This window comes from Cynocephalus volans, chromosome 5 (assembly GCF_027409185.1).
Source record: "Cynocephalus volans isolate mCynVol1 chromosome 5, mCynVol1.pri, whole genome shotgun sequence".
NCBI lineage: Eukaryota > Metazoa > Chordata > Mammalia > Dermoptera > Cynocephalidae > Cynocephalus > Cynocephalus volans.
In genome coordinates this window covers 91265668-91405424 of record NC_084464.1, presented here as the reverse complement: position 1 = coordinate 91405424, position 139757 = coordinate 91265668, and the positions used below count along the sequence as shown (strand labels likewise).

Genomic DNA, 139757 nt, shown 5'->3' with positions numbered 1-139757 from the left:
AATAGGGGTATTCCAAGGAATATTAGAGGGCTCAATATGGCCCTTTTGTAGTTTATCCTGAACCAAATTTTGACAAGCAAGCAATTTCTCCTGAGTAAGGGGCCACTGATCCACCCATACAGGTGTATATGAGATCCAAGAAATTGGATCAGCTGTGGAAGGAGTTATCAGGTCCCCCATTATAGAATAGAGGACAGTATAGGTAGAAGAATGGTGCAGAATTTCATTGGGACTCAATAGTAAAGCTCCCATTTGCTGCAAAACATCACATCCGCTCAAATTAATAGGTGTAAAAAAAGCACACAGGGACAAAAAGTTCCAGAATGGCTTTCATTGTCAGTCCAAGTGAGGAAAGAGCTACTCTGCCAAGGTGCACTTGATTGGCTGATCCCTTGGAGCTCAGTCATGGCTGACTGCAAAGTCCAAGAAGCAGGCCAGTTTGTTCAGGACACAACAGAAATGTCAGCTCCTGTATCTAATAACCCCTTAAAGAGTTTTCCCTGAATAGATAACACTAATTCTGGGAGTCCTTTTCCTATTTGTTGTACCCAATAGGCTTTATCAGATGATCCAAATCCTTGCTCTTCCTGTGGGGTATTTTGAAGAATTTTTACCTGTAATTAAAATAGGGACCAATACTAGTTGAGCTATTTTCATGTCAGGAGAGACAGTGATGATTCTTTGCCCTGCAGCAGCCATAACTCATATCTCTCCAGTATAATCAGAGTCAATGACTCCAGGAAACACCTGAAGACCTTTTAAAGTAAGGCTGCTCCATCTCAAGATAATCCCTACACTGCCTGAAGGTGAAGGAACAAATATACTGGTAGGGATAGTTTGCGGCCCCATAGTAGGGATTAACACAAACCGAGCTGTGGGGCTGAGATCCAATCCTCCACTTCCTCTGGTTGCTCGAGAGAGGTCGGTAATGGTTTTTCAGAAGCCGACTGCAGAATTTGGGGAGGATAGAGGGACATGGCCATCATTGTTTGGTGGGGCTGGGCCAGGCCCCATTTCCCATTTTCCCATTGGGGTAGAGGTCAACCCTCTACTGTGGTTTTGGAATGGCATTCATTAGCCCAATGGTGTCCCCTCCAACATCTTGGGCAGATATTTGGAGCAGGTGTGGAAGGGAAGTTATCAGGAGTGGAAGCTTGATTAGGATATTGCTTTGCAAAGTGACCTCCTTTTCCACATTTAAAACATGTTTTGGATCTATGCCCTGGATCCTTTGTTTCCTTGCTCTCTAAAATATTGAGAGGGCATTATATTTTGCACAGCAGTGGCAAAGCTACCCCTTGCATGTATGAGGGCCCAATATCTGCACAGAGACAGACATAGTCAGAAAGTGTCCCCTTCTTACGATAAGGGTGAATAGCAGTCTGGCAAGCCGAATTGGCATTTTCATAAGCCAGCTGCTTGGTCAGCAGCATTCCACCCTCCCCATCTACCACTAGGCATCCCACGGCCTGCAGCAAACAGGACAAAAAATCCTGGTATGGCTCATCAGGGCCCTGATGTATCTTACTAAGTCCTTCTGTTTTAGTGCTGGCCGTGGGAAGCCCCCTCCAAGCTTGCTGGGCAATGGCATTAATCTGTTGGTAAACATCAGTGGAGAATCCTAACTGTTGAGCCATCATGGAGAAGTCACCCTCACCAGCTAACATATCAAACGTGACTTCAAGTCCTTCTGTGTGATTGCACTCAGATTGTTCCTGAGCATGTTCGGAAAGCTCTGGTTTCCACAAAAGGTATTTGCCTCCACTAAGACAGGCTTTTGCTGTATTTTTCCAATCCCCTGGGGGGAGAGCTTTGATCACCATTGTTTGGAGCAAGCTCAATGTAAAGGGAGCTGTAGCTCCATACTGCACAACTGCGGTTTTTTAGCTCCTTCAGAGTTTTAAAAGGGAGTGGTTGATATTCTGACACTGCTTGTCCCTCAGCATTTAAAGATTCAGTAACAGGATAACATCTATATCCCTGCAAGCCATCTCCCCCTCTCTCCTGTGCCATTAGGAGAGCCTTCTGTAAAGGAGACATTTGGGGGGCATTGCATAGGATAGGGTATGTCTGAGGTGCCACAGGGCCGTGGAAACACAGAGAGGATGCCTTTGAAGACCACTTATGATTTTGATGGCAGGACTTCCTCAGATGGTCAAAAGCCAACCAAAAGTCAGGGGACTCAACTCCCAAAGGTGGGGGTGAAGGCAATGGCTCAGCAGGAGGTGATTCTGCCTCACTGTCTATTTCCTCTTTATCCTCTATCTCTTCAGTACATTCCCCAATCAAACATTTTTCAATAACATCGATGGGGGAAGAATGTATATCAGGAACTTCAATAAGTTTAGAGACAGTTGAGACCACGGGGGCTTTAGAAACCTCATGGCCAGGATGCAAACACTCTCTGATCAATTACCTGAAGAAAAGGTGTCCACAGGGACCTTAGAAGGACCCACAACACAATAATGTTCTCGGAACTGTCTCCCAACATATTCCCAAGTTTCAATATTGACTGTCCCTTCTTCAGGAAACCAGGGGCAGACTTCTTGAATGTGATGTAAAAATTTTTCCAACTGATCAATAGAGACCTTGCAGCCCTGGGCTTTAAGCATAGATTTCAAAACTTGGAGAAAGAGATCCTGCCCTTTGCTCCCCCCTTGCCCCATTAGTTTTACCCTTGACTATCTCACTATATGCCTTCGTTCCTAAACAGAATAGGTGAAAGGTTTCCTCACCTGTTTTCAAGAAGTTTCTCCATACTCAGGTCCCTGTTTGGGTGTTACTTTGTTGTTGACAAGTACCCCCAGGGGAGATGGTGGGAAATGAAGAGACACACTTTATAGGGTCAGGAGGACCTTACAGGATGCTGACCTCTAAGGCATCTCAGTTTACTTTAGGTTCCTTTTTATAAGCTAGTGAAAACAACAAATCGTACTGACTAAATCAATTTTATCTGGTGCCAAACTATTTATAGAACATTTTCAGCTGCCATGGCACTTGAGGATTCATGGCTAACTACTTATCAACAAAATAAGAACATAAGTTTCTCATTTACAAAGCTCTCAGGGTCCTGGGTTCAATCAAAGGTCAGGCCTCAAAGGGAGGGACAAGAGGGAAAAAGTCAAAATAGGGAGCCAGCCTTGCTGGCTTCTTTCCCAGAATAAAAAGGACTTTGTCAGCTTGCTATTCATTACTTCATAAAATATGATGAAATATTTTACTATATTAGTCCTAAAAGGATGTCCCATAATGCCTCAGACAAAACTGAAAAGTCTCAAGTTCATACAAGTAATAAGGATTTTCTTATCTTCTCTTTTCTTTGACTTTATCTTTCTTTTTTCCCCTTTCTTTTTCTGTTTCTTCTTCCACTTGAAAACATGTGGGGTTTTCCTCAAGTCATTTGGAAATTGTTATACAACAGATGACACAGAAGGTGGGGTCATTTGTAGATCACAGGAAGTGTTTTTAGTCACAGCAAAGCTGTGACTGTACCAAATGAAAATAATCTAATGAAAGACTAAGTGCTTTTCTTGCTTAATGATAGCAGTTGTTAAAAATTCACAGAGAAAAGACTGAAATCTCCAGAAGAGGACAGTCTCACATGATAACAGAATTCTTGGGTTTTTCTAATCTGAGCAAGATACTCTTTCTGTTTCAGAGTGCTAAACCTCTGCCATTCACTCTAAGCAACTAGGAATGTCCTGTCTCTCTTCTAGTCATGTCTTATAAACATCATATTTTACATGTTTTCTTCCAGAAGGAAGTAGAACTTTGATCTATTCAATTTGAATAGGCATACAGGTAAAGAATGCTCTGCCATTAGCCCATGAATACCTGATGAAATAAGGCAAAGTGGCACAAGGATGTTATGGAAAGGGGGTGAATCAAGGCAAAAAGGATAACAGGATTGTGTGGTTGTGAGGGATTATTTTCTTTTGTTCAAATTTTATTTAATATTGTTGATTGCATGTATTTTCAATAATAATTACTAAACATATAAACTGGTGCTAGAATTTAGGCCTTTGTCTTGCCCACCTCCATTTTTAAAGTAAACTTTATGTTTAATTAAAGTATAATATATGAATAGAAAAGTATACAAATCCTAAAGCTATAGCTTGCTGGATTTTCACAAAGTGAGTGTACTCAAGTGAACAACATCCAGAATAGGAACTGGAAAATCACCAGCATCCTAGAATCCCATTATGCCTCTTTCCACTCACTATCTATGCCCTCCCCAGGTAATCAATTTTTTGACTTCTATCACCATATACAACTATGAATAGTGCTATTATGAATACTATCATATTTTGATGTACTTATGTATATACTTGCTAAGTCGTTTGTAGGTATATGTTCAATTTTAATAGATCTAATAGTTTTCCAGAGTGATTCCACCAATTTGCACTCCCACGAGCAGTCTATGAGAGTTTCAGTTGCTATATACTCTCACCAATATTTAATATTGTCAGTCTGTTGGATAATAGCCATTCTGGTGCATTTGTAGTGGTAGTGCATAGTGGTTTGATTTTCATTTCCTTGATGATTATAATTATTCTCTTTTATTATGGTTATTTTTAATTTTTTTGTTTTGAAATGATAGACTCACAAGAAGTTGCATGAATAGTACAGAGAGATCCCACGTACCCATCACTCAGCTTCCCCCAATGATGACATCTTAAATAAAAATAGTGCATTATCAAAACTAGAAAATGAGTGGCACAACACAATTACCTAGACTACAGATCTTACTCATATTTCAACAGTTCTTGCATGCACTTATTTTTTTAATATGTCATTGTGTATAATTCTATGACACTTTATAATATGTATAGTTTCATATAGCCACTACTACAATCGAGATACTAAACTGTCCTGTCACCACAAAGAAACTCCCTGTGCTTTCCTTGTGTAGTCACACCGTCCCTCTACTTCTCTAATCCCTGGCAACTACCTATTTGTTCTCCATCTTTATATGTATATGTATATATATATATATATATATATATATATATATATATATATATTTTTTTTTTTTTTTTAAATTTCAAGAATGCTATATAAATGGAATCATATAGTATGAAATCTTTTGAGACTGGCTTTTTTCACTCAGTGTAATGCCCTTAAGATCCACCTACATTGTTGATTCCAGTTTTGGGCTATTACAAATAAAGCTGCTATAAACATTTATATGCAGGTATTTGTGTGATCACAAAAATTTGTTTCTCTAGGATAAATGCTCAGGATTATGACTGGTGGGTCATATAGTAGGTGTATGTCTAATTTTTAAAGAAATTGCCAGACTAATTTTCAGAGTGGCTGTACCATTTTACACTCTTACCGTCAATGCATAAGAGATACAGTTTCTCCACATCCTCATCAGCATTTGGTATTATACATACTTTATATTTTATCCATTCAAATAGGTGTGTAGGCTGACAGCCCACAGGAGCACAGGGACATCAGGAGCTGAGGGCAGCACTCACCAGCAGACAGCATGGGGCATTGTCACATGGGCAGCCCACTGCTGCTGTGGACATGACTGCCATGTGGTTGGTCCACAACAGCCACTGCCACAATCACCATTGCTACAAGGGTGACCTGCCACCATCACTGCCGCAGGGACAGCCAGATGCCACAGCAGCAAGGATGATTCAACATATGCAGGTCAATAAATGTGATACACCACATCAACAAAATCAAGGACAAAAACCATACGATTATCTCAATAGACAGAAAAAGCATTTGACAAAATTCAACATCCCTTCATGATAAAGACTCTCAGCAAATTAAGTATAGAAAGAAGTTATCTCAAAATAACAATAGCCATATTTGACAAACCCAGCACCAATATCATCTTGGTGATAGGGAGAAGACAAGAATGCCCACTCTCACCATTCCTATTTAACATATTATTGGAAGTACTAAGCCAGAGCAATCAGGCAAGGGAAAGAAATAAAGGGCATCCAGATTGCAAAAGATGAAGTCAAACTGTCCCTGTTTGCAGATGACATGATCCTATGTATAGAAACACCTAAAGACTCTACAGAAAAACAATTGCAGTAAAGTTTCAGGATACAAAATCAACACACAAAAATCAGCAGCATTTTAATACTCCAATAACAAACTAGCAGAAAAAGAATCAAGAAAGCAAGCCCATTTAGAATAATCACCAAAAAAATAAAATACCTAGGAATCAATTTAACCAAGGAGGTGAAAGATCCCTACAATAAGAACTACAAATCATGGCTGAAAGAAATAAAAGAGGACACAAAAAGACGGAAAGTTATTCCATGCTCTTGGATTGGAAAGATTAACATTGTGAAAATGTCCATATTACCCGAAGTGATCTACAGATTCAATGCAATCTGCATCAAAATACCAATGGCATTCTTCACAGAAATAGGAAAAACAATCCTAACATTCATATGGAACAACAAAGGACCCCAATAGCTAAAGCAATCCTGAGCAAAAAGTAAATAAATAAATAAATAAATAAAGCCGGAGGCGTTATACTATCTGACTTCAAATTATAGTATAAAGCTATAGTAACCAAAATAGCATGGTACTAAGCATAAAAACAGACACTCAGACCAATGAAATAGAATAGAGAACACAGAAATCAACCCACATAGTTACAGATAACTGTTTTTGACAAAGGCAATAAGAACAGACATTGAGGAAAAGACTGCCTCTTCAATAAATGGTGCTGGGAAAATGAGACATCCATACAAAGAAGAATGAAACTAGACTTGTACCTCTTGCCGTATACCAATATCAACTCAAAATAGATTAAGGTCTTAAAACTGTAAAGCTCTGAAAAGTAAACATAGGGAAACACTTCAGGAAGTGGGACTGGGCAAAGACTTTATGAATAAGAACCCCAAAGCACAGGCAACATGAGAAAAAATAAACAAATGGAATTTTATCAAACCAAAAAGCTTGTGCACAGCAAAAGAGACAATTAACAGAGTGAAAAGACAACTGACAGAATGGAGAAAATATTTGCACAGTATGCATCTGACAGGGATTAATATCCAGAATATATAAGGAACTCAAACAATTTAACAGTTAAAAAGAAAAAATTAAAAAATGGGCAAAGGAGCTAAATAGCCATTTCTCAAGGGAAGATACACAAATGGCCAATAGACATATGAATCAATACTCAGTGTCACTAAGCATCAGGGAAATGCAGATCAAAACACATTGAGATATCATCTCACCCCAGTTAGACTGGCTATTATCAAAAAGAGAGAATAATAAATGCTGACAGAATGTGGAGAAAGGCAAACGCTCCTACACTGTTGGTGAGGCTGCAAATTAGTGCAGCCACTGTGGAAAACAGTATGGAGGTCCCTCAAACAATTACAGATAGAACTGCTGCATGATCTAGCCATCTCACTGCTACATATATACCCAAAGGAATGGAAATCATCATGTTGAAGGGATACTTGTTCTCCCATGTTTATTGCAGCTGTATTTATAATAGACATGAGTTGGAACCTAAATGTCTATTGGTGGGCAACTGTATAAGAAAAATGTGGTGTATATATACAATGGACTACTACTCTACCATAAAAAGAATGAAATTCTGCCATTCTCAGCAACATGGATGAACTTAGAGATAATTATGTTAAGCGAAATAAGCCAAGCATGGAAAGAGAACTATTGCATGTCTTCACTCATAAGTGGAAGTTAAAAAAAATAAATAAATAAACAAATGAATAAGAAAGAAAGAAAAATGACAATCACAATAAGTCATTGAACTCTCAAAAGGAGAGAACAGAGCTGAGGCCACCAGAGTTGGGAAAGGGGGAGGAAGATGGGGGTTAGTGAGAAATTGGTAAAGGGCCACAGAAAAAAAATAAAGAAATACATTGTATAATGTTGAATATACTAATTATCCTGATTTGAGCATCACACATTGCACACGGGTATTGATATACAATGCAGTATCCCACAGATATGCACAACTGATTATGTTTCAATAAAAAAAAAAAAGGCACACACACGGAAAAACCAAATAGGTGTGTAGTGGTATCTTGTGGTTTTACGAGAACCAGTCTCTAACCAACTGAACTAACCAGCTAGTTATATCTACTGGTTTTAATCTGCATTTCCCTAATGGCTAGTAATGTGAACATCTTTTCATGTGTTGATATGCCATCTATATACCTTATTTGGTGAAGTTTCTTTTCATATCTTTTGCTCATTTTCTAATTGGATTGTCTTCTTACTGTTGAGTTTAGAGAGTTATGTATTTGTCCTGGATACATATCCTTTGTCAGATATGTAAAGTATTTGCTGCCAGTTGCTGCCTTGTCTATTTGTTCTTTAACAGGGTCTTTTACAAAGCAAAATTTTTAAATTTTGATAAAGTCAAATTTATTCATTGTTTTGTGTTGTTTTCTGGTTCCTGCTTTTGTTGTCATGTCTAAGAACTCTTTGCCAATCCCTTCTTTGTAAAGATTTGTTCCTATGTTCTCTTCTAAAAATTTTATAGTAATATGTTAGATCTATGATCCATTTTGAGTCAATTCGTGTTGAAACTGTAAGGTTTAGGTGGAGGTTCATTTTTTTTCTTTTGGCCATTGGTGTCCATTCATATGACCATTTTCTATTTGAGTATCCTCTTTTACAAAGTACTTGGTTTTTTAACTGTTTTTCAATCAGGTTTCTAAATTTTTCTTTTGATTTGTATTTGTTTCTTTTGTATATGTTTTCTTATTGATTTTCTTACTCATTTGTATAAATTCTATATAGATGCCGGATATGATTATCTTTCCAGAAGCAAGTATTGTAAATATCTTTTCCTATCCTCTGATTGCCTTTTTACTTTCTTCATGCTGTCTTCTGATGAATAAGTTCTTAATTTGAATGAAGTTCAACTTATCAAATCCTAGAAAAATTGAAATTCAATTTACTAACCTTTATGATTAATCCTTTTTGTATCACAGTTAAGAAATCTTTTTCCACACTCAGGTCATGAAGATATTCTCCTTTGCTCTCTTCTAGAATCCTAGAAGCATTATTATTTTATCTTTCTTGTTTAAATCTACAGTACTTTTAGAGTTGCATTTTGTGTATTGTGTGAGTTAGGCATCAAGATTTATTTTTTTCCATACAGGTTTCCAGTTGACCCAGCACTGATTATTGAAAAGACCATCCTTTCCCCATTGCATTTCAGCATCACTGTAAAAAATCAAAGACTATATATATGTGGGTCTGTTTCTAGGCTTTCCAAGAATTGGCTCATGCAATAGTGGGAGCTGTTTAAGCAGTCTCTGTGAGGCTGTCGTCTTTGTGTCTGATGCTGGAGCTGGCAGTCCACAGGGCAGACAGTCAGGAAGAGAAGACCGGAGCAGGCTGAACTCACAAGCATGAGAGGGAAACCCACAAGGAGGGACCTTTGTCTGTTCTTGTTGCCTCTGACTTTGGAGACAAGGGTATCCTGGTAGAAGCCTGAGCTCTTCATCACAGAGCTAAACACACACCTGGCCCAGCAGTCAGGGGAGATGAAGGAGGATCCAGGAAAAGGTAGAACAATTGCAGGCCCAGCTGCTGCTTCACAACAACAAGGCAAATCAGTACATCAGCAATATGTGTTATCCTTAAAGGGTGCTGCCTCTCTTCTATTTTCTAGAACACATTAATAGCTATTTTAAAGTCTGTATCTACTTATGTCAGTATCTGGATACTATGGGTCTGTTTCTATGTTCTGTTTTTTTTTTTCTCAGTTTAATCTTTTGGTATGCTTGCTAATTTTTTTATTAAATGGCTGAAATTATGCATTTAATATTGTAGGAGTTATGAACAATATGCTATTTTACTCTTGAGAATTTTTTTTTTTTTTTTTTTTTTTTTTAGCTTCTCAGACTAACAAGAAATACACCAGGAGTCTATAGTGGGAGCATATCATCTCCATCTAATAAGGGATAGATCTGATTCAGACTTGGATGTCAGCCTTTTTAAGGCCTGGTCTATTTCTTGTTTACCTTACTGAAAGTTGGGACCTCTATACCTTGGCAAACCCTTAAGACGAGTTTTTAATCCCTAACACCAAGAGACACCAATAGCTCTGCGTAGGTCCTCAGCCTGATGATATACACTTTCTTCTTGGTTCTCCTCCTCTCGGCCTGTGCTGCTTCCACATCAGTGAATATCTAAGGGAAACAGAGAAGGTGCATATGGGGCTCACCTCGGTGAGTTCCCCTTCTCTCTGCGATCGTGGCTCTGCAAGTCCTGGTTACATTGGTGGCTCTTTGACACCTTCAAACAGTTTCATTTTGTTTTGTTTTTGTATTATATTCAGCTCTTCTGGTTGTTGTTCTCAGTTGGAGGATGGATTAGCTACAAATTAATCTGTCATAGCCAACAGGAGTCCTCTTCCATCCTCTTTTATTCTGTCTCTGACTCTAGCTAATATCTGCTTTTCAGGGAACAGAAAATTTCACTAATTTTGGATTGATCAAAACCTCTTTAATTCTGGTGAGAAAGCTGTGTAAACATCCTTTATCTCCTCCTCTTGTCTAGAGCATCTTCATAAGAAAACAAACAGAAAAAATGGTCCAGCATTCCAGGGTCAATTGAACCGTCTCTACGACATCCTTAAATCCTTCAACCCAGTCTCCTCATCTGCCCCCACCCTGCCTGTCCAGGAAGTTATCAGTACTGAGGAGCACCACTGACCTGTGCTCCTTGCTCTGGAAACTCCTGCCTCGTCGCACTGCAGTTGCCTGGAAATGTTTCTATCTCTACTACACTGCGTTCCTTAAGGAACATTTATTGTCTGCACATTCTTTAACTGCCTTTTCATATGAAAATAACTTTGTTAAATTTTCTCTAGGGAATAAACAAAGATAATTTGGTCATTTCTCTAGCCCAGTTGTTCAAAATTTGCTTTTTATTATGAGTCATTTAGAATTTTTTGATTACTACCTGGTAATCAAAAATTTCCTGATTAGTTTCTGCTGAGAGCATATAACTTGGGGATTATTATACATATGAGGAGAATCTCCATTAAGTTTCTCCATATTTGGAAGAATTTTCCACACACTAAAATCTTCCTCCATGTATTTCAAACCTCATTTCTCCTCCACAACCCACGTCCTTTGCACTGGGTGTCATTGGACACATTCAAGTTGCAATGAGACCTTGATCTCTGCACCTTTGGGTACAACGTTGGGTGAGTCAGCAAAATGGGAGGCAGAATGATTCTTAGAAGTCAACCCTAACCAGAACACATAGCAACAACTTAACTGTAAATATGAATGAGTGTGAGTCTCACAAATATATCTCACTAAACCAAAACTAAACTCAAATCAGCTTATCCAAGCCCTTAGCTGGATCCCGTGCCCATTTGAACTCTGACAGGAGGGGAAGTGCAAGGAAGGAGAAATTGGTGTAGAAAGAGACAGCCGCCTCAACTGACTATGGTGAAAATATCCTACATCTGCAAATTTTACAGAAACGTGTTACTGTGAGAACATAAGACTAGGGCCCCTTCCCACCCCTTGGAGGAGTCATGAAACTTAAACTTCATTAGTTTCAGGGTAAATCTACCTTATATTTAAATATTATTAAAGACTTCCCACCCCCCAGGAGTTAACTCATTTGGAACGTGCACTCTGGAGTAATCACAGACCAAGAAAAGAGAGCTCAGTCTTTGCCGTTCATATAAATTCACACACATTATCCTGGAGAAATTATCAGTACTATTCCCTGTTCCCCAACAGTCTCATTTCAGTAGAACTTCCTGAGGGAGGGGCAAGAGAGTCATAGTTATTCCCCAAATTCCTTCTCTCTTTCCAAGTCTCCGGTCCAATATATTTGCATTAGTTTGCTAGGGCTGCCATATCAAAATACCATAGACTGGGTGGCTTAAATAGCAGAAATCTGTTTCTTATGATTTTGCAGGCTGGAAGTCCAAGATCCAGGTCCCAGCAGGGCTGGTTCCTGGTGAGTTCTCTGTCTTTGGCTTGAAGATGGCCACTCTCTTGCTGTGTCCTCACACAGTCATCCTTCTGTGCATCCTTGGTATCTTGTATGTCCAAATTTCCTCTTATTATAAGGACACCAGTTTGGATTAGGACCCACCCTAACAGCCTCATTTTAATTTAATCACCTCTTTAAAGGCCTTATCTTCAAATACAGCCACATTTTTGAGGTACTGAGGGTTAGAGCTTCAACATATGGATTTTGAGGGGGACACAATTCAGCCTATAACATAACTGCTCTCAGCTCCCTCCTTTCTCACTCTCAAAGTTTCCAAAGGACAAAAAGTGGTAAGGGTATTCTGAAATGCATTATCCTTACAGACAGCTGGAGTGAATAAAGACTTGCCTCTCTGCACTCCTCATCTCTCCCAAAATTCTTGGAATGGTCTTTAATTCCTCTTTTCTCTCAAATGCCTGGAGGAAGGACATTATGCATGCTGTGTTTACTTCTATTCAGCTTTTCCAATAGGCTAAAGATGCGAATGGTCTCTATGATTCAGGGTATGGTTTAGAAGGGCTGACTCTGGGTGTCATGGTCTTAATTCCATGTGCAACCTTATGCAGGCTGTGTGCACAGTTAACTGCTCATTAGACTACAAGGGTAAGCATAATTGGGCATCAAAACTTAGAAGAACATATAGCTATTGAATGTCCATGTTTACCTTACAGAATACCATCTGCTAAATTGTTATGGCGACATGCAGGTGGCATAAGCCACAGACCTTGAGCCCTGACCAGGGTTTGAAGTGTGTGCTTCTCATCAGAACCACAAAACAGAATGTTTAAGGTGCTTTTTTATCTAGTTTTTTTTTTTTGTTGTTGTTGTTTTATGTCTAGTCAAGTACTGGAGGAAGTATTTGACCTAATTATTTCATCTTCCATAAACTGCATACTTTTAGTACTTTGAGACCCCCTTTTGTTTGGGAATCATAAATTGCTTCGTTAACTATTATTCACTACTCTGCATTTTCAACCTTAACTTGAACTAAGATTCATCAGACACCTGTTATGTGTCAGACATTGTTACCCAGTACTTTCACAGTATTGCTAGATAACCAAGACTAACAATGTACGAGGACATAATGAAGTTATAGTTGCAGTGACTCTATTCCACCCACTCTGGATTGGAAGACCCTTATGAATGTACTTATGTTTTATGTTATAGTCGCAAGGTTACATTTAAGGTATAAAGATTTATATAGATTTTCTGTAAAAATAGGATTTTCTTGCCTGTGTTTATGTTTTCATCTAAAATTTAACTATTAAAATAGTACTTGGTGTGTGTGTGAAAGTGATTAAATTAAGAACTGTTTATCTGGCAAAATTTGGTAGAGAAGAGATCAATTTGTTATTTGTTTTTCAGCACCTGCATTAACACCTACGTGCGCACAAGCTATTCATATTACTCTTCTTTTAGCAAATTCAAATAAGGAAAGAGTGAGATAAACTCCTAGGCTTATCTGCCACACACATGTAATAACTGTTGTACTGTATATCCAGTGTACATATCAGTTGGCTCTAAATGTTTTTTGATACTACTGCACACTTGTTTTCTTAATTAAAGATCCATAAAATGCTGATGAGTAAAATATGGCCTTTCATTTGTTGACTCAACATCAAGAAAAACTAATTAAGCCTTAAGGCACATGCATACATCAACTTAGAGCCCTGTCAAACCTTGAAAGTCTGAGACAGCAGTGGCTCAATTGATGTTAGGTAGTATGTGAGCTCTTCTCAGGAAAAATAGGATCTGAAAACATTTCCTGGATGTGGAAATTGCTCAGAAAATATTTGATGTTTTAAGTGCAAATACTGAAAATGTGAGCCCTTTCAATTACTGGAAAGAGACATGGTATCCAGTGGGTCTTGGAGTTGTGGCTCTGCTGACGGTCAGCTGTGATGTGGGGCAAGCCCCTTCATGCCACTGGGTTGCCAGAAAGGGCTGAGCTGTGATTAAAATAAAGAATACAAGGTTCACATTTTCATTTGAAAAAGATTGAAAACTCATTTTAGATATAGAAATGACGCTAAAATGCACATTCTCATACTAAGAGGCAGCTATCAAAATCTAAATCGAAAAAGATCAGAGGAGGACAAGGTTTATGATGCTCATCCCATCTTTTCTCCAGTTTTGCCTTCTCTTATTTTGCTCTGCCCTCAGCTTTCTTCAAGACGATGTTATATCTATTACAATACTCCACTCTTTTCACAGTCTTTATTACATTTGTTTTTCCCAAACCAAAAATGAAGGTGAAAGAATTAACTCTCTTTATCAAAAGTATAGCAGAGGCACACTGTGTCCAGAATGCATTCATGTTTCTGCCTCTCATGCCATAAAGATTGGACTTGTACCTCGCCTCTCTGCAGAGCTTGTCCTGACTGCCCACTGACCCGGCAATTTCTCCTTCCTCCAAGTTCTGTGTGAGATACTGCAAGATCCTTGAGGGATCTTTGTCTAGAAAATTACACCTCTGCCATACTGGGTCACTGCATGCTAACTTTGTTTGGGTTAGTGCTGACATTATTGGAAGGCTGAGATCCTCTGAATCATCAGTGCCCGGGGCAGTCAGTGAGGTCACCTTCAAGGCTGTCCCAACAACAAACTACTTCAGCCCAATTTTTTCTAGCAGAAAGTGTCTCAATACAAACAGGTAATGTTGTAAGGTCATGAATGAAGTTTTGAGTGTACTAATTATAAAAAAAGGGCGTGGAAACTGAAAGGGATGAACAATTCCGGACAGAGACTTTGTGATCTTATTGTGATAGTGACTCTTTGGGAACTGTAATCAACATTCTGGGACCCTGGTATCTCTGTTAAAACAAACCAAAACAAAACAAGATTTGCTTTATTCAGTATGCAGAAAGTTTACCAAGTAATTATCCAGTAATATAATTAATATTATAATAATATTATATATAATTAATATTAATATTGATTTAAAAATCAATGATTTTTAAAAATAAACTGCACTGTTTTAAAAATTTTGGACTGAGAGGGCCGGCCCCCCTGCCCGGGTGCAGGCAGGAAACAGCACGCCCAGGGTCTTAAGGCAGGAGCCGAGGGCAGCATCCCCAGGAACACACTGAAAACACCACTTCCTCACGGGTGGCCCGCCACCACAGCCATGACTATCCAACAGTGGCTCAACACCACAGCAGTAGTCACAGCTACCATGTCCGCCAGACACCCGACTACAGTGACACAAGGAGAGTCACCAGCAGAGACTGGAAAAAGAAGAGAACATCTCTCTCCTCAAAGCCCACTCCAGCATAATAGAGGATGTAACTGCTCTACCACGCCCCTGCTTTATTTCTGATTTTAGTAATCTCTGTCTTCTCTCTCTTTTTCTTGGTCAGTCTAGATAAAGGTCTGCAAACTTTGTTGATCTTTTTAAAGAATCAAAAAAAAAAAAAAGACTTAAGCAGTCTAGCACCATTGATATAAATATTTTAATCATTGATGTAAATATTTTAATCAAACATTAACTTTACATAATTCTTCTAGGGTACAATAATCTTTATGTATATTGTGTAACTTAAATATGTTAACTATCATTCATTTTCTTTGACAGACTTTGTTATGGGAGATTGAAATCAAGCTCAAAACTCATTTCTCATTATGATCTAAGTTTTTTTTCTTTATTTATTTTCTGCATCTCTTCTCACGACAGTTTTGAATTTTCTAAATCAGATAGTTAAGAACATTTTTGTTTTCAAGAGTTCATCATAATACATTTTTATATTAATAAATTAAATCCAAAAAAGAAAAAAAATTAATTTTGGATTGAATATATAGATACATGGTATCATTTTAAAGGTCGTGAACATTAAAAACAACCAGAGAGAACCTGCACAGAAACTCATGATCTGCAGATGTGAATATCACAGTGTGAAGGAAATTGCTGAGACTTGGTTTTCAACCCCAGCTCTTTTCTACATTTTCTGTACTGGCTCTGAGACCTGAAAGAGCCCACTCTCTCTGAAGTTCTGTTTTCTCATCTCTAACATGAAGGCATTAAATTTCATGAATCTAATGCCATTTCCAACTGTAAAATTCTGTTTCTAAGCTATTCTCATAACAAAAGGAAATTATTTCATTTTCATTTCTATATATCTTTGATGTTAAACTCATGCCTAAAAGTGGTTCCATAAAAAAGGCAAATGTACTTTAAATCTCTCTCTCATCTTCTTGTTATATACATAGATAATGTCTGTTATCAATAATTTCTGGGTTTGAGAAAGTGATTTCTACTTTTCTCTCTACTCCTGTACTGTTAGGTTTTTTATAATAATATGTATTACATTTGTAAGAAATGATAACATAAAAACTATACTTTTTTACTTTCTGCATTTCTGTAAACAGGACATATGAAATGAAGTTAAATTAAGCTCCTCAAAAGATGATTAACTTATTGTTCTTTTGCCTATTGATTTTGATAAAACCTTGGACAATAATTTGAAAAGATGAAACACTCTCTCATTGTTCCAGCTTCTTTGTGTGGACGATGGCAAGGTTTCATAAAAGGGAGTATTCAATGAACTGCGTGTACATAAGCGACTTTGGATTTTTTTCCAGTTTCAGTTCTCTTCCAACGAACATTGTAAACAGCAGAGACACAAGAATTCTCATCTAAGTTATGAGCCAAAACAAATGATCAGGTTACACCTGTTTGGCTTATACTACCTTAGAAACCACTAGACTCCATTTTACTGGGCTTAAAGCACTACTTCACTCTCAGGGAAATAATATAATCAACTCATGCTTTTTTTAATCAAATGTGTTACTGACCGGATTTCTTCTTAATCTCCACATCTGTGTCAGAAGGTAAGTTAAGCTTATTTCTCTTACCATAGGATTTGTCTATTTAGTGGGAGAATTGCATTTCTTGTAGTCATTACTTCTTTCCCAAAAGTTTCAAGTAAGAGAAGTAATCCTCATTATTACAAACCTTGACATACTGCCATTCAGTTTTGTGCTGCATCACAGATGCCTTTTCTGGACAAGGTGCCATGAAGTAAAGTTGCCCATTTGGAATATGGGATTGACTTGCGGGCCCCTGGAGGCTGTGGCCAAGGAAATGTGGGTCTGATGTGAATGAGCAGGATGATGGGGGCACAGAGGAACAGCCCAGGACCTTCCAGTGACCTTTCCTGTGTGCATTGAGGACAAACTTAGCACTGTTCCTAATAGGGGATCCTCCAAAAAATGACAATTTCTATATTCATCAGGGAATTTTAAACACCTTGCCACTGGTGTGTATGCACAGGTGTTGGCCTGTCTGGGGACTGTTCTTTCTACGCAGTGTTTCTTATGGACCCTCAGTGTTCACAATTTATTTTTTTAGTATACTGTTACTGACATGTATAAAACCTAAACGTAGATGTTAAATCCTTTGACTTGTGGCTCTTATGCATCTGTGTTTACAAAAGAAAAATCAAACATCATAAAACCAATAAAATTAAAATTAATTAAAGTAAAATGGACAAAAGGTGTTGTTCTGCTGAAACTAAATTGCTGCTGATTAGGAGAATCAGTTACTGAGTGCGGAAGCCTGAATTCTCTGAAGCTGGGCCTGCTGGGTCCACAGGCCAGGTGATGGCTTTCTGTCTACCATGTGTCTCCAAACTGCTAGTGGGCTTCATTCATGCTGCTCACTGTCCATCATGGCTTCATCTAGCCTTCTCTCTCTCTTTTTTTTTTTTGTTTGCTTGTTTGTTTGTCTTTTGTTGGCTGGCATGTACGAGGATCTGAACTCATGACCTTGGGGTTATAAGGGTGTGCTCACTGAACCAACTGGTCAACCCCCATCATTAAGCTTTCTCTTGAGCACAACCCACCACACGCTGTTTCTTATAGGTCCAGAAAATTAAAGTTATGTACTTGGTTCCAATATGATTTTAAGCACAACGTAAACATTTTGTGCAAAGGGCCAGGTAGTAAATATTTAGGCTTTGAGGGCCAGACTGCCTCTGTTGCAACTATTCAGCTCTGCAATTTAGCATGAAAGCAGCCAGAGACAATAGCGAATGAATTGGCATGGCTACGTCTCCAAAAACCTTACTTATAAAACAGGCAGTAGCCTGCATTTGGCCTAAGGGCTGTGTGATTTGCTAATCCCTCATAAACGCAAGTGTAGAAATGCCAAAATCCTGTGGCCATCCTTGTTTATGAGCCAATCTCCCAGCGTTTTGGTTTTTTTTGTGTGTTTTTTAAATCATAGAAACAATAATATATACAAAACTTCTTGTAGACTCTTGAGAATATAACAGTAAACCCTCAGGGTGTCACAGATCCTGGGTTTGAGAAACACTGCTTTGGGGATTTTCCAAATAGATCATCTCTAAATGCCTTGTATTCAAAAAGGGAGTTAAAAGGTTTGCAAGTGTCAACAGGTACAACAGGACTCAGAGGTGGAAAGAAGCCCATGAAAGAAAACTCTTTCCTTCAGGGATTAAATGATTTGTGTGCAAAGTAGGGCAGAGTTATGGATAGACTAGAGAACCCAGCACTCCTGGGGAAGCTAGAGACCAGACAGGCAGGACCTGGGTTCTGCTGCTGACTTACTGGGAGTCTTGGACAAGTCTCCTGCCTATCTGAGTTTCAGTTTCTTCATCACTAAATTGGGATAGTACCACATATCCTGCTTACTACAGAGGATGGGTTGATGAGATGCTGTGAAATGCTTCCGAAATGGTCAAGTGTTATTCAAGGACAAGTATTGTTGTCACAAAGAGGTAAAAGGATCTGGGTATGAAGGTTGATGGCTTTTTCAGGGATTGTCACTGGCGGTCTTCAAAGTAAGTGGAAATTCGGTGCCCCTCATACACAAGTTTCAAAACAGCAGTTTTGGTAGTTATGAAGTAGCTCTCTGGCTCCTGACAGTGCAAAGGATTTTTGAACAGTGTTTGTGCCCATGCAGAGGACAGAGAGGGCACTTGGGAAGAAGGCCTTGCCTGCCTTCCCTCCCGGAGGCCAGATGGCTTGCCATTGCCTAAAGCACACAAGAAGTGAAGCCTCCCGTTTGGGGAAAAATGTTGCTGGCATGGCAAAGTCTCATCCTGCAGTAAGACAAGAATGAGTGGGCTGTTCCACAAAGGTCTCAACAGTGTCAACACAGTCAGGGGACGGTGCTCAGTTCCAAACCTTCAGAAAGTCAGGTGTATAGTTTACTCAGAGTTGAGTCTGCTCTAAGAGACTCATCCACACTAATCAAGCCCAAGGGAACCTGATTTATAAAGTGCATCTCCAGTAACTGGTACTCTCATATCTAATTACAGGAGAACTTCCTTGCATGGCATAAGGAATCTTAGCAAGAGAATTATTACTCAGAAGGTTGCTTGGTAATTGGAGTAATAAGAATCAAATGATTTTTAAGGACATTTAATCTAGGATGGATGTGGAAAAGCCAGATGAACTAACTGTCGCTGCCCTCCTGCAATATGGTTATTGTGACTTATTTTCTGAACCTAAAGACCTGTACAAGTTTTCACTAGCTCTGACAATCGTTTAGCATGTTTACAATAGGGGTTGTCCCAGAAAATCCAGGATCCTTGGTTGCAGAAGAGAGAGCAATTGAATATTTTGTATCTGTACACTATAATCTTTCCCCTATGTGTAGAACTAGGTAGACACCAAGAATGTCTATGTAGATTCTATCCACTTTCCTTCATGCAGATCTCCACTCTTTGCTGCCAGGTCATTATGCTAGGCACAGGGCCACAACCTTGATTCATTTCTACCTGTTTCTTCACTATCCACTTTACTCAGGTACCATCTGGTTGTTATGATTGGATTTAGCATTTGCCAGGTAATTCCAGGAATACATGGCAGATGATCTATTTGGGATGCATTTCTTCTACAGATGACTAATCCTTTCCCATGACAGTCTTTACGCATTTCACATTCAAAGGAGGTATTTGTCTCCAAATTCTAAGTTACTAAATGTAGCCTGATTGTGCTGTCACTTCAGAATGTCATAGTGTATGAGGCTTGTGATTGTATTTTTAATTTCTCTTGATTAGTTACCAGAACTTTGGAATAGCTAGTGAAGGCTTTTTGGCTGAGTTTTTGGGGGTCCTTCAAATTTTACTGTTTTGATGAGGATGATGGTGATATTTAAATTGTTGATATTTATTATGCTCCAGGTGCTATCTTAAGTGCTTCAGAAGAACTTATTTATGTATATTTACTCATGCTATACTCATGCAAGCTCTTAAGAGTAGAATTTGACACATATAAATTTATTTCCTCTAGATTCTCATTTGGTTGTGACTCTTGGATATGCAGCACACAGGGAATAGTTGTTTTAAACTTTGCATTTACACAATTCTACTCCAAAGTCCCGCTTCTGAGGATTAGATAGATATCTGCTGTGAAAAGTTTACGACAATTAGCAATTACTATTAGGGGATTCTAACTTCTCATTCTCATTCTCATGCATGAGCACCCACACATACCCTGCCTCTATTTCCCAGATAAGTTCTATTTGGGATTTTTAATACAATTATAATATATTTGAATCAACATTGGTGTCAATAATTAAAACCTATCCATTGCTGGAAGCTCACCATTTAAATTATTTGAGTAATAAGGTATTAATAAATATTTCCTAATTAACCATCAATATTAATATCAGCTATGGCAGCAAACAATATGAAAATTATTTAATTTCTCATGTTTTAGCTGAATTCTATTAGTGTAGTCAATAGCAAGAGTTAAGGCCCTTGAAGACCATATGAGTGATGTCTTCTATGGCAAGCAGCAGAGAAATTAGACTGAATTCTTTACCTGAGGATCAACTTTGCTCCTTCTTTACCTAAATTTAGCTAATATTTTCTTTTAGCTACTTAGTGCTAAGCACTTTGCAGTTTACAAACAAATAGAAAACATGGTGTCCAACTTCAAGCAACAGATAAACTTCTTTGGGGAGAAAAAACAACATATGAGACTAGTTAAGATGTTGTGTCATCATGTGCTAAAATATGAGCTAAGGTTTAGGGGCTACAGATCTGAAGAGAGAAAAATCACAATTTGGAAGACGGCGAGGAGGAGGTAGGGCTTGAGGGCAGAGAGGAGGGAGGAGCAAGTGCACGAAGGTGAAAATGATATGAGGGAAAAGGTGTGTGACTGAATGTTGGTAGACATAAGGGAGTGAGATTAGGCAGGATCTTGAATGTCAAGGTGAGAATTTGACATTCATTTGTAAAGTACTATAGAAGCCATAGCACCTTACTGAGCAGAGGAATAATGTTTTAATATAGCAGCCGAGTGCAGAATGGCTTTTAGGAGAGAGTCTGGGGACATCTCCCACGTGCTTTTCTTGCAGAGATGGTCTGTATCTCAGACCCATCTAGGAGTTAGAGGAGGAAGGGACCTCAGAACAGGGACACCGAGTTTAAGGAAGAATGGAGTGACGCTAAATTCAGGTGGCAAGCAGAGAGGCTGCATGCAAAGGGAAGAATGGTTGAAGTTTCTGAGTGTTTCTGGTGAAGTTTCCGAGTCCTAGAGAGGCTGTGTACCCATTCATTGCTGAATTTCACACTGTTATTTAAGCACTAGTGGTGCAATAGTGAACAGTCAAGGCACTTCCTTAGGTTGCCAGATAAAATACCGATTTCCTAATTAAATCTGAATTTCGGATAAACAATGAATAATTTTTTAGATAAGTAATCTCAAATATTGGATGGCACACTTATACTAGAAAATTACTTGTTTATCTGAAATTCAAATTCTACAGTTTTATTTGCTTTATCTGGTAGTCCTAGTCCCTTCTCTTAAAGAAAATGAAGTCTGTACAGATATTAATCACATAAACAAGTATGTGATTACAAGTTATGATAACAAGCCGTGAAGGAAAAGAAGCCAATATTCTGAACAATAATACCAAGGAAAACCTGATTTAGGTTGGTGGGGTGAGGGGAAGCCTCCCTGATTCAGGTGAATGGGACAAGAACATTGCAGGTAGGAGGAACAGAATGGACATCAAGGGCAAAGGAGAAACTGAAAGAAGGGAAGCACACCTGGAATCCAGTGTACCTTGGAGATGTGCAAGATAGGGTTAGAGAGACAGGCAAGGGCACCACTACACTGGCCTTTGTTGTCCAGATTTTTGGCCTTTTTTTCCTACCCTAATTGCAATGAGAAGCTATTAGGCAGGGCTTTAGGCAGAAAAATTAAAATATGTAATATTCGTTTTAAATGTTAATGGGGTTATGGACTGGATAATGGATTGGAGGGGGCCAAGAATGAGAAAGGGGAGATAGATAGGAAGCTATATGGTTTTCCAGGCAGGAGATGAGGGTGGCTTGGATTAGGATGGTGGCAGTGCTGATCAAAAGAGTAAAAACTTCGGGGATATATTTCAAAGGTAAAAACTTTGACTTTGAATGTAGATTGGATCTGAGGTTTAGGGCAGAGAGAAGGGTGAGTAACTTCCAAGTTTCTGGCTTCAATGCTTGGGTGAATGGTGGTGCAACTTCCTGAGGCAGAGTGCACTGGAGAAGGGGCAGTGTTTGGGGGAAGCTGAAAATGGAGTAAGTACCAGCAACAGGTCACCTTTGGATATTTTAAGTTTATGAGATGACATCCTAGTGGAGATGATGAGGCAGAGGGAGCTCAGGGATGAGAGGTCTGGACCGGACATACATACTTGGGGAGTCATTGCCATGGATGTAGAAGAAAGAAAAATTTAAAAGGATTTTCCATACAGTTTTCCTACACGGTAACCTTTCAGATGTACATTGATTGGCTTGATTTGTAAACATTTATTCTGTAAACAGCCTTACTCAATGGTTACAAAAACAAATACACAGATATAAAGGAGTGATGACTCTGATTTCTTAGGGTTTCTTTTTTATTAGTTTTATTTTTTTTCATATTTAATTTTGTGTATTCTTACTGTAAAAAATATGGGTAAAGCAGAATATCATGAAAAAATAAGATCATTCATAAGAGATTTATTCATTGATGAGCATTATTAATATTTGTTGTTCTTCCCTTTGTTCCTATTTCTACTCCCAAAATAAGCTGTTCTCTTTAAATGTTCAGGTTTATGAGCCCCTATTGTCTCCTTGTATTTTAAGTAGGCTTTCTCGCACCCACTTTTTTTGAACTCTTTTTATTGTGGTTTTATATATATATATATACAAAATTAAAATACATTTTGTATATATATATACATACAAAATGTATATATATGTGTGTATATATATATATATATATAAACATAAAATTCGCCATCTTAATCATTTTTAAGTGTACAATTTGGTGCCATTAATTACATTCACAGTGTTGCACACCTATCACAAGTATCTATTTTCAAAACTTTCACCATCTCAAACAGAAACTCTATATAACCATTAAGCAATAACTGTTTTCAGATGCTTAAAGGTCTATTAAGTTGAGATTCCTGACGACTGTTCACCTTCACAGGAACAGAATAGAGAAAAATGTATTTCACTTGCACTAAAAATTTTAATGTACATTAAGCTATGTGTATTAAATTTATGAAATGGAAAGACTTCACTTTGACACCAAGAAAAAGTTTTCAATGGGAAAATAAGAAAATGGTAATAATAATGCTTATTGAACACTTGCCATGTGTCAGACCTTGTTCTGGGGGCTTTACACATTTTAACTCATGAAAGCCTCACAAGCCCCATGAGGTAGGCACCACTACCATCACAGATGAGCTTGAACCCAGGAAGTACAACACTGCTCAGGCTTTTGTCCACTACGTTAAACCACCTGAGTTAAATGTGAACAACAATGGCAGAAAGTGAACTAACATTAGAATACCTCTCCTCCATGAGAAAAGCCATTGTCTTTCCATCAGCAAAGAATCAGAAAATAGGATGGGCAACTATCAATCAAAAGAAAGTCATAATTCTGACATTTGATGACATCAGTCCTCTCATTCTATTTGAAGATTAGTTGCTTTCTTACTGCTTTTCTTTTAGCAACTGGATACAATCTTACCTTCTTTCCTTCTCTAAAATGCCCAACAGGCAACTTTCAAATGTTTTGTAATATTATATAAATATCACCCTTGAGTAATATGAAGAGATGCCCAATGACATAGCTCACAGGGAAACATAATACCTTTTTTTTTTCTTTTTAATCTTTGGAGCTTTGTTTTAATAATTCATAAAGACATTAACCTTTCAAATAGACTTAAGAATCCTTTTTATTTAATACAGTTTTGTTTGTGTCCTGAGAATAAGGACATTGAAGCATCTGTTCCCTGCTGAATAGAGTATTGTGTACATGTATCTTTGCTTTCTCTGAAAATAGCTCTCAACCTTCATTCTACTTCTTAGGGCATGGTGTGTGGGCTTGCTCCACATTGTTCCTTCTCTAAGAGATAATGTGATGTGCTCCGACAGTTGTGCTGTTATAACAATATCCCAATTTTTTTTTAACTCCCTGGTTCCTCTCACACCACCATTTCCATGATACTCTTTTGGTTGAGTCTATGAAGAAAATAAGTAGTAATTATTTTTTGTAATATGAAATGGGATCTGAAAAGGCAAGGTTTTAACCTGAGAAATCACAAATTAAATTAGTGGCATACTTGGAGCTCTAGCTCTCATTTACCGGTTATGTAGGAAGTTAAATGCAGTGGTTCTCAATTAGGGAGATTTTGCCTTCTGTCCCCAGGGTATATTTGGAAATTTTGGAGAAATTTTTGGTTGTCACAAATGGTGGTGTGTGATGGGATGCTACTGGCATCTAGCTGCTAGAGGCCAGGGACACTGCTAAATGTCCTCCAATGCACAGGACAGCTGCTGAAACAATTATACAGCACAAAATGTCAATGATGCTAGTGTTGAGAAACCTTATTCTAGAGTAATGGAAATTGGACTTGAATCCTGCTAGGCATCTTACTTTGTGACCTCACAAGAGAGGCTTTATTTCTCAGAGTCTGCTTTCTCATTTGAAAGAACAAAACAACCACCACCATAAAACAAACAGACAAGAACCAAAAACTACCTTTCAGAGTGGTTGTGAGAGACCAACCCAAAAGCACTGAACAGAGTGCTGGTTCTAACAACTAAAAGCAGAGCCCACCCAGAGAGGTCAATTGTAAGACAAGATGGAAGCTGGCAGTGCCAAGAAAATGATAGGTTTTATAGGGGAAAGAGCAAAAGGGATGGAGAGACGTGTGAGAGAATTAAATAGCCTTGAGAATGTACTAGGAGGGGTAGGGAGAAGATGATGACACTAGAAATACAAAGCAGTGGAGGGTTGTATAGGTAAGAAAGATGTCAGCAGTGACTTGGAGGTAAATTTAAGAGATATTTAGGAGGAATCAGAAGAACTTGGTAAGCAATTTTAAAAGAGTCATGAGAGGAGTCTTGGATAAATATGAGATTTCTGACTTGGGTGCTTGACTGTTGGTGATGCGTTCAACAAAATAATGAAGTCAAAGAGCAGGAAAGATGAAACATTCAGCTGCAGACATACCAAGTTTGAGATGCCTGTGGAACGCTTAGATGATATTCAGGAGGCAGTGAGATACGGAGGTTGGGAGAGGAGCTAAAGATTTGATAGTCAGGAACCTGAAAGCAGTAGTTGAATCTACAAAATGAATGTGATTTTCCAGGAGAACATGTGGAATGAGAAAAGAGCAGAGGACAGAACTTGTAAGAACTGGACAAAGAAAACTAAGATGGAGCCATCAAGAGGAGCAGAGCAGCAGAAGGGGAGGTAGAGGAGGACAGAAGTCATGGCTGAGTTTCAAGAACACATGTGTAGGCAATGGTGCCAAATGTCACAGAAAAACTAAATGAGATCCAAAGTGTCCAGAAGTTTTGGTAGTTGAGTAGCAGTGCTAACTTTAGCATGAAAAGTTAAGAACAATGGTGAGCAGGAAAACTACTCAGTGAGTTGAGCAGATAACAGTTGAGGAAGTAGAAATAGGGGATAAAGGAAGACAGGGTGTCAGAAAGATAAGCTATGACGATGGCACCAGGGGATGCCAAATCCGCCTACAACCTGGTAAGAAACACACCAAAAACGCCATTTCCATGCCTGTGGCCCACCACAGCCACGACAATAGCCACGGCTGCTGCAAAAGCAGCTGGATGCCACAGCAGTAGCCACATCCACTCTGCAGGTGGCCCACCAGACACTCAACTGCACTGACACAAGGAGAACCACCAGCCGAGACCAATAACAAAAAAAAAAAAAAAAAAAGAAGAGGATGTCTCTCTCCACAAAGTACACTCCAGAGTAACTGAAGGGGACCTGAACACCCCTGTCTCAGCAGTGGACAGATCATCTAGGCAACAAATCAACAGAGTATCCACGTGTCTTTCAGAAGAGAACAAATCTATGGTTATTAGAGGTGGGAGTGGGGAGGAAGAGGGGATGGGGAGAGATTGGATAAAGGACATAAAGAATAAGTATGATTTGCAATAATGAATATGCTAATAATATTGACTCAATCAACGTACGTTGTACACAGGTGATGGCAGTCAGCGTCATACCCCCAAAATCTGTACAATCAATTATGCTTCAATAACAAAAAAAAGATAAGCTAGTACAATTCTACCTCCCCCCACACTAAATTTAGGCAACATTTAAGCATATTTGTATGCTGAGAGGAAAGGTACAGTGGAGACTAAGGTACAAAATATAAGACAGGGAAGACAGATCATGAACGGGATGTAGAGTTGGAATGATTATTTTGAGACAAGAAGACAAGGAACTCTTCCTCCAAACTGGGTAAAGAAGGTAAGATGGATGTGGATGTAAGTCAGTCTGGAAGGTGAGGGAGAAAGAGTTTGAGAAAGTTCATATGGGAGATCTTCACTTCGATATACCAAACTGTAGGCAAGCTCAGCCGCTGGTGTGGGACATGATAAATAGGAGGAGGTAGGGGGAGGGAATAACTCTTAAGGACTGGGCAGGGGTATTAACATATTAGAGAAAGTGAATAGAGACTACATTCAAGAACCTGGCATGTGAAGGACAGACACCAGGGTCACCTTGAGATTCATATCTAATTCTTTCTGTATCAGTAACATAACCCATCCATCTTTAGAAGGAAGCAATAAACTAAAAAGATTTTTGCCAGCTACAGAATTGTTTGAAAATGAGGCAGTGTGTGTGTACAGGATGACCAAGCAAATTGCAAATTAAAGTGGGCATGTGATCAGTTATGTCCATGGACCAGATGTATCATCTCCTTGTATGAAAGTGAGCATATCCTGTGGGATTCTTAAAGAGCCATCAATATCCAGAATTGTTATAATGCAGAGATTATAACAATTATAATAAAACAGTACAAATGATCAATGGAATAGAAATAAATGAATCATGGTGACATTGTTTTCTTTTGCAGATCTTGTCTTCATTCAAGCTTTAGTCATGAGTTGGATGTTCCTCAGAGACCTCCTAAGTGGAGTAAATAAATACTCAACAGGAATTGGGCGTATTTGGCTAGCTGTCGTGTTCATCTTCCGTTTGCTGGTCTACATGGTGGCTGCCGAACATGTGTGGAAGGATGAGCAGGAAGAGTTTGAGTGCAACATTAGACAGCCTGGTTGTGAAAATGTGTGTTTTGACTACTTCTTCCCCATCTCCCAAGTCAGACTTTGGGCCTTACAGCTTATCATGGTCTCCACGCCTTCGCTTCTGGTGGTTCTACATGTAGCCTATCATGAGGGTAGAGAGAAAAGATACAGAAAGAAACTCTATGACAGCCCAGGTGCAATGGATGGGGGCCTATGGTACACTTATGTTATTAGTCTTATTGTTAAAACTGGTTTTGAAATTGGATTCCTTGTTTTATTTTACAAACTGTATGATGGCTTTAGCATTCCCTACCTTATGAAGTGTGATTTGAAGCCTTGTCCCAACACTGTGGACTGCTTCATCTCCAAACCCACTGAAAAAACAATCTTCATCTTCTTCTTGGTCATTACCTCGTGCTTGTGCATTGTGCTGAATTTCATAGAACTGAGTTTTTTGGTTCTTAAGTGCTTTACTAAGTGCTGTCTCCAAAAATATTCTAAAAAACTCAAGTCCTCTGGGTGTGAGTGCCACAACCTCAGATATGTTGAATGTGGTAAGACAGGGGCCCCTCTTCTACTCTAGAACCACCATTCAGACTTGGCCATAAGCACACCCCAGCAACCTAAAGCAAAGCTACTTTGTGACACACAAGAGGGTTAAGTAGAGAAAACGTGCACTCTTTCTAAACAAGACATAAAGTGGGTTAGAAAACAAAAACAAAAGGTGTTGGTCTTCACATCATTAGACAGGATTTTTAAAAAATTGTCAATATACTTTCAGTTGTGAACACTAGACAGAGGTCTCAGTGTTTGGTTGTAGGGTTCTCTATTATGTGGACACATGAGTCATTTTTGAATACCTAATTGCAAATTAGTCTGAAAACATCCAACGAATAGCATTCTTAAAAGCTTAGATCTGTCAGAAAAGAAACTCGATGTACATTTTCTATTCTTTTGTGTGTAACTGTCTCATTATAATTCATGAACAATGAACTGGAAAATATAAAAAGTGACAACTGTGATGGCCTCCAAGCTGGTATAAAGGTACTGGCAATCTTTGAAAAGTGGCAGTTAAAGCTCCACCCATTCAGTCCTGCTCCATCTTTGTAGCAAAAGACTATGGTGTAGGGTGAGGTAGAAGCTAACTGGGGACACACAGAAGCACATGAAATGAGAAGGCCCAGCCTAGGGAAAAGCCCACAGAGCCCAGGACTCTCACCAGTTTAGGTATCCCTGGATATAAGTGGACTAGGAGAGAGAAAGGCAAGCCATCATTCTACTGGTCTCCAAATAAAAATGTTACTGGAAGATGTCCCACTAAAGCAAGAACCAACTGACATCTTAAAGGATTACTCTGGAGTCATGGGGGGGGGGGAAGCAGGTCCCACAGAAAGAAGCACATTGATAGGGAACAGGGGAGGCCACAGAAAAAGAATGCACCCACTTGATAATTACTTAACACTTCTCTTTAACCATAAGAACATTGGGATTCTTTGTAAATTTCCATGTTGTTCAACCTTTTTTATAATCAGCGGTTCACAATGTACTATACAATATGTCATAGTTTGGCTACAATTTTCCAGTACATCTCTCTCTAGGATAGATGATAAACGTGTACTGTGCTGTTGCAGTGGTGCAAAAAAATGTGGAAAAAAAAGTTTCCTAACACTTTTTTTGAAGACTAGAACTTTCTTTTACTTTTCTATTTTTTAAAAAAATTCACCGATACATTGTCTTTGGATTTAATACTCTAACATATGTGTATTTCTCCAGAATAAAAATGAAGTTGATTTGCAGTGTTATTTGGCTGCCACTGCTATCTTTAACTTGGCTGCACTGGGTAGATTATTCTGTGAAATAAAACTTGTTCTGACAATTTTAGGACAGGATTTTCAATGCTGCTTCATAAAGATAGCTCAGAAATCATTCTTCTCTCCTGGAAATTTCTTAATAAAAAGTCGGTGTATAAAAATGTAATTTTAACTAAGACCAATTACGTCATGTCTTCCATGCCCTGCTCTCTTTATAATAGAATGTCTCAATACAGTTCATACACAATGAAGGTCATTTGGCTCATTATGTAGCCTATAGACCATGTCATCAAGAATGGTCATATCTGTCTTAATGACTGCATCCTGGAAAACAGAGAGAAAGGTGAACTTTGTGGTTTTTCCATTTCTTCAATTTATGCCCTAGATTACTGTTGAACTTGAAAACTTACAACCATGTACTTTATCATTTGACATGAAAATATCTAGTCTTCACAAATGCAGGTAATCATGGATTATTATTATTATTATCATTATTTTGTTGAGGTGGTTAGGCAGGGTTAAGGTTTTTGAGACCCTGATCACGACATGGAATCTAGAAAATAGGGTTTTAGTGTGCAGAACTGGAATAGAGATGAGAGACTTTTTCAGTCTGAGTTTGCTGCCAAAAATGTTTTTGAGGAGTTCAGTCTCTTCACATCAGTTATGATGAGCTCTGTTCAGGTGAAAAGGTTTGATTGTTTGGACATGTACATTCCTTGCTTTTTCACTTTGAATAGAGAAGAATCTGAAAGGTAATGTGAGCAAGAGCAGTGGAAATGAGGCTGTTTACATGAGAAAGTGATTTCGACTCCTTTAAGCTTGTTGGTTAATTAACAAAATGAGTTGCCTACAAGAACATTCTGAAGGCTGTCTTAGTGTCAGTGAAGACCCAAAGCATTTGATAAAGAGAAATGGGCAGTTAGTTTGTGCCATCTTTATTTTGTTTCTCTTATCAATAAATTAATATCTATTGAGTGCGTGGGAGCAATACGCTGTGCTGTGCCACTTCTGAAATATAATAATTCCTGCTCAAGAAGATGTCCACTTCTGTTAAGGAGCATGGAGGGGAAGATGGGGTGGAGTATCTCACATCTGTGTCCTGAACTCACTTGGTCCACCCTGAAACCTTCTAGTGCCCAGAGAGCAGACAGTAACTTTGGAGATGAGGAACAGAAGACACTTTTTTCAGGGATGTGCAGCTAATGAAGGCAGAGTGAGCAATAAGCCATAGGTCTTCCTTAACCACCTTGTTGCCACACCAGTCCTCACAGATCACTAAACAGAGGCCTCCCTAATTTCATTCAAGCCACTCCTGACTTGCGGTGATTATTTTGATTGCTCAACACTTGCCCACACAAGCTTTCTGGTTACAGGCCTTGCCCCTGGCCACAGGCTTTCTTCTCATTGGAGCTGGCAAGAAATTTTGTTTTCAAGAGCTTGTATGGAAGAATGCCCAGAGCTGCAAGTGGCTATGATTCTAGTCTTCTGAGTAAATAAAGCCAATCCAGAAAGACAGACTATGAAGATGAGAGAGGAGGAAGAAAAGGCAAAGACCTGAGGATGTTTAAATTCTTCAGTCCTGTTGTTCTCAGGCCTGGTTCTGCCCCTACCCTGTCTGCAGCTTACACATATGAGAAATTCCTTTTTGCTTAAGCTGGTTCAAGTTGGATTTCTGTATCTTGCAATTGAGAGTCCCAGTAAAACTTATTCATTAAGAAGTTTTGTTGTTTCAGGGTGTATATTTAATTCTTTAATCGATTTTGAGTTGACTTTAGTGTATGGTGAAAGGTATGGGTCTAGTTTCATTCTCCTGCATATTGATATCCAATTATCCCAGCACCATTTGCTGAAGAGGCAGTCTCTTCCCCAGTGTATAGGCTTGGTGCCTTTGTCAAAGATCAGATGGCAGTAAGTGTGTGGGTTGATTTCTAGATTCTCTATTCTATTCCATTGATCAGTGTGTCTGTTTTTATGCTAATACCATGCTGTTTTGGTTATTATAGCTTTGAAGTATAGGTTAAAGTCAGGTAGTGTTATGCCTCCAGCTTTATTTTTTTTGCTCAGCATTGCTTTGGCTACGCATGGTCTTTTGTTATTCCATATAAATGTCTGGATAGTTTTTTCCATTTCTGAGAAAAATGTCATTGGAATTTTGATGGGGATTGCATTGAATTTGTATATCACTTTGGGTAGTATGGACATTTTCACTATGTTGATTCTTCCAATCCAAGAGCATGGGATATCTTTCCATCTTCTTGTATCCTCTCTAATTTCTCTCAGCAGTGGTTTGTAGTTCTCATTATGGAGATTTTTCACATCCTTGGTTAACTCAATTCCTAAGTATTTTATTTTTTTGGTGGCTATTGTAAATGGGCAAGCTTTCTTGATTTCTCTCTCTGCATGTTCACTATTGGAGAATAGAAATGCTACTGATTTTTGTGTGTTGATTTTGTATCCTGCTACTTTGCTGAAATCCTTTATCAACTCCAAGAGTTTTTTTGCAGAGGCTTTAGGCTGTTCAATATATAGGATCATGTTCAATATATAGGATCATGTCATCTGCAAACAGGGACAGTTTTACTCCATCTTTTCCAATCTGGATGCCCTTTATTTCCTTCTCTTCTCTGATTGCTCTGGCTAGTACTTCCAACACTATGTTGAATAGGAGTGTGAGAGTGGTCATCCTTGTCTAGTTCCTGTTCTTAAAGGAAAAGCTTTCAGCTTTTCCCCATTCAGGATGATATTGGCAGTGGGTTTATCATATATGGCTTTAATTATGTTGAGATAGTTTCCATCTATACCTAACTTATAGAGAGTCTTTGTCATGAATGAATGTTGAATTTTATCAAATGCTTTTTCAGCATCTATAGAGATGATCATATGGTCCTTGTGTTTGATTTTATTAATATGGTGTGTCACATTTATTGATTTGCTTATGTTGAACCAACCTTGCATCCCTGGGATGAATCCCACTTGATCGTGGTGAATAATTTTACATATGTGTTGCTGTACTTCTCAAAGAAAACATAGGAGAAACACTTCAGGAAGTAGGACTGGACACAGACTTCATGAATATGACCCTAAAACCACGGGCAACTAATGGAAAAATAAACAAATGGGATTATATCAAACTAAAAAGCTTCTGTATAGCAAAAGAAACAATTAACAGAGTTAAAAGACAACCAACAGAGTGGGAGAAAATATTTGCAAAATATACATCTGACAAAGGTTTAATATCCAGAATATACAAGGAACTGAAACAACTTTACAAGAAAAAAACAAGCAACCCAATTAAAAAATGGGCAAAAGAGCTAAATAGGCATTTCTCAAAAGAAGATATACGAATGGCCAACAGACATATGAAAAAATGCTCAACATCACTCAGCATTCGGGAAATGCAAATCAAAACCACACTGAGATACCATCTCACCCCAGTTAGGATGGCTAAAATCCAAAAGACTCTGAACGATAAATGCTGGCGAGGTTGCGGAGAAAAAGGAACTCTCATACATTGTTGGTGGGACTGCAAAATGGTGCAGCCTCTATGGAAAATGGTATGGAGGTTCCTCAAACAATTGCAGATAGATCTACCATATGACCCAGCTATCCCACTGTTGGGAATATACCCAGAGGAATGGAAATCATCAAGTCGAAGGTATACCTGTTCCCCAATGTTCATTGCAGCACTCTTTACAATAGCTAAGAGTTGGAATCAGCCCAAATGTCCATCATCAGATGAGTGGATATGGAAAATGTGGTATATCTACACAATGGAATACTACTCAGCTGTAAAAAAGAATGAAATACGGCCATTTGCAATGACATGGATGGACCTAGAGAGAATTAAGTGAAACAAGTCAGGCACAGAAAGAGAAATATCACATGTTCTCACTTATTTGTGGGAGCTAAAAATAAATAAATAAATACACAAACAACCTGGAGAGGGCGGGAAGAAGACACAACAATTACAATTCCTTGAAGTTGATACGACAAGTGAACAGAAAGGACATTATTGGGAGGGAGGGGGGAGAGGGAGGAGGGAGGGAGGTTTCGGTAATGGTCCACAATTATCAACCACATTGTATTTTGACAAAATAATAAAAAAATAATAGTAAATGTAAATGCACAAAACAACAACAAAAAAATAAAAAATAAACACCTTCTTCATAAATTTCTATCCTGTGTAATAGAAAAACAGAGGTAGGACACTTCTCTTGTACCCACCCTTTGTAAGCATCAAGACTCCTAACTTTTATATGTGTACGGATTTATATAAATAGGGGGAAAGTTGTGGAAGAATTGCAAAATTGGTTATAATGAGAGGGAGAGATGAACTTATTCTTTACAAATCTTTTCATCATTTTACATTACTTTTGTTCTTAAAATTTTAATAAAATAATTAAAAATCCCATAGTGTCCTGTCTCTCCTTTTTCTAGCTCACATCTCATCACACACATGTAACACTTTTCATATTGATGCCTGTTTATTCCTAGTTTATGTTTTAATTTGTGTATTTGACATAGCACTGAACACAAAAGAGAGGGACATTTCATAGCTCTTTCAAAAATTGATGAGGAAAGAAAGAAGCAGTAGTCGAGCATGTGGAGGCAAACAATGTCAGCACAATTGAATTTTTATGACAAAAGCTCAAGGGAAGTGGGAGACACCTACCAGAAACTCTTTCTCTAATATAAAATTGGATCTTTTATCACAAAGCAGATCTTCCCTCAGCTGTAAAAGATCTTGGTGATTGTGGAAGTTCTGAGAATTTTCCACAGACCCTCTTATTTCCACTATCTTGTAAGATAGTCCAATAAGCAATTTTCCTATTCTAAGATAATTATCTTTTAGTACTATACATACTATAGTATCTTAAAAATACTATAATGTGCCCATATACTGTTTGAAAGCAAAGTGAAATGAGTTCCAGATGTTAGCCACATAGGTCAACATTGCCATCTACTTAAAGGTGAAGTATCAGATCCTTCCCCAGCTACAGAGATTTAATTTTCTATTACTTTTTTCTAATGTAAAGGAAAAGGAAAAAAAAAATGTTCATAGAAAAGTAATATACGTAATTTCTGTTAATACTTTTTTATCTTAAGTTTTCAGAGATTAATGCCTCCTGTCAGAGTACACGTGAACAGAATGGCTGTGGTATAGAACTGTGGATGAATCTACTTGCCTGGACAGAAAAATAGGAGGCTGAAGAAGTGGACTCCAGATTCCTACTCTTTGGGAAAAGGCCACTGATTAAACTCTGTGCTGTAGATTGGAACCAAAGAAGACAAATATTAAGCAATACAATGGCCACATTCTTGATATAAAAATGTCATTATCTAAATTGATGATCATCAGTCCTGTTACTAAAAGAAGTAGTAATCACTAGGTTAGTCAAGAGCTTTTGTTTATACAGTATTTATCTCAAAGATGAGTATGCATGTGCAGTAACTTGGTATTTGATTTTCTCTGGAAGATAAACAAACCTGATAAATCAATCTTCTTAGAGCAGATTGCTCCTAATTACATTAACTTGATGATGACATTAAAAACTACCACCTGTGACTAAGGTCAAGAACTTTGTCTTATTCATCTCTATTTCCCTGTATCCCCACAGCTTAGGTACTTGGTATTAGGAGCTCAACGTTTCTTGAGAAAACTACTCATCTCTACCTAAAAGAAACCTGATTTTGTTGGAGACAGCAATATGCCCAGCTAAAATAGCACTTTCCAAGTCTTCTTTGCATGAAGAGATAGCTGTGTGATTATCTTCCTGCAAAAGCAACAAGAGATTTTTTTTGGCTGTTGCTTTGGGGAAAATTACTCAAAAAGTGGTGACCTAGTTTGTGTGCATCTTTTCGTTCCCCTCACCCTGACTGACACATCATAGCTAGCGCTGCACTGAACATCTTTCTACCATGAACTGACTGAGGATGGAAGCAAGACCTTATGAAGAAGCAGAAAGACAGGCTCCTGGGACACTGATGCCACTATGGAATTACCATATCAGCCCTGAACTGCCTATCTCCTATCTGTTTTTGTTGTTCTTATTGCTGTTATGTAAGAGACAATTTAACTCCTATCCAATGTAAGACATTACCTTGTTAATCTCACAGCCAAAAACAGTTCCTGATTTCATTCACATTAATGACTAGGATGAAGACACAGAAGGAATGGTTATATCTACTGAAAACAAAAGAAATGGCTACCATGATGAATGGCAAAATTGAAACAAAAAATCTCAGTAGGGTAGAATTTTATTCAGAATAAGTCAGTTGAAATGGGACAGGTAATCATTCTGCATCAAGACGTAAGATCTTAATATGACACCAGGACTGATCTTAGTTCACAACATAAGTCCTTGGAGTTTCAGCTGCTCACTACCCTAACATGAGCAAAGTGTAGGATGACATTACTATTGTTTTCACATGCTTTACAAAAGAATGCCCAGAGCTGTATTATTTTTAAAAAATTAATTTAAACCCGTATTAGCACAGGTTTGTCCACACTATAGAAAATGACTCTCCCAATGCTTGAAAGACAAATGGCTTATTTCGTGTCCCAAAGTTGCAGAACTAGGACAAATGGATGAAAATTAGAGACTAAGTTTTTCATTTTTGTTTTTTTAACCTAACATAGGACCAGGGAAGTGTTCTGGGAGAGACCTACCAGAAGCTCTTTCTCTAATATAAAATTGGATCTTTTCTCACAAAGGAAATCTTCCCTCAGCTGTAAAAGATACTGGTGATTGTGAGAAGTTCTGAGAATTTTCCACGGACCCTCTTGTTTCCATTGTCAGATAGTCTCATAAGCAAATTTCCTATTCTGAGGAGATAATAATTCTTAATTTCAACTGCCTCAATGAAATGATTGCCCAATAAAGTAATGAAATCCTGAGCACTGAAAGGAACACTCAAGAATACTTCTAGATTGTATGGGAGGTATAGCTAGGTGACCTCGAAATTTCCTTTTAACTCTTCAAGAGCCTATGATTCTAGTACCTAGAATATGCAAGTATATAGGAAAATGGCAAAATGAGACTTTGTATTGGCTATATCACTACATAGACTTGAGTCCACAGAAAGATCTCTGATTAACAGAACCACCTTTCAGAGACAAATTTCATGTATAATAAGAATCTCTTTACAATAAGCAATTTAGGTAGTTCCACAAAACTGGATATTAATAAGATTTATCTTCTTTAAAATAATGGCATTATAGTGATATGTAAAGTACTTAATCAACATTTTGTATGACTTTATTCTTTTCTCCACCTTGAAAAATTATGTTATTTCAAGGCTTGGATTAAATATTTCTGCCAGAGGGCCGAGCCCGTGGCGCACTCGGGAGAGTGCGGCGCTGGGAGCGCGGCGACACTCCCACCGCGGGTTCGGATCCTATATAGGAATAGCTGGTGCACTCACTGGCTGAGTGCCGGTCACGAAAATGACAAAAAAAAAAAAAAAAAAAAAAAAAATTTCTGCCAGAGAAAAAAATGTGATGTAAAATGTGGATAAGTAATAATACCTATCTCATACGGTCACTGTACACATTAAATTAAATGATCTATGCAAAGCATTGGCACACAGAGGTTATTCAAAAAATGTTGGGTATTGTAACTAACAATATATAGGTTTATTATATCACATATCCCTATTTTATTTGCCTATACATTTGTTTCCCCTTCTACCTTGGGAGCATCTTAAATTCAAGTAAGAAGCATGTCCTTCATCACTGTGCCTTTAGGGCTTAACTCAGAGTTGTTGCTTAGCAACAATGAACCTATTCCTGAACCGCAGAGCATAATTATGTTGTATAAAGTCAAAAATCATAATATTCTGGAATTTGAAAAAATTCTTAAAATACAAATGAGATTACAAACTAGAATGATAAAGAAACTTGCCCAATGTTACAAGAAGTTAAAAAACAAGAATTCAGTTCTTTAAAAAAACTACAAACCTAGTTTTCCAGGAATTTCCTATACAAAATTATTTCAAAGATCTTTGGAATACTGGCATATTCATGTAATAACCAACTGCATTATAGCCACTTTTTTTTGACTTATTAGATAACCAAATATGTAAAATCAATTGCAAGGTGACTCCAGCCTGTTTCCATTATAAATGCTGGTCTATTCATCCAAAAATGGACCAACAGCTAATGTGTCACAGTAATCTTCCAATTTTGAAAAACTACTTCAATAACTGTTCAATTATCATAAGAACTCAAAAATGTAAATGATCACTACATATTAGCCCATGTCCCTTATAAAATAAAAATGGAAAGGTAATTTATGGTTCAATTTCCAGACCTTAACTGTACATGCACATTTCCTGTATTAGCTCGCCATCTTGTGGCTTCTTACTTTTGTGCAACTCAGTACCTGACTACCACACATGGTAATATGAAACCTATGAGCATACACACATTCACTTGCAAGCTTATTTTATATGCAGCATGTAAGCTAACTGCACCTCCAGTTTTCACTCCCAGACCAACTTCATTCCAACAAAGGCTGATGAACCTTAAATCAGAAAGACAGATGCTGGCAGCCACAAGTGAAGCAAATAACCTAATTAAAAATAATATGCTCTGACTCAAAACACACCTGAATATTTATTGAATAGATTATGCATACACATTTTCTGAAAACTGTAATTTTTTGTTCAAAGCCAACATGAACATAGCCTCTGATAAAGATGGGAAAGCTAGGTAATAACAGGATTTGAACACAGATTTTGCCAACTGGTGATATGGTCTTTCTGCACACTCTGACAGGATTAGAAAATCCTGCAATGTCTGCTTTCTTTGTTGAAGGTGTGTGTGTGTGTGTGTGTGTGTGTGTGTGTGTGTGTGTGTGTGTGTGTGTGTGTGTGTGTGTGTGTGTGTGTGTGTGTGTGTGTGTGTGTGTGTGTGCGCGCGCGCGCGCGCGTACTATTGGCTACTATGTAAATTTTCCTTCAAGCAGTATTCTAGGATTGTTAACCTGACTCAGCAAGAAAACATGAGTCCCTTCAAATAGATGAGTCAGGTGGTGATACGCAAATAAAAATTCTTGTGAGTTACCTCAGATGCCAGTGAATTCCTTTCTTAAAGTTATAATTGAGTTGATGTATAAAGAGCTCAGAACAGTGTCTGACACATAATTCTTTTTTAAATATTACCTATTGTCTTACTACCTAGATAGAGTCAAACCTCAGCCTCAGGATTCTCAAGCCTCTCTTCCAGGATTTTTGAGTTTGGCACACTTTTTAATTGCTGCTCTACTGAGTACCCAATGCTGTGTATTGATCTGAAAGCTCTACTAGAGCATATCTATCCTTCACTTCAAGGTAGTATTTCCAAGGAAAGCTGCCTACATAGATATTATAGCTTGGTCAGTAAAAAGAAAAAAGAAAAAAAAATGTAGTTAGGTCACAGGAATGCTGGGTTCTAGCCCATAGTTTTAAAATCAAAATTCAGATTTTCTCTGTCAGGGATATCAGCTTTGAGAGAGTGAGAAAGAGAAAAAAGCCCAAGGGACATGCAGCTAAAGCTCAATGATTACACATAACCAATTAATATTCTGTGTTGGAAACGGCCTCACCATTCTGGATGTTTCTGGTCTTTTCACTTCTGGCAAAGTAGCTATTGCCTTTCATACCGCTGGCTCATTCCCTTTGGCTGGGAGCTGCACAGGTTTCAAGATTTTGTTGGAAGAAGCTAGAATTTTTACACTGGTTACATGTAGACTACTTTTTAAAAAGTTTTTAAATTTAAGACATCAAGTATGCCATAACATGTGACAGGACTTCTAATTTTGCCTTATTTACTGAAATAAGAAGTATATTGCAGTGCTTTCTGTATTTACAATGAAAACCTAATAACTTTTCCATGTAATCCTGACACTTTCCACCTTCATCCTCCTCCTTTGAAATGGCAATACTGTCACCAAGCAGGCCAGCAGAGAAAGCATTCTGAACCAGGGGTCACGAAACCAGTTTTGTAGGTTTGCTGTTACAGGTCATTGAATTTCCCCACTATGTCACTCAATTTATCTATAAAATGGTGCTGCTAGTTTTTCTATTTTTGTGGGGCAGGGGCTGTTGTGAGGATCAAATTCTAAACCACATAAATGAACACCTAGCTGCCATCATGGGATTAGGGGATCTCCTTTGAGGGTATACATGCTTGAGAGAAAATTTTGTAATGCTGCAGCTGAGATGGTTTTAAGTAATCAAAAGTAGGTTTAATAAATACATTAAGAATGGTTTTGGAATTTTCAAATATGTAATGAGTTTACCATCTTTTTAGGGTTGGAAGTAGCAAACAAGGATTGTCAAATATTACTTGAACATTTGGATTGTATGATTGTAAAAGTGCACTGGAGATACAGAAAAGAGATTTTCTGTATACACCCCTATCCCTCAGATCTTAAGTTTCAAGGTGTCAGTTAACATCTTAAAGCCTCCACATAAAAGGGGCCAGTTCGGTTTGACAAGAACTCCCCTTGTGAAGATGACTCACAGACACCCGTTTCCTGTGAAGAATTTCCTGGTGGGATCTGCTCCAGAATAGTTTTGAATTCACTTGTGTCCTCAAAAACTCAGTGACTTCTTAAATACTTCATTACTATAGAAGCACCTTGGCACTTAAGGGCGATTGTTTTCACCCCGGTGCCCCATTTCTCTTCTCCAACCTACCCTGAGGGACAGGGGATCTAGGAGTGGTAGCACTAAAGACTGTGTAAGAGCAATGTGCATAGTGAAAATTCTTTTGCTATGGTCATATAGCTATTTTGGGAAAAGAACATGGCAGCAAAAAACACCCTCTGGCTGCAAGTTTCGATTATAGTCCTCCCAATACAAACTGACTAGAATGACTAGAGAGTTGGTCAGAACCCAACCCCTGCACAATTGCTTCTCATTTCCATTCTTCTCTCTTAGCTTCTTTGGTTTAAGATCTCTAAAGTGCAGTGCAGATCTCTAGCAGACAGTCCCTTTGTTCTTCTGCATTCCCAACCTTTATCAACACAGCCACCTCCTTCATGGCGCCATACTGGATTCCAGAAGCTTATTCCTTTTTTCTTTGGAATCAATGTTAACTAAGCCATAAACAAAAAATATATAAGATAAATGTGGGTCTTAAAGAATATCACTTACAAATCAGCTCCTAATATTGTTTCCTAATCATCTAGAGAAAATTCTTTTTGGATACCAGGACAATTTTTAGATTATCTTCCAGCTAAAAACACTGAGCAGCCTATTATCCCATTTGGCTGCCTATGTTGTCCAAATCAAGGCACATTCAAGCTCTGGAGTCAGTTTGCCTGGTTTCAGCTCTCAGCTCTACCATATACTATTTGTGTAATCCTTAGGCAAGACACCTAGCCTTTCCTCATCCTGATCAATTTCATCTTAAAATGAGATAAGAGCAATACTAGGAAAGTTCTTAGCACAGTGCCTCGCACATACTAGCGGTCAATAAATGTTAACTGTTACTATCATTAGCAGACCCGATACATAGGACCTAGGCCTGGGAAGATCAAATATAGCAGATTCCTCCTAGACTGTAACGTTGGACTTAAAGACAATTCAGGTATAAAGTTTACCTTTCCTCTTGGCGAAAATGTCATATTACTTATACTTCCACTCTTACTATTCTAATTCTTCTCCTTTGAATTCCTCTGTTTATGCCTGCTAATCCTATTCATTATTCTTCCTAGAAAGGGTTCCCTCTACAACTCTTGTTCTTTACTGCCTCACAAATTTATATACTGCAACTTCACCTTAACTGAAGCTGGGTCTCTCAAGACTTTTGAGTCAATAGGATACTCTGAAGAAGATGCTGTCCCAATCTCCTTGTTTGTACCACACAGTCTGGAAGCACTCTCTCTGCTGAACTTCTTAATTGAGGACTTTGGCACTTGATTCATTCTTTCACACTGGTTTCTCCTAAGGGAATCTTCTGTGTACTGTCCATCCAATAAATCAGACCCAAAGTTCTTTACATTTCTCAAGTCTTACAATCTTTATCTATACTCCAAGTCAGTAATCTACTTCTATGGCCATTTTCAGACACTGCAAGCTGCAGTACTCTTAAAATCTTAAATTTTAATGTCCCATTCTTTCATACCTAATTCCTGGCCTTATTCCCACTATATCCTCTCTTTGATGCGATGAAGACTTCCAGTCCCTTGACCACTCCCTCTTCTTCTGTCCTCTTGGCTCTGTCTCCTACCCTATTCAGGCTCAATACATTGATGCATTACTTCTACCAGGACTATGCAACCACCTCCCTCTTCCTTCTCAATCCAAACTGAGGAAAACTATCAGGAATACCACATCATGCAGATAGTGCCACTACAATATTATGTTCTCCTAACTCAGCTAGGCCTTGAATGTGAGAAAGAACATGTATTAGCTGCTTGGTAATTATTTAATATCCCTTTCTCAGCTCCTTTCCCATTCTTTATCTCAAACTTTCACCATTCAAACCTTCATTTTCTACTTTTCCAAAGCTTGTCGTTGAGCAGAAACAATCTGTTTCCTTCCTCCTGACAAGGAGCTCAACATTTCTACTTAACAGACTAAGTCTAAGGGGCATTTTCTACTTTTCCAAAGCTTTTCGTTGAGCAGAAACAATCTGTTTCCTTCCTCCTGACAAGGAGCTCAACATTTCTACTTAACAGACTAAGTCTAAGGGGTGTTCTTTCTACTTTGCAAAGCTAACACTTCCACCTGTGTTCTTGGTACCAGGTTCCCTTTACTACTCTACTTCAAATTCTACCTCTTTAATAGAAACCCACACATATACAAGACTCATCTTAAAAACCTTCAAATAAGTCAGATACTAACCAATTTCCTTTTTCTTTTTTTTGACTGGTAAGGGGATCGCAACCCTCGGCACGGTGTGGTCCGCAGCATGCTCAGCCAGTGAGCGCACCGGACATCCCTATATAGGATCCGAACCTGTGGCCTTGGCACTAACAATGCCGCAGTCTCCGGAGTGAGCCACAGGGCCAGCCCCCAATTTCCTTTTTTTTAAAGCAAAATACCTACCTATCTACACAATAAATAACTCACTGCCTTCACTTCCTGTTAGCTCATTCACTATTCGATTGAACTTAACTAGAAAATAGATATTTAGCATCCACTAAAACATCTCTAAAGATCAATGACCACCAACAGTTAATTCTATTAGGCTCTTTAGTCTTACTCCTAATTATCTCCCAATGGCATTTGGCGTGACCCTCTACCCTTCATCAGTCTTCTTCCTCTGGCTTTCATAATCCTCTTCCCTTTCCTGGTTCTCACCTGACTTTTCCTTCCCAAGTCATCTTTGCTGGTCTCCTTTCTTCTGCCTACTAAGTGTTGGTGTTTCTCAGGTTTCATTCCTTGGTGATCTTTTCCTACATGCTTTCTGGGCATGTTATCCTCTCTCATGCCTCAAACTAGTTTTAAAAATTGCTAATCCCAAACTTGTACTTGTAGCTCAGATCTAAAAGCTGATTTTGCTTTTTCCTTTAATTTCAATAAAATGTACTAAGTGATTATTATATCTCAGATTCTGGGATAAATGCTCAGGAGATAAAAGAAAAAGGCAGAATGCTTGCCCTCAAGGTATTTAAAGTCCAGAACTGTAGCTTCTGACTCCTATAAAGAACTGATCCCTATATCTCTCTGCCTTGACCTACAGAAACCTTAAACCCAACATTAACCTTTCCTCCAACCCTATTTCTTCTATATAATCTTAGTAAACAGCATTGTCATAATAATTACCCAAGCCAGAAACAAGAATTTTACAATATTTGTAACTACATCTTAACCTCTCTGCCAAATTTTCATTGGCATTTAATCATGTTCTATTTTGTCCATCACTTTAAGAAGTTTGATTGGACTGCATGACACCTCCAGCTAAATTTCTACCTTCTCCCCTTCACAAACTTTCCAGAAATAGGTGTTTACACTTGCTCTCTATACTCCTAAAACCACTTCTGGCTTCCACTTAAACTAAGTTGGAAAGGTCACTGATTATTGTATCACTAAATCCAAAGGATACTTTACAATCCTTATCTTACCTCAGCAGAATGTGGCAGAATTGTACATGCTTCCTTTAAAAATTTCCATCCTCCTATTCTCATGATTTTCCTATTTTTCTTTTAATCTACTTTTAAATATTGAGTTCCTCAGGATCCAGCACAGGGCCCTTTTCTATAGTTTCCCTAAGCAATCATCCATTCATAAAACTGTTTCTGTTCCAGTTTTTCCTAGCTGAATAAATGGTACTTCTTCAACCAATTATTCAAACCAAAACCCTCAAGTTTTCTCTACTTCTCCTGTCTCCCCCACTTCCCATAATCCTAATGATCAAGTCCTTCCACTTTTCTACCTCTGCCAGTGCCAATCTACTACAAGTCATTATCCTTTTCCCTGGGTGACTTGGACAGCCTTCCTAACTGGTCTTCCTGAATTCCCCAGTGTAATGCTTCCTCACAAGAGTGAGCTTTTAAAACTACAAGAATATCATTCCTGTTTAAAACCAAAATGTGAACTCATTGCTGAGGATAAAGTCCAAAACAATTAGGTCTTTTCTAAGACACTATGAAATCTGGCCCTTGCTTCTCTCTCCTCATTCATTTACAAATCTATCCTTACCAACTTCCTACCATTTCCTCAAAAGTTAATCCTTATCAGAGCTTTTCACACATGCTTCCCCCTTACCTGGAGTTTTCTTTGCCTTCCCTCCCCTAGTTTTTCTTTAGGGAAGCCTTTACTAAATGCTTTTCCTTACCACAGATTATATAGTCATTGTATTCACCCTATTACATATTCTAATACTCTGAATTATTCTTTCACAGAACTTATAATTGTGTAATTACACTCTGAGCTTCATGAGAGTTAGAATCCCATGATTTCTTTATCACCCACTTAAGTAGTCAATAAATATATACTACTGCTAAATAGCTAAGGTACTGTACTAAGTACTGGGCATAGAGTGGCAGGTGACCTACCTAAAGGATTCTGTCCTTGTGCAGCCCACAGTTCAGACAATACAGCAGGAAGAAAGCAATGACAACTTGTGATAAATGTCACGAAGAAAACTGAGAACTTTAATGAACAATCAGTCATGAGGCTGGAGGCCTAATACCTGAAAAAAGAGTAAGTTAGAACACAGCAAAAGCAGCATTCCAAGCAGAAGGAAAAGCTAGTGCAGGGCCTTGAGATGTGAAAGAGCTTGGCTGATTTGAGGAACTCAAAGGAAACCAATGTGGCTACAACACAACGGGAAAATGAAAGTAGAGTAACAAGATGTGCCTAGAGAGACAGGTAGGGACCACAGTAAAAAAATAAACATTTTATTCAAAGTGCAGTGTGACGACAGTGAGTTGTTTCCCTCAAAATTCCTTTTCAAAAATCAGCCTAGCTGCTTGTTGGAGAATATTCTGAAAGACAGTAGGGAACATGTCCCAGTGGCTAGACAAGAGATGGTGGTGATTTGGATTAGAGTTATAATGATATGGAGAGAAGTAGAAGAGTTCTTTCTTCTTAGGAGGTCATATCTTAGTCACATAATTGTGACAAAACATAGGGAAGGGACATAAATTGTTTATTATGATAACAATATCAAACAGCCTAGCTTCAGAACCCAATGACTTCAGAACTCAATGACTTCACTTATCTAGATAAGGAATACTGGGAGAGGAATAAATTGAAGGTGGAGTGGAGAAGGAAATAGTGGTTTGGACATGATATGCTTAAATGAGGTAGGCAGTCGAATATACTAGTGTGGAACTATGAAATGTTTGGTCAGGTACATTGATAATACTAAACTTCATAGAATGGAGTTCTATGAGGGTATAATGGAGTTCATAGAGAGCACAGAGAGACAGTGATCCAGAGGTCAGGTACTGGAAGACCAACTAGGGATGAAGTCAGAGGGGGAACTATCAGAAAAAAGTAAGGAGAAAATCGAAAGAGGGGAGTGTCTTGGTGAGACAGTCATCAATCTTACTGAATGCTCCTGAGGCAGTGAATCAGGGCAGAAAAAGAACCAGTAGATATTAAATGGATTTTTGGAGCAGGGAAATGGAATAAGAGCTTGCTCCATCCACTCCACCCATTGACTTGGTATCCTGGTACTGCAGTGCCTCCAGGAACAGCACACCAAACAAACAAAAAACCAGTAGATATGGCAGCATGGAAGAGACTGGTGATCCTGACAAGAGCAATTTTAGGAGAGTTGTAGGAACAAATAAAGTGGTAGTAAATGAGAAGTTAGGATATGGAGCATGTATGAGCAGGCAACTCAGATTAGCTGTGACTGGGACCAAAAATGGGGTTACAGTTGGATGGAACAAAGTGCCCCCTCCCTTCAAGAACTGTAGCTACTAGGGCCTATCTATAAACTGTTGGAAAGGATCTAGTATAAGAAAGGTTGATGAAACAAGGGAGTAGCTCATTTAAAGTTCTTGAGGAGGTGAGGGGAAATGGAATCCACAAGAGGGATAGGTTTTTGAAAAGAAATAGAAGAGCGCAGATATGAGCAGGTTTGTAAATTTGGCGGTGGTGAAAAGTTGAGGTTTACTGTTGAATTAAAAAAACTTTCTCAGCAAAACGTGATTAAAAGATCATGAGAGAAATGTCATTTAACCTTGTGGAACCAAGCTAAGTTACCATAAAACTACAGATAAGTTGCCAGGTAGTTTTGAGTCTACTTACTTAAGTTTTGAGATTATCAACCTACCTCCTGGAATAATTTTCTTCCACTCAATTACTCAATAGCAGACAGAAGGTTTTGTGATTCTTCCAGGAGATCATGACAGAGGGAGAGGGGCATAGTCTGAGGATATTTGCAAAGGAGGGTGTATAACAATGGGATCTAGTCTCTAAGCCGAACAATTTGAGGACAGTAGTGAACTGATGGACAGTCAGCAAGTGGTGGTGATGAGGTATAATTTTTTAGTGAAGATATCTTGAACAGGTGAGCTAGAAGTTTGTGACTGGGAGAAAGAGAATCTAAATTCAAGGTGTGGAAGCGATACAGCTTTTGATTATGGTAAAGTGTACGGTTCCTATTTATGGCAGAACAGAGCACTGAAAAGAGAGGCTCTAATGAGCAAGGTCATTGGGAAAAACAGGTATTATCATTTTCTTCATGGTGTGGTAGTGTTGAAAGGTACATATAATAAACAAGTAACAGATAAAAAAATCAAAAACACTGTTGCAAAGAATGGGCAGGTAAAACTATCATAGTGATCTGGGTGTCTCTGATAAGGGGACATTTAATCTGCAAACCGATAAGGACTCAGCCATACAAACACGAGGAATAAGCACTCCAGACAGACATATGTGTAAAGGCTTTGAGGTGGGGAAAGAAGCTTATTATGTGTTCAAAGAACGGAAACAAGTGGAAATGGGAAGTAGAATGTTTAGAAAGGTTGGCAGGGGATTTTGAGCAAGTAAGGAGACTGGATTTTAATCACAGCACACTTTGTTGATGTTCACAAATATTATTTGAATACAGGGTGATACTCAAAACATTAACCACCAATACAGCAGGGGAACTAATCAATTGAAATGGACAAGTTGACCAAACAGAATAATCACCACCTGTAAACACATGATACAACTGAATTGGTGCACACTGTTGATTATAAGTCCTGGTTGAATAAATGCCATCTTAGATTAGAATTTTCCAAAATCTGTTCCTTAGAACATTAATTCAGTGGGATATTCCTAGGTATTAACATTAAAATAGGAAAATGTTTTTATGGACAATTAACCTGGAAAATTCCCACTTCAACAGTTAACATTTTTTCTTTATTCTAGGACTTTCCAGTCTTTAATATGCATTGGATTCTTTAAGAACTATAACACGCAGTTTAGAAAACTTTTCGATCACAGAACTCACCTTCTACCCCCCCTGGTATCTCACTACAATAAACATTTTGAAAAAGGCTTAGACTACATTACTTTTTAGCAACTCTCATTTCCATTAGTCTCTTTCCTAATTCTGTTAACATGATCTTTCTCCTGCTTTCATCATTTTTTGCCTGGGCTATTTCAAGTCTCTCTGCTATTAACCTCTAATTTCCCCATCTAGCCTCTAGACAGTGCCAATTATCTTTCTAAAATTGGTACCTGATTAAATTGTTCAATTTAAATGCATTCAGTAACTTTTTTTTTTTTTTTTTTTTTTTAACTAGAGATTAACATGGCATACAAAAACCTTCAGGATCTGGCCCATTTGCCTCGTCAGCTTCTCCAACTATCTATCTTTCCATACGGACCACTTGCAACAATGCAATGCACTATGCCTCTTCATGCCTCCAAGCCTAAAACTCCCTTGTTCCCTCTGACCATCTAGTAAGCACTCATTCATCTTTCAAGACTCATCTTCTTTACAAATACTTTCACAACTATCTCCTTTTCCCAGAAAAACAGGGCATTCTCTCTGATGTCTCTAGCTGTAGTACTTAGGTACTTTCACCTTAATATCCATACCACCTTTCACTGATTACCTGATGATCAAAATTTGCCTTGTTGAAAATCTGTCTAGCCCTTTAAAGCAATACTTTAACTATGGTGAACATTTCCAAAACTTACATTTCACGTAAGTCAATTATTATGTCTTTTGAATAATATGATTCTGATCTGTAATATTCAAATTCTTTGGGTTAAGAAGAGGGGGAAAATCCATTTTTTAAAACATTGGGTGAATTTAGGCTGTAGGAAGAAAATATCTCAGACAATAGATTGAGGAAAAGTATACCATGTAAAACATATACTTTATGATTCTTTTTTAATACTTAGGCATTACAATCCATATCAAATTTTACCAACATGCTGTTCTATAAATTTATATTTTTTATACCATAATTTGATTTTACTGTTCCATGCTAAAAAGCCCACTCACTCATAATTACTTTTAGCATACATTACCTGGAATTATAAAAAAATTCCGTTCAATGTTGGCAAACCCTTTCCCCTGACATGTAGGAGAACAATTACAGAAATGTCTAGTGGTCAATTTTCCCAAGCTAATGAGCAAAAGAAAAACCCCAATACATTGACATTTTCACTTAACAGTGGCTCATCCCTACAATTATCAGAAATAAACCTACTTACTAGTGCACTATAGCGGGCAGGTTTGTCAAATGCCCACCTTTAAGAGCTGGGTCAACTTCTAAGAAAACTGTACGGAAACATTCAGTTGTTAACAAAAATTTAATATTAAAATTATTCAGTTATTTAAATTATTAATTTAGAAAAAACATGTATTAATCACCCATAAAAACAATTTTTATTTTAATAAATAACAGTGGGCTTACCAAAGGAAAGGGATTTTAACGTGTCAAGTTTTATGCATATTGGTAAGAAACCTTAAGGAGGTGAAACCAACTATTCAGTATAACCCATTAAACCCCCAAAATAAAACTATAATACTTTAATAACAAAACTTAAAAAATATTTTCAAAAAGAAAATAGTTCACTCCTTAGCCATGCTTATTTTCCAGCAATTTCAGTTAATGTTAAGTGCTTCATTTCTCTGCAAATCTGATTTTGCACAGGGAATATACATATTTTCATATCACAATATCATCAATATCTCAGGCTAATAATATTGTGACTGCAACTGTTTTATAACAAACACAAAGTAAAAAAAATCAATGCTACTACTTATGGCAAATAGAAACAAAAGTAAATATTGAAAGAATGTTTCCTTTTGTTTCCAGTACTGATTTTAATTGGACTTTAAATGGTCATACACTCTCCTGAAATCACCTCTATTTCTGGCCATAAATCCACAGTATAAATATGGTGTATAAAGCTAAACTATAAGAGCTAACTATATACTGGATAATCAAAATAATCAATTATAACTAATACTGCTCTTGAAGACCAATCTAATGAAAAAAGTATCATTAGATATGGTGAGAAAATACAGACAAATCTGTACAATCTAACATCTATAAACAGTGAAATCAAAACATCCAACTTCCTTATAGAAAGTGTTTCATCTATGTAATTATAAATGTTAAGGACTCTTGCATTTTATAAACACAAGATGGGCTCACTTTGATGATACTAATTTTAAGATTTATAAAAACGTTTAAAAAAAATCTTTCCACAAAAGTTTATACAGTTTAAAGCTATACACCAATCTATAAATTTCAGAAAATGAAAAAACAAAAACAAAACCTTTATAAGATCACGTGTATAAAACAAGAAATGAAATGTGACTTTTATTAAGGCAATACTGGGCTACTTCACAAATCACCACCTCAAATATTTACACTGCTCCACACTACTAGTTTCTATCACATTCACAAAGGATTTTTTTTAATACCAAATGTTTAAAATCTTCAATGTAGTAAATTCTTTATTCACATTTCCTATATATTTCATGGATTCATAGTAACTATATCCAATTAGAAGCAATGAAAAAAAAAAAAAAACTGTAGCTATAGGAATCTGCTTTAATTTCACATGAATACCACCCAAAAGTCCTGGATGGCAAATTTACAAAGTAGAGCAAAGTGTCAATATATTATGCCTACTTTGTGAAAAGTAATCTTGAGATCATCTTGCAAATACATGTTTCATGTAAAAATCAGTGAACTATGGCAGAATTTCTAGTTTTAGTTCAAAAAGTTCTTAATTTAAAACAATAAAGAACAGTTTTAAAAACTTGATCACTTAGTTAAAAATTAAAATTCCAAATATAAACGTGTCATTTAATATTTTAGACTTACAGACTGCTGGTGGCAGCAAATGATTTACAATAATAAATATATACAAAAAAGGTATCTACAAATAAAGAGCCTTGTTATACATGAGCAGTGACCTGGTGAAACATACCAATCACACAGCGTACTTAGTTCATGAAAAGGGCAACTGGGTGATAGAAATTTGAGGTTTAACTCAACTATTTACAATAACTGAAGTAATGATTCTGTTCCTCAAGTCCCATAGGGATAAAAAAAGTTTTACACGACAATTGTCATGTTTTTTTTTTTTTTCTTTTTTTGGGGGGGCCAGGTTAATTCATGTCAACAACAAAAATAATGAAAATGTCACAATTCTAGCATGCTTAATGGTTTCCTACTTAAAATAAAACTGTAAATAATGTATTTATAGTACATTAGTTTCAGTACTGCACTTTGCCTGTGGCTTTACCTATACTGATTTCTTTCATAACAGATATATCAGAATCATTTGAATGTACTTCAAGTTTTTTCAGACTGACGGTAGGTTTCATTTCCTGGAGCTGCTTTAAGACAAGCTCCGTGCAATTTTTAAGAGTCTTGTCTAAAACAATTTTTACATTATCACTGCACTGAAGCTGTGATGGATTGGCAAACTGTATAAAGGTTTCACTTTCTTTACAAGAACATATATGATTTCCACTAGCCACAGAGGTCTTTTCAATATTTTTTCTTGAATTTGAATGGGATCCTTTTTTAGTTCCACTATTTAGTTGGTCTTTGTCAGTATTTTTCTTCTGCTTCACCGCAGACTCCTCAAGAAACTTCAGAAATGATACTTCAAATCCCATTGGCTTAAATGAGCTCCAGTCAAAAGATGCAGGATGCTCCTCAGTGGTCTGAATTGCAATGGCAGTTTCTTCTTCTTTATTCACACTATTTAACTCCATTGCTGATACTGGTTCAGCTTTTTCAACTTTCCTCTTTTTATTTTGGGAGACATTTTTCTCTTTATTAACTCTCTTCAAATTACTTGTTTTTTGTCTTTCTGACTGGCAGGGATTATTCTCCTGCAATTCATTACTTACATTTGAAGAGGTATTAGCTTGGGTCTCAACACTTGTGCTATCTTCATTTATTAATTTTGTAATAAATAATTCTGTTAGCTCATCCACTTCATCTTTTTCATTTTTTTCAACTTCGTTCTGTGGAACTGTAGTTGTTTTTGAGTTATCATTGCTCTCTGATATACACGTGTCAGAATCTTTCACATTACTCTTATCACCTTCTTGCTCAGAAGTTTCCTTTATTTGTGAGTTACAACACTGTTTGAAGACAATAAGAAGATTGCGGTGCTGTGATGTAAATGCCTTAGACAACTTATGGCACTTATAATGCCTAATTATGTTGCTTTCACTTGTAACAACTGAAGTACACCCCTTTATCATACATGGATACTGGGTTACAAATCTGCTTGTACATTCAGATAAGGCATCATTTCTAGCCTTTATTGAATATACATGCTTTCCCCGTTTCAGAGAATAAGGTTTATTTTCTTCAATCTGCACAATCTTTGCATTCTTGTTTTCTAAATTATTTTTTTTCTTTCGTTTGGTCTTAGGCATTTTGATTCCTTCCTTTCCAGATCTGCTGTGCTTTGTTCCCCGATGTTTAGACTTTGACTTTTCTTGGTTTGCTTTACTTGATATATTTTCCTGGCCAGGTGTTAACCTTCTTGGCCGAATCAAATGAGCTTTATGTTTGTCATTATGCTTATTAAAAATGTGTCGAAGGAGATTAGACCGAGTTGCATATATACGGTCACAGCCTTCACAATCACACTTGTATATACCATCTTCTTCTGTTTTACTTGTCCTTATCCCAATTCCGTGGTCTGCTTCAAGATGAACAACATAGTTCAAATATGTAGTAAATGAAGATTTACACTCTAACTGGTCACATGGAAATTTCCCAACATCCACAGAAGCAGTCATACTTTCAATTTCCTCAGGAGTCATTTCATGAAGTTTCATGTAGTGTTGTATTAGGCCAGTAATTGCTTGGAAAATTCGAGAGCAGTCACTCACCTGACATCGAAATTCTTTCATAGTTTGTTTAATTTCAGTTTCTTCACTTTCTTTACCAGCTTCACTTTCCTCTTCAACTTCTGCAGAAAATGCAGGTAAATCAGATTTGTGGACAGCCTGATAATGAAGAATCAAGTTTTGCTGTATTGTAAAGGCAGCAAAGCATCCCTGGTGAACACATCGATAAGGTCGATAGGGACTATATCTTGTTGGAAACTCAAAGGATTGGGAAACTGGCTTCTTTTGTTTTTTCTCCTCCTTTTCTTTTTTATGCCTCCTAATTTTCCGTCCTTTGGTCTGTACGTTTGTGAGAGAATTTGTATTATACTGTTCTGAAGTAACTGTAATCACTTGTGAAGAACTTTCTGTTTTGTCAGGACTTTTTTTTTCTGTAAGTTGTTTTTCTGGGACCACTGCTACATTACTGAGAGCATTTTCTGTCTCTGCTCCCAATTGTAAAGCAGGCTGGAATTCCCTTTTATTTTCCTCTGTCATAGTTAGTTTTTTTAATTGTATAATTCGTGGGGCTGACAAATTTTCACTCTGTGTTTTTCTTCCATAAGGCCTTTTTATTTTTAACTTTACCATTTCTTCAGTTGTAAAATGATGTACCAACTGACAGTGTGCCCGGAGATTAGAATTTCTTGTAAATGTTTTTGTACATGTAGGTACTACACATTTAAATGGAGCAAATTTCAACTGATTTTTCTTAATTTCAAGAATCATCTCTGGAGTGTACTGATGAATTTTACCATAGTGCTTAAATAGTGCATCTTTTGTCATAGCACTGTAGTTACAGCCTTGGTTTTGACACACAAAGGGTTTGTTAACTCTGTCACTAAATTGAATGTTTATCATTTCAGAAACTGGCTGAACTATTGTGACATTTGGAATTGGTTTAACAGGAGTGGGAGTCAGTGTTACTGATGCATTTATTAGTACACACTGGGATACCGGAGTGGATAGGTCACTTTCTAATTTTAATTTCTGTAAGCCCTCTAAAATTTCCTGTATTTGATCTTCCTTATGCAATACTTCAGATTGAGGAATGTTACTTTTTGTTGGCATGATGCTTATGAAGGAGGAAAACTGAGCAGAATCAGGTAATTTGTTATTTTGTACAGCATTTACCGAAGGAAGCTGAATATTATAATTTATCTGAGCATTCTGTGATGTTTCACCAGCACCCTGAGACTCACTTTTTACCTCAAGTATTTGAGAATTCATAGCAGTTTTAATAATTTCAAGAGTCTTTTCAAAGTTTTGTATAACATTATCTTCAGAAATCTGCAAATCAGAATTTATTGAAGTTGTGCATGAATTCAAAGCCATCATTTGGGAATCATCATTTTCAGTTTTTAATGTTAAAGGGGCTAACACTGTATGGGACTCAAGATTGGTTTTGAAGTTCTCTTTTAGATCAGTCACAAATAACTGATTGTCAACATTATTTAATTTCTGTGTTAGATTTTCCACCAAACCCTGAGGTTCACAATTTGGAATTATGTTTGAATGAAGGTTAGTAGTTGGGATCTCAATACTCTTTGCTATGAGTCCCATTGTTAAGTCACCTGTTACCAAGTTTTGGGAAGCATTAGGTGCAATTAGTGGAGGAGCAACTTTCTTTCTTCTTTTAGAAGCACTGTTTCCCTTTTTATTTAAATGACTGGGTCTTGTGTTCTGAGGACCACTTATAACTGAGACACGTAAACTGTTACTGGTAAAATTTTGTGATTGCCCACTAGAATCAGAGAATGAACTAGAGCACAAACCATTTTCAACAGTCTTCAGTAGTAAGTCATTTGTTGGAAAAACAGGCAAACTGCTACATTCCTCAATGGAGGAAGTTTTAGAGTTTGGTGTCCTATTCTGGTTTGTCAGCAGGGTGTTTGGGTGACATACAGTCTGCAACAGGGGTGGCACAGTTGGATTTGGCACCACTGCTGCATTCACTTGTGCTGCATCTGATACACAACTTGTTGGAACAACATGAGAAAGCATTTCAGCACCCTCAAATGTACTGGGAATGCCAGCAGTTTCCAAAGCCTGCTTAATAATTTCACTTCCATCTTGACTAACACTGGTGTTAAAGGTAGTCACATCAGATCGAGGAAATGTATTTGGTAAAAATGTTGATGAGCGATTTTCTGCAGCAAGAAGCTGAAGGAACGATGGATCTTTAAAACATGCTTCTGGATTGAAGGTAGACTGTTGTGGCTGCTGCAAATTTACTGCATTTGTGGAGAGAATCATGCTGGCAAGAAGAGAAGGCTGTCCATTACTCTGCAGAAGTTCTTGAGCAATTTCTGCTCCATCCAGTGGTTTACAATAAGATCGCTTAGATAAGTGTCCACCCAGAGATCTGGGATTAGTAAAAGCCCTGTAACACCTGCTACAAATGAATTTCCCATCTCTAATAATTGCAGGCCATTTAGCCCTTTTGTTGTGCTTGGGTTTTCTTTCCTTCCCATTTGGGCCCCGCCCACGGTCTTTTTTAACTTTTTCAGGTGCAGACTGTTGGGCACTGGTGCTATTGAAGTCATTTTCAACTTTCACTTGTGAAGGGAAAACTGCATTTTCACCATTACCACCCTTGAGAAAGGATGAATTGGTGTTTCCTTCAATCTGTGAGGAATAATGATTTGTATTATTTTCCAGCTGGGAAAAAACAGAATTAGTCCCATTCTCTGCTGGTGAAGGGAAGAGAGACATTGAACTACTTTCTGCAGGTAAAGGAAGAAAAGGATCTGAGCCACTGTCAATATTCAAAGGCAAAACTGTTTTGGTTAAATCTTCCATTTGTGCTGGCAAGGTAGTATTAGATACATTTTCCATTTGGGAACGTAACATACCACCTTGTTCATTTTTATCCTGAGAAGGTATACTTGGATTTATGACACTTTCCATTGAGGGCAACAATGGAGTTGATAAACTTGCTAAATGAGCTGGAAAAATGGAAGGTGAGACATGCTGCAACTGGGCTGAACAAGTAGCATTCCCATTGACTTTGGTCTGTGGTGTAAAAAATGCATTATTAGAGCTGCTCACCTGTGATGGCAAAAAATAAACAAACTTTCCATTATTTGGTGTATTTAAGTTGTTAGATTTCTGACCTTTTTTATTTTTGCGCTGCATTTTAAATGCAGCGTATTGGTCAGGGTGTGCTGTCTTCATGTGTTTCCCAATACTCTGTGAAGAATTATAGGTTCGAGTACATCCATCGACCTGGCAGCTGAATTTCTGAATTGGAGCTTTTGGAGGCACTGACGGAGTTCCTAATGAAGTACTTAGGTTGGGCTGTGGTGGAACAAATGTGATACTTTCTAATGTCTTAAGAGGTAAATTATAAAGACTGGATGCTGTTTTAACATTACCCCCACATTCAAACTTGGAAGTTGGTAAACTGTTTTGAAATACTGCCTGATTTTGCAGAGAAAAGGTCATCAGGTTGTTCACTTGTCTTTCTAAGTTTTGTGGGGTAAGGTCATCTATTTTGAGGGTTTCTGAATTTACTAAAGAATTCTGAGTAATCTGGGCTTCATTAAAGCAATCCTGTTCTTTTTTCTCTTGGAAACCTGGATGACACAAATTATTACAAGTATCTTCAATGGGTGTATGTAAGTTTGTGACCAGTGATTCACCAGTGCCTTCCACAGCTGAGTTTTCTTGCTTTCCAAAGTTATCTTCAATCCCCTGATTGAGAGACACCTTAATGGACACAGCTACTTCACTGGCCTGAAGCAGAGGAGTAGCAGCAGGGTTTCCCAAACCATTTGACAATGGTCCATTAGCTTGCCTAAGCTCAGAGGCAGAAATCTTGTCTTGTTTGGTCACAGCTGATTCTGCTTTACTTTTATCCCAAGCATCACTTCTATGTGCTGGTAAGCTGTTTTCAATGTTATCTTCGGAAGGAAGAATAGATCTTTCTTTCTCAATAGTCTCTTCTGTGTTCTGATTCATTTTGGAAAGCTGAAGAGAATCTCCAGATGAATTAAGTTGGTCTTCGAGAGGGAGAGGCAGCACTTTCTCAGGAGGAGAACTGTGATCATCCAGATGCTTTTCTAGCTCACTCTGAGAACGATAAACTTTACCACAACCTGTGAACTTACAAGTGTAGGTATTATAATGTTGTGCTTCATGATCATACAGTAAATAAGCTTCTGAAAAAATTCTGCCACATTTAGGAAACATACACTTTGCTCTAAAGACTTGATGCTCCTTTCGGTGGGTTAAAAGCTCTGCATAACTATTAAAACCAGCCTTACATTTCATCTGTATACAGATATATGGTTTACTGCCACAGTGCATTTGTAAGTGATCATTAAGATGAGTAACACTTACAAAATGCCGTCTACAGTACTGGCAAATAACTTTTTTGCTTTGCATTTCAAGAAAGCGCTTGGCATCTTCATTATCCTTATGCCCTTTCACATGAGCAATTAAATTTTTAAAGTACTTAAAGCCCTTTTTACAAAAAGTTACAGGGCAATTAAATTCATTAACAGGTACTGGTTTCTGGACTGGGATCACTTCTGGCTCATAAGATTTATCTCTGTCATCATTCTCATCATCTGAACCATCATTGTCATTAAATACTATGAAATCTGTTGAATAGAGACTATTCTTTTTTATAGGCCGCTGTTCCTGCTTAGCCACAGTATTAGTCTTCTGATTTTCATTGGTAGTTGGGACCTTAGGAGGCCTTCCCAATCTTCTTAATGGTTTCATAGCTGCTAGTCTTTCTTTACTAGATTGTTTAACATGCAATGTAACATGAGGGACAAAAGTTTCTTTAGAATTAAAGTTCTTTGCACATATGGGGCAACTGTAAATTCCATCTTTGTAATGTTTCTGAGCATGTCGTACTATTCTATGACCAAGGAATTCTTTGTCACATAGCACACAATACTGCATGTAGGCTTGCCAATTTCTAAACCTAGCAGATATAAATCCCCTCTCTCTCAATTGTTTTATCTCTCTCTTCTTTTGCTTTTCATCACCAACGTCTTTAAGAAGGCCAGAATTAGCACCAACTCCACCAGAAAGTCCATTCACAGAAGTTTCCTTACTCTCTTCCTGGTAGTCTGTTACTTTCTCATATACTTCACTGTCATTTAATTCATCTATTGAAGACACAATGGATGCTTCTTCTCCCATTAATGCAAGACATTGTCGTTTTAAGGTTTTCCAATCCCAGAATTCTGGATCAAAAGGCCATTGCATTTTCAATACAAGTAAGAGCTCACAGCGTAGAGAATTTGGTATTGGAAGATTTTCTTCATCATATTTCTGGTCTGGCTGATTATACAACATTTCCACAGCATAATATGCATCTACTGTAGGCTCAATAAGAAATTCACTCAGCTGACAAGCACGTTTAACTTCCAGATCATCAGGCAACAAGCATGAAATAGTCTTGCAAATAGATATTTTCACTTCAGTATTTTCTGTAGATTCCAAGCGAAGAGCTTTCACACACAGTTCTATACAGGTAGCAAGTCCAGCGCCTTCAGTCTGTGAAAAAGCAAATAGGAAATGTTAATTCATATTAATTACACAGATTTTTAAATTTAGTTTTTAAGATCAAGATTTGCTTTCTTCAAATCTTGCAATAAAAACATATAAAAAGATGCCTCTTATAAAGCATTGCAGCTTAGCCTGGTGTGTGTGCACACATGTGCACATGTGTATGTGTCTGTAAACTGAACTGAACAGCAGAAAAAGCATAAGTATTGGAAACTAAGAAAAGACATAGATATGAAATGGTCTAATAGCTAGGCAAACTTGGAGTTATTTAACTTCTCTAACCTTTCATATCCCATTTATAAAATAGAGGTTAAACAGCACTTAAATGTCATAAAATTACTGTGAGCATTAAAGGAGATTAAGTATCTAAAGTACCTGGTATAGTTTACATCACATACTAAATGATCACTAAATGTCACCTATCTCATAGCTGGACCAGCTTAAGAATTTGGAGTAGGAGGAGACATAGTCCAATAAACTATTTTTTTCCTTTTGAATTAGCATCTTGTCCTATTATGTTATTAGATAGAATTATTGAAATAAGAGTCACTTGAAACATACATGGAATGAAGAGATAAAAATGGGTTTTAAGTGCTAAAAGGGAACAATGATGTACAAGAAATAAACCAGCCACAGGACAGTGTGATATAGGATCCAAAGGCAAGAAAGAAAAGAAGTAAAGAAAACTGATAAGAGTCTTTATTTTCACAGGTCAAGAAGGAAATAAAATATTTTGCCAAAACAGAAGCCTTGATTTTAGGAAAAGCAGGGCAAAATCACCCAGAAGAAAATGGACAATTACAATAGATATGAAGACACCTATTCTAAAAGTGACAGGGAAGAAAGACAGGAGAACAGGGAAAGAGGTAGGTCCATATGCGTGCCTCTAGCTTTCACAGAAACTTGTGTAGTTATTTTATACTATTTTGAGATAGATCTGAGCTATAAAACTTTTACAGTAAAACGTTTGCATCTTTGTTACACACCTCAGGGGCTGCTAATAATGGTGGACAATTAGGCCACTCCTCTGTCATAATATACAAGAAAGAAAAAGACATGTGATCAGTGAAGCTGAATACTAGAAAGAGCAGGGCACAAAGAAGGCTTAGAGGAATCAAAGGCCAAGTCAACCATAAAAATGATCTAAAGTGATACTGAAGACATATATAATAATGTCAGAAGGACTGATACATATGGAGAGGGCAAGAATTCTGGAAAAGGCCGGGATTATTTAGAAAATTCAGGAGATGCTGAAAAAAGAAATGGATTTAAGAAAGACTGCAGAGAACAGATGATTTTGAATGAAGGATATTTGTCTTGGGGACTATAACTATTTTCTGTCATAAGAACTTCAAGCCCTTTCTCCAGAAATGACAAAAACTGACTCAAAAATTCTACTTACTTCTTATAAAACACAACTAAAATTATTTAATAGGAGAAATTCACTGACATTTTTATACTAATCCAGTCTGCTACTGAATTCATGGGTCACTTAAACTCATTAAGGGCAAATCGTTTTAATATATTTACTTTAAAGACATCTTAATGTTGTAATTAAATCTGAAATAATGACAATAAAAGAAACTATTTCAAAATTTTTATTTTTCCAAGTTTCCATTGTTTCGTATTTGAAAATAGGCAATATTCAAATCATAAATTGGCATATAAGAAATATGTTTTTTAAAGCTGAATTTGAAATACAATGTGATTAAACAGGTGATTAGCCATAAAAATCTACTTAATTCATAACATCTGTTAATAAAATTACTGATAGTACCATCTTTAATTTATGAGTCACAGGGGCAGAAAACTAAGTGATATGAATTCAGAACAGGATTAGAGACTCAACTCCCTTTCTGGCACTAGAACAGTACACCAGGCAGGCTTCTGAAAAAGGCAAAGTTTGTCTTTGGTACTCCCTTTCGTAACCTTTCCTGTTCTTTTCCTCTGGCTGCCTCCTATTCTTGACCTAAAGCTACCCAGGGCTTTCATGTGGATTTTAATTCCCCATGTGACATACCACTCTGACCTTCCCACCCATAACATCGTGCCTTATTCTGCTTTAGAATTTTTTAAATGGCATTTAGAATTCTTAAAATACCTACATATTTCAGAATTAAATATCAACTTCTCAGCATCTAATACGAAAAGGTCGTCACAATGTGATCTCTGCCTCATCTGTTCTAGCCTTATCTTTTACCTTTTCCCCCTCCCAATGTGAAAACCGAGCTATCTGTAGTTCCCCAAATATTCCATTCTCTTATTTGTCTTGATGCCACTTTACATGCTTTTTCTGTGACTGGGAACTCTTCCCTCCCTTTTTGTCTGGTCATTACTACTTGAGTACCAAAATAAGTAAGTGGGTTATAGATGGCCTACTTCTTTTATTCTTTCAGCACCTACTTTATACCAGGCACTGTGCTAAGCAATATGCTCTCACAGGAGTCTATAATTCCACTATAATAGAAAGACACATATTATACTCCAATTTTTTGTGTTTCTCCATCAACAGACTAGGAAATCCTTAAGGGCAGGGCTATGTTTTTTCAACTCTTTAACTTTAAGGGGTCTAGAAAAGAGTACACTACATGAATAAAAAGATGCACCAAACAATCTGCTTTAATTCCTTTGCATATCTCAATTAGAATTCAAGGACACAATTACTTTAAATTAACATATAGTGGCTGGCTGATAGTCTTCAACAAGTCTTGAAGTTTTGTTTTTGTTTTTTATTAAATGGCTGACAGTTGACCCAAATCACTAACCTTGAGGCTAAATTTCATCATCTGGAAAATGAAGAGAATTCCACTAGAAACTACTCACTTTGGGCTTCATTTAAGGCCTCTTCAGTCCTAATGTAATGATAATATATGATTCTAGTTTTAAGAGTCTGCTTGGTCAGACTTCAGAAAGTAAAAAACAAAGGGAAAACTTTTTCACACAATGGTAAACAAAACCTTTAGGGCAAAGAGCAATTATCATGTTGCACTGTCCCAATTAAAAAGTTGCCCTTGTCAACTTCTCCAAGCTATTCATACTTTAAACTGCTTTTTACTGTATTCTAATTCTGAACCTAAAGTCTCTATAGAACAGTGCTACTTAACAAAACTGTGATGATGAAAATGTTCTGTATCTATGCTGTTCAACAGAGTAGCCACTAGCCACATGGAGCTTATGGGGCACCTAAAATGTGTCTACTATAAAGGACAGTGCAGCTCTTGTTCAAGTTTTTTCCCCCTCTCCAACATGATCTATTTCTGAGTAGGAGGTAAGGCTGAAGGAGATTAGTCACTTTTACTTAACTTCCTCGATTCCTCTGATTAAGCAATGAAACCTAAAGTGGTTAAAGTGGTCAGTTCAAGCTTTTTGCTCCAGTTTTCAGGTTCCTCTTTATTTTGAGCCCTAGGAATTTCCCTAATATTCTTGCAATCTTAGCTGTTATACATTAAAAACAGATGTTTTTGTTTACCAAGTATTTTTAGTTGTTTTGATGTAGAAGGGTTTTAGATAATGTAGTCTGCCCTGATAATAGCACTGGAAATCTATCTCTATATTCCTCTTTCCACTTTCTAGATTATCTAAATTACAGAGCCAAATTATCATAGTAGTACAACCCCTAGGAGCAAAACTAAAGAATGATATAATGTATTACAGATATTACTTTTCGTCAGGTGAAGAGCAAGCCCTCTAAGTTTCTCTGTATCAAATGTCTTAAAGGACTAATAAGAAGACCAACAATGTTCAAATGGTGCTGCTATCACCAAAGTCCTAGCTAGAGTTTGATCCCTGTACCAGCCAGCCTCAAAAAAAAGGGCCAAAAAAAACAATGCTCAAAGCACTAAATGAAATAAACAATCACTGAAAGAGGTGCCAAAATAACAAAAATTAAAGTCTTTTATTAAAGATAATTTATACATTTTACATTAAGAAAAGATACCTTGGTTATTCTTACCTCTGAATTAACAACTTTAATCAGGAAGAAAATGTGATATACTGTCTTTGTTAACAAAGAAAGTTGACGACTCCTCTCTAGGTACACTTGTATAGATGGTTCTACCCTTTGCTGTAATTTACTCCAAAAGAGAGTGAGTTCCCTTAAAAAAAAAAAAAAAAAAAGTTTAAAAGGTTAGTTAGAGCAGTAATGTAATAATGATGGGCCATGTCAGTCTAGTCATTACATTTGAAATTAAAACAGGTTTTACATTCCAATTCTACATTGTGGAATTAAGTTTAAATGCAAGAAAATAGGATCTGATTTTCTAAAGACTAAATAAATTCAGAATATGATTTACCATTTTATTGATTAATAGTTTTCAATCCCAGAGAAGCACTACCTTTTATTAGAAAAGCACCTAACATTTAAACAGTTATACAAACGGTAACTCTGAACCACATATGAACTCTATGTAATAAGAAAGTGCAAGATATGCAACACATCAATGGCATAATGATTTTCAAAAAGTGTTTAGCTTTTATCTTCTAACTTAAAATCAATCAGTACAGTTATTAATATTAGATAAATTTAAGAATCAACGATGACACAGAAGCCAGAAGAAACTAATCTGTGTCATAGCACTGAAACAATAAAAATAACTGTGAAAATTAAAATTAACTTTGAAATTTATTTCAAATGCAATAATGATACATTTTTCATAGAAAATAATCCTACTGAAGTGATGAATTTTCCACCCTTTTACTTATCCTATCTCTCTTCTGTCTTCCATGGTTAATTTCCACAAAATTCTTCTTTGCTTCAACTTTTTTCACCAAGTGTTCTTAATACAGGCCTTTCCCTCCTATTAATATTTCCTCAGTTTCCATTCCTAGAAACTCTATTTCCACCACCCATTTGAATAACTTCCTCATTTACTGGATTTCAACCTATATTGAATATTTCGAAATCTGTTTTTCCAGTCTTGACCACTTTCACCTCTCTAATTCTTTATAAGACCTCTCCACTTTGATCTCTTTTGAAACTTAATACATGAAAAAGATGATTGCCATTCTTCCCAGTTCACCATCTTTCTAATTTGAGTGCATCATTATCACTAACCCTTATCAGCCTCCACTTTTTACCATCAACACTAATATCTTCAACATTTCTTTGACCTGATACCACATCCACAGGAAGATTTTATAACTTCCCGGCTGGACTATTAACTGGCTTTCTATTGATTTTCTGTCTCAACTCTGTACTACCACTTTCTTCCTCAACTGAGCCCTCACCATTCAGTTCCCAATCAATTCTCAACTGCTTATCTTAAACAGTGTTTCTTAAACTTCTATGTTGCTTCTCTTTTTCTCAAGAGTTTATAATAGACTGCTTTTACTTACCATATCAATTCAGACTTTGATGCCTTTTTTTATAACCAACATACACATTAATTTCTTAGTCATCACTGATTTTCATACTATATTTGTAGAAAATCTACTTGTTCTTGATAAATACATCTCGTTTATTCTCCCTGCAGAATCTTTCTACCTGCCTTTAATATCAATCTTCTCTGTATTGCATATATAATTTTTCCCTTATAACAATGCTCAACTGCTCAGAAAACCTTTATAATTATGAACTTCAATCTTCTTTGAATACTCAACCATTTACAAGTATATACTTTGACTATTCTATATACACTTGCATGCCATGTGTAACTCAGTAAATATTCTTAAATGTCAGAATGCTATAAACCAAATTTTCTTTTGTGTTCCCATAATATTAACACACTGAAAACTAATAATTCTGATGACTGATCAGATAAATTGTCAGTCTTAGCAGACACTAATTTAAGACAGCTGATCTTAAATTGTTTGGGTTAACTGAAGCAAACATTTCTGTTAGCTGTATCCTCCCAAAGGATTACATATAACAAGTTTTGCCCACTTGGAAATGTACCACACAAAGAAACATGTGTTGAAGAAGAACACTGAAGAAGTTAGTGAAGTGGAATGATTTCTCACAGGTGGAAAATGAACTATGTTTCCATATAAGTGACTAGCAGCTAGTTAAGTACTTAAAAGTGTGTAATGAGGACAGGAAAAAAAATACACACATTAAATCACAGGTTGTTCACATATGTGAAAAAATTTTTATAGCAGCATTAGATAAAATAAACCTTTCACCTTCCACATTTAAAAGTTTCCTGACTAGATGATCATTATTGGTATGCTTGCTAAGGCATTGTGTGTCCTTAAAAAGAAAATCAACTCACCAAGCGCAGTACATATCTCCTTGTTGGAGCTGACGTGATAAAAATGCAGTACATAAAACAAGAGCACTTTTTTCATCACCCTCAGATTCTAAGTTACAGATCATTTCTAGTGCATCTTTGCAATCAACTTCTGAAATCTACAGAAAAGGTTAACAGAAATATGCCATAAAATGGTTTTATATTAGGATATATATATATAGTAATATATTTATATTTTTTCATTAGATATTTACATATCATTTTATCAGTAAAACCTCATTAACTCATACACTATCAAGTCATAATTTGTCATTACTGGGACAAAGAATAAGCTGCAGTTTAAAAAAATAATCTTTCTTCACAGCCAGTAAAAATTATTATAGTAATTCTCAGAGTATATTAGGAAACAAGAGAACCAACTATTTTCAAGAATTTACAAGCATTCATTTATTTGTAACCAACTGATGCTAATTATAAGTACCCACTGCCCATTAAATCAGACATACCATACTGAAAAAGAAAAGCTGCAGAACTTTTAACCACCCCGCCCCCGCCCATGCACTGACTTAAGCATTAGAATCAGCAAAAATAAACAGAGTATTCTGGATAAAGACTAATAAACCAAGTGTCTGTTCAAATGAGGGAAAAAAAAAATATGAAACATTTTATTTAGCTATACCACCTTTAAAGTAAGCTCATCTCAATTTTCTATAAATCTCCACTATTTTTTTAAACATAAATTTACTCCACCTCAAAGCTTGCCAACAGGCATGCATGTATACATGTAACATGCAGAAGACAACGTGCTTATTTAATGATGCACTCACGTCTATCACTTATTCTTAGGCAGATTTTAACTATAATCTTTACATGCATTTGCTGTAAGGCAAGGGATGTGACAAACAGCATATAATCAACCACAAATCACCAGTGTTCCAGAGAATAGAAAGATTAATTCCAACTGACAGATGGCAAAAAACAACTGAAGACCAAAACAGACCATCAGCACCCATGGACCACAGAAGTGACTATGCCCTCATAGTTGATCTTCTCTCCTCATCAAATATTGAGTAAGCAAAAGTGTGTGTATGTGTAAAACATAATGCGTTTAGGATAAGTGTCTAAATGGGGGATGGGTGCACTCTTGAGGTCAATCTTTGATAATGAGGATAAAGGTTGTGTAACAATAGATTCAGAGGTTCCATTTTATACATTAAATTGAGTTAGAAAATACTAAGACAAGAAAAGACCGAACTTTGTGTTTGTTTAACCTCAATGACTTCTTAGAAGAAATATAAAGTTAGTGGCAGAATTAAGACTGAAACCTAAATCTTGGTACTATCTGGAGCAGTACACACTTTCCACTATTCTTCTGTCTGCCTCTTTCTAACAAATCTTTATCTATAAGCAACCCATTTTAAGCAGTCAAAAAAAAGTGCTGAAGAATATATATGTATACAATAATATATATTAATATATTAATATATATATAAGTACCCCCTGCCCATTAAATCAGATATATGATACTGAAAAAGAAAAGCTGCAGAACTTTTAACCACCCCACCCTTCTATGCACTGACCTAAGCATTAGAATCAGCAAAAAGACACAGAGAAGTATTCTGGATAAAGACTAATCAACTAAGTGTCTGTTCATATGTGGGAAAAAAAAATATGAAACATTTTATTTAGCTATACCACCTTTAAAGTAAGCTCACCTCAATTTTCTATAAATCTCCAATTTTTTTTTTAATATAAATTTACTCCACCTCAAAGCTTGCCAATAGGCATGCATGCATACATGTAACATGCAGAAGACAACATGCTAAACGCATTGTCAGACATTTATGTATATTATTGTTTAATTATAGCTATTCCATAAACTATGCAATTAACATTTTATATACAATGAATGTAGGGTTCAAAGAAGTTATATAATTTGCCCAAGTTACAGCAGTTAGCTAAGTGGTACAGCAACAAATCATACTATGTCAACTGACATCAAAGACTAAGATCTTTCCATTTCATCACATTGTCTGTCCTTAAAAGTTGTGTTAACTTTAAACCATTACCCTGGCACACCCATGCATACAAATGTTAGTAAGTCAATCCATGAGCTTTTTTGTAAAATATTAATGATAACAGTAATAATAGCTACTGTTTATTTATTAGTGCCAGCTTCTTTAGAAATAGCATTGCTAATCCACACAATAGTTTGCCTGGTAGATTCCACTTCTTTTTAGAAATAAGGCTCAGAGAGGTTTTTAGTTATTTGCACAAAGTTACACACTTAGTGGCAGAGTCAATATTTCAAGCTCGGTTTAGCTTCATAGTCTGTGCTCTTTCCAGAATTCCATATGCACAAGCATACTGAGGCCAAATATTGCTGAATATAAAGTTTTACTTGTTCAGGTTTAACAAAAATCCTTACTTCTTGAAAGTCTGATTTACTTTGAATCTAATCATTTTTGTTCTTCTAAAACCTAAGCCATTCTTGTTGAACACTCACATGGTACCAAATGCGTACATGTATAAGAAATTTATTTTCCCAGTGATGTTAACCTCATTAGCCTACTCTAAATATTTAAAAATATGTTTGTATGTACACGATCACTTATGTGTATTTATTCATATATGTACAATATACCAACTGAAACATTTGCTATATTCAAAAATACAGAAAACTTCATTCTTTATAAGCATACTACTGAAGCAATTTTTACTGTGCACTTGAGAGCTTTCATTTCCTTGACTTGCCACTAGATGGCACTCTTGCAAAAATATGAAAGTAAAGAGAATGGGAGGAATAATAAAACCATATTTAAACTCATGAATAGCTAAATTGGAAACATAAAAAGTAAAATACAGCCATCAATGAAAAATTTAGAACCCTGAATAAAATACTTAAAATAAATTTGAATGATCTGTTTGCTGAAGACATACTATGCTGAATCCCTCTGTAAAGCAGAACAATGATTTTAAAAATGTAAATAATAATTTTTATGCTTTAATATGGTTCTTTATGCCAGGTATTCAAAAAATATAGAATACTTCATCAATATTTTATATACATTTACCAAGTGTACTTTTAAAATGTACTGGCTCTAATCATGTTTCAAGAATATCTGATTTGCTTATCAAAATATTGCTTTCCATATAGAAAAGAATTTAAATGGCAAACCTGTCATAGCTAAGATATTGTAAAATCAAAAATGAGCTACTATTTTTGAACTCTTGGGCTAGCAAATATTTAAAAGATTAATAATCTCTAATGTTAGGAAATAATAAATGTTGCATACACTGCTTTGGGGAGCAAAAACTGCCAGCACCTTTTTTGGATGGTAGTTTGGGTTTATCGATTTAAAAATGTGTAGATTCTCTGATCCAGCAATTCCACTTCCATAAATTTACCCTACCAGTATACTTCCAAAGAGGATACAAGGATGTGTGTGAAAGTCAACAGTCTAAGTGCCCACCATTGGGTAAAGATATTACAAATCCATACCATGGAATTATGCAGCCATGAAAAAGAATGAGGTTAATCTATATGAAATGATATGGAAAGATGTCCATAATAAGAGGGGGGAAAGTAACTAGCAGCTAGGATGTATGTATGTGGTTTTAAGAGTATAAAAATATACGTATGTGCATAGAAAAATGTCAGAAAGGTTATATATCAAATTTCAAACTTAATGATTACCTAGGGTAGTGCTAAATGGGGAAAGATGGTTAGATAAAGACAAGATGAAGGATTTTACTTTTTAAACTTTTATGTTTATTTTAACGATGAAACCAACTGAAATATTGGATCTAAACTAAACACTGCTAACTTTATTTTTATCACCTATAACGAGCACACAGGCCAAAGCTCACTGCTTCCAGAGAAGCCAGATAAGCACTCTTCTCTCCATTTCTTGGCCATTTACCAGGAGTAGCTGCTATATCTATTGTCCTGAAAGGGTCCTGGGAAATAGTCAATCCCTTGCCTACTGGCTCATGTAAACAAGGATTTCCCTAGAAGGAAACAATCCAGGCCATGACTGACTCCTTCTAACAAAGTCTGTTCCCACCATCCTCTAAGGAACAGGTAAAAATAACCCACATGCTTGCAAGAAAGAGGCAAGTAAAGTAAATGAGTGAAGAGTGTCATGTATGTGAGAGAGAAAGACAGCATATCCTTTTTGAAGGGGGCAATGTCTTTGGGCAACTGTTCTGACGAGGCAAACAATCTGACTACCTTCCCATGGGGCAGAAATGACAGGCCTTGCTGATGCCAATTTTAACTTACTTACCTCATATAGAACAATGAAAAACAAGTTTCTAATGTGTTTGTAACAGAAACATAAAATAATCATCAGACATAAAAGCAAAAAGGGAATTTTAACAAGGATTGTGTAGACTTATACATATACTGTGCTGTCCTGCACTATGTGATGTAGTTTTTTTTCTAGGATGGAGTATACAGGGACCTTAGTGAATCCTGCTTAAGAACATGAAAAATCTTAATTCTACATGGTTAACATGAGAAAGGGGATGCGGGGATAATTTCATATGACATCAGAGGAACCCAGGATCCTCACAGAGAATTTTCCTGATCATCTCCCAGAGCAGGCGTGGCTGCTGTTACATAACTCTGGATAATTAAACCAAGAGAGAATTTAGGCTCAATATGGTAAGATCTGATTAGTGAGAAAACTAAAAACACAGATTTTTATTGGATTTTTTACTTGAGATTACAAATTCACAGTCTTCAACTTCAAAGCTAACCCAACAACCCTATGTTTAGATAGCTTGTTACTAGAAGGTATGCTTCTTCAGGGTGGGGTCTGTGCCTCATTCACCTGTAACCCCCCAGTGCCTACACAGCAAACATCACTTAAAAAAAATTGTGCAAGAAAGGAAAGACAGATGGGCGTAAGGGCAGGAATTGAACTGATGATAAAACTTTAGTGGAGCTGAAAAACATTAAGATGTAGCAGCACAATAAAGATTTTTTTAAAAATGTTACATTTCAAAGGCTAGTTGAAGAATTTTATACATTTGCCAATTAACTTGTTTAGTTATTTTGAACTAATAAGAAAACTTCAGTCTTCTATTTTGCTCTCATATATAGAAATTAAAAAGCCTATTATCTGTAATAAAAGAGAAATGGTAAAGAAAAAAAACCTATAGATTAGCCAGTGTTCAAACTAATGGTATAGCTAGAGACTATGGTTCTACTCCATCCAGCCTAGAAATTGCCTGACATCACTTTTCCCAGTATCCTCAATACCCTCAACATAATAAACACAACAGGCTTATTTCTAACCCTGGTCCAAGCCTACCACCTGCCTCCTCACTTTCTATTCTCAAGAAAAATCACACAATCACCATTGCACTTACAACTTCTAACCTCATGTGGACATTCAGCTTTGTCTGAGGTTATCCTGCCTCTGAACTCACTACGATCCCTCTTTGTCTACTCAGGGGATCACGCATGCTCTGTTAATTGTCTTCTCTGTCTTATATCTCAACTTTTCCCTTAACATATCCTTAAGTCTGTCTCATAATCCCTTTGTTTTCCTCTGTTGCTCTGGAGTTGAAGGATACATATATTGGAGATACAAGACATATGTGCACATTAAGTGCCCACAGACACTGTTAAATGCACTATAGTTTTACCTAAATTCTTTAAAAACATATTCCTTGTTTCTTTGGCACCTGGCCAGCACAGGGATCCAAACCCTTGACTTTGGTGTTATAACACTGTGCTCTAACCAACCGAGCAACTGCCTATCTCTTATTCCCTGTTTCTTAATAACTTTTAATTCTCCTACTCTGTCTTCAACTTCATTTTGGAATTATGAGTCCTCCAAAATGCAAAATTCCCACCTGGATCATGATTCTACTCGCAGAATTTTGTAGTCATAAAACACACAAATGCATGAATACTATGCTTTATGTCAAAATAGAAATAAAAATAGAATCATGTCTCACAAAGAAAATAAAGTTCTACATTAAATATGCAAATAAAAATATTTACTCTAAAAAGTATATATATTCTCTATAAAATTATATATGTGTATATTCTATATATAGAGAGAATTTCTGCAGAAAAAGTATTCCTAAAGAGAAGTCTAGACATTCTATAAAGTTACTTAAATTAGCCAGTTAAAAAGATATGCAAGTATCCTGAAGTCAGGTAAAACTGAAGTTAAGGCATGAATGCTGACAAATATAAATATCCTACTAAATAAACTGTTAAGCCACCACCATCTTTCCCATAACTTAGCCACTTAAAAGATGGGTATTATTTAAAACAGAAGCTAGGTGAAATCAGTTTACATATAATTCTGAAAGCTGCTTAGAATTAAGTTGCCACTACCGAAGAGCATACTAAAAAGTGTAAGACAGACAATGATGATCCCTTCACATTATCTAAGACAAAGGGAAGTCAGACATTATAATCTAATTAAAATTTAATTTCTCCACTTTAAAAAATAGTTGCTAATGAAAGAAAACATACTCACCTCTTCGATTAACTTTTCATTTGGTGATGATGTACAAAGACAGACAAGGTAAGTTTGCTTAAAACTGCCTTTTGTACCAATCTCTGGATGGTCAGAACACAGCTTTGCTAGAGCAGTTGCTTGACTTAACTGATTTGTTTTGATAAGATGTTTAATTCTCATATCCAACAAGATGGGACCCTCAAAAGCTAAAAATTCATTCACTTTAAAAAACAAGACATAATAGATTATTAACATTTGGCAATAATTCATTTGCAACACAAATACTCATAAGGAATACCTTTTAAAAAAACACAGAAACTTTTCTTTTTTCTTCTTTTCTATTAATACTGGTAAGATTATCATAAATTACTTGACCTTATAAGCAAGATAAGATTATATCGCTAACTTCTTAAAGTTGCATTATAAACTTTTGTCCCTTAGAGTACCACTTAGAATCGGTTGAATAAACTTCTTGATGATAAAATAATTCTGCATTAAATTCTAATAGTGTTACTAAAATTTAGTGTTACACTAAATTCTTTTCTATAGCACTTATTCTTGAGCACCCTAAAATCTGCAATGCCAGAAGAAGATTTAACTAATATTTTGTTCAATATTGATAATGTGTTTTTCATTGTACAAAGGTGAAGTAAAAGTTTTTTAATGGATGTTTTAGAATGAACTAAACTATTTACAGAAAAATAAAAGGGGGAGAAGTTTGCTAAAGGATAAATCTCATAAAACTTCTGTGGGTTTGTGTTATTTTAAAAACATCAATCAACAAACCTCAATATATGCTTAAGCCCCACTTACACATAATAAATTTCTATTTGTTCAAACATTTGAATTTCCTTGTGCTTTTTTGGTCATCTACAAATAAGAGTTAATTTTTATTTTTCTGTATTTATGAAGAAGAATTTAAATTTAAGTAAGTGCAAATTCAAACTTTTCCCTAAGTTCTCTTTACCAGGATGGAAATCATGTTTAACATTTATTTAGTGATAGTTAGCTTGTAACCTTTGGAAGGTTTTTAGTAATAAAATGTAAAATGCCCTATAAATAAAACTTTTTTTTTTTTTTTTAAACTTGTGAACAGGCTGGAAGATACATGTACTAAGTAATTTGAGGGTTAGAAGATGGAAATGAGAAATATTCTTTCCTTTAAATATCCTTTTCTCTCCTTTACGACCATAATTTTTAAGAATCTAACTGTACTTCACTCTACTATGAAAAGATTCTTCTATAAAGTACTATGATCATGGATCCTCAGTATTAAAAACACAAACATAGAACCAATATAACACAGTATCCAAATTTCATCCTTTTCCTAAAGTCTAGACCTTCGTACCTGCTTACCCTTTATTCTTTCCATTAGACTAAACCAAAAAGTATAAAGACTAAACACAGATAAATAAAAATAAATGAAAATGTTTTGGGTGCCTATAACTATGTCTTGCTAAGATAGAGGGCATTACTTTTCTTAATATCACATGATCCTATTAGGACAATAATATTGCAAATATCTTCACAGTTCAGTTCACTGCCAAAGCAAAATCTAAGATTTTAAATGAGAGATTTAAGAAAACAAAGTTAAAGTTATTCTGGCTGTAAATAAGCCATTGACATTTTTAAAAAAACAGCCACAGTTTCTTACCAATAATTTTCTCAAAAGGAAATTCTAGAGATAGAAAGTCTGGGAGTTATTTCAAATACTTTCACAGAAACTCATAATCAACAGATTCCGAAAGATCATGGCTAAGAAATAATTTAAAGGTGGCAAGTGTCTAACAAAACTGATGGCCCTCTTAATAGGTCAATCTCAAACAGTCCCTAAAATCTCAAACAGCGGCATGTAAGTTAGAATGACAAATTGTGAAAAATAATTTCTGTGCTAAATCAACGTGGAAGAGAACATGCATAAATATTATAAATTTCAAACCATAGGTTTTTGTTTGTTTTCTAATGATGGTAAACCAGTGCCACACTTAGGGCAAAATGGATTTCAAAGGAATACAGAATATTAGAGCAGAAGGGACTTTATAGATATTTTGTCCAGCTCCATCATTTGGCAGATGAGAAAACTGAGGCTCACAGAAGGCAAGTGACTTCCTAAGGTCATAAAGCCACTTGATAACAGCACCAAGATTAGAATAATGGGTATTCTGACTTCTAGCTTTATATAGTGTGGGACAAGAAATAAATTTTCTCCTATTTGAATACTGTGTCTAGTTCTAATTAGAATGATATTTTATAGCAGTAAAGAGCTGTGAAGTAGCATTAGTCTTTAAAGGACAATAATTATTTATTCTGAAGCTCATTATTCAAATGGATCAAAAGTAGATTACAATCTAATACTTAATTCAGTAATACTACTGAAATCTCATGCCTCTCCCTCCCTCCACCTCCTCTCTCTCCATTTCTCCTTCACTTTTTTGCTTTTTCCCACTCCTCTGCATCTTTCTTTACTTCTTCCAATCCAGGGCACGTTTTTCCTTTCAGGGTTATAATACTCCAACAAAGACTACTGGTATTAGTGCTTGATAGGCTTATGGAAAAAGTTTTAAGATCTTTATCTTTGAGTAATTAAACACATCTAATTTCACTCCCTACTCTGCTTTTTCCACTCTCACCCCACAAAAGTATAAAAGTTTTACTCATTGACAGCCTTTTTAAAAATCTATCTTCTTTGTATTCGTGGACTTCAACAAAAAAGCAGGTTTTACTACATTTGAGTCTATCAAGAGAGCTGGATAACATTAAATGGTAAATGAATGACATTCAGCCAGTTCAATTAAGAAAATAAAAAGCCTCTTCTCATAAAATGCCACTTTCATAATATTAAAAAAGAAAATATTAGTTCCTACAATAAAGACAGATAACTTTAAATACATTATCAGGATGTAGGACTGGGCAAAGACTTCATGAATAAGACCTCAAAAGCACAAGCAATGAAAGAAAAAATAAATGGGATTATATCAAACTAAAAAGCTTCTGCACAGCAAAAGAAATAGCAGAGTGAAAAGACAACCTACAGAATGGGAGAAAATATTTGCAAACTGTACATTCAACAAGAGATTAATATCCAGAATATACAAGGAACTCAACTCCACTGTAAAAAAAACCAAATAATCCAATTAAAAAATGGACAAAGGAGCTGAATTTTTCAAAGGAAGACATACAAATGGCCAACGGGCACATGAAAAAATGCTCAGCATCAGTAATCATCAGGGAAATGCAAATCAAAACCACACTGAGATATCATCTCACCCCGGTTACACTGGCTATTATCAAAAAGACTAAGAACATACGCTGGTGAGGATGTGGAGAAAAGGGAACTCTTCTACACTGTTGGTGGGACTGTAATTAGTACACCTATTATAGAAAACAGTATGGAGGTTTTTCAAACAACTACAGATAGAACTACCACACGATCTAGCAATTCCACTTATGGGTATATACCCAAAGGAATGGAAATGATCATGTCAAAGGGATACCCGCACTCCCATGTTGACTGCAGCTCTATTTACAATAGCTCAAGATATGGAAACAATCTAAATGTCATCAATGGATGACTAGATAAGGAAAATGCGGTATATATACACAATATAATACTGTTCAGTCTTAAAAATGAATGAAATCCTGATATTTGCAGCAACATGTATGAGCTTGGAAAAATTATGTTAAGTGAAATAAACCAGGCACAGAGAAATAGCCGCATGTCCTTACTCATAAGTGGGAGCAATGAAAGAGAGAGAATCAAGAATCAGAGGAAGAGAGAGAGAAAGACAGAGGGACCACTATAAAACACTGAACTTTCAGAAGGAGAGAACAGATGTATAGTACCAGACAATGGGACAGGGGGTGGGGGGTTAAAGGAATAACTGGGTAAGGGTCACAAAGAATAATTATGATTTTTAATGATGAAAATGCTAATAATATTGATTTGATCATTACATACTGTACCCCATAAATATGTATAATCAAAAATAAAAAAAATACCAAAGAAACCCATACATTATAAGTTGAATTTTTGTGATACATAAATCATTACACAAGTATTAACTGAGTATGTACTATGTACCACCAATTATATTAGGTCCTAGATTCCCCTGAAAGTGGGGCCAACTTATTTCCTGGGTGCATATTCTCATGGCCAGATTTGCACATAATTTCCTCTGCAGCATGTTCAACTAGCTATTCACAAGCATCTCAAACTGAGCACACAAATATCTCTATACCACAGTATATATCATCTCCACATCTCCAACTACTCAGTTGTACTCAACACAGAAACCTAAGAGTTGGCCTTATAAATGCGCTCTCCTGCCTCTTTTTACCCATGCATCCAATCCATCATCTGGTTCTGTCACTTCTAATGCCTAAATACTCAATTTCATTTGCTTTCCCCATCTCTACTCCTACCACCTTCGCCCCTCCCCCAAGCCCAAATCACTAACCAGAGCACCTTGCAGTGGTCTCCTAGTCTTCTGCATCTACTCTTACCCCTTCCATCACTTCTCCACTAGGACCCAGGTGCTTTTGTTTTGTTTTGTTTTTAAAGCACACACTTGATTGTCTTCCCTCTGTTTGAAATCCTCCAGTGGCTTTCCCTTGTCTTCAAAGGGCAAATTCCAAAATTCTTATCATGGCCCACATGAATCTGCATCACTTATTCCTTTTAAACATATATAATTTGTATTTTCTTTTCAAAACAATTCAGCAATTAGGCAAGAAAAAGAAAAGGCACTCATATTGGAAAGGAATAAAATAATCTCTTAGCAGATGACATGATCTTATATGCAGAAAAGATTCCATTAAAAAATTACCAGAACTAATTTAGCAAAGTTGCAGGACATAAAAATCAACACATAAAAATCAGTCGCATTTCTATACACTAGCAACAATTTGAAAAGAAAATTAAGGAAACAATTCCATTTATAATGGCATCAAAAAGACTAAAATACTTAGAAATAAGCCTAACCAAGTTGGTGAAGACTCCTACACTGAAGACTATAAAACATTACTAAAAGAAATTTAAGAAGACACAAGTAACTGGAAAGACATCCTGTGTTCATGGACTAGAAAACTTAATACTGTTAAGATGTCCACACTACCCAAACCAATCTACAAATCCAACACAATCTCTACCAAAATGCCAATGGCATTTTTTTGTAGAATAGAAAAACTCGCATGGAATCTCAAGGGACTCCAAATAGCCAAAATAGTTTGGCTAAGAACAACAAAGCTAAGGTTTCACACTTCCTGATTTCAAAATATATTAGAAGTAGTCATCAAAAACAGTGTGATACTGATATAAAGACAGACCAACGCAACAGAAGAGAGAGTCCAGAAACAAACTCTAGTTTATATGGTCAAATGATCTTCAACAAGGGTGCCAAGATGACTCAATGGGGGAAAGAACAGTTTCTTCAGCAAATAGTGCTGGAAAAAATAGAGGTCCACATGCAAAAAGAATGAAGTTGGACCTTTATCTTGTACCATGTACAAACATTAACTCAAAATGGATTAAAGACCTAAACATAAGACCCATAACTATAAACTCCTACAAGAAATCAAAGAGGAAAAGCTTCATAATTTTGGAACTGGTAATGATTTCTTGGCTATGACACCAAAGGTACAGGCAACAAAAACAAAAACAGACAAGTGGAACCATGTCAAAACTAAAAACTTTTGTGCAACAAAGGACACAATTAACAGGGTGAAAAGGCAACCTACAAAATGGGAGAAATATCGGCCAATCACATATCTGATAAGGGGTCAATATCCAGAATATATATAGAACTCCTACAACTCAACAACAACAACAACAAAAAATAATCTGATTTGAAAATGGGACTTAGGCATTTCTCAAAAGATGATATACAAATGGCCAAAAAGCACATGGAACATTGCAAATCATCAAAGAACTGCAAATCAAAACCACAATGAGGTATCACCTCACACCCATTAGGATGGCTGCTATGAAAAAAAACCAGAAAATAAGTGTTGGTGAGGATATGGAGAAATTGGTACCTTTGTACTGTTGATGGAACTGTAAAATGGTACAACCTCTATGGAAAACAGTAGAGAAGTTCCTCAAAAAATTAAGAAGAGAGCTACCACATGATCCAGCTATCCCACTTCTGGGTACATACCCAAAGAAGTAAAAGAGGGGTCTAGAAGAGATATTTGTCTATAGCAGCACTACTCACAAAAGCCAAAAGGTGGGAGCAATCCAATCTATGATGGATATATGGACAAACAAAATGTGGTACATTCAAGGGTACTTCAAAAAATTCACGGAGGGCTGGCTGGTTAGCTCAGTTGGTTAGAGCATGGTGTGATAACACCAGGGTCAAGGATTAAGATCCCTGTACAGGCCAGCCACCTCCCAGTCCCCCACAAAAGTTCATGGACAACTGGAATTAAAAGATAATATCAATCATTCCATGAACTTTCTGAAGACCCTTTACACATAAAATGAAATGTTATTCAGCCTTTGAAAGGAAGAAAATCCCTTCACATACTACAACATGGATGAACCTTGAGGACATTATGCTAAGTGGAAAAAGTCAGTTACAAAGTCACAAAAAGACAAATACGATATGATTCCACTTACATGTAACCAAAGGAATCAAATTCATAGAAACAAAAAGAATGGTTACCAGGGGCTCGGGGAAAAGAGTTGTTGTTTATCGGGTACAGAGTTTCAGATTTTCAGGATGAAAAGGTTCTGGAGATCTGTTTCATAACTATGTGAATAGATTTAGTACTACTGAAGTGTATACTTAAAAGTGGAGAGGACAGTAAATTCTATCTTACGTGTTTTTTACCACAATAAAAATAATGCATTAAAAAACTAATTCTGCATTATTAGTCAAAAAAAAAAAAAAAATCCAAATTAAGAAAGTTAACAAAAATACAAGACTTTAAACTCTGGAACATTGGTTGTTAATCCTGGCTATCCAATTACCTTGAACTTACGTACTTTTACTTATGGCACAAAGACCATACCCAGAGATTCTAATTTAATTGGTCTGAGGTAGGGCTCTGGCACTGGTATATCTAACAATTTTCCAGAAGGTTTGAAGCACAGCCAGGATTGAGACTACTGCTCTAGGAAATTATACTTAAGTGTCCAAATTACCAATTGCAGATAATCTTAATCTTCACCCCAACTCTTACCCTTTCCTGAGGAAAGAAGATGTTACATTTGCAAAAAACAGAATTTTCACTTACATTTCAGAATTTCTTAAATCATGTTACTTGCTTTCTCATTAAGTCTGTGGTAAAGCTTATGATCATAACTGATTTTCTGACATGCCTGATATAAAACAGAATTTTTGAAAATTAAAAAATATTCCATTTCATAGATGAACCTAGTTAATTTGCTACACTAAAATTGTGTGAAATAAGATTTAATTATGAGTATTACATTTAATTAAATTTTGACACACTTATCCATGTAACATTATTATAAAATACACCTATTAAAAAAAAATGTACTTTTCTAGGATGTTTCAAGTAAGAGGTTCATTTTAAAATGATTTTTAGAAAAAATGAAAATTAGGAGGTCACTATATTTGTATTTAATTATAAAATAGTAGGGTATAATTAATATTAACAAAATATGAAATATGTCATGATGCTGAAATAAGACAGTGAACAATTGTACAAGCTCATTGCAGTTAAGTTCTATCACCTTACTTTCTTTTATCCAGGGTCACTGATCCACAAGCATCTAACAGTTACACACAAGTAAAAGGCAACTTAATTTAGCAGTAAATTTTTAAAAATAAAATATAAAATCCTCCATTTATTTATTTCTTATACCAAGTCAAGGTCAGTTTAGGGCAAAGGGGAGTGAAGGAGACAAGGTAAAAAAGAGGAAAAAAAAAAAAAAAAAAAGGAGTACCAAACAGAAAGAGGTTAAGAAAACTACTTCTAAGAGTACCCAATATAATCTATGAAGTGTTCTTTTTAGTGACTTTCTATAAGAATGTCCTAACACAAAAAAATTGTCACTAAATTTGTCTAGGTCCCAGAGTCACTTGTTCTGGCATTCTCTAGAAGACAAGTACAGACAGACACAGACATACACTCACACAAGAAATATATACCAGAAGGGTCAAAGAGTGAAAGAACCAAAGATTTACTACCTGAAAGCAAATGCAGCTGCTGTATTCAGACCTGGCCTCATCCTACTTACCTGGGCAGCATGTAATCACTGGCTGTCTTTTCCCATCCCCCCCTCCCTTTAAAATATTATTACAACTTATGTATCAAATGAAGAAAGCAATTTTTCCATGTTCACATTAAAGTGCAAAGTTTATTTCTGAAATAAAGGCTTATTTCCCCACAAAACACTAAATGATTTATAAGTACCAAGAAAAAGCCTAAGCTTTAGAAATTTTCTTCAACCACCAAGGGGTTCTGGGGCGGGGAAGAGAGAGAACTGCAGGAGTCAAGATTCAAGAAAGAACTGGCAAGCTGACAAAAACGCAATTTATGCAATTGCAAATTATCCCAATATAGAAGTACAGGGGAAAGTGCCTAAAGAATTCAGTGTGACTATAATAGGGAGCTCTCTCAGAGTGTAAATTTCAAAATGATTTATACAAAAGAAAGAAAAAAGCAGGCCCAGGACTGAGGATGCACTGTGAGTATCAGATACCTGATATCAACCTATGCAAAATGTTAGTGAAGCTAAAACCCAAGATGACCCCTAGTTCACCAAAAATGCCCAGAACAATAACATTGGGAGAGGTGGTAACTTCTTGTGAAAGGCCTGCTGCTTGGGTTTGATTATGTATCATTTATGATGACAGAGAAAAGGAGACTTCCTCTACTCTTGGTTCTGATAAGCTTTAGATTTAAAAGAGTAGAACAAACAACAGAGTAAGTGGAAACAGATGGGAAAATGCAATTTTCAAATGGGGCTGATGGTACATTTTACAAAATTGTAGAAAGGGGAACAGATGTAATCCTGAGTAAGAGTCTAAACATTAATTATATTAAAAAGATGGCTTGTGATTGTTCAGAAAAAGAAGTGTGACTAGTAAGAGCCAAAACATAATTCACTAAACATAAATTAGGTTACATTTTTCACAGAAATTATATCAAAATGAATCACAGGCCCAAATGTAAAATGCAAAACTAAAACTTCCGGGGAAAAAAAAGGAGAAAAATCTATAAGACCTTGGGTTTGGTGATGAGTTTTTAGATAAAACACCAAAAGCATGATCCATGAAAGAAAAAACTGAAAAGTTAGACTTCACTAAAATGTAAAACTTCCTCTCTGTAAGTCACTGTTAAGAGAAAGGACAAGACAGAGTGAAAGAACAGATTTGCAAAATACATATCTAAAAAAAGGACTTGTACCCAAAATATACAAAGAACTGTTAAAACTCAACAATAAGAAAACAAACAACCCAATTAAAAAATAGGCAAAAGATCTGAACAGATGCCTCACCAAAGATATACAGATGGCAAATATGCATATGAAAAGATGTTCAATATCATTTGTCATTACAGAAATGCAAATTAAAACAATGTGATATCACTACATGCCTTTTAGAATGGCAAAAATTCCCAAAACAGAAAATACCAATTGCTGGTGAGGGTCTGGAGCAAGAGGATTTATCATTCATTGCTGATGGGATTACGAAATAGTACAGGCACTTTAGAAGGCAGTTTGGCAATTTCTTACAAAGCTAAACATAGTCTTACCACATTCCTAGGTATTTACCCAACTGATTTGAAAACTTCCACACAAAAAACTTACATGCAAATGTTTACAACAAATCACCAAAACCTGGTAGCAAACAAGATGTCTTTTAACAGGTGAATGAATAAACAAACTATGGTACATTCATACAATGGAATGTTAATTCAGTGATAAAAGGTATTAAGCCATAAAAACAAGGATGAATATTAAATGTATGAGGGGTCTTCAAAAAGTTCATGAAAAGACTCATATCATCTTTTTATTCTATTTTTCCACAAACTTTCTGAAGTACCATCGTGTATTGCTAAGTGACAGAAGCCAGAATGAATGAGCTATAATTCTATGACAATCTGGAAAAGGCAAGACTATAGAGACAGATGGCAAATAGATTAGTGGTTGTCAGGTGTTTGGGACAGGGCTGAGTAGCTGAAGCACAGGTCATTCTTCTTTAGGGCAGTGAAACTATTCTATATGATACTGTAATGGTGAATACATGACATTACACATTTGTCAAAACCAGAGAACTTTACAATACAAAGAAGGAATCTCAAAGTTTGCAGACTTAAAAAAATTATTTAGGAGGCTGGGGGAGCCCAGGATGGAATGCAGAATGTGACAGAGGAATCTAATTGTATTACAAGTGTATGAACGAACTTCACTGAAAGAGATGGAGAAATAAGGTTGCTGATCTAAAACTAACTTTGGAAACGAGTGAAGACTGTAAGAATAAAGGCAAAAGGAACTGCATATAGCACTGTACTCTAAATGATGAAGTTGTTACCACAGGGGTACAAGTTATTAACTCTGAAACCACTATAGATGTATATACTAGGATTAATTAAGTAAATGAATGGTCAATGGTGGGAGAAGCCAGTCTGAAAAGGCTACATACTGTATGATTCCAAGTATATGACAATATGTTGAAGTGGGAAGTTACAGGTATGCAAGGAAAGGAGGCTAGAATGATCCTTGTGTTAATGAATTAGAGACATCAGGACAAACTCATATTTACTTTAGTACATAGTTGGTTAGGGCCGACCCCGTGGCGCACTCGGGAGAGTGCGGAGCTGGGATGGCCGGTGCGCTCACTGGCTGAGCACGGTGCGGACACCACGGATCCTATATAGGGATGGCTGGTGTGCTCACTGGCTGAGCACGGTGTGGACACCACGCCGAGGGTTGCGATCCCCTTACCGGTCACAAAAAAGACAAAAAAAAAAAAAAAAAAAAAACATAGTTGGTTACATTTAGAAATATTTGTAGATATGTGTATATACATGTGTTAGTATGCACACTTATATTTCCTTGCTCTGTCCTGAGCACACCCAGTGACCAGGTATTAGTTTCTAATACCATTCTCCAATAAAAGAAACCAGGGCTCCTTGGAGAAAGGAATGATTGCAGAACTGGGGCAGGAAATACACAAGATGATGAGCCTGGAGCATCTGTAGTGCCAGAAAGTAAGAAAGTACCCAAACAAAAAAACAAAACCCACTATGATAGGGTTATGTCAAAGAGATAGAGGGGTCAACTGAAATAACTCCTAGTGGCCAAAGGTGTAATAATTTGAGCAACAAAATAAAATAGTATTGGATTATGACTAATGTATAAAATAAATATCCATGAGGCCATACTATTATAAATGACTGACTAAATAAATAAATAGGAAATGAAGAAGAGACAAATTTCCTGTGTACAATTCCAAATAATTGATGTAGATACTGCTCCCTCAAGGAAGTAGAGCAAAATTTCCCAATATCTTCCTTCCAAAGAGTACAACATGGAAAGGAGAAAAGGAGTAACTTTATAGTTACACAGGAGAAACCTGACACACACTACTTCAGCTACTTGGTCAAGGTTCACATCAACAGTGGTAAGTCATGTTGACAGTATGTACCCCAGACATGATTTGATGAGAGTGGCACTTTACCTCTGTGGTCTTCCTCCCCAAACCCCACAACCCCATTCTAATCATGAGAACAGCATCAGACAAATCCTAACTGAGGGACATTCTGCAAAATGTATCATACTGTTAAGATGTTAATAATAGTGGAAACTGGGTGTGGGGTATTTGGAAACTCTTCACAATTTCTCTGTAAATCTAAAACTATTCTAAAATAAGAAGTTATTTTAAAAAAGGATAAGTTCGGTCAGACTAACCTCAATATTGAATAACAATATTTAAGATAACTCTAGCCAACCACTTGCTATATAGTCTTTCACCAAATTCTTATAGACAAAAAAAGAACTGTGGGCCAGAAATAAAAAAATAGGTGTATTGATAAAACAATGATAATCAAAAGGTATGGATAAAAGAACTAAAGGCAAACAGGACGATTTCTGTAAATATAACAGGGGCCCCATTTCTGGACATGACCTTTTTATGGTTATGATCAAGGAACTAGTTGCCAAAAAAAAAAAAAAAAAAAAAAAGGAACTAGTTGCCAATAGGGTGTGTGCTAATGAGGTCTACTAATAAGAGAAAACTGGGAAAGACAAAAACCTTGAACAGCAAAATCACAATTCAAAAGGATCTTGACAAGCTGGGGACACAGAACGAATATAGCACAGTGAAATTAAACAGAAAAAAAGTAATAAACTTGTGTACCAAAAGAAAAAATATAAAGATATAAATTGGGAAGATATAATTTAAGAGTAGCATTTATTTAAAAAACTTCAGTGCAATTTTAGTAACCTCACTGAGGTGTGAGAATGAGATGGCTACCCCAAAAGGTAATGTCAACTTAGGTTACACTAACTTAAGTATGAATTGTTAGGATGAAGAGGCGGGAGGGTACTACTGACCTCAAAGATGGTCTGAACATCTTTAGTGTACAGATTAAGTGTTGAGAATTACACATTTACACAACAACAAACACAAAATACACTCAAAGAAAAGAAACCATGATGGTAGATTTAAAATAATGCCACACCGGGAAGGTTTTTAGTCTACAGAAGAAAAGATGACTGAGTATGCACATGACGACCATCTTTAAAAATCTCAATTGCTACCAAGTTAGAGTGATTTATACTTTGCCTGGTATGGCTTCAGGGGTAGCACTAGACCCAAAAGATGGAAAATCCAAGAATGTAGTTTTCACAATTTCCACAATGAAGAATTTCTAATAGCATGCTAAGAATAAACTGAACTACATATGAGTGTATTTCAAAAAGTTCATGGAAAGATTTGTATTATCTTTTAGTACTATTTTTCTATAAACTTTTTGAAGTACCCTCATATTTACCGTACTCTAGAAGTGTGCAAGCAAGGGCTGATTTTGTTTATCAGTGATGTTTTTGAGGGGAGTTAGAATTGGGGAACAAGTAATTGAGCATTAAGTGCCTTTCCAATCCCAAGATTATGACTGAAGAAAGGCATAAGTAATATGTAAGTATTCCTAAAGTTAAATATTCAAAACCATCTACTTGACATATATTAGTTTAGTTATTAAAGACACCACAGTCTAGAATGCTAAAATCTTAAAGTGAAACCAGCATCTTTGAGTCATACCCACCCTCACTCCCCCAAATCAAAGAGCATTTCTTGGTTTAGTTAAGCTTTAGTAGGTCCAAAATTAGTCAATTAAAAAAAAAAAGAAAAGAAAAAAACCTAAACAAAAAAAATCCAGGATAAAGTGGATTACCCACTGACTGTTCAAATACTACTTCAAAGGCTTCACTATAAGCAAACTAATGAGGACAGCCTATAGAGGTATACTTATTATTCTCTGAGCTCCTGCTCTTCTCATCAAACTTGCTGCAGGCTACACTGAGTTAAATCGAGTGTAGATACAGAATACAAGAGCTAAAAGTTCCCTATCCTTGCACCATCGAATTTGAAAATGTAAATAAGTCGGTATGTATGTGCAAAAAGTTATTTCCTTCAATTTTTTCAAAAGAGGAAATAAACATACACATCTGGTTTATGTGATTATTCATCAATGAAGCATTCTAAACAACAGAGGACCAAGTAAAGATTGTGGCTGTAAATGTTTAACATCTTTTTGGTTGCTTCACGAGCTATATTAAAATCTGGCTACCTACAATCGATGTGCTTTGTAGAAATTCCTGGCTGCATAGTCCAAATTATTCCAGTGGGTATGGCAGGTGAAGACCAAGAAATAAAGCAGCACAGAGATGAGCAGAGACATTTGTTAACAGATACAATGTTAGGCACATTCAAACAAGTAAGGAAATTAAGCATTGTCTTTTAAAATAAAGTTTAAATCTCTGCTAAGGTAAAGGTTCCTTTTACTGGCTTTAACATAATGTCTGAGCTTGGCAAAATGCTATTTAGAAATTGAAAATGGAAAAAAAGGAGTTACTCCTTTATTTAGTCAAGGTGCAACAGGGCATATTATTAAAAGTGAGAGGTTAAGAACATGACTTTAATTCCTGGCTCTGCCTCTTACCACTGACAATATGATATGGAAAAGACAAATAATCTTTCTAAGCCTCCATTTTCTCATCTGTAAAATAGGGACAACAAAGATCCTACCTTATCACAGAATCATTGTGAGGGTTACATGAAACCATTCATATAAAAGCACGTTCCAAAATCTTAGGAACTAGACAGTGTAATTTGTCATTATTAATACATCATATCCAATATTTCTAAAAGCTTAGATTAGAAAGTATAATTTGATGTTAGAAATAAAACAAATTTATTTTATTATGAACAAAGCTAATATACCAAAGGGAAAAAAAATCAAAGATTCTCAATTTTTAAATTTATTATTACTTTACATAATGAGGGTCTACTTTCCATTTCTCCAAGGTCTTGAGAACACTGTAGCTAATCTGTGGATATCCATGAAGGTAGGGAATACTAAACTTCCTGTGAAAACTAAGAAACAGGTAACATTGCTAGAACTATCAGGAAAGCATGGAGAAAATGGTAGAGAGGAAAATCAGGTAGAAACAACCAGTCCAAAGAGATGTTTGCGACTGGCTGGCAAGCCTTTTGGTAAATATCAAAATATCAGAAGAGTTCACAAGTAATGAGCTTAACATTCTCACGGCCTTCATAACTTGCTATCACATAGCAAAATTACCTGAAGTCTGCCATCAATCAATAAGAAAAGCAGCCATAAATAATGGAAGAAGCTTACAGTGGTTAATATATGCTTTTTCTATTACATATATTACAAAATAATTTCTTATTTACTTCTTCAGTTAAATATGTTAGAAAAGGTAGGCTGAAATCTAGGCAAACTTTCCTAAATAATCTCAAGAAAAGTACCTAGACGCGCGCGCGCGTGTGTGTGTATTTTTGTTTGTTTGTTTTTTGCAGCTGGCCAGTACAGGGTTCAAACCCTGGACCTTGGTGTTATCAGCATCATGCTCTAACCAACTGAGCTAACTGGCCAGTCTTCATGGTATATACAATTTTAAAACTTTGAACATTAAGTGTTGTACATATAGTGATTTAGCCATCTACTTACAATAGGATATCTGCCAGTTTGAGTTTAACTGGGATCTTTGGTGCCTGAGCTCATTTAATGACAGAGCAGAATAAAATAAAACTGAGCAATAAATTGTCTGAGAAAGAGTACTAGTACTAATGTTAGAGACAGAAGATTTGAGAATTATAGTGCTGATTTCTTTTTCTATTTTAAGGAAAACAATTTAACTACCCAATTTCTGCTTCTCCATCTGTCAAATAAGTTAATCATCAAATATAAGCTAGATTGCCACATGTCAGAATGTTACAGAGGGAATTTGTCTGTTGAAAAGATGCTGAGAGAAAATTCTAGTTTTTCTGTTACTCTAAGATTCCATAACTTTATACATCTTCCCCCAAATAAAATAAAGGTGAAGGGCCTCAAGCACTTCAGATAAAATTTAATTGAGATATCTGGAGATGAATTATATCAAAACAATTTTAAGTACTTATTTTTTCTAATCTAATAATTTTTTTTTTCTCTCTCTCTCTCTCTAGAAAATTTACCTTTATCCTTATCCAATGGTTCCTGGGAAAGAATAGTGCACAGTACCGGGTTTTTCCACACCCCAGTCTCTTGAGCTAGAGTAGCTAAAAAATGCAATTCACAGCTGCCATTCTCCATCAGCTTTTCATGAGCTACCTATAAATATTAAATAAACATCCAAAGAATTACAACAGATTTTCAAAAGCAAGCTTATCAGGCTTTATATATAATACTAAATTTTTGAAAAGTAAGTCTTTCATCTTAAAAATTTCATGTCACATTACAAAGTGCTGAGTTCCTTTTCACTTCTAACATTTAAAGATGAATCTCAAAGATAAAAAATAAATTAATTGTAAATCTTAATATAATGTGTTTACAGAAATAAGTGCATATTATTTTTTTTCCAAAATCTAAACCAAGAATAAAGTTATTTCTCAAGGAAGCTATCAGAATATCTATAAGCATAAAAGACCTTACACATTTTATATCTTCTGTGTTAGCAATAAAAATTTTCCAAAATATCTACCACCACTAATAAAAGGATTTGCATCATGGCCTAAGCAACTTACACATATTCCAATAAAAAGGTCTAATGAAAAGAAAACTAAATTATGATTTTTCATTTATTTTACTACAAAGCTTTGGCAATTTCACATTAAACTTGACTCTAAACCTTGCTTACTAGTTGTTTCCAAGTGTTCATGCAATTGGTATATTCTTCAGTCCACAAAAGACCAATAGTTTTTATTCAATTCAGAAATTGTTTATTGAGAATTAATATGGGCAAAGTACTGGGGAAGAGAACAACTAGTCCCTGACTTTGGGGGATTTACCTTCTAGTGGTTTAAAGAAATGTTTAAACAGTCAAAATACAGGGAAAATAAAACAAATGTTAAGCAGGTATAAACTAACCTTGAGGAAGCTCTGAAATGGGAGCAAAGTGTTATGGAAACTCTTAAAGCTGCATGGTATGTTCAGACAAAATGTCTGTTCCTCAAAGCCATAAAAATCTTCCCATTGCAACACAGTTCAAGTGCTTTAAGAAATTTTCTTAGAGTAGTAGCTGAACATAGGGGGACTTAAAGAGTTATTTCCTTCTTATTAATCCGTATGAAAAAGTACCAACTAGGGCTTTTGTTTAAAAAAGGGAAGTTTAAAAGTTTATCTCATGTCAGCAAACAAAATCAGTAGCGTGAAGAGTTCAGTATTATATTTGTATATAAAAAAAAAGTATTTAATTAATTCTTTAGTTGGGTGTATCTGATTGCCAAACAATGAAAAGTTCTGAAATAATTATTTACCTAGAAACAAATACTTGCTGGGAAAAAACCTAAGACACAAATTACCAATATGCTGAAGTAGAAATTGCATAATCAAAAAGTTAGTTGCAATGTGACAAACAGGACAAGACACTTTTATTTCAACAAACAGTTATTAAGCATCTATCATGTGTAAGACAGAGTATAGAATCCTATGGTATTAAATAAGATATGAATTCTATCTCCAAGGACCTTGCACTTGATGTAAACTTTAATGTTTAATATTACAATAGAAATGTTTATTTTCTGCCTATTAGCTTATTTCACATGCTTCTAAAATTTAAGACTAATCCTTTTTGATATATTTCTTACAGACAAACATAAGGCCAAAAGACATTTTAGGAACTCTGGTTAGAGAAACAGAAAGAAAAAAAAACTGTACCTTTTGCAACTAGCTATCAGGAACATTCTTTTAAACTTATCAATTAATTAAAATTTACTTGAAGCTATAATATATCCAGCACAATCTAGTGCTTGAAACAAAATTAAACATTCTTAAAAAAACTCCAAAATAATTAAGTGCTAAATTGTATATTACCATATGTATGTAAGGAGAATAACAGCACCAAATAAGAGACAAAGCATGTGTTTTCAGTTATAAGAGAGAAAGCATTGGCTTTAGAATAAAGAACCTTGGTTTAAATAACTACTTTTGTGACATTAGCTGCATAAGTTTGGGCAGATAAATATTTTAGAATATGAGCCTCAGTTTCCTCACCTTTTAAATGGTGAAAATATACCTACCCCCATGTTTTCATAAGTATTAAATGGGCTATGTTAAATTCTTATAAAACATATTGCAGATTTTAGCAATCAGTTAAACCGTTTCTAAATCCAAATGAGGGCATTTTCGTTTGCATTCCCTTACTGCTCTGGCAAAGACCTTATTATTTGGTATTAAAGAACTGTGCAATATTCAACTAATCTGTCTAAAGGTATATATTTATTTAGCAAACATTTATTTAGCATCTACTATATGCAAGACACTAATGTTAACAAGAGCAGATAACTGATGTTTGTCATCACTTAGATGTTTTAAAGTTTAACCAAATAATTTTTTAAGAATGAAAACTGACATAAGATATAACTATATTAAATCTAATAGGTAAATATTCTCACCTGCACCAGTGTCTGAAATTGTTCCCACTGTTTATCTGATAACTCAACAGGCAGACACAGTAAAAGTTCAACACAGCTTCTAAAAAACAAAGAGTTGGTAAGGTTATGAATAATTACTAAAATTCAAAGTAAAATAAAACCAGTAATTTTAATATCGTAGATTCCCCATAACTAATCTATTTAAAGTTAAACTATCATAAGACCCAAGACATAAAGTTGAAAAAAAAAAAAAAAAGCTAAATCTAGTTTTTTTATTTACTCAAAGTTCTACTCACAATGCCAAGCGTTCCAGAACCAATGCTACATTTTCACATTCAGAGGTAAGATAAGGTCGGGCTTTAACATAACTTTGGATAGCCACTGTGTATACCTCCAATAAAGGTAATGGATCTTCTGAAGTTTTCCATTTCTCTGCATATTCAAGGAGTGTCTATTTTGGAAGAAATAATAAAAAGTATTCAAAATGTAAATAAAAATACACATTGACTAATCAACTGTGTTTTTCTTCCCTCCCTGAGAAATTTTGAAAAGGAACATTTTTTATTTATAAAAACAAAAAGTAGCTTATACTGATTAAAATATTAAAAGAAATAAAGTCATTGTCATATTTCTAGAAGCTCTTTGTATAGTACAGGAAAGATTAGTGTTAATTCATTCAGCAATAGTACCATTTCATCGACTAGTTTTAAATAGTGCAAGCATTATCTCCTCGCTTCCCTAGTCAAAATGTCACCTTTCATCCAATAATTTCTAAGATTTAAAACTTATTTAAAAAAGGACACACCAGAGCAAGTAATACTTGACCAGATCTGCAGTGAAGAATTTAAAAGAATACTTATGTTTCTATTTTTCATACAAGGAGCAGAAAATTCGATACCTAATAACAAATGAATCACACATGGTCATCAGGGACAAGTACTTTCTCAGTCCATAAAAAAAAAAAAAAATAGTATGTAATAAATTAATGATGTTTTGACAAGCTTTACCATTTAAAAGGTCATCTGAAGACTTTCAACATATAAAATCAATATTAAAGATATTAAAGAGTGATTATAAGGTAAAATAATCTTTGCAATAAATAATTATTTTTTTCAATCAAAAAAAATTCCTCATCTTTCTATTAATATTTCAAATTCACCTCAACAGAATTACTAAAACCTGCTGTTTATTCTATTCAAAGAGATGGAAGAAACTGGCGAAAGCAGTTAAACAGAAATACACGTTTAGACTCTATAGCTATTAAAATCATGAGTTACTAAAAATTATCTAAAAGGTTATGCTAAATGAAGTGGGGCTCTAATTAAATGTTTTTATTATACAGAGGACGGCCATAATTGGTCCTCTTCACTCTTCAAGGTTTAAGACTCACTTAATCGCATATGGAAATTCAGGTGTCCTTTCCTACAAAAGAGGGTATCTTGAGGGAAGAAAAAACTCCATGAAGGATTGTATCCCCTGGCACACAGAAGCAGTTTTTAAAAAAATAACTGGATGGACAGATGGATGGAAGGAACGAAGGAAGGAATGAATTATATTCTACTACCAAACACCCAAAAGAAAACACTACCTTGTCCTCTCTAACCTCTAACTAGCAGGTACAATAAGTGATCAGAGAGGATAAGGAAGGAAGAAAGGAACAGAAAAAGTAATCTGATAAATTAAAGCACAACATAATAACAACTCACTTTCTAAGTAGTCATATATTCATAGACCCTGACCCTCCCTCAACTCCAACCCTTTCCTTTCACCCTTAAGAAATGAGGGCAAATACTGATTGCCAGAATAACTAGAGAGAAAAAAGACAGAAAATCTGCAGCCACAGTGCAGAATGAAGGGTACGGTGGTGGCAAGCAACATTCTACTAGGTCCAAAACCAACTCCAACAGCAAAAACTCCAGGTAAAGCTGAAGTGTTAAAATGTATTTCTCAGATATCCAGGAGAAAAAAAAATACCCAAATCTTTCCCAGATGAGCCCTAAAATCAATCTGCTCCCAGACACACACTTTTACCTCACCTCACCTCACAGTCCCCCTATATTCAAAACCTTCAGGGTACAGAATAGAATCTGTGTGGGAATAAAAAGAATCAGGAATAAGTTCCCTAGCTCCACCCAAATTTGAAATACCCAGAAATCCAAATACCCAGAAAGCCCTTTCTGAACTTTTAAGTTCAGGGTAGGGATGGAGACACTGGGGGAGGGAGAAGCAGCGTTTCTGTACAAAGGTACCTTCCTGGCATTCTCTAAGGAGGTATGGGACTGTTAAAATGTAATTATGAAAGAATGACACTGTAGCTGGTTAACATGAAACATGAGCTGAGGCTGCACACTCTATGTCCCAGATGACTCAGGCTTCTGTGAATGGAGAAATTAAAGCCTCATATCTGCCTAGTCATGTCACTATTTTACATATAATTCTGATCCAGAGATTCACTTTTGGAGGATAATTTTTATTTTTTTCTAAATATATCTCAAATAAAGAATAACATATTTCTCACAGATCTGAAATGGTTATACTCTCCAATCTTTTGACCAGCTAGATCATTCAGAGGACAATGACAGAGAGTTATCAACTGCTGGAATATAAAAACATTCTCTTGCATGGTGACTTTTATTAGGGCAATTATGAACTGGGATTAGTTCCTGATTAAACCATTAAGAACTAGAAAAGGGTACCCAAGAAAATATGGAATTCAATTATGCAACCATTCGGTCAAAAGGGATATTAAATTCATGATTAGTCTTTCAAGCTTGTGCCATTCACAGACAAACATGCATGGTATGATAAAAAATACTTGGTTGTTTGTCCAAATATTTAAGCTCCTGGCACAGAGCACCTAAAACTCTTGAAATCCCCTAAGTGATAAGATTGTCCTTATCATATGTTAATGAGATGACTTTTGGCTGAGAAGCTCCTAGATCGCTTCAGCATGGGGACTAGTTACCAGAAAGACCAAGCCATGATTAGAGGGCTGGGACTTTCAGCCTGACTTCTCCCACCTCTGGGGACAGGAAAGGGGCTAGAGATTGTATTCAATCTCCAATGGCCTGTGATTTAATCAATCATGCCTACGTTATGGAAAATCCATAAAACCCCTAAACAGCAGTCTCATAGAGCTCCTGAGTTGGCAAACACATCCAAGGGTCAGGAAGGTGGCACATCCTAACTCCATAGGAATAGAGGCTCCTATGCTCAGGAACCTTTCAGACCTCACGCTATGTACCTCTTCATCTGGTTGCTCATTAGTAGCCTTTATAATAAATTGTAATAGTAAGCACAGCTGTCCCTCTGTATCCGCAGGTTCCACTTCTGTGGACCAAAAATATGTGGAAAAACAAAAGACCAAAATACAGCAATAAAAAATAAAACAAAATTTAAAAAATACAGTATAACAACTATTTACATAGCATTTACATTGTATTAATTATTAAAAGTAGAGATGATTTAAAGTATACATATGGGAGGACGTGTGTAGGTTATATGCAACACCATGCTATTTTATATGACACTTGAGCATGCACAGATTTTGATATCCACAGGGGTCCTGGAACCAATCCCTTGCAGACACCAAGGGATGACCACATAGCATTTTCCTGAATTCTGTCATTCTAGCAAATTATTGAACCTGAGGAGGGAGTTGTGGGGACTCCACAATTTTTAGCCTAGTAGGACGAAAGCATGGGTAATGTGAAGACCTGGTACTTGTGATTGGCATCTGAAGTGGGGCAGTCTTGTGGGATTGAGCCCCTAAACCTGTGGAATTTGATGCTAACTCTGGGTAGTATCAGAATTGAATTGAGTTGCAGGACACCTATTTGGTGTTGGAGGGTTGGAGAAATGGTGTGGGAAAAGACACCATGTGTTTGGTGTCAGAAGTAAAAAAAAAACCTCTTCACAGGATTTATAAAAATCTAAACAAACTTACTAATTAAATGGAAAAAATTCTGTATTCTCAGATTGTTTTATGATTACCCTTCAATTTCTAGGGAAAAAATGTTAGCATGATGTTCTGTGATTAAGAAATGCTAACAGGTGCAAATGTTGGCATAGTTGGTTTTAGTATTTTCCTTGGGCATTTCTACCTGGCTGTTATGGTGATATGATCGAGGATGGCCTCGTATCTTCAAGGATTTCAGAATTAACACCAACAATACATACAATTCTTATCTGTCTTTCTACACAAAGTTATTAATAATATTTTTCTTTTTCTGGAAAAACAAGTTTAGATGTCTAGGGAATTTCAAGCTTAATCTAACATGGATTAGATTGAATGATTAGATTTCCTCTATTAGTCCTCTGGCTCATAAATCAATTTCTGTAATAGTTTAAACTCTTTATGGAAGAGAAAAGAAAATATATCATACAGATTTCCCAACAATTTTGAAATGCTAAGCTTCTTCCTCTTCCTGTCTCTGAACCATCAGGAAAACAAAAAACAAACAAAAAAACCCCTAAAAAGTCATATAAATCTACAGATATATGTATATATATATCTACATTTTCCCCAAACCTTATATTTCTTGATACATCTAGCTCTGCAAAGGGTACCTGTAAGTTATTTCTTTACTTTAATTGAATTCTACTGTCCTCAGAAGTTTTTAAACTTCACTCTAACATATAACCACAGATGAGTTCTTTTGGATATAATAGAGTATGAATCGATAAGAAAAATAGGAGTTGACAAGTAATGGGATGTTAGAACCAGAAAATACCTCAAAAAATTATCTCCTTTCACCTTATTTTACAGACAAGGAAAGAGGAAAGGGAAGCAGATACTGGTGACAAAGAGACCATTTAGGTGGCTTTAGTAGTCATCTAGGAATAATGTATATAGGTAGAGGGCAGAAGAAAAGGATGATGGCAGATTATGAGAGATGGTGTGAAAAAGAAAACTGATGATTCATACTGATTAGATGCAGGAGAACTTAAAAAGTTGGGTTGAAAAGCAAATATCTATAATCTGTATAAAGCTATGAAAGTTGATATTCATAGCAATTAGGTATATTGATAGTAGAGCTTCTCTTGTTCTCAAGGCACCAAGATTAGTTGAACCTTTGTGAGATGGAAAGCATCTGCAAGATGACTGGTTAATAAATTATGCTTTCTTCAATTAAAAAAGAGTTACTTACTTGTATCTACTGCCTTAATCAATACAAGACTTTCAGGCGGGAATCCCAGAATGATGACTCATTTTCATTTCACAGAATCAGAAGAGACCTTAAAGATCATTTAATTCTGTTTTATAGCATAGTCATTAAAGGGTCCAGTGACATGCACAATATTATACAATAGGTAACTAGCAAAGACAGGCAGCCTTACTCTCTGTGCAACATTCTGCCCACTATAAACAAATATTGTTTGTGGTAATGTAACAAAACTATCAATCTGTGGAGTTACTTTCCAATTACAAAGTGCGTTTCACCTAAAATATTTCAATTATTCCTCACAACTTTATGAGGTGAGTATGATTTATACAATTTGCCAGCCACAATAAATTTTTTTTTTTTTGTCCTTTTTGTGACCGGTAAGGGGATCGCAACCCATGGCTTGGTGTCGCCCGTACCGCGCTCAGCCAGTTAGCGCACCGGCCATCCCTATGCAGGATCCGAACCTGCGCAGCGGGAGCACCGCTGCGCTCCCAGCGCCGCACTCTCCCGAGTGCGCCACGTGGTCGGCCCCAGCCACAATAAATTTAAATAACTTGTTTTCTTTACCAGTTAAACTTACTTTTACGTGAAAGTAAGAAAATCCAACTCAAAGCCGAATAAACAGTAAGACAATAAGAAAGGTTTCTCACATAAAGAAATTAAGTGGCACAAACCGATAAGGAATAGGAAAATGGGAATGAAGGAAAAGAGAAATAAAATTTGAAAAGCTGGAAAGCACCTGTAAGATTAACACTCCAAGAAAAGTGACTCCTAAGTGGGCTTTAGATAAAAAAGCTAACTCTGCAGGCTCACCAAAGAGCTCAGGAACTGGGAGTACAGATGCCTCTGCAAATGGGGGTGAAAGTGTGGCTAAAAATGAGAGGATTAGTTGAAAAGTCTATTTAAGTATTCCTGATCTCCTCCTTACTCTCCACAGCTAGGAGACCCAAGCTAGGTACTGCTATGCTCCATTTCCAGCAGAAGTGTTTTGGACCCAGTTGAGGGGAGTACTTACTTTTCAGAGCATTTAGTCAACTTTCCATACTGACTCTAAAGACAGCTCCCTTCTCAAGTTCTTATCCCCAGGACCTGCCAGAACCTTCAGAGTTCCTAGCTGAGTCTTCTTCAGGGAACTCAAAGAAAGAAGACCCAAGATTTTGATACCAGGTCTTCCCCAGGGAAGCAAGACCCCCTTATGGTGAAGACCACAACAAACCCCACACATGGGCTTTGAGATCTCAATCAGTTTTAAGCAGCATACCTTTAAATGTGGACAGCCAAGGATCACTAGACATTTGAAAAAGGTCAAGAGACCAAAGCAAACAGGAAAAAAAGCAACTTGGAGTGAGCAGAGACTATGCAGAGAGAAGATAAAATTTCAAGAAACTATCATTAATATCTTAGGAGAGGTGAGAGAACAAATTATACCTATGAACAAAAACACCATGTCATAAAGGAATATGTACAGAAAAAAGATGAATGAAAATTAAAAATATGGTAGCAGAAATGAAAACCTCCAAATAAAAGAGTTGGAGGGTAAATTGAGGAACTTTCCCTAGAAAGCAAAGGTGATAGGAAAGAAAAGATAAGAAAATGTGGAGATTAATGTTAAAGATCCCATAATCAATAACAAATTCCAGGAAGTCACAACAGAGAAACGAAGGGGAAGAAGTAAAAGAATTAATAAGAGTACAAGTTAATTTTCTAAAACCTAAGGACATATTTTAAGAATGAGAAGACCCACTGAGTACCCACCACAATTACTAAAAGTGGATGTGTATCAAGGCACTTTTTCATAAAATTTCTGAGCTCAAGGGCAAACAGAGGATTCAACAAAATAAGCTTGGCAGGGAGGGGGCAGCAGACTTCTCAACAGCAAAGCTGGAACAAAAGGAAAATGAAGCACTGCATTAAAAACTGAGGGGAAATTATTTCTATCCCAGTACTATAATTATTAAGACAGAAAAGTCATTTTCAGACATACAAGTTCTCAAAGGTTTCACCTTCTAAGCACATTATTTCAGAATGCTACTGAAAGAGAAATTTCATCAAAATAAGAGAATAAACCAAGAAAAGAGTGAGAATGATATTCAGGGAAAAGGGGATCTAACATAAAAGAAAGGTGGCTTTAGGAGAAATTTCTTCAAGGTGAAACTGACGGACCACCTAATGTACTTGAATAAGCTGAGAGGAGATTTATACAACTGAGGGAGAGTTTGAATTGAATTAGTGATAAATACATAGAAAATTAAGCTAAGGGGGAAAAAAGATAATTTAAGTCTTGGAAAACCTGTACTCAACAATCAAAGAATGCACTTTTTCTGCAAACATAAATAAAACATTTACAAAAACTGACCACAAACTGGGCCACACAGACAGTAACAAGAAATAACAAATATAATACATTTCACATTCTCTGAACACAATGCAATTAAGTTAGACACTACTAACAAAAGAATATCCCTACAAAGAAAACCAAAAACTTGGAAAATTATAAATATACTTCTAAATCATGGGTGGAAGAAATCATAATAGAAATCAGAGAATACTTATACCTAAACTACAGCAAAACCAACATACCAAAATTTGTAGGGTGCAGCTAAACGCAATCTTAAGAGGGAAATTTACAGATGCAAATATTTATACTGTCACTTACGCTATAACTTTTTAAAAAAAACACACTATGTTCCAACACAATATGAGAAAAACATGAATTTCTCATTTGCTTATGTGTTATTTTTTGGTGAGAAACATTAGGTGAAAGTAGAAAACTGTACCCAGCTGAACTGAGCTGTGTAAAAATATGCAAGATAAACACATACACACAATTTAAAAATGTACCGGCTGCCTCAGTTCACCATAATGAGTGTTATTAGTCATAGCCATCTATACATGGTGTTATAACTTTATGTCCAATTTCAGAGAATTTGTCCTTACAATAAGTCACAAATTGCATCCCTCTGGACACCTTTTCTTTCCTTCTGAGCACTTCCATAAGCAAACTTCAGATCTTTTTCAAGGTGAAGTACCACATTTATTGTAGTACTTATGTATTTTTTAACCACTTAAATGTAAAACCATGCTATTGTTTTTATAAGGTTGTGTGTGTGTGTGTGTGTGTGTGTGTGTGAGAGAGAGAGAGAGAGAGAGAGAGAGAGAGACTAGTAAAAGTTTGAGTATTGTGCCTCTAACCCCATTTTTCCCATAAGCCCTGTGATTTTTACTGTGCAGTTTTGGATAGCAAAGTGTTTATTAGGAATGCCTATGTTGCAATAAAGCAGAACTGACTGAATTAAAAGAGAAAGAAAAAATAGCAAGAGGATATTGTTGGAACAAATGGAGAAATCTGAATACATACTGTAATTATATAATATTATTGTGTGTAAGTTATATTTCCTGAGTGTGATGATTGTGTTGTGGTTATGTGGTAAAATATCTTTGGCCTTAGGGGATAAATACTTAATGTATATAAGGGGAGCAATGTCATGATGCCAGCTAACTCTTAAAGGATTCAGAGTTTAAAAGAAGAAAAAAAAAAAAAAAAGAAAAGAATTAAAGTGTGAGATAAAGCAAATATAGCAACAAGTGAATCTGGTGAAAGGTAACTTTTCTGTAATAAGAGTATGAAAAAGCAAAATATTGAGGATAGGAGGTGAGAGAGATTAAATTCTTCACTCCTCCTTGTATCCATACCCATTGTCACATGACTTTGGAATACTTTCCATAATGATAAAGAATAATTTCCTAACCCATGTGACTTGTTTTGGCCAAAAGAATGGGGCAAAAGTGATGGTAAGCCAGCTATAAGTTAAGCATCTTGCTCTCTCACGCTTTGCCATCAAAATGAGAAGATACATCCAGAGTAGCCTGCTGTTCCCAGGACGATAATGAGAGGTAGATGTCATCCCCATTGCTCCAGTTGAGGTCAACATACATCAGTTAACAGTCAGCCAACCTCAAACATGTGCATCAGTCCAGCCAAGATCAATAGATGCCTTGCCAACTTCCACCTGACCTCAGATGAGTGAGCAATAAATGCTTATTGTTATATTCTACTAAGGTTTTAGTGGTTGTTTGTTATGCAGAATTTGATGAAAATAACTGAGCTAAGTAGACAACTTAAGTTAGACTAATAACAGAATAAACTCAAAGAGAGTACAACAAAAATTTTAAAATAATAAAAATAGCAGCAGAAATAAATAAAAGAGAAAATAAAGATGTAACAAAGATGTTGAAAGGGTCAACAAAACCAAAATCTGGTCTTTTGAGAAGACTTTTTTAAAAAAGCCTTTGGCAAAACTGATAAAGAAAAAAGACAAGGCACAAATAAACAGTATTAGGAAGGAGAGGGGGCCATAACTACAGAAGCAATACAGATTTTTTAAAAATCATAAGATAATACATTGAATAATCTTATTTCTTATTTTAAATAACTTTAAAATCTAAATAAAATAGAAAACGTTCTAGAAAAAGTTACTGAAACTATCAAGAAGAAATAGAAAAAACAAACCTTTACCTGCTAAAGAAACTGAATCTAGCAAATCACCAGATGATTGTTATAGGAAAATCCAGCAAACAATCCTTTAGGAAACAGATCATCTCTTTATTACAGAAACTTTTAGAAGAAAGAAAGGGAGAAAAGGGAGGAGGGAGAAAAAATCCCCTATTCATTGTTTGAGGCCAAAAAACTTGAGAGCCAAACAGGATATGTAGAAGGGTACTTCAAAAATCTCATGGAAAAATGCAATTAAAAGATAATACTAATCTTTCCATGACCTTTTTGAAGTACCCTCATATAGTATAAGAAAGGAAAATCATAGGCCAATTTCAGTTATAAACAGAGATTTAAAAATCCTAAATATTACCAACAAGGAATAGAAGGAAAGCTCCTTAACTTGATGGAGGATGTTCAGTAAAAACCACAGCAAACCTCATTCTTAAGTGTGAAATGTTAGAAGCATTTCCCTTTAAAGTCAGAAACAAAAAAATGCCTGCTATCACTGCTTCTACTCAACACTGTAGGGCTAATCAGCACAATCAGAAAAAAGAAATGAAAGCAATAAGGGCTGGAAAAGAAAAATTAAAAATGTCACTATTGCAGACAAAACATACATAGAAGTCCAAGAGAAATCAGTGTAGTAGCTGGATATCAGATCAATATGTAAAATCAATTGCAATTCTATTTAAAAGTTAGCAATTAGAGAGTGTAATTGTTAAAAAGATAACATTCATGATAACAAAACCCATGAGGTACATAAGAATAAATTGAACAAAATATTTATAAGATCTTTTCAGAAAAAAGTTATGAAACTTCATTTAAAGGCATAAAAGAAGGCTTCATAAATGGAAATACCACATTAATGGATGCTGAAAGACAAAATTTAAATATGGCAAAATGACCCAAGTTTAATCTAAAGTCAAAGCAATGGGAAAACATGTAGAATCTTCCACATGTAGGAGACTGAAACTAGACCCCTATCTCTCACCACATACAAAAATCAACTCAAAATTGATTAAAGGCCTAAATTTAAGACCCCAAACTATGGAACTACTAAAAGAAAACAAAGGCAAATGATACACAAAATGGGAGAGGGCAGCGCTTTTTTGAGCAAGACTACCAAAGGCACAGGCAACTAAAGCAAAAATACACAAACGGACTATGTCAAACTAAAAAGCTTCTGCACAGCAAGGGGCACTATCAACAAAGTGAAGAGACAATCTACAGACTGGGATAAAGTGTTTGTAAACTACACATCAGACAAGGGGCTAATACCCAAAATATATAAGGAACTCAAACAACTCACCAGCAAAAAACCAAATAGCCCAATTAAAGAAATAGGCAAAGGACCAGAATAGATATTTCTTAAAAGAAGACATACAAATGTCCAACAAGCTCATTAAAAAATGCTCAACATCACTAATTATCAGGAAAATGCCAATTAAAACCACAATGAGGCATCACCTTACACCAGTTAGAATGGCTACTATTAATGAGACAGAAAATAACAAATGCTAGAAAGGATGTGGAGAAAAAAGAACCCTCCTAAATAGTTGGTGGAAATGTAAATTGGTATAGCCACTGTGGAAAATAGTATGGAGGTTCCTCAGGAAACTAAAAATATCTTAAGACCCAGTTATCCCACTACTGGGTATATACCCAAAGGAAATGAAATCAATACATCAAAAAGACACCTGCACACCCATGTTCATCGCAATGCTATTCACAGCAACCAAGAGATGAAATCAACCTAAATGGCCATCAACAGATGAACAGACAAAAAAACCACCTGTGGTATGTATACACAATGGAATCCTATTCAGCTATAAAAAGAAATGATATACTATCATTTGCAGCAACATGGATGGAACTGGAAACACCATGTTAAGCAAAGTCAGTCAGGTACAAAAACACAAATACCACATGATCCCACTCATATGTGGAATCTTAAAAAAAAAAAAAAAAGTGGTTTTCATAAAATAGAGAATAGAATAATCATTACCAGAGACCGGGAGGGGTGTGGGGTGAGGGTCAGAAGGGGTGGACAAATGGGTACAAAACTATGCTGTCTACCCCAAGTGCATCATTTGTGCATTATATGCATGTAAAGTACAAGTAAATGTTAAAATAAAAATAAATAAATAAATAAATAAAAAGTCAAGGCAATGCCAATAAGATTTCCCACAGGATTTTTTTAAAATAGAACTTAAGTTGATTCTAAAATTCACACAGAAGGCCAAACCAATTTTGGAGAACTAGGTGAGAGTACGTGCAATAATCAGATAGCAAGACTTATCCTAAAGCTATAGAAACTAAGGCAGTGTGATATTACTATAGGCACAGATGACAGAAGACAAAAGAAAGAGCTTTTAAAATAGAACTAGGTATATATGGGAGCTTGGTATATAACAGATATGCTATTGGAAACCGATGAGAAAAGTACAGACTAGTCCATAAATATTCTATGAAACAACCAGCTATAAAGGAAAGAAAATTACTATTTCCAGCATACAACAAAATTATACCCCGTATGGATTAAATAGCTAAATGTGGAATGTAATACTTTGAAACTTTAGGAAGAAAACATAAAAGAATATCTCAAGACCTTGGGGCAATGAAGGATTATTTTTTTAAATAAGACACAAAACACAGAACCATAAAGGAAAACAATAACAACGGCAGCTACATTAGAATTAAAAACTTCTATTCACCAAAGCCCCATATAAAATCAAATGAAAAGCTACAAACTTAGAGGAAATTTTGCAGCCTATATTCCCAAAGAATATATATTAACATATGCATAACACAAAATTCATAATACAAAAATAACTTACAAATCAGTGAATATAGAAAAATGGGCAAAGGATAGAAACAATTAGTTAAATAGCTAATCCAGTAGACAGATAAAATTCTGTGATCAACTAAATCCCAGGTTCACACTGGGATAAAAGCTTCTCCTGACTAGAACTGGAGATCGTGGTTATTCCCAACTACCAAGCTTGTCAGATGTCTGAATTCGAAGAGCTTATGTTTACCTGGATCACTTCCAATTCCCAAGTCTGCCTCAGCATTTCAGGTTTGAGCTTGTCCATCACCTTATTTTCTTCTGAGGGTGTTGCTTTTGTATCACCTTTCTCCCAAACCGTGAGAACTCAGATTCTTGTGATGAAACCCAAGATTATTTAATAATCTTACTTTCACATTTTATCTGGTTCAGATTATTGTTTCTCCACTTCTCAGTCTACTGTCCATGGCAAATGGCCCACTGCAGTAGTTATTTCAGTAGCACTTAAGAATTTTCAAAGAAAATTAATTGTGAATTTGACAAAATTCACAATCCCATACACTCATGCTAGGGCATTAGATAACTACTCACAGAAATTGACCTTCTGATAGCTTTGAATCTCTAAATAATCTCTAATATGGATACTATAATCACAGAATCTCCAGACTCAGAACTCTAAGAAATCTGGCTCCAAGGGCCTACTTTCTTTTTAGCACTTTGGTGGTATGAACCAATCATGACCCCCAAATTTCCCTATTCCATATCCTGACATTCCAGATCAGTTTCTTGGTGCAGAGGGTCTCAATCTTGGACTAACATAACCATGTTTGACACTAATCTAGTTTGCAATGCTTGATGTAATGGAAGCAGAGATTTAAAAAAATAATGTCTAGTAAATAACCCAAAGAAGGAATGTTTTTAGATTCCATCCATTGAATTAATTCTCATAATGCTATAACTGTTTCTTCATACAGAACACTCTAAAAAGGACAATTTTGATTTCAGTTTAGTCTCCACAATATTTCTTTGTACTTACATTCCAAGAACCATAACAGCATGTCTGGTTGACCTGTACCTTTTCATAGTGATTCCAATAGTCAAGCAGTCATAATGAAGGTAAACACATGACTCAAATCTATGGTGATGATTTTAGTCCAATATACAGCTAAATACAACACGGTAAGTCCAAAAACCTAAAGAGTAAAGCCCCCAATGAAGAATGTAACCCTAATATCTCCAGGGACCCACAAGCCCAATATATGTGCATAGTCATATTGAAAGCAGCAGAGTCTAGCTGCCATAACTAATTATGGTATGAGTTTCAATTTCAACTTGCACTGGGGCTCAGCCAGAAAGGACGTCATAATCCACTGAGTATGTATATCACAGGTCAACTGCCATGTATAATGCATCCTTACTTTAGAACAGAAAATACAACAATAGGAAGCCCAGGTAAAAAGTGCAGCTTAAAATTCCCTTCATTTCTGTAATCTATAGTAACTGTCCTGTATGGTAACAAAATTCAACAGGAATAAGTTTTCCTTAGTCACTTATAGTATACTCACTGATCCACATTTTGCTTTTTAAAAAAAAGACAAAAAATTACTTCCTTTTCCTAGGAAAAATAATAATCAATATAGGTTGAACATGAGGGGATGTGATCGATTAACAGCACAACAAAATGGTACTGGGTCAACTGGATAGCCACATGCATAAAAATGAAATGACATGCTTACCTCACATCATACACAAAAGTGGACCACACTTAAATGAAGAGGTAAACCTGTAAAACTTCTAGAAGAAAGAGTTCTTAGATATAAGACCAAAAACATGATCCATTTTTTAAGTTGATAAATTGACTTCATCAAAATTAAAAACATTTGCACTTCAAATGACTCCATTAAGAAAATGAAAAGACAAGCCACAGGCTGAGAGAAAATGTTTGCAAATGATATAACTGATAAAGCGCTTGTATCCAGAATAAAGAACTACTGCAAATCTATAATAAAAAGACAAATACCCAATAAAAAATGGGCAAAAAAAATTTAAATGGACAGTTCAATAAAGAAGATAACAAATGGCTAAAAAAGCACATGAAATGATACTCATATCATGAGGCATTAGGGAAATGCAAATTTAATCACTAGATACAACATCCACTAGAACAGCTGTAATTTAACAGAAAGACAATATCAAGTGTTGGCGAGGATAAAGAGAAACTGGAACCATGCATTGCTAGAGGGAATGTAAAGCATCTCAGCCATTTTGGAAAAAATAGCCTAGCAGTTTCTTAAAAAGTTAAACATAAATTTAGGATTCAAATCAGCAACTCAACTCCTAGCAATACACCCAAAATTAATATAAACATGTTGAGAACACGAAATGTACAAAGGGTCTTCAAAAAGTTCATAGAAGGATTTGTATTATCTTTTAATTCAATTTTTCCACAAACTTTTTTGAAGTATCCTTGTATGTGAATATTCATAGCAACACTATTCTTAGCCAAAAACTGAGAACAAGCCAAATGTACATCAATGGTGTGAATGGATAAGCAAAATATAATATATCCATATGGTTGAATATTATTCAACAATGAAAAGGAATGAATACTTTATAGCTTTTATCCCATTTACTGAGAATATTCAGGTATTTTGCTGTGTGTTCATGGGATGCAACCTAAGGACCCTCTGAAGGTACTGTGTAATACGGAGGTTATGTATCATATTGTATCCACCTGAAAGCTGAAAAATTCTTAATCCTGAATCACATCTGGTCCCAATGGTTTCAGATAAGGACTGTGGAATTCATAGAGAATTAACTTTCCCAAGTCCACCTAACATATTTTGGCACTTTATATCTTACAATAACCTAAGCATTATTCATTTGCCAATTATAAATTAGCCCTTCTTGTAACATTTTTAAAATTACTGAACATGAAGCACATTGTTAAACATGAAACAGTGACTTGGTTATGCTAGGATTTAAATTTAAAGCAAAATAGTGTCATTTAGGACACAGCTAAACTCTAACTCACCAAATTTATAGCATCAATTTGAAACTAATGAAAAAATATAAACCAATATATATTAAACATTACTTAAAACAACAATGGTACAATTCTTACTACTCTTTTGAGAAAAACTAACTACAATTAAGAGGTATCTGTTATAAATATGCTTAAAATATTCTTAAAATAGAAACCTGAAAATCCCTGTAACTGTAGTACTCTCATAACCCAGAATCAAAGATTGAAAACATTTACTATTAAAAGCTAGTAAATGTCTTTCAACTAAAATTGATACTTCTCAGATAATAATTTGAAAATAACTCCAGCTCTACTTAATGCTTAAAAAAAAGGACAAATGTAAAAAAATCTTATATCCCCAAATTGTATGCAGCTTTCAAAAATACTTATGCTACCATCTTACTTATCACAGTTAACTGAAATACTAAATTTTCCACTATGGGATGGTTTTTCAGAAGAGCAGCTACTAAGACAAAGCAAACATACACTATTTTATTGACTGATTTACTGGCCAAATTTATTTTACTGGCCAGATTTTCTTTCCAAAAGGTTGTTTCCTTATTTCCACCAAAGTTTGAGGGTGTCTTTCTCTATACTCATATTAACATTAGCAAGAAGTGATATACAGCCTATTTAAATTCAATAGCTTCTCTCACTTGCATTTCTTTAACTACTAATAAATCTGACTTCCTTTTTTGTTTGTTGGCCATTTGGATTTGTTCTCCCATAAACTGTTCCTCCACCTAGTTCTCTATCAGATTGTCTCCCTTCTTGTCATTCCACAAGAATTTTATCTATTACAGAAATCTGCCTTTTGTTCATCACCAGTTTTATAAATAATTTCCTGGATCTACTGTTTTGCCTATTGACTTTGATATTTTTGCCATAAAAATAAGTTTTCATTTTTATAAAATGAAATACATCCATCTTTTCTTTTTATACCTACTGGGTTTCTAGCCTTCACTAGGAAGGTGTCTCAAAATCCTGGACTAAATATGTAGTCTCCTAGATTATCCTGCAAAATTTTTATTGTGTATGTGTGCGCACATACACTATGTACAGGCAGTCTTTGCTTTTGCAGTTCTAATATGCACAAATATTAGTTACCCCAGTTTAATAAAATAACAACAGTCCCCAACAACTCTGTTCAACTTTTAAGTCTGAATATTAAACTTTGAGTAACTGCAAAAAGTACAAAGTTTGTGGCTAACGGTTCAGTCCACAAATCACTACACAAATAAGATGTGCATTATGATCAAAAACTAATTGCTAACTTCTTTCATAGCCTATCAGCAACTGGTCAGCGGATATCTGTTTGTTACTCAGCACACACAGACAGCAAAATGTGTAATTGTGTTGTCTCTCCATCTCCCAGGGATAAACTCACCTAACATTTTCCAAAAGTGGATAATCAAAAGAGGGAACTGAGCAATAAAGATGAAAGTGCAATGAAGAAATAAAAAGTTATAATGTTGAAAGTAAAATTGGAAAGTGGTTGTGACCAAAAGATGAAGATGTCCCAGAGGAAAATGGAAGGACTGTCTGTATATGAAACAAATTATTTTACAAATCATCTTCTAGCTAAAAAGACATTGTGCAAACACACCACATGCACACACAGATACGGGTATGTTAAAGGAATATGAGTCAACTAAAAGAATTCCCAACGGCCAAAGCTGAAACAATTTGTGTCAAAAAAATACAGTAGTACTGGATTATAACTCAAAGTATAAAATAAATATCCATGAGTCCATACTGATGTAAATAAATGATTCAATAAATAAATGAGGAAGAAGAGAAAAAACTCCAATGTGAAAGAATTCCAAATTATTTATCTAGATTCTGCCCTCAAGGAGGCAGAACATAACACTCCACTCAAGTGTGGGCTGCACACAGTGACTACTTCCTTCCAAAGAATATAGTATGAAAAGGGGGAAGAGGGTAACTTCACAGTGGAGAAACTTGACAAATACTACTAAACCAGGTGATCAAGGTTAACATCAATAATGATAAGCCATGTTGACAATATGTACCCTTGAATATGTTGTGATGACAATGGCACTTTACCTCTGTGGTCTTCTTGCCAAAAACCCATAACTGCAGTCTTATCATGAGAAAAACATTAGACAAACTCCAATTGTGGAATCTTCTATGCACTATGCACCATAACCAGTACTCTTAAAAACTGTTAAAATCATCAAAGATAAAAGTTTCAGCTTTTCTTCATCACAACTTAGAGGACCCTAAGGAGACATGACAACTAAATGTAATGTGTATCCTGGAACAGGAAAAAATATTAAGATAAAAACTAAGGAAATCTCAATGAAGTATGGACTTTAGTAAATAATAATAATATATGAATATTAATTAGTTCATTAACTGTACCATACTGATGCAAGATGTGACAAACAGGGAAACTGGCTGTGGACTATGTGAGAACTCACTGTACTACCTTCACCATGTTTCTGTAAATTTTAAAACTAGGCTGGCTGGTTAGCTCAGCTAGTTAGAACACAGCCTTATGATACCAAGGTCACAGGTTTGGATCCCTATACTGGCCAGGTGCCAAAAAAAAAAAAAAAAAAAAAAAGTTAAAAACAATTCTAATAAAAATGTATTTTTAAAAAGACATTGTTTTTTAAAAATCATTCATTATTATGTTCATTTTCAAACTTAAGATGTGGCTATCTTTACTTGAAAGACAACAGTAGATTAAACTTACTAAAATAATCAAAAGATTAATATGGCTAGCCATGTACGAATCTAAACAAGAATTTTTTATTCAGTGCAAAGAATTAAATAAGAAAACTGATATTCTAAAACATGAGCATTTAAGAACTTTAAATAAACATTTAACTCTTAAGTTAACATGGTTGCAAGCTAGTGTTATCTGATTTGCTTTTCTTTATCCTTCCACTGACATACTCATAAAATCACCCTTGCATATACAAGGGTACTTAAAACACTCATGGAAAGATTCGTATTATCTTTTAATTATCTTTTTCTGCGGACTTTGTGAAGTATTCTTGTATACAGTGCTTATATAGTTCTGGGAACTTAGAACACTGTTTAAAACTCTATAAGACTTCAGGACAAATTAAACAAAGCATAGAGGCCTGTAGCAGAAATACAAGGCCAGGAAGACGGTAAGAGATTTCTACGTACCTGCCAGTTGGGTATCTTTACATTTAAGACCTCTCTTTGCTAAAGAAAGTGCCAAAGCAGCTTGAGTTATTTCCCTTCCCTTCACATGCTGACCATTTGCATACCCATCTTTCTAGATGCATTCGGGAGAATACAATTTCCAGGCATAAAAATGAAGGAGGAAAGTACACAGACTGTGGTGGAATCATAAAGAATTAAAACTCACTCTGGGAGAGATATTTTTGTGTACTGTTTCTGGCAAACCATAGAATGCTCAAACCCAGGAATAAATTAGTTCTCCAGGCATGTTTCATTTGGCTCATACAGTCCTTTGGGTTTTTTCTCCCATTTTTTAATTCCTTGCCAACATTTCATACTTGGGACATTACACATAAAGATTTGGATTTCTAGTTCTTGAAAAATCAGAAGATTTCGCAACACCAGACCAGCATTTCCACATGACAGTAACAAGTAGATAGGTAGCAGTTGGTGAATCAGAGTGGGAGCTCCTTGGTTCCTCAATATCCTTGCCCTACCAAAGTCATTAATTTACTTTATATATCTGGGGACTGTCAGCATTTAATGTTGCAACTGCTGGTATAGGCAAACAACAAAGTAGTGAATGCAGCTTTTGATCCAGGAGCAAACTATACTAAGTCACCAGTAAATATCAAACATTTTACCATAGAATAGGTTCATCTAATAGCCCTCCCACTTAAAATCTGGCTGTGCATATAAAGGTACTTCAAAAAGTTAATAAAAAGATTTGTATTATCTTCTAATTCTACATCACACCCTTACTGAATTTCAGGTGTTAAAGACTTGAATAAAGCACCACTCTTTCAACTGCAGGGCAAAAACATTCCTATTAGTAACTTTACTGAAAAGCACTTCTTTCTTTTGAAAAACTTTCACTGTATACATAACTACTTTAACCTAAGTTTAAAACACAATTGGCTCCTACACAGTAAACATCATCTGCTTTTAAAATTTTATTTAAAATACTAACTGGATGAATGTTGAATGTTTCATTGGGAAGATCATCATCTGCAGAGCCAGGACAAGTTTTGTCTTCAGTAATAACTCTACCCAAAGATGTCACAAATAGTGAAGTTAAAGCACTAGGACCAGGAGATAGGAAACTCCTCAAAAAGATTCTGATGCCTTTGATGTTTTACTGATTTTTTAAAAAAAATATATATATATATAATTTATTTAATACAATATAATAATATAAAGACTAATATACAGCAAATTTAATAAATTTTGCTATAGAATTGATAATCTGATGGTTTACTTTTATTCTTTCTTCTTTCAATTTCCAGAAATATATGATCATCATCCATTTTATACACATATCATAACTTCAGAGAAAAAGCTGGAAGTACGGTGCACAAAAGCCAGAAGTGGAAGTTGGGAATTCAGTAACCGCTGAGTTGAGAAAAATCCCTGGAAATGTAATAGAACAGTTTAGTCAACTATATAGAAATAACTGCAGATATGTGGTAAATGTTATTAAAGATCTTAAAATCTTAAAATTAACAAAGTGAGGGATTTTAAATATCCACAAGAATACTCAAATATGATAGATACAAATATGATAGTCTACAAATAACACATTAAACAAGTTAGCATTAATAAATCGGTCACAATAGCTCTTCTCACCAGCTGCCTCCTGCCTCGCCAGCATCACATCCTCTGGGAGTGTGGGTGTGTTTTCTTTTAACCCAACCTCTTACTTGGGGAAAATTTTAAAAGATAATTTACGTGACTGTCATTTACTAATTTATTCAAAAGGAAATAACCACATGGAAATTTTTTTAGCTACCAAATATGCTAATGACAGTAGAATTAAAAAGTTCTCATTTGATGTTTTCTGATTATTTAAACTAAGATATAACAGACATTTAACTATAAAAACACACTCAATTATTCCATTCTTTCATCACAACCACTTTTGGGATCAATGACTGTTAAGGACCACTGCTACATAATTATAATCCCACTAAAAGAATAACTGCATTTACAAACACGGTATTTTATTTTTTAATACCAAAGCTAGTTTCCATGGACTAGCAGATGACCCAAATATGACATGTATGTGGCCGGGGATGGGGGAATGGGAGGATGGAGAACACTGGTGCTAACCTACAGTTTTCAGGCATTCATGTAATTCATTTTAGCCCACTGCCTCTGACAGAGTCCAATCAAAAACTAGGAACCATACAGTAATTTTAACAGGGAAAGTTTCACATACAGAATTATTAACTGTAACAGGAAATAACTATAAATGTGTAAAGAGAACTCTAAAGAATGTCTAGGGCTGAGTGAAAGTACCCAAGGAAGGAAAAACCTTAGGAGAGGGACCCTCCCCAAAGCTAAGATTTGGACCTTGTTGGAGAAGGTGTGGCTGCTGCACCTGGATGGCAAAGAAGTTCTCCCTGTTGGGTTGCCTGGGAGTAAGAGGCTGGTGGTTAAGCATAAAAGTAAGTTGGGACATTGGGACCAGAAGTGCCTTCACTTGGAGAGCCGAGGGAAACACCCTCTTTGGTTTAGCAAACGTACAGGGGGAGTTGGGGTGTTGGCAGCTGACTTTCCATCAGGGAGGCATGAGGTATGGGGTGTGCAGTGTCATGGAGGGAAAACTGTGGTGAGATGGTCACTAAGTTGGGGCTGGGGTTGTGAGCTTGTCAACGGTCTGTCCACTCCAGGCACACGCCTGGGGCAGAGGACCACTGGATGTTCCCATATCCACACCACTAGCAAGCAAAAAGAAACAAAAACAGAAACCTTTCCTCCTGCATTGTTCCTCCAGCACCCTCTACTGACAAAGCTTAACATCATACAATGGAGAAATAATTAAAGGGTCAGACTCCAATACTGTACATCAAGCAATGAAGAGTTGATTGGGAGCTGAAAGACAATCTGATAACTGGCACATTCAACACTCAGGAATTTTCATAAAGAATAAAGCATGACAGAAACAATAAACTGGAAATACACATATTAAGTTTGACTAAAATTATGAAAAAAATCTGAATAAGCCACTGCTGTACTTCTCCAGTATACTTTGGAATTGGAGCAAATGAATCAGGCAGTTATTTAATAATATATCTCAGAAAACTTCTCTACTCACTGCACTATAAGCTAGTGGTTTTCAAGCAGAGAATGTACACTGAAGTACAGTAGAAAAAAACCTTCTATTAAATTTGTCTAAAACATAAAACTTTAGTATTTAATAAACAGACTTGAAATGCTAAATAAACTGCAATACTCAGCCACGCCCCCTGACATCTGCAACCAGCCCAGCAATGACTACCAAGCTGCTGCCAGGACACTCCCCCCTCTCCCAGAATGAGGGGGTGCCATGGGCCTTGACCAAGTCCCCCTCTTTCCTACTCCTCTCACCCTATTTCCATTCCCCTTCCTCTCTCCCCCTCCCCTGCAACTGTTCTGCAACATCTTCGAATGTAAAATAATAATAATAATAAATAAATTTTAAAAAAGAGATATGAATGAAATAAAGCTAGGTATAAACTCTTACTACTTAAAAAAAAACTGCAATAGTACATGTGTGTGTATATGTATACATACGACTTATAATTAGACATATTTGGGTTCCAAATTCAAATGCTTGCTGGTGGGGTACCCAATTAAAAAGTTTAAAGACCACTGCTGTAGACAATGACCCTACTTTTTCCCGTGGATTTTCAGTTCTCCATTGTATGACATAAAAAGGCCAAACCCATTACAGTTGTAGACGTGTTTTTTCTTAATCTAATAAAATGAAGAACTGATCTCATATTTAGAGATGACTAACAACAATGACTAAAATAGAACAACTATAACAATGTGCCAACATCACTACTCCTGTGCCCTGGGGATATTATTAAATAATGGTTTACTTGAACACAAGCACGGTGATATTAAGACAGTCGATCTGACAACCAAGAGGACTACTAAGTATCTAATGTCAGGTAGTGTATACAGCCTGGATATGCTGTACAAAGTCATGATTTACATTCCAGGTAGGACAGAGGAAACAGTATGAGATTTCATCATGCTACTCAGAATGGTGCACAATTTAAAACTCATGAATTGTTTATTCCTGAAATTCTCTATTTAATATTTTCAATCATGGTTGACTTTGGGTGACTAAAACCATGGAAAGCAAAGACAAGGATATGGGGGAGTACTGTACTGCTAAACAAAGAACCCTAATTAACAAATTCTTAAATAAGGCTATTACTCAAACTCCATTACAATAGTAAAGTGCTTACATTTACCTCTCTACTTTCCTGAAGTTTAGTTTCAAATGATTAAAGATTACTATTGCAAATTCCTTTATTACCCTAAAACAAATTTCAACAATCAACACAACACCTACCCAATCCCCCTAAAAAAGAAAGAAAAAATTCTGTTTTACTTACTTTGGGTTTTGCTTTTCTTGCTTGTTTTTTAAAAGTTAAATCCTAGTTACTTAACTTGGGCAAATTCGTGTATTTTATCTCTCTGTGCCTCAGCAGTCTCATATTTCAATAGGAATAATAACTACCTATTTCAGGAGAGGTTGTTGAGGATTAAATGAGTTAATTCTTTCTCTCCCTCCCTGCCCCCTCCCATGCACACATTCTGCACACGGCATTTAATAGATGTAAACTATGAGGAGTACTATTATTTATCACGCACTCATGTTTGCTTTATAAGAACTATACATACTTGGTCAAACTGAATCCTTACCCTGAATATGATACCCAATGTCAGAATTGAGATGAAACAAGAATGGTCAAGGTATTGATATTCAACTCTGTACCCCACAGATATGTACTATCAACTATGTTTCAGCAAATAGATAAATAAATATTTCTAAATCTAAAAAAAAAAATGGTCAAAGGAAGTATAATTTTCAGTAAGTAACGGCTTCTTAAAGGCACAAAAGTCACCCTTCCCTCAACAACTAAAACCATTTATTAAAGGAGAAAAGAGACAATCATTCAATAAGATTTTATTACAATTCAGTAAAATAGGCATGCATGGTTCCTGCTTTTAAAGAGCTCCAATGGTGGTGGTGGGTGGGGAGGGGTGAGAAAAGACAGTACAGGAATGAAACCGCCAAAGCTTGGTGACTGGCCCTGGAGGTGTGAGAAGGAAGAGCTAAAAATGACTCAAGATTTCAAAACTTAAGTTGGAGGGGGGCAGAGAAGATGCTACCAATACCAACGGGCTTTCTTTTTGGTAGGGAGTGGGGGAGGGAAAAGGAGAGTAGATAAGTTCCATTTCAAACATATTTAATTAGAAGTACCTACTGAACATCCACGGGCAAGAGTTTTACAGGTGGTTGAAAATGGGAGCCAAAAGCTAAGTCTAAAAAGAATGAACAACTGGAAATCTTCTCCTGGGTGAGTGACAGAAGATGCTGTTAGAGTGTGATTGCTGAAGATCAGTATGTAAAGCAAGGATTATCAACCTGGCCATCCTGAACCACTTTCTAGGATGAGAGAGAGTTCTGCCTCACATGATGATGAGGTGGGGGGAAATACATGAGGGTTGCTAATGAAAAGTGAAAGGAAGAAGAGAATATTGAGAGTGATGGAGTTCAGGACACGCTACCTCAAAATATGGCACATTGGTATTTCAGAAAACAGCAGGAGCAGGAAGGTCTCGCTGACCTCTCACCCTTCTCCCCTGAAACAGGCCATAAAAGAATTCTCTGACCTTCTTCTAAAGTAGATCATAAGACCCTCATTCCAGAGGTGCCCTCCCTATGCCCACAGGAGAGGAGCACCCTTATTTCTGAAGACACAGAGAAACAGAAGAATCTGAACAAATTCTTCAGGTTTTGAAAAATCTGCTACATTCCCTTCAGTTTATCACCACCACTGGATCCTACCCTCTTTGTCCCATCATACTTCCTCACTGTGGTCCACTCTTCATCAAACCTAAGCATACAAACACACAGGTTTCACTGTTTCTTTGAGTTTTCATTTCTAAAGGCCCCCTATGTCATGTAAAACTTACATGAAATAAATTTATAAGCTTTTCTCTTGTTAATCTATACGTTGTCATAGGTGCCTCAGCCATGAACCTAGTGATGGGTGAGGAAAAGATAATAATTTTTCTCTGCTACAGGGAAAAGCCACTAAATAATTACAAAATTTTGGATCTCGTCCTCTTTAATATATTAATAATAGCTACCATTTACTGTATACTTCCAGCAGCTGAAAGGAACACTGGGTGAAGACAATTAAGGAGCAGTCACAAAGGTAGAACCAGGAGAGGAGCATAAATAAATTGAAAGGAGATAAGCTTACATGGGGTCACAAACATTTTAAAGTGCCAACAGGGGCTGAGCAGACAGCCAATTCAGCTAAGAGCCATGTGTAAGTCCAACGTTGCTAGATCTTTTGATTTTCCAAGAGAAGCCAAAAATCCTCATTTGAACATGAAAGTTTATCATTTTTAAAACGCTGACAATTAAATTTTTTTGAAAACAATGTGTAGGCACATGAAATAGTCTTTGGGCTGCTGGACTGCTACTCAGGTCTACAGTTAATAAATAAGTACTACAAATATGCCAAGCAAGTGACCTTTAAAAGAACATTTTCTTTGATTTGGTGAGGGGCAGACTCCAAACTGCAATGGAAGGTAAAGAAATGAAGGCAATAAATATGGTGGTACCTTTCCAAGAAGACTGGCAATAAAGATTAGGAAACAAAATAAGTTAAAGAAAACCTTTTTTTTTTTTTTTTTTTTTTTTTTTTAAGCATGATAAGTTTCACATGTGGAGAAAAGGAGTCTGGAAGAGGCAAAATCTGAAAGTAGATGATCAATGAGGCAAAAAGATGAGAATGACATGTACATGTCTACAGGCTAAAGGACACAAGTGACAAAAAGTGATAAAGACACAAGAAAATGGAAAGGTTCTCTGAGGGGTTGGGGATCAAGTCCATAGATGAAAAGACCCACTTTGGAAAGGGAAGAGCCACCCAAGGAAGGAAATGAAAGATCCAGAGAAAATTTGAGAATAAGTTAGGGAAATGTATAAGATAAACTCGGTCTTCTCAATAAATTTTCAAAAAGAATTGAACATTAGCAATGAGTATATTTATGGAACTGTGTATGCATTTCACTATTATTAATATTTACTATTCCTATGATAAAGTACAATTTCTCTATTCATACTATATACACATCAGTGCCATGCTTCCAGAGAAATAGAATTCATTTAAAATCTTACCAAAAAAGAATTTAACGTGCATTAGTAAGACAAGAATAAGCAGCACAATTAAAAGTCTTTAAAAATTAAAGTATGAAAGTCTTCAATAATAGTTTTATTATGTCTCTAAGACAAGAACATTCATTATCTTTGGAAGAATAGAGAGAAGGAAGCAGTAGAATGAGGAAACACGAGAAAAAAAGCCTGTTTAGGAAGAAAATAATGTCAGAAGAGAACTATGCATGAACTTCCTTTGCAACCTCTGCCAATAGTACTGTTACATTCTAGATTAGTACTTGTCAAATTGTTCTGCAAAGGTAACCTTTCTATTTTATACATCAAGGTACCAGGTGAGACTTTGCGGGGGGGGGGAGGGAGTTCCCCTACTTTTTGTGAGTGTGTGTGAAAATCTGAAAACCACTATTTAGGTAAGAAACTAAATTGCACTTTACTAACACCAAAATGTATTTTACTAACACTACATGACTGCAGGTTGCTTAGAGGCACTGTGACCAAAGGTGGCCTCTGAGGAGCCCATGGTAGGACCATCCTGCCTTACCTGTTCTGCTGACTTATGCTGCTGCTCTGTGCTGGTGAACAGCCACTACTCCTGCCTGGTGGCTGGGCCACACTGTGTGTTGTTGGCCTGCTACTTTAACAGGAAACACACCAGCATCGAGAGCAGTTCCATGTGAAGCTTCTGCACTACTCCGAGAGCCTTGTATGTGTACTCATTACACATGATAACATCAAAATTGCAGGTGAACTTGGAGATACTTGTGATAGTCGAGGATACATTTACCTTAACAATAAAGCAGATTTTGTTATTTTCTGCCCTGAACCAGGACAAAACCTTTTGGGTGGTGTTAATGAAGTATCTCTAGCCGCACTGACTGTTTAGTACATGGGTGTTTTAACACCTTCATCCCTAAATCTGAGCACATGTCAGCTAAGCAGTGGCAAACCCTGGAGATAAACATGGGTGATGAACTAGCATTTCTTTTGGATTCAGATGCTGCTGGAGTATATTCTGCATTCAGGGAAAACTAAATATCACTAGTTTACAACCCAAGCGCTCTGAGGTTTCTGAAGAAGTAACAGAAACCAGCACTAAAAATAACTGTTGAAAAACCTTCAAAGAAGAAAAACAAAAAGAAAGACCCAAAGACATATGAAGTGACTGATGGTACCACAGAGCTAGCAGATTTTGCAGTTGCCACCCCAAAGAAAGAGACAAACTTACAGATTACTAATAATGTGAATGCCCTCTAGGAAGAGGAGCTGAAAAAGAAAAAGTACCAGGAAGATCAGAACCAGGACCTTATTTTCCAAGGCAGTGACGCCAGTAGTTACCAACGTGACCATTAAAAAAAAAAAAATGAAGAGGCTGAATTTACCTCACTTTTGAACTGCTCATCTAAAAAGAAAAGGGAAAAGTAATTTTTCTTTAGAGCATTTTAAATATGATTGTTTTTAAAAAATTGATTTATACACAATAGATAAATGTTTCAATGGTATGAAATTCTTGTGTAATCAGTGGTTTACAAAACAGGAAAGACTTGATTAGGCTTGCAGGGTTTTTGTGGTAAAATTAGAAAACTGACTACTAATTAGTTTGGGAAATACCAATATTATTAAAGTGCCATTTTATTGTATACAGAATAGAAAGGTAAGAGCTGCTCTCACTCTTGATTCTTACGTTCTTCCAGGTTTTCACTCTATATAAAATTACTTCCACAGGACTGGCCAGTTAGCTCAGTTGGTTAGAGCATGGTATTTTAAGACCAAGGTCAAGGACTTGGAATTCTTGTACTGGTCAGCTACCAAAAAAAAAAAAAAAATTATTTCTACATCTTAAGACTAGCAAAAGTACTTTATAATACAATAATATTCATATCACTTAAAATGAGTTAAGTTTGGGGGGTTTTTTGTTTTGTCTTTTGTAATAGGTTTCACATTTAGTCATTACATGCAATTTCATTTTGCTTTTCTAAAAACTCCGGGCACTTATGAGTTTCAGGTTTTCCTGTATCATGGCTACTACAGTATTTCTGATTTTTAACTTACAATGGTTTGCCAAAGGAGCTTCTGAAGTCTTCAGAGCTCTTAAGAACCATGCCACTACTGACTGTGTTGTGGGAAACAATATTCATTATTCTTGGCTTCAAGGTGGATATGCGGTGTTTTCTTTTTTTATTAAGTCTGACAGGATAAATGTGATTCTGACTAGTGGGGAATTTCCCAATTACTTTTTAATAACGAGTAGACTACTAGAAATTGTTTTGAAGAGAAAACAGCTGTTCACTGCTTTAATTGAGAAAATGCAGAATGTGTTTTGACTAACTGTAAAACACTGAATAATGAAATGCCAAACTGGTTGACAATGATAATCAATGCATGGCCATAGTCATTCATTTAACAGATAATTGACCATCTACTATGTGTAACACATCCTACTAAGGCCCAGGGATATAATGGCAAACAAGTAGATGTAGTTCCTTCTTCATGGAGTGTCACAGGAGAAACAGGTGCACGCACATAGATGCAATATAAATAGGAAAATACACAAAATTAGTAACTGCATTAAGTGCTATGAAGAAAAAAAGAATTGTCCATTCACTGTTACCTATGTTAATATCTGAAAATACATGAATGGTTGAATTGAACTTCCCATGACAGCCATTTTTGTTGCTCTTTATTTAGTACCAGACATAGTGCTTGTCTCACAGTTTAATGTTTGATAATGAATAAATTCTGCTAGTGGTATATCTTGATCTGAATCTATAACGATAGAATATAGAACTTGGAGGGCAGCAGACATTCACAACACTTGTCTACAAGTAGATGTGCCAGACAGTGGAAGGGTGCAGGCCAATGTCTTTCATTACAATTGAGAATTACAATGAGCTGTCATCATAAAATACATATCAGATTTTGAAGAGGTATAAAAAAGGAATGTAAACTATCTCAATTTTTATACTGATGAAATTATAACATTTTTGGTACAGACTAAATAAAATATGAAAAATTAAAAAGTTAATATTCTTTTATGAAGGAAAATTTGTACCTACCCATCCTAAATGTATTAATAGCTAACATTTACCCTGTATTTCCAGCACCATAATATGCAAAGTGCACTGTGAACATTATGCCTTAATCACAACAGCTTTAAGGCAAATATTATTATTACTTCCAGTCTATATGTGAGGACAGAGACAAAAAAACAAGCCTAAAGTCCCACAGGAAGTGATTGAGTTGAAAAATCAAACCATAGTTCAAAATCCATACTTTTAGTTACTGTGTAATCCTACCTTCCTCTATCCTCATTCCCAGCCTCTCGAATTCTAGGTTTAAAATTTTGGGCAAAAAAAAAAGGTTTCAGTTGTAAAGCCAATAATCTTTTCCTGGCACACACATCAACTAATACCCACATAACTTCCCTATCACAGACACAAAAGCATCTTTTATAAATTATTATAAAATCTAATCTTGTATGCTCTAACACGTAGGCTTCAAACAAGTTGATAAATCAGTAATTTAATGTTATTTTTCAAACTGATAATAATAATTTGAAAATAGTGGAATTATTGTTTTAAAATTATGTTAGATCATTATCATAAATAAAACATCCAAGGTGTTTCCAAAGTAGTCTAAGTGTAAACGAAAATGCTACTTTATATTACAGTAATCATTGTGAGTAACTGCCTTTGATTAATCCTAAGAACAACAAAACGTCTCCATTTAAAGGATAAAGAAACAAGAACATAATCTCCATTTCAGGGATAAAGAAACAAAGGAAAGCTATAAGTGGCATGCCATGGGTCACAATAAACAATTTTGAGAGAATTAAAGCCAGTGTCCTCAGAATCCAAGATTTCAATTCACAGTATCTAATGGGCTGTCAAGCGAAGTACACATGAAAGACAGAATCCAGGCTGTAGAATATTTTTGTCAAAAAACCCCCAAGATCTATAAAAGATAATTTTTGAGGGGAAAAAAAAAAATCCCACACCACAAATATTTTCATTCAATGTAAGTAAATCCTCAAAGTTCTTTTGGTGTTGAAAATAATTCCTTCTTAGGCAGCATTTGCAACAACAGATCATCTTTTTAGAAATATTTTATAAATAGGTCACAATATTAAACACACTAAGTCTGATTTATTTCTTGCCAACATATTCACCTGCACATATGGGGTTAATTCTTAATTACTAAAGAAGCAGTAGTTAGGACACAAGCATTTAGAAATGTTTCCTGTAAAGTATCTTCATGCTGATGATGAACTTCATGGTCAATTTGTTTGAGAATATAAATTTTATTCACAAGGTTATTTTATGTAAAGTGCAATATCTTATTCTAGGCAGACAAAGTTTTTTAAAAAATTTTCTTAATTGAGATTCAAAACAGTTACACAAATATGGATAAGTATCACTCTTTTAGTAAGTTTTTAATTAAATTTTGTTTTATTCTTTTGAAATAATATAATCTTGTAGAACTTTTGTTTAGAAAGCTGAAAATATAAATTAGCATTTTTTCAGAATATACATTGACAAGAATGTTAATCCTTTTGAATTAAATGTAAAATGATGTTTCCAGTTTTTTATGTTGGTTGAGATCTATAATTTTGCAATTAGGAAAAGAGATCAAGAATACATGCACACGCTTACTCAGAAAAATATAAAATGTAAACTATTTATTTTGAGTAAATAAAAGTTCTAAATGCCAGTTTTGATGATAATGGCTCATATTTTTAAAAAGTAGCAACATCATTTCTATTTACAGGAAATAATTTTTTCAGTATTACAAATAACTGCTTCAGTGAATTCTGGTAACTCAACTTAATGCAGGACTTAAATATAATATGACAGCTATTTGATATCTCTATAAAACTGTTTGGGATGAGGATCAAGCCAATTATTAATTACTGCTTTTAAATTTAGATTACCTCTTTCTAAATATAAAATATGTATCTAGGAGTTATGAATCTAATAAATAACACCACCTCGTATGTCAATCCCCTTCCCCACTACCTAACTGAGGCTTAATCCCCACTGTAACTGTTGAGGGTGGGAAATCCTATTACGGTGATTGAAAGACGGGGCCTGAAGAGGTGATTAGATTGTAGGACCATGCAATAGTGAATGGATTAATATAATGGTGGTCAGGGACATGGTTCTGAAAGCTTTAAAAGGAGAGCATACTAGGAGCAGTCTCTCTCTACTTCACCATTTTCACAATGTGATACCCTACCTTCACTGTTGCCACCACCAAGACCTTCACCAGCTGTGTTCCCTGGACTTTGGACTTGCAAGCTTCAGAAACTGAAAGCAATAATTTTTGTTTTCTTTATACAATACCCAGTTCCATGTATTTTGTTATAAGCAACAGAAACAGACTAATACAGTCAGGAGTCAGTAAGGACACCAAATGTTCCATATGAATACATTTTCCAGATATTTGAAAATTCTTTTTTTAAAGCATTGCTTAGTTTAAACCATTTAACCATATGTTTCAGTCTTCCTAAACAAATGTCTAATAAAATTTAACATTTTCTGATTACTCAGGGTCATATTGAGCAAGTATTATACAGGAATGATAAGATCCTTGGAGGAAAACTAGATAATCTGAGGCATTTAAATAGACTAAACAGTGCTTGATCTCACAGGTCTTCACACTAAATAAGGCACTGTTAGTAAAGCATCCAGTAGTGCCTGTTATGAACATTAACTCTCTTTCTCTTCAATTTGCTTGGTCTTGCCTCTAACTCCAAGCTTCACTCCATTTGCAAATTGTGGAAATTAGGTAAATTTCTTAACTTGTATGTAAACTAACATTTTGGATAATGGGAATCTGATTGAAAGTGAGACAGTATTCAGCCAAAGGTAAAGCAGAAGCTTTAAGAAGAGCCATTTATTTCGGTTCAGCCTTTATAGATTAAAAAAAAAAAAAAGGATTATACTCTGGATAATCACATTTGCTTTAATTTTGAATGGCAGTTAAGTGGCATTTTCTCAATCAGCCAAAAATTCCTACACAATCTTAGTTCAAATTATTTCCTCAACTGCATAAAAACCAAAATATATTTGACAAACAGGTTCTCCTAAATCTCATAATCTCATGAGTATTACAGAAAAACTAAATATACAAACAGCAGGGGTGGCATTAAAACGAAGAAGATTCAACAGTCAGTTTTACTTTAAGTGAAAAACAATTATACTGGAGAAAAAAATTAAAAACTTCAGGACTGCCCTCAGAAGTTTAACTTTCGCAAATTTCTCAATGAATGCCAGCTAACTATTTCTTTGCAAACAGTGCAGTGTCTGACACAAGTTAAGCACTGAGTAATTGCTAATGGAATAAACAAGTGACTTTTCCTGCTTCCTCAGTTCACTTCCTATTTTAAGAGAAAAATAGAACTTTTACTATTAAAATAGTTTTTCTACTAATAGAATAAAACAACAGTACAACCCACTTCAGGAAGAGTCAAGTGATTTTTTAACAACAACAGAACACTGGAGAAACAGGAAGCAAAATATACTGAATTTTGAACCTGGATTCTAACTACATCCTCACTCTGGGACCTTGGGCAAACCAAAATTCAAAGTGTTAATATCTGAGGGCTAATAAAACTCTGGGGGAAAACCTCAAACAAATACTTACTGAAAAGTTACTATAATCAAAGTATTATAGGTGCAATGAGGGAAACAAAAATCTACTTGGAGACACAGAGCACAAAGAGATAACAAGTTAAACTAGATGACTATCAGACAATAGAGAAATAAGGCAACAAATGCGCGCGCGCGCACACACACGACCCATGCATATTTTCCTAACCAAAAACTGACAAAGTTTGAAAAACAACTTTTAAATAGACTGAAAACAATTAAAGTTAAATTAAATGACAATGGAAAATCCATGATATACAAGCAACATGACATAAGTCTCTGACAGAAGTCAGAACTCTAGGGGCATGTGCAGACCAGAAAAGGTGTACTTGAAAAATATGTGAACATGTTGGGCATTAAGGTACAAGTAGAACTGAGGAGAATGACCCTAAAACCAGTTGTTTATAATGTCTTCTTTGTGACAGACACTCTGCTAGGTGCTTTCATCACTGTCTCCTCAACTACTCAACATGCGTAAGTATTATCATCCCCTTACCCCAGCCTTATTTTTTCAGACAAAGAAAGCATGACTTAGAGAACTAAGTGTCTTTCCCAGATTTAAGGGAGCTCATATTTGATCTCAAAGTCATTTGGCTTTCCTCTATGTAACACTGCAAACTTGTCTAAGCAAAGTCACAAAGGCAGTAATATGAACAGGTATAACTTGAGAAAAATAGACCAATTTAGATGGAGCAGAAACCTCCTGTAGAACAAGAGTGAAAGGTAAGGCTGAAAAAAGTAAACAATAGAGAAGGGAGAGCACTGGGTTCACACTTAAATTTAGATTTTATCCTGGGCACCAGTATTTCTCAAATTGGGTTCTGTGGACATAATGTTGGATTTCTTGCATTCACTGTAAGGGCTGAGCCTGTGGCGCACTCGGTAGCGCGCCGCGCTAGCAGTGCGGCGACACTCCCGCCGCGGGTTCGGATCCTATATAGGAATGACCGGTGCACTCCCTGGCTGAGTGCTGGTCACGAGAAAAAAAAAAAAAAAAAAGAAATTTTAAAGCTGTAGGGCTGAGCCCGTGGCGCACTTGGTAGAGTGCTGTGCTGGCAGCGCGGCGACGCTCCCGCCGCGGGTTCGGATCCTATATAGGACTGACCGGTGCACTCATTGGCTGAGTGCCGGTCACGAAAAAACGACAAAAAAAAAAAAAAGAAAGAAATTTTAAAGCTGTATTTTAATTTTGATGGTACTCCTAAATAAAATATAAGAATGTTCTGGGTCAGCTAGACTAAAAGGCCAGTTTAAAGGTAGCCCACCTTTGTATTTCTACTGAGTTAAAGTCCAGCAATTTCCTAAAACTATTTTCCCAACCGTTGGCTATGACCTAATAGTGGATCATCAGATCAAGAGCAACATTTTAAACATTCACTTGTTTAAAAGTGAAAACAGAATGCATTGTACACAGTAAGGGTAAGTACTGTTTTGTGATAATTTTATTTTCAGTGTGACAATTAAGAGGCAAGTAAAAAAAAAAGTTACATCTTATTATGAGCTGAGATTTAAAACTGACTAAAATCTACAGACTCACTCTCTTGGGTTTCTGAAAACTGAAATTTGAGAAACATTGTTACAAGTACTAGACTGACACTGAGGTAGGAAGACAAAGGCAGAACTTAGAGAAATTTCACAAACAGAAAAGAAGTTAAAAGCAAGTTCATCGGTTAAGAAAAAAGAAGTCCTAAGACTAGGACAAGAACTAGGATGCCATTATTAGGCTCTGTAAGGTAGAAATGACACAAAACACCGAATTCAGACCAGGTTTAATACAAACCATGGTAAATAAATAGGTAAATCCGCAAATTTTCTAAAGTCACAGCGATGAGATAGTATACCTTCTATTTAGAGAAACCACTAGAAATATCAGTGAGACCCTCTGGGGCCATTCAGTCCCAGACAACCTGCCAGCTGACTGGAGAACCACAAGTGGGCCCACAGATTTGTGAACAATAATAAAAATGGTGGTTCTTTTAAAGCCACTAAGTTTACTGGTAGTTTGTTACATGGCAATAACTAATAGGGGCTCCTTCAATTCTGAATTTTTTATTTTCATGCCTTATACTCGGAAAGGTAAGTCTTTAGATAATGTAACCATTTATCATCTAAGCTTACAAGGTTTATTAAAACTCCTTAGTTTGGCATCCTAAACCCTTAGTCTGGTTCTAACCTACCTTTTCTACACCATTTTTCATTCCACCCCAACATTTTTCTCCAAATGCCAGTTTTCCATTTCTCTGAGCTTTTATCCTCATCCCTTCCACTTCTCTTTGGTTATCCAAATCTCTTCAAGACTCAGGTAAATAGTGTCTTCCTTTCCTGCTGACTTTTTGTTTAAGTAATTTCAAAATGCTCTACTTCTCTCAATCAATACTCAACTTATTGTATTTACCACTAGACACTTTACTATCTAATGCTGTTGCTTTACCTTTAATATATGGCCTAGATTCTGTAAGCTCTTTGAGTGTAAAGATCCACTCCATAACTCCAGAGCTCCCTTAGTATTCCCACATAAAAGGAATTTAAATATCTGATTAAAATAAATTATAAAAAGATATATGTAACTAGGTTTTAACAAGTCTTCTTTGTTAAATATATGTACTTAGAGACCTTTTTTTTTTTTTTTTTTTTAAGTAAAGATAAGGGAGAGGAAGTAATGTTTTTCTTCTCTGATGTACTGTGCAACTCTCAATGAGGGGGAAAAAACTGAAAAAAACCCCACAATGAATCAAGAGGCTCTCCAGGAAAACAATACATAGTTAAAAGTTGCATGGTATGTTACAAACACACTAATGAAAGCAAACTTTATATTTTATAAATATAAGAGAATACTCACACATTGGTTAATTTTGTAAACTGGATTTATCTGTGGAAGTTGGGAAAGATAATGTAATATTTCATCTTTAAGAGAATCTCAAGGAAAATAAGTGCTGCAGTAGTTTCATAGTTAAACTATGTTTTCAAAAATCCTGTTTTGCAGGTTATAAAATGTGGTGGGCAACTGCAGAATACATCTTCTTTCCTCATTTAAATACAGGACCAAAAAGTATCACGAAGGGGGGGCAGCAAAGCTTAGTAAAGTTTTCCCCTTTGCTAAAACTGATAAAAGCATATTCTGGAAAGTGGATTTTAATATCTCCAGCATGCAATGATACTAATTAGGAACATTTAAAAAATTATTTCCCATGAGCATTATCTAAACTTTAAAGTTTAAATGAGTCATTACTCCCTCAATACCTAAAGTAATTATAACAAATTAACAAGCAAGCCATCTTTTCTTCATATTTGAAGTGTCCTACAAATTAACTTAAGATAGGCTCGAACAGTCAAAAGAAACACGTCAATTTTTTTTTCAAGAAAAATGCTTAGACACTTTCAAAGATTTTGCCACTATAATTAAAGCTAAGCAAAACGTGCTGATAAAAGAATCAACTTGTATCAAACTGGTGAGACAAAAAATATACAAACAAATGTTTCAAATGCATAATTCAAATACTCAGGAGCTCTCCTAACAGTTTTATTTTGGTTTTTATTTCTTGTACCATTAAGGCACTAACGATGGTTAATAAAGATAATGATGTCTAGCTCAAATCATAACTTCTCTGATACAACACAGCCTGAAGTGCTTACTACCTACACAGAACTCTTTATTAAAATTACTTTACATAAAATTAACTTATTCCCCTAAATATCCAACAACAATTAACTGATTAATTAGACACAGCCATAGACCAAAATCATTGTACAGTTGTGAAACAGAAAGCCATAGGTTACCTGAGCAGCTATGAAAAGATCTCAAAGATACATATTTTAGGTGGAAAAAAAAAGATGCAGTGTAGTTATCTTTAATTTTTTAAAAAGAGCAAACTCTTCTGGAAACTATTAGGGGATTGTCTTGGTGGAAGAAGACCAAAGATCTGGGGTCGGAAGAAGATCAAGTTTTCATTGGGCACTCTTTATTTATTTATTTATTTTTTTCTTAACCACTTCAATGTACTACATTTTCGATTCAAAAAAAGACAATTAAAAATAAAGCAAAACTAACTTGTTAATGATACACTGCTTTTGGACATCTCTTCAACTGTCATCTTGAAATGACATTTAAATCTTATCTTATTAATTTACATCCTATTAGAATCTTCTGTATTTTATATCCCCTATAACATCTAAACCTAGGTCCCCGCATATAGATACTTTCATAAAAGTACAGAATGTCAGTTATATCAAATCTTTTTGCTTTAATCAGGAAAATTAGATTAAATGCTGAATTCAAATGCTGAATTTGCTACCCTTTTTAACCTAGTAAAAGCAAATTGTTTTAATAATTGTTTAAGTTATTGTTTGTAATTTCTGCTAAGAAAGTAGGAAGTTTCTTGACCTCTCATGCTCAATATAAATTATATTTACATACTTGTATGGATGAATATCATTTACCTGGACCTATTCCAGATTAACCACATTTCTGGAGTTTAGTACCTTAATATGAAAAGAGCATAACAACTAAAAAAATAATCTTCTAAATATATTCTTTTTGTGTTCAGTGTTTCTCAAAAGGGTGCTGTGGGTATTCAGGCACAGTCATAAGTTTCCATGTGGTGGGACTGTCTTGATCACTTCAGAAAATTTAGCATCCACGCTCATGGGCCCTCTCTTGAAAAGAGGACTGGAGAGGGAAAAAGCGCTATGCCCAGCTGAGAAGCACTGCTGATATGAATTAAGGATCATTACTATATTCACTACATATAAAAATTGGCTATGGTTGGAACCTATAACCAATTGTGGGTTTTACTACATTCTCCAGTGTAACATATAAAATATATATTTCCTTAGTTATATATTACACTCACATTTCCACAACTGCAATTCAACCCTTTAAAATAGCCACCAGAAGATAAAAGACTAATAACAGTTACAATCAACCAGTCATCCAGCCCAGTATATAATGCTGTCAGCAAACATCATGCTCCAAGAAATTATTCTTCAACCATTACAATGACTTAATTTTTTCAGTGAGCGATTATTTTAAAATCCTTTTAGAAGAACTCCTCTGTTGAAATGCTTCTGTTTAAACTCACAAATAACCTTCCATTGCATCTCAGAGGTAAAAGATATAAATCACAATTTAATTCAATTATCTACCTTCCTCCAGAGACTGTAAGCTTTTTGAAGCCAGGGACCATGATCATGGTTGCCCAGCCCATATATAATATGTATTCAACAAAAATCCTGAAAGAGTGAATACTAGCAAAGTCTAGTACAATAACCAGTCCAAGAAGTTCCAACTATATGTAGTAAAGTTCCAATGTTTATATGTAGTAAATATAGGAATGATCCTGAAACAAGTAAATGCAAGAAATTACTTTCGGTTACCCTATATTCTTAATCTAAGTCAATTTTAAGAAAATTAGTAAGAGCTGACTACATCACCCATATTAAAGCTTTTTTTTTTTTTAAAGAAATTTAAATTTGACACTCTCATATGCCCATCCTACACCTACTCTTCTTCCCTCCCACTTAAGCTTTAAGCAAATGTTCATTTAAATAAGCAAAAGTGGGGCTGTTTCCAGGAAGCAACCCAATACAAAGAGCAAAACACCACTGTTAACAATAAGAAAAACATACTGAATGTCTTTCATTTCTATTCCACTTCTCAGTACTTGAGAAATTTGCTACTATCCTACCTCAATCAAAAAGAAAGAAAATCTATAAAGCAGGGGTCATAACCAACTTCTATTTTTGTGGATTTCACTACATTCTCCAGAAACTCACCTTTTCTTAAGGTAAAAATTCAAATAAACTAATCCATTTTTTAAAAAGTAATTGTAACAATGAAGATTACACAAACACTGAACATCCGTACTGACAGAATACTAACTCTGAAGCCCACTGACAAACATTCATTCATTTTTGCCTTCTTAAAGCATGTGAATATCCCAGTTTTACAGGAAAAGATACAAAAAGTTAAATGATAATCTCAAGGTTAGAAACCACGACATAATTTCTAGCACTATTTAGATTGCTCCAATAAATTCTATAATTGCTAACTACTCCTTTACTCAACTTCATTTCTAAATGCTAGGTAATAATGGCTAAGATACAATTGCAAAGAAACAGTTAATGTTTCAAGTGACCTCCCACTTGACACAATTACTAAAATAAATTCGTTACTTTTTAAAATAAAATTTAGAAAATGTTCTAGAGGAAATCAAACATCAGATACACTTTGTATCTACTCAAGTAATGGAGACCACTTTTAAGTGCATTTAAATTATTGTGAAATTGTAGTGCATTAAATATTTTATAATTTTTGAAATCCACAAACCCAGCATTTCTTTCATACTGTTTGACGTTTTTTGTTAGTAGCACCAGTCAATAAAAATAGTTTGTGTGGTAAGACTAATTACTTAATAAAACTAATACCTAGATAGAAAAAATTAATTTCATTGACTTTTAAAATGCCATTTCATCCATTAAAAAATATTTTTGAAGTGATAACTTTACGATGTCACACACCTTTCAAAAAGTTCAGCTTGTATGAAATTCCATTTTCCCAGAATTATTAATCCTGTTCATAAATGCTGCTGGCCAAAAGTATTTACAGTTATTAGCCTTAAAACCATCACTGGACACTATTAGGGGGAAAACGTCTTTAAGCAAAGCTAGACTTTAATACTGTTCACTGATTAAAAAGCTGACTCTATAAATGAAAAGCTTTGCATCATACTGAAACAATTTTTTATATCTAAAATAAAACTTTACATCTAAAGACCAATTAAGAACGAGTGGGTACGACTGCACAAAGAAACTGGCAAATTTCAACAATTCTTTAATACTAGGATTCAAAGGAATGACAGAATAACTTTGCCACAGGTATTCACAAGACCTGTTACCTTCAGTGGGGAGTTTTCACATTGTATTTACTCCTAGACAAGTCACCACTTGATCTCAAAGTGTTATTTTTTTTTTTTAAGGTAATGAACAACCATCAAATAATTCGTGACAATAAAGTCCATACAGCAATGGAGATTCCTTTGTATGTGATCAAGTATCCCTGATCTCATAAGGAAAGATTTCAGAATTTGGAGACTAAAAAAATAAGTGAAATGCTAAAATGGTCCATCACTATTCAACCTTAATGTCAACATCTTTCCAAAACAAATCCTCTATGTGATACCTTCACAAGTTAACTCTAAATGTGACCTGTATAAATTGTCTTTTTCCTCCTCAAGAAGACAATCTAACCAAAATGTTCACCAGAGCCAGCAATACCACCTTGAAATTTCAAATGTAACTGGAGGGCTTGTAATCAAGTCCAAACGTAGACCGAAACTCCCCGATTTCTATCATGAGCAAACAGTGTTATTAACATTCCAGATCCTGACTACAACGCAGTTACTGGTAAGCAGTGTCCTTGGGCAGGAAAGGGAAGGAAAGGTCTGAAACTGACCAGAACACAGGTCCACAAGAACCTCGATCCTGTTCTGTTTCACCAAGAGGCCAAACAGAAAAGATTCCAAGAAATCGGAGGGGTGTAGGGGTGTGTAAGGGTGTGTAGAGGTGTGTGTGTGTGTGTGTGTGTGCGTGTGTGTGTAGAGTGAGATAGGGAGGGAGAAGGGTAGAGGAAATCATGCCCCGCAAAAGGTGAAAGCAAATGAGAAACGGACTGTGAAAAAACCGCCCCAAAGGGACATTCGACCCTGGGACAGATGTACAGGGACAGTTCTCCTCCCACCAAGGAGAGCAACCTTCACTATGGAAGCGGAGCACCAAGCAAGCAAAAGCAGGAGGGGACAACCTCCGCTACCGCCCCCTCCCAAACGTCTCGCCAGCTAAAAGGGGTCGGCGGGGACCGCTCCTTGAAACATCAACAAAGGCCCCTTCAGTCCTAAAGCGAAACTCGAACAACAAAGGCCCCGAGACAGCGAGGACGGGGCCGGGGGCGGGACGGATGAAAGCAGTGGAAGGCAAAGGAATCAAACCAGTGGGGGCGGAGGCCCGTCGGAGTGGGAAGCAGCGGCGCAGAGGCGGGAGGCGCGGTAATCCCCAGTGCACAATGAGAGGAGGAGGAAGAAGACCTGGCCTCCATTCCCCTCGTACGCTCTTCAGTGCTCGCCGTCTACATCTCCTGTGCCACGGGGACCGCGCAGTCCCGAGTTCAGGGAAGGAAAGAGGAGGGGGGATTTTCCGCCCTGACCACAACCCCCTTCCCCCAGGCAGGAGGTGCAGACAACATCCACCGCCACAACAGCAGCCACACAAAGGCGCCTTCCTCTCATTCCCCAGTCCAGCCAGGGCGGCGGCGCAGACGATGCCAAAGCAGCGACGACCACCGCTCGGCCGCCTAAAGCTCGCTAGCCCTCTTCCCCCTCTAGCTGGGGAAAGGGGGAGGGGACCCCCGGGCGCCCTCACCTGGCACAGCTGCTGACAGTACTCGGTGGCCGCTTCCACGGCCGGCACTCGGCTCTCCCGCAGTTGTCGCTCCAGCTCCTGGAGCCGCTCGCCCAGGCGCTGCAGCTCCGCGACGCAGCCGCCTCCACCGCGACTCAACCTCTCCTGCTCGGCCTCTTCGTCCGCCATCTTCACACCCCGCTCCGTCGCGTACGCACCTGGGTCACGTGATAACACAATGCCACGTTCGGTGGGGTCACGTGCCGGGCGCGCTCGCACGCCGCCGAGCACGTACAAAGGGCACGGTAGGAATGGGGGGGCGGGAAGAGTGGCGCGAGAGAGCCCGAGGGAGGCGAAGGCAAGGGGAAAGGAGAAGGGCGGGGTGGGGTGGTGCAGAAAACCGCGGTTTACTTACCCAGAGCGGGAAGTGGGCAGCAGCGGCCGACAGGGGCGGACCGGTGGAGGCCTGCTCTCGGTCACGTGGGCGCCGCGACAGGAAAAAGCCTCGGGAGGGGCTGCCCTCGCAGGCGTCCGGATCCCGACGCGGCTTTCCCCAGTCCCCGAAGTCTTCTGCGGACATATACCCCTGTTCCCCAAATCGACGGCACAAGAAAAGCGCTAGGTGGCCTGGGACAATGGCTGCATTTGCGGTTGGCCTGTAGACAGGCCAGAGGCAGAAGAAGAGGGAGAAGGTAAAACGCACCCATGGACCACAAGCTGGAGAGCCAAGGCGGGCCTATGAGCTGTCAGAATTGTCCCAGACTTCTCACCAGGTGGGTGAGGAGGGATTTAGAGCGTGAGGTACTAGATGTCGCCCCATTCGATTCTCCTCAGCCCCAAGAACGCTTCGCCCTTGGAAACACATTCTCTCGGGGGTGGAGGCAACAAAGGAAAATAACAATTGGGTCAGAGCAGAATGAAGTTCAATCCTCAGGATGGAGAACGGAGCAAAGTCTTGAAAAGCATTGTTTAAAAGAATTCACACAAACTATGGAATTGTGGACGTTGTAACAAGATAACTCTTAAACCACGAATATATGTCTAGAACAAGTGATAACCAACTAATCTGTCTCACAGACTACATATGAAAGCTCTTGAAAAGAAAGTAGGTCAAGGAAAAACAGCAATAAGGACTCCATTAAGAATTATAACGGAGAGGAAATTGATGCTAAAATAAAAGAATAAGGTAGTCGAGTTTATTATAAATATCAACAGCATTTTCCCCCCTGGTGCTACAAATAGAGATGGCATTCTGAACCATGTTTTACTTACAAGCTTAAAGGAACGAATACTTGGCACTTGAATAAGAAGAGGTACTACAAAAATCCAAGTACTTAACCCTAAAGTTCTTAATAAAACTATTATTTTGTTAGTATTAGAGCATTAGACAGGTCTTTCTTACAGTTAGTCTAACAGAAATTCAGGAACAATGATATTGACGAGGCACCTAGACTTTTCACGTACTATAGTCTGACTGAAGTATATTTTTCTAATATAAGCATCTAAAATAGAAAAAAATTCTACTGTGTGCAGTGTCCTCTTCAAGAGATTTCTAGTATTAATGGAAAGTGTTCTAGATAGTATGTTGTTCAGAATGAATGTTTTATAATGCTTCAGTGGTGGTGATATTTTTAAAGTGGCATTATATAAGGTGAGCAGACATAACTAAACCCCTTAGGAAATACAGTATCAGTTAGTATTACATATTAACAAAGTAGAGACTAGAGTACATTCGAAGGCTATGAAGAGGGATACAATTGTATCAATGAGCTGAAAAAGCAACAATTAAGGCAGTTAATGATTTTTATTTATTTATTTTTTTGGCGGCTGGCTGGTAAGGGGTGACTTAATATTTGCAGCTCACTTTTCCAAGTATTTTAGATATCCAAACCAGGTTTCACTAATTTATGTTAAGATTCCAGTGAAAAATATAAAATGTGAGAAATATGAGACTAGCTAAAGGTACTAGAAGATCAAGGACAGATAAGGTATCAAAGGTTAGCAGAGTTCATTATTACTTCAAGTATAAAGGCTTACATCACACCTAATCTATAGAAAGAAAGCGGGGAGCAAGAGAAAGATCCAAAGAGAAGTATAACCAAATATTGATTTTTAAAAGAATTGCCTGAGAATTTAGGTCATTTCTACCTCTTGACTATGATAACCCTAAAACGAAAGAGACTTGGTTAGCAAATTTATACTGAGCACTGTTATGGTCTGGTAGATGTCCGTCTCATGGATAGCTGTGTCCTCCACTTTTATTTGGTATCTGTGAACCCTACCTCCCTATTCCTCCATTTCTTCCCTTTTGCATACATGAAGATATGTTTAGAGCCTACAAGTAATGTAAGAACTGGGGGTGAGTGGTGTTAGCTAATACTTATTGAGTACTTTAATATTTGCAGGTACTGCTTGGTTTGGAAAAATCAGAGTTGAATAAAATCTATCCCTTGAGAAATCTTAGTTTTGTAGAAAAGTGACCTGAAATGGCAATGCATACAATATGGCAAGTAATCTATTATGAAAATGAATGTAGATTCAACTCCGAACATCAAAGTAGTCTAAGGTGATAACTAGAATGTCCGACAAATCTCTGCAGAAGTGCAGTTTTTAATTTTTTTTTTTTAGTTAAATGAAGAAGTTTGGAAATACTATCCCTTGACAGGTCTACCTTGTCTTGGAGAGCTCAGAAATCTCATTCTTATCTATAGAAGAGATGTATCAACAAGTACGCACGACTTATTGTGCCTAAATCCATTTGTTCTTTAAAAACCAAGCTGTCAGCTTACACGAACCATCACACACACACACACACACTCACGCACTTTCATACACCCTTACTGAGATATTCCTAGGGGAATCAGAATAAGACCCTGGGGCAAGAGATACCACGTTTCTCGGAATCTCATTATCCGCGCCTTGAGTACCCCTGCCCATTTTGAACACAGCACGACTGCTATAGTCGTGGAATAATCATACGGAACTTCATTCTCAAGAGACTCAATTTCAGAATAAATCTGGAAGAAAGATATAACCCCTTATCCCCACACCCGGGATCAATAAAGCTGGGGAGACTCTTGGGGAAGGGGACGCCTGCAAAACGGTCGTGCGTGCCTGCTTCTTGAGTTCTTTGGATTGTACTGGCTCTCACAGGCCAGTGCACCCTTTTCCTAGAATTCTTGAAATAGCAAGGCTTAAGGACAGGAAGGGAGCTGGGTTGTGCCTGCTACGAGGGCGAGGGGGCAGCGCAGAGCCAGAGGGTCCCACCGGGGATGCCGCGAGCGCGGCGTTTGCGCAAGACAAATCGCTCCGGGCTAGGGCCCGGCAGGTCCTTGCCACCCCCGCCCCAGACAAACCCCGTGGCCCGGCCCTTGCCCCAGCACTCGCCCCAGCACTCGGGAAGCAAGCACGAGGCCGGGGGATGACAGAGAGCGCGCGCCATTCTCGGGGCGCTGTTTCTCCCTCCCCCGGCTTTCGCTCTGGGCCCCGGGAACGGAGAAGGTGCGCAGGCCTGGGGCCCAGGCAGGCCCCACTCGCTCCGTTCTGCGCCGCTAACCCTGTCTGCCCCTCCCCACCCGGCCGAGGCCAAACTCGGCTCTTCCGACCGCGGCCCGGCGCTTGCGTGCTCCACAGCAGCGCGGGTGCTCGCATCTCCGTCCAGGCGCAGCCGGAGCCTAGTGGCCGCAGCCCCGGTATTTGCCGCCCCGGCTTTTCCACCCAGCTCTGCTGATCAAGCCCGCAGCGAGGCTGGGAGTCCTGACCCGGGAGCAGAGGCCGCCCCGGGCTTCCAGGCCGAGAGATTATGGAGCTTCTCCAGGGCGCGGTGGGGCGCTGGGCCCCCGGAAACCGACCGGGAGGGATGCTCGAGTCTCCTGCGGAGGCCGCGGCGCTGGCACTGCTGCCTGGTCTCAGGCAGGCTTAACGTGTTCTCCTCCGAAGGGCTGGGCGCCTGGTCCCAGACAGGCAGCCTCTGTATCTCAGACGCGAGGGCCGGAGTCTGTCTGGGGTTCGGTCCAGTAGAAGGTCCCCTCAGAGTCTAGGAACCAGTGCCGTGCCCACGACGCAGAGAAGGAGTATGGGTTGAAGCGCTATTGGAATCGGTTAAAAACACCATACTTTTCAAAGGAAGACATTTTCCTTGTGAGAAACAGAAAAAGGAGTCAAATAAAGTGTCCAAAACGTAAGACAGGTGCTTACCACATATTGAAATGATTCCAAAAGCACGGGAAACATTGGACTCACATTGAAGGGGATTAATTTTAGTTCTTGAGTTCTTTCTAGAAAAAAATAGCATATATATTTATACGAAGGGGGATATTTTAATTGTTTGGATGATTTTTTTTTCTTTCCACATGAGGAAAAGACAAATGCGAATGAGAAAGAGTAATAACATTTTAAAGAAAATGTTTTTGAAAGACTCTCAATTATCCTAACTTCTAAATTAACTAGGATGAAAATAATAGCAAAGTAAAATCTTGGAAGAGTAAGTGTGGTATGCACTGTCTCTATAGAGAATCCTTGAGTTGGGTCACACAGCATTTCTCCACAGAAACAGAGAAAAAATAGAAAATGCCTTTCCTTATATTTTTAAGTCTTAATCACTGTATCTCATTTATCTAATCGATAATCCAGTGTTAGTCAAAAGTCAGAGAACATCACTTTTATGGCATTTGGACTTTTAAAAAATAGGACTGTCAAGCTGTGATGAACTTGGAAATGCCCAGGTCTCTCTTTCTGTCCTACATTGCTGTAGGACAGCAACTTCCTAAGTGTTGCTGATTTCCGTGATTCTTATAGACATATTCAACATAACAATGATAGTAATAATTTAATTAATAACAATTTGAGTATTTAGTATTCTATTCATATATTGGGCCAGGATCATTCCCACCAGATGCTTACACTCTATCACATCTTTACAAAAATGTTCTCTTACTATTCCTCTGTCCAAAGCCTCATCCTCTTGATTTCCTCTGTAACAGGTAATCCTCCGTGAAACCTTCCCTGGTCTGCTCTGATGGAGTAAAATCTGGGTGCAACATCTGTAATGAAAATAGATTTTACTAATTTGTTCTGCTTTCCCTTAGATACCCTCCACATAAACAATCACTCTCCAAAGCTCCTGTATCTTTGACTTACTACTTATTGTATTTTTACTTGGAATCTATCATTTTGCCTTTTATTATAGTAAGTCTATAAATGAGCCTCGCTCACAAGCCTGTAAACCTTTTGAGAGTAGAGGCTGTGTCTTATATCCAGCCTCCCTTCTCTAATACCCATTGGCAAGTTGCAATGTAATAAGTAGTCAATAAATGCCAATTGAACTAAATTCAATTTAGTTTATATTTGGCAGTCATAAATATTGATTTAGACTTATCCTTGTCTAAAATATCTTAGACTCTACAGAGATATAAGATACCCTGTAAACTTTGAGACCTTATTTACAACTGTCTTTAAAATATTTTAGATCTATGTTTTATTAATAAAATTATCCATAATAAAAAATTGTAACACAAGGAGAATTAAAAGAAGACGATATGCTCTGTTGTTACACCACAACAGATGAACTGCTAATATGTGGTTTCTTGCTTTCATTTTGATGAACTTAATCTGTGCTTCAGGTCTAATTTAATTTTACCTTTGCGCTTACATTTTGTCACAATATTGATTTTTTAAAATCATCTTCTCAAGAGATTCTAAACGTCCAATCCAATTGTTTTCTTAACATGATTGATTCTTTTTTCAATTTCTTCACCATGAGTTTACCCCTTAACATTTAGCACCCTTCTTATTATTGGCCCTTACTATCTTCCTAGAAACCTACGGAGAAAATAAATATAAGAAGATTATCTCTGACTCCAGGAAGGACTTATTCTTAAGTGTGGAAATTACCTTAGAGCAGAGCTTCTCAAACTTTAATGTGTGTAAGGAATATTTAGACAATTTGACTTAAATGCAGATTCTCAGGCCAAACCTCTAGAATATCTGATTCCGTATACTGAGGTTGGGGCCTGGAAACCATCACTCTGGGGTCCTTCAGACAGTACTTTTCTACAATTGCGTTGTCTAATTTTGCCTTCCCTCCTGTCCCTCCAGCTCAAGTCCCTTTCACCATTGTGTAAAAAATGCCTGAATCTCTCCTCCTTGCACCATCCGCCAATAGGAACAAACCACTTTAGAACAACTATAGCTGACTTTTCATAACTTCTTCTAAGCATCCTAAAAATCCAAAGCCTTTGTTTTGTGAATAATTTGGATTCTAAGGCTGAATTTGTTTCAATGCTTGGCACATAGTGGGTATGTTCTCAATAAATGTGCGTTTTTTAGTCCCTTCCTCATGCATTCTCTAGCAAGGTTACTTGCTGAGGACAAGAACAGTATTACTTCTTAACAACCCTATCAGAAAAAGTGTGCAGGGATAGGGGGATATGAGTTCAAAACTTTCCCTGTTTTTATCTGCTCTGAGAAAAGGCATTTTTGTTTTTATACATGTAAAAGGAAGTGAAGAGGGAAGAAAAACAATTAAAAGTTTGATTTGTGAATTCCAAATATTACATATTAATAGTCCATAATTCTGATAGTTTCTGTAATTCAGAATTAGTTGCCATTAACTTTTAAATTATAAATAATTCATATTTATGGTAAAAATTCAAGCAATAAAGACATAAAATAAAGTATAAAAATCTTCTTCTTCTATTCCTGACCTCTAATCCCACTCCATCACTAAACTCAGTAACTATTAACAGTTTCTTACTTGTCCTTTAAGAATTTTCTTCTGCATATATAAGGATTTATGTATCACAACCCACTTTCTTTAAAAATCAGTTCATACCACCCATTTGGGAGGTGCTCCATCTTGCTTTTTTCCCTTAATAATTCATTTAGAAATATTTTCATATCAGTATTATTTTAATGGCTGCATGGTATTCCATGGTATAAATGAAGATAATTTAATTAATTATTTCATTGATGAGCAATTAGATTATTTCTAGTTTTTAACTATTAAAAGGACAGCAGTGACCTTCCTTGTGCATATATCTGATTATATGAACAAGTAAATATCCCTGGGATAAATTCCCCAAAGAGGAATTTTTGGATCAGAAGCAGTGTGTGATTTTAATTGTCAGATTGCCAAATTGCCCTTCTAAAATGTTGGACCAACTTACTGTCTCATTAACATTGAAGAAGAGGGCCTGTTTTCCAGAAATCATTAATAAAACTGTGATTTATTTAGATTTTAGGACAATTTTATAGTGTTTAAATAATATCTCATTTTAATGAGCATTTCTTAAATTTTGTGTCAATTTGAGCATCTTTTGACTTGTTCATTGCTAGTATTAATTCTTGAAGGGTATAATCAATTAAAATCAAATACTATTTTAAGCAATTATTAGTTCTGCATAAATAACATTAATATGGAATTTCATGAATACACTGTGCTTGAAATTAATTTTTTATTAACTTGGATGTTAAAATGTACCCTTAAGAAGCTAATTTATTCTCTTAAGTCAGCAGAGGAATATTAAGACAGGGCTAATGCTTCTTTCTTCTTTAATATTTCTGCCAAGAGAATAGCTTTCTAGTATGTTATTCCTTTTCCAAATTAATGACAAAAGGTAAAATTGTTTGATTCCTATTTCGTAGAGGAAATATGCAGTGAATCAAGGAGGCAACTTTCTTTACCTTTACTACAGGATGCTCTCATCTTGCTGTCATTTTCATTCTACTGTAGGATTTCCTTCCTTGGTTCTCTGCCCTATTTCAAGTGTAGAAAGTAACAGAGTACTCACAAGCACTCAGTGGTCTTCACCTTTGGTGCATCATTTAGAAAGCAAGAATCGTTTCTCGCTGAGTACAGAGTGGCACATCACAGCAGGGGCATAAAGCTGAAAGGAGAAACCGTGAGAAATTTGTTTTCTTTTTCTGTCAAATGCATAAAACCAGGAGTTCAAAATGAACCAGATGTGCCTCAAGTGAACTTTTAAGATTACAGTCAAAATGTTACTTTCTAACTTCCAAAAGATCATTATGTGTTGCTCCTCAAGAATAATTAGCTCCATACATATTTTGTTATAAGGCTTTAACTATGAAAACTAGTTTTATGACAAACTCAGTCTGTTGGAGCATTTTGCATCTTTCATATACTTGAGCTATTTATATGGGAAGCAAAAGATTTATTTTTAAAAGAGTAGCTGACCACCATTACTTCTCTATATAAATTTTTTGCACTAAGATCTTTCACAGTTACTCCAAATTCTCTCACTTCAATGCATAGTAAAACCTGAGCACCTCATTCTGTCAAAGATGACTACAGCTTGATAAATGTGCTTTGCAATGTGAAGTGCAGGAAGCCCATAAAGTCTTCAATCAGAACCTTCATGAATTGAAGGCCCACCTCATCAGTTCTATCTCTGACCTTATAAAACCATTTGTACACAATTATTTTGGAAAATAACTTTCTTGTGACAAGTTTACTACTATTTTGTACAACTGTTAAATTTCTACTTGGGTTCACATCTTCTAAGATTCTTAAGACTTGAACTTGTGTCTTAGTTACTCAAGATATTAAATGATTAAATTTGTCCTTGTTTTTGCCTCTAGTGATATAATGTGGTTCTATTATATTGTATCTTTGATCTCACTAGAAACTCCTTCAAGCTGCTAAGTGTTTTTTAAAGTTTCTGCCATCAATCTTCTCATTATAACCTCTAACTTGTCCATTTTCATGGCTTTTATTTTTATAGAGGAGTTTCCCAATTCATGTCTCAATTCTGGATCTCCAATCTGAACTTTTCCTGAGCTGCAACTTCACACATCTATTTATCTGTTGGACAGCTCCTCCTAGATGTTTTGCTGGCATGTCAATCCCAAGATGAACTCATCAAGGTCTCCTCCCACACTTGCCCCCAGAGTACACTTTCTCCTGACTTTCATATTTCTGTTCAGGTGTTACTACCTTTCCAAGTTTTAGTTTCCAAACCTTGAGTTCACCTTTGAATCTTTTCTTTTTCTTTACTGTATGTGCAGTAAGTTGTTTTTACTTGCCAATGAAACTCTTGTATCAATTCTCTTCTCCATTCCCAATGTCATCCCCCAGTGGTTCTCATTAATTTCTCTTAGAAAAAAATTTCTTAATGTGACTCTTTACCTTCTGGCTCTTCCTATTTTGTATTAAAAATTTTCAGATACAGCTGGAGTATAAAGGATGATTCTCATTTTAAGACAACAGTCTAGAAGACTCAAACACCCAAATGTGGACTGAGCTAAGTATGGAGGATTGGCTAAGCCACTTTATCTCTTATCCCCTAGTTCCTTATTTGTATTGTGGGTGATAATAATTTCTACAACCTATATTTGTTGCAATTGAATGAAAAAATGCACGTAAAGTGCTTATCCCTAGCACTTAGTTGGCACTCAATAAGTGTCAATGATTATTATTACCTTGCCGCTTTGCTACTCAGAATTGTCACCAATGCCATCATATCGACCAAAAGGTGCAGCTCTACCCTACCTTTCTAGCTCTGAATCCCGCTTATATTCATAAACTTTTTTTCTAGTCATGCATGTTGAACTTTCCTGTATCCACATTTCATTTGTCTAAGATGTTTCTTCCTTTCTAGTTTGTCTTATAGCTATTAATTTCTTCTGTCTTAGTCAACATTCCGTTAGTTACAACTAATTTATACTCCCTTCACAGCAAGTTAAGTAAAAAGGAGGGAAATCATTAACTTTCTTGTGAGAGCTAGCCAGAGACTAGACAGCTGTCAGAAAACACAGAAGACATTCCCTCAGTCACTCTCATTTTGGCCACATGGGCTCCACTTCTTTTTGTATATCAGCTTCATTTTTTGTCCTTGCACATTGGCTTTCTCTGTTTCCCCTTGTACCCAGCAGCAATGCACCTCTCAGATTTGCACCTCTTTATTTCCATCCACTTAGTTCCACACACAGATCAAAAGATCCTGCACCCTAATTCCAAGTTCCTGGGAAAGAGAATCAGATTAGTATCCAGTCCAATCCAGTCAATCGAAGTAGCAGGGCAGGTTATATCACACAAACATGTCTGCCAGGGCTCAACCTGGCAGAGGAAGTCCTTTCAGGGTAGATGCTATGAAGATGTTTAATGTATCAGAAAAGAAGGTCACTAGAGCATGAGCAGTGTTTTTATCATCTTTATATTTTCTCATTGTTTTTGCAATTGTGCCTTGCATAGACTCCTTCAATAAATATTTATTAAAAGATCTAAAAGTTTCTATTGTGAGGTTGCTCAGAACAATACTGACATTAAATGTGAAATTAGATTTAAAATTTCTTAGTCTGCAGAGAATGATTTAGGGTTGATTAGAAGCTACAAGACCTCACAATGCAATGGAAATTTTTGCCAAAAAGGTAAGGAAATGCTTGAACACATCTCAACAAGGGAACTTTGAAGAAATGCAAAAAGTTATCCTAACACATCTTTGGTAAAACTGCATTTTGGGTAAAGTTT

The 139757-nt window shown here is 36.3% G+C and overlaps 2 protein-coding genes and 1 pseudogene across 2 annotated transcripts; 2 read left to right on the top strand and 1 right to left on the bottom strand.

Moving 5' to 3' along the window:
* The first annotated feature begins 27366 nt into the window (after nucleotides 1–27366).
* Nucleotides 27367–28095, top strand: GJB7 (gap junction protein beta 7). The gene has a single exon (XM_063098337.1). It carries the CDS (start codon nucleotides 27367–27369, stop codon nucleotides 28093–28095), a length of 729 nt encoding a protein of 242 aa, XP_062954407.1.
* A 21915-nt stretch (nucleotides 28096–50010) lies between these two features.
* On the bottom strand, nucleotides 50011–129457 carry ZNF292 (zinc finger protein 292). The gene is made up of 8 exons (XM_063097629.1): nucleotides 129290–129457; nucleotides 88673–88827; nucleotides 88398–88476; nucleotides 85980–86115; nucleotides 70321–70523; nucleotides 63836–63972; nucleotides 61579–61720; nucleotides 50011–57614 (listed from the first exon to the last, which is right to left on the bottom strand). Exons 1-8 carry the CDS (start codon nucleotides 129455–129457, stop codon nucleotides 50457–50459), a joined length of 8178 nt encoding a protein of 2725 aa, XP_062953699.1. The 3' UTR covers nucleotides 50011–50456.
* LOC134378164 (DNA-directed RNA polymerase I subunit RPA43-like) lies at nucleotides 114749–115652 on the top strand (annotated as a pseudogene).
* Nucleotides 129458–139757: the final 10300 nt, after the last annotated feature.

What these genes read in the sequence shown, in the direction of transcription:
- GJB7 (XM_063098337.1), top strand. Translation starts at nt 27,367, where the DNA reads ATGAGTTGGATGTTCCTCAGAGACCTCCTAAGTGGAGTAAATAAATAC.
- ZNF292 (XM_063097629.1), bottom strand. Translation starts at nt 129,457, where the DNA reads ATGGCGGACGAAGAGGCCGAGCAGGAGAGGTTGAGTCGCGGTGGAGGC. An exon ending in ACCATTGGATAAGGATAAAG is followed by an intron (nt 70,524 to 85,979) that starts GTAAATTTTCTA and finishes TGTTTTTTAAAG; the next exon opens with TGAATGAATTTTTAGCTTTT. An exon ending in GGAGATATGTACTGCGCTTG is followed by an intron (nt 61,721 to 63,835) that starts GTGAGTTGATTT and finishes TTTTTTTTTAAG; the next exon opens with GGAACTCACTCTCTTTTGGA.